The sequence below is a fragment of the Giraffa tippelskirchi genome, chromosome 4, assembly GCF_054371585.1.
Source record: "Giraffa tippelskirchi isolate mGirTip1 chromosome 4, T2T-mGirTip1v1.2.pri, whole genome shotgun sequence".
NCBI lineage: Eukaryota > Metazoa > Chordata > Mammalia > Artiodactyla > Giraffidae > Giraffa > Giraffa tippelskirchi.
Genome location: NC_137278.1, coordinates 10,600,743 through 10,722,638, shown reverse-complemented (window position 1 = coordinate 10,722,638; position 121,896 = coordinate 10,600,743). Strand labels below are relative to the sequence as shown.

The 121,896-nt window shown below is 41.8% G+C and overlaps 3 protein-coding genes and 1 non-coding gene across 23 annotated transcripts; 2 read left to right on the top strand and 2 right to left on the bottom strand.

The window, feature by feature from the left end:
- Positions 1-744: 744 nt before the first annotated feature.
- Positions 745-22,279, top strand: RABEPK (Rab9 effector protein with kelch motifs). Of its 4 annotated transcripts, XM_081588586.1 has the most exons (8): positions 745-819; positions 2,022-2,080; positions 4,511-4,668; positions 12,008-12,160; positions 15,891-16,052; positions 19,189-19,338; positions 21,543-21,692; positions 21,965-22,279. In XM_081588586.1, the coding sequence occupies exons 1-8, from the start codon at positions 790-792 to the stop codon at positions 22,255-22,257; spliced, it is 1,155 nt and encodes a 384-aa protein (XP_081444712.1). In that variant the 5' UTR covers positions 745-789; the 3' UTR covers positions 22,258-22,279. The 4 variants fall into 4 exon arrangements, with proteins under 4 accessions (XP_081444712.1, XP_081444714.1, XP_081444713.1 ...); XM_081588588.1 differs by lacking the exon at positions 12,008-12,160; XM_081588587.1 differs by lacking the exons at positions 745-819; positions 2,022-2,080; positions 4,511-4,668 and adding exons at positions 10,234-10,455; positions 10,948-11,207.
- Positions 22,280-23,833: 1,554 nt separating this feature from the next.
- Positions 23,834-27,857, bottom strand: HSPA5 (heat shock protein family A (Hsp70) member 5). The gene is made up of 9 exons (XM_081588585.1): positions 27,802-27,857; positions 27,498-27,720; positions 27,168-27,399; positions 26,633-26,770; positions 26,233-26,345; positions 25,748-26,138; positions 25,387-25,624; positions 24,909-25,076; positions 23,834-24,460 (listed from the first exon to the last, which is right to left on the bottom strand). The coding sequence occupies exons 2-9, from the start codon at positions 27,617-27,619 to the stop codon at positions 23,898-23,900; spliced, it is 1,965 nt and encodes a 654-aa protein (XP_081444711.1). The 5' UTR covers positions 27,620-27,720; positions 27,802-27,857; the 3' UTR covers positions 23,834-23,897.
- Positions 27,858-27,902: 45 nt separating this feature from the next.
- GAPVD1 (GTPase activating protein and VPS9 domains 1) lies at positions 27,903-103,821 on the top strand. Of its 17 annotated transcripts, none has more exons than XM_081588575.1 (26): positions 27,906-28,123; positions 67,035-67,245; positions 68,504-69,347; positions 71,086-71,172; positions 72,000-72,134; positions 72,280-72,469; positions 73,534-73,694; positions 74,401-74,467; positions 75,625-75,750; positions 77,582-77,755; positions 79,583-79,723; positions 80,867-81,001; positions 81,480-81,599; positions 85,456-85,533; positions 85,660-86,033; positions 87,681-87,768; positions 88,764-88,844; positions 92,186-92,308; positions 93,455-93,584; positions 95,608-95,717; positions 96,099-96,258; positions 97,920-98,107; positions 98,620-98,833; positions 100,774-100,846; positions 102,029-102,226; positions 103,521-103,821. In XM_081588575.1, exons 2-26 carry the CDS (start codon positions 67,061-67,063, stop codon positions 103,659-103,661), a joined length of 4,323 nt encoding a protein of 1,440 aa, XP_081444701.1. In that variant the 5' UTR covers positions 27,906-28,123; positions 67,035-67,060; the 3' UTR covers positions 103,662-103,821. The 17 variants fall into 17 exon arrangements, with proteins under 17 accessions (XP_081444708.1, XP_081444702.1, XP_081444710.1 ...); XM_081588568.1 differs by lacking the exon at positions 27,906-28,123 and adding an exon at positions 46,323-46,455; XM_081588567.1 differs by lacking the exon at positions 27,906-28,123 and adding an exon at positions 46,323-46,455 and having other exon boundaries at positions 74,401-74,530.
- On the bottom strand, positions 59,910-59,982 carry TRNAM-CAU (transfer RNA methionine (anticodon CAU)). Its single transcript has one exon. It is a non-coding gene; the product is annotated as a tRNA-Met (tRNA).
- Positions 103,822-121,896: the final 18,075 nt, after the last annotated feature.

Here is a 121,896-nt window from a genome sequence, read left to right as displayed (position 1 = left end):
CTGCAGCAAGCCAAGCTTCTCTGTCCATCACCAACTCCCGGAGCTTCTTCAAACTTATGTCCTTTGAGTCAATGATGCCATCCAACCATCTTATCCTCTGTCTGTCCCCTTCTCCTCCTTGCCCTCAATCTTTCCCAGAATCACGGTCTTTTCCAATGAGTAGGGTCTTTTCCAATGAGTTGGTTCTTCGCATCAGGTGTCCCAAGTATTCCAGCTTCAACTTCGGCATCGGTCCTTCCAATGAATATTCAGGCTTGATTTCCTTTAGGATTGACTGGTTTTATCTCCTAGAAGGTTCAGCATGGTGCCTGCCGTAGTTACAAATGCTAATTGTGGAATGAGTCAGCTTTTTAAGGCGCCAAAGCTTGAACTGGCCTAAAGATTGCGAAGAAAAATTTACACCCAGGAAAGCACCCTCAACTCTCCCTTTCAGAAACCATTTCTAACAACCGCTGGAAATGAAAATATCCTAGCTCCTTTAAGATAGCCCACGGGGATTTGGGTTACCTAAACAGATGCCCAATCCCTGGCGGTTCGCTTGGAAGGCGTTTCCAAGTAGCCCTTATTTACTCCGCCGGGGAGGCAGGGCCCGCAGGAAGACCTGGCCAGTTCAGCTCTGGAGAAATACACAAGCAGGTCTTCACCTGGGACACCAGGACCGCTCCTGCTCCCTTCCAAGGGCGCGCCCTGGGGTCCCAACCCTCGCGGCTGGGAGCGGTTGGCCGCTGCGCTCTTCCGGGGTCTGGAGGAGGGGCGAGGGTCTAAGACCCGCCCCACTGGGGCGGAGCCATGGCCCGGGACTGGCCTAAACCGCCGCAGGTAATGCAGCCCGGAGCTGGGTCGGGGTGCTCCGGGACCCCTGTTAGAAGCGATCTCGGGCGGGGGCGGCTGCATCTATTAGGGGAATGGAGCTAGGCTGGGTAGAAAGCGCCGGGTAGACCTCCTCAGGCTGCGGCCCAGCCACACTGACGGACAGGAACCAGCCGGTTCTCTCCTGACCCTGTCTCCTATCGCTTATCGCTGCCACGCGGGGATGGGACTGGGGGATGGGACTGGCAGGGGCTACTGCGGGAGGTCCCGGGCCAGGTGAAGTTTACCCCACTGAACTTTGGGCTTTGAGAACAGCAGTTAGTGGCTTAGGCTGAAGGTTGGATTTATCCATTCACCTCCCGAAATTGTTATCTGTTTTCTTTCATGATTCACTCATCCCTCACTTCTGCTCTATACCAGGCCCACTAGTTGGTTCTCTGAATGCATCGGAGAGGCCCAGCTCCCTTGGAATTTAGTCTAGAATCTAGTCTAGAGACTTTTAAATACATAATTACATTCAGGGTGATCCTGCAATTGCTAGAGCTTAATGGATATCTTCGGATGGAGAATAACTTGTGAATGTAAGAGAAAAGCAACAAATAAGGGAAAGTTTCACTAAGGATGGAACAGTTGAACTGGACTTTGGAGATTAACTAGGAGTTTGTTAGTTGACCAGAAGGGAAGGGACATTTCAGGTAAAGGAAGCAGCATAAGATGCAAGTTATGAAAGGGCTTCACGTTTCAGAGGAGCAAATGTAGTAAGAACAGCTCAATATAGCAAGAAATTGTAGAGTTGAGTTCCTGAAAAGAAGGTTGAGACCAGAAGGCTCTGAATGTCATGCTGGGGCCAAGAGTTATCCTAGAGTTTGGTTATTTCTCAGCTTTTTAAGGTGTTTTATCTTTTGATAAATATAAATACCTTATGACCTCCAAAATTATTTGGATATATGCCCTTTCCCCATGAAAACCACAGACACAGAAAACTTGAAGCAAAAAAAAAATTCTGTAATTGTATTAAGAAAGTTGTGTTATTGTTGCCTCCCAAATGTAAATTTATATCAAAACGTTGGTAGTGTTTATTCAGATCAGGCCCTAGAAATGGGTACATCAACAGGAAATGTTTTAAAATGGGAAGTAATCTGACTTGCTGTGTGTGTTAGGTAGAAGATAATCATCAATGTCTAAAGAGTGCCTTTCTGTCTTATGCTTAGGACATCATGAAGCAGCTGCCAATCTTGGAACCTGGAGACAAGCCCAGGAAAGAAACATGGTCTGTAAGGAAGGATTCAGACAGAGAAACACATGAGTTTTTGTTTCATTTATAAGTAGTTTACTAACATATTTGATCATCTATGAAAAAGGGTAGAGATGAAACTGTCTGCAGTTTCTGGTAATTAGACTCAAACTGTCTGAGAAGGTCTTCAGAGGAAAGGTAGTGGGGCAATAATTATCACAGAGCAGATGTTGATTTTATTAGAATGCATTTACCAAGACGAGTAAGACACCGGCCATCTGGCATCCTCAGCTCCAGCACTGTGTCTCCCCCCAAGCTGTGACTCATTTTTTAAGGTTTTCAGGGAATTAGATTAAACTGGCTTCACTGTTTCTTGAGCACTTGTTCAACCCACCCTCCATTCAACAGCTAACACTGGCCTGACAGGGGCAGTTACAGTGTAGGTGCTGAAGGTACAAAGGTGAATCGTCTCAGTGTAGTGGGGGCTGCAGACTAAGCTGGTGATGGTGATGAAAAGTGATCAGTGCTGAAACAAGGCTCACAGAGGGCTATAGAGAGGAGGCAGTGCTTCTGCAGGACCTTGGAGGAGAGCCTTTGATCTGCCTTCTCTGTGTCCACTCTTGCTCTTTATCCATCATAAATCTGATCTTGGCATTCTCTGGATTAAAAGCCTTTTGTTCCTCTGTGCTGGTCTTAGGATAGAAACCAGAGTCCTTAAAATGACCCACTGGGCCCTGCATAATCTGTCCCTACCTATCTTTCCAACTTTACGACCCCCTACTCACACTTTGTTCTGTCTCTTCCTTTAACGTGGTTTTTTACTGTCCCACTGAGGAACTGTACAGGGTGGTCCCTCTACCTGGATCATCCTTTCCGCCCATCTTTTGTCCCTTTATTTGCCCAGCTATTAATAACTTCTACTCATACTTCAGATCTCAGTTAAAATGGGGCTTCTTCAGGAAGTCTTCTGTGACTACCCCTGTTCCCACCCAACTCTCCTTACAGGGTAGGGACCCCCTGTGATATGTTCTCATACTGTATATCCAGTTATCCTTTATAGCACAGTTGAAATGAAGTGGTTATTTGTGAAATTATCTGTTTAGTGTTTTTCTTCCCAACTAGTCTGGCAGGGCTATGAAGGCAGGGACTTCTTTTGTTTTATTCACTATGTAGCTGGAGGGCTGTGTGCCCTTGAGTAAGTTATTTAACCTTTCTAAGCCTCAGGTCCACAGTTGTAAAACTCAGATGATAACAGTACTGTCCTCAAAGGGGTTTTGTGCAAGTTGAGTGAAACCAGGGTTGTAGTGAAGTCAGCAGTAGGCATGGTACATGGTTAGCAGTCATTCAGGCAGTAATGCGATACGTGAATCTGGACATCAAAAGAGAGATCTGGAAAAGAAACAGATTTTGAAATCACTGATGAACATGTATTTGGGTGGTAATTGAAGCCATCAGTGCATATAAAATTGATCAGATAAGCAAACCTAGACTAAGATGAAGAGAATCCATGGGGGTTGGAAGGAAGCTGGAGGGAAAGGAGTCAGAGAAGGAAACAGAAAATGCAGCCAGACGGGTGGATAGAGAACCAAAAGAAACGACTGTGGGGAAGCCAGGTCAGGAGAAAGGTACGAGAAGGAGGGAAGAGCCACGAGTCCCAAATGCCAGAAACACAGCTACAGAATTTTCTTTTCCAACCAGAAAGGTTGAAGTGTGCTTTCTCGGTCAGCATTCAGAATAACTTTACAGAGCAGAATGAATGGATCCTGTATTTGATTTTTCAAAGAGCTAGCTTTGGCTTCCATCAGATCAAGCTTGATGAGTAATCGGAAAAGCTCTTAAAAATCAGTGAAGGATGGAGAATATTACTTGGCAGAAGGAAGCATCACTGGCTAGTGGTGGGAGCTTTGCTGCTGTTGGTGCTCACATGATTATACATAAAGCTCTGGCCATCATTTACTGAGTCCTTCCTTGCTGTGTAACAAGAGTGCATCTCATTCTTCACAGGTATAATTATTGCCGTCTTCATTTTACAAATGAGGAAACTAAGGTTCAGAAAGATAAAGTGACTTCTAAAAGGGCATACCTGGAGAAAGCACGTGAACTGGGATTTGAACTAGGTCTGTCTGAAATTGGCAAGCCACGCTCATAAGTACCGTCTTGTGCCAGGACATACCACTGAACATTTCTGTGTATCAGTTTCCACCTCTACCACATGGGGACAATTACTAGTCCAGGGCATCCCCAGTAGGTTAATGCGACATGAAAGGAGGGACAAAATTAAAAAGTCAAAGGTTATGTGGGAAGAGAAGGTACTGTTATTAATCAGAAAAAGGCTGCTTTGCTGGGTATTATTTTAAAAGTCTGTGTATAAGACCCTTCTCTCTGGTGACCGTGAGGAGGGCAAAGAATACACTGCTGCACTTAATTCTCTGCTCAGGCCTCCTGAATGTATCTTCCCTTTGGCAGGTACACCCTGGCCCCGGTTGGAGACAGCCCCTGTGCACGGGTTGGTCACAGCTGCTCATACTTACCCCCTGTTGGTAATGCCGAGAGAGGGAAGGTCTTCATTGTTGGGGGAGCAGATCCAAACAGAAGCTTCTCAGATGTGCACACCATAGATCTGGGTAAGACCAGCAGTGGAGGGGACTTCCCTGGTGGTCCACTGGTTGGGACTCTCAAGTTTCCACTGCAGGGAATGTGTATTTGATCACTGGTTGGGGAACAAGGGTATCTCGCCATGGTTTACAAAAAGAAAGACCAGAAGTTGCAGAACGTGTGCCCTTTGGCCAGAGAGCAGGGCTTTGTGCTTCTGGCCGTGACCATTCCTAAGAATATTAGTTCAAACATGTACATTACCATATATAAAATAGGTAACCGGTGGGAAGTTGCTGTGTGTGAGCTCCCGGAGCTTACTCAAACTCACGTCTGTCAAGTTGGTGATGCCATCCAACCATCTCATCCTCTGTCGTCCCCTTCTCCTCCCGCCTTCAATCTTTCCCAGCATCAGGGTCTTTTCAAATGAGTCAGTTCTTTGCATCAGGTGGCCAAAGTATTGGAGCTTCAGCTTCAGAATCAGTCCTTCCAATGAATATTCAGGACTGATTTCCTTTAGGATTGACTGGTTTGATCTTGAAGTTCAAGGGACTCTCAAGAGTCTTCTCCAGCACCACAGTTCAAAAGCATCAATTCTTCAGCGCTCAGCTTTCTTTATAGTCCAACTCTGACATCCATACATGACTACTGGAAAAATCATAGCTTTGACTAGATGGACCTTTGTTGGCAAACTAATGTCTCTGCGTTTTAGTATGCTGCCTAGGTTGGTCATAGCTTTTCTTCCAAGGTGCAAACATCTTTTAATTTCATGGCTGCAGTCACCATCTGTAGTAATTTTGGAGCCCCCAAAAATAAAGTCTCTCACTGTTTCCATTGTTGCCCCATCTATTTGCCATGAAGTGATGGGACCAGATGCCATGATCTTCATTTTTTGAATGTTGAGTTTTAAGCTAGCTTCTTGACTCTCCTCTTTCACTCTCATTAAGAGGCTCTTTAGTTCTTCTTTGCTTTCTGGCATAAGGGTGGTGTCATCTGAGTATCTGAGGTTATTGATATTCCTGGCAGTCTTGAATCCAGCTTGTGCTTCATCCAGCCAAGCATTTTGTGTGATGTACTCTGCAAGTAAGTTAAATAAGCAGGGTGACAATATACAGCCTTGACGTACTCTTTCCCGATTTGAAACCAGTCTGTTATTCCATGTCCAGTTCTAAGTGTTCCTTCTTGACCTGCATACAGATTTCTCAAGAGGCAGGTCAGGTGATCTGGTATTCCCATCTCTTTCAGAATTTTCCACAGTTTGCTGTGATGCACACAGTCAAAGGCTTTGGCATAATCAATAAAACTGCTACTACTACTACTACTAAGTCGCTTCAGTCGTGTCCGACTCTGTGCGACCCCATAGACAGCAGCCCACCAGGCTCTGCCATCCCTGGGATTCTCCAGGCAAGAACACTGGAGTGGGTTGCCATTTCCTTCTCCAATGCGTGAAGTGAATGTAGTAGATGTTTTTCTGGAAATCTCTTGCTTTTTCGATGATCCAACGGATGTTGGCAATTTGATCTCTGGTTCCTCTGCCTTTTCTGAAATCCAGCTTGAACATCTGGAAGTTCAGGGTTCACATACTGTTGAAGCCTGGCTTGGAGAATTTTGAGCATTACTTTACTAGCGTGTGAGATGACTGCAGTTGTGCGGTAGTTTGAACATTCTTTGACATTGCCTTTTTTTGGAATTGGAATGAAAACTGACCTTTTCCAGTCCTGTGGCCACTGCTGAATTTCCAAATTTATTGGCATGTTGAGTGCATCACTTTAACAGCATCATCTTTTAGGATTTGAAATAGCTCCACTGGAATTCTATCACTTCCACTAGCTTTGTTCATAGGGATGCTTCCTAAGACCCACTTGACTTCGCATTCCAGGATGTCGGGCTCTAGATGAGTGATCACACCATTGTGGTTGTCTGGGTCATGAAGATCTTTTTTTTTTTTTTTTAATAAATTTATTTATTTTAGTTGGGGGCTAATTATATGAAGATCTTTTTTGTATAGTTCTTCTGTATATTGTTGCCACCTCTTCTTAATATCTTCTGCTTCTGTTAGGTCCCTACCATTTCTGTCCTTTATTGTGCCCATCTTTGCATGAAATATGTCCTTGGTATCTCTAGTTTTCTTGAAAAGATCTCTAGTCTTTCTCATTCTGTTGTTTTCCTCTATTTCTTTGCATTGATCACTGAGGAAGGCTTTCTTATCTCTCCTCAATATTCTTTGGAACTCTGCAATCAGATGAGTGTATCTTTCCTTTTCTCCTTTGCCTTTAACTTCTGTTCTTTTCTCAGCTATTTGTAAGGCCTCCTTAGGCAACCATTTTACCTTTTTGCATTTCTTTTTCTTGGGGATGGTCTTGATCACTGCCTCCTGTACAATGTCATCAACCTCCGTCCATAGTTCTTCAGGCACTCTGTCTATCAGATCTAATCTCTTGAATCTATTTGTCACTTCCACTGTATAATTGTAAGGGGTTTGATTTAGGTCGTACCTGAATGGTCTAGTGCTTTTCCCTACTTTCTTCAATTTAAGTCTGAATTTGGCAATAAGGAGTTCATGATCTGAGCCACAGTCAGCTCCCCATCTTGTTTTTGCTAACTGTAGAGAGCTTCTCCATCTTTGGCTGCAAAGAATATAATCAATCTGATTTCGGTATTGACCATCTGGTGACATCCCTGTGTAGAGTCTTCTCTTGTGGTGTTGGAAGAGGATGTTTACTATGACCAGTGCGTTCTCTTGGCAGAACTCTGTTAGCCTTTGCCCTGCTTCAGTTTGTACTCCAAGGCCAAATTTGCCTGTTACTCTACTTATCTCTTGACTTCCTACTTTTGCATTCCAGTCCTCTATAATGAAAAGGACATCTCTTTTGGGTGTTAGTTCTAGAAGGTCTTGTAGGTCTTCATAAAACCATTCAACTTCAGCTTCTTCAGCATTACTGGTCAGGGCATAGACTTGGATTACTGTGATATTGAATGGTTTGCCTTGAAAACGAACAGAGATGATTGTGTTGTTTTTGAGATTGCATCCAAGTACTGCATTTCGGACTCTTTCGTTGACTATGATGGCTACTCCATTTCTTCTAAGGGATTCTTGCCCACAGTAGTAGATACAATGGTCACCTGAGTTTAATTCACCCATTCCGGTCCATGTTAGTTCACTGAACATCACTGAGAAGTCCCTAAAGTCTCAACAGACTCCAGACTCTAGGAGACACTGATTCCTTCACCTCTTATATCCACATCACCAAATCCTAAATATCTCTATTTTCATCCATGTCTTTCCATTTGCATTGCTACTACTGTGGTCCAAGCCTCAGTATCTCTCAGCTACACTCTTACAACAACCTTTTTACTGATCTGCCTGCTTCCATACTTACCCCCTGTACAGTGCATTTTCGATACTCAGGTGAGTATTTTATAAAATATAAGTCTGATATGTCACTCCCCAGTTTCAAGCCTTCCTCAACTTCATCTCTTGGCTCTCTGAAATCCACATTTGCTGCACTGAATATCCTTCAGTTCCTGGAACTCTTTTGGTCTCCAAGCCTTTGCATATATTGTTGCATCTGCTTGGAAGACTTTTCCTTTTCCTTGTCATCTGACTACTCTCCATCTTTCAGACCCCAGGTTAAATGTTACTTCCAGGGACTTCCCTGGCGGTTAAGACTCTGCTCTCCTAATGCAGGGGGCATGGATTTGATCCCTGGTCAGGGAACTAAGATCCCACATGCCAGCGTGGAATAGCCAAAGTACATAAATAAGCAAAAATGAATAAAAGAAAAGTCACTTCATCAGGAAGCTTGCCCTGGCACATCTGGACTAGTTTAGGTACTGCCACTGAAAAGGGGCGACTCTTCTGTTTTTCTTCTCTACTCCTGTGCCTCCTCTTGACACATCTTCAGTACTTCCCTTCTGACTGACAAATGTGTGGGGATTTTTTCCCCACAGCAGATAATTCTGCAACACCAGCTGGATGTCCTACGACTCAGCTCTGTTCTACCTGGAGTTAGACTCCAAGCCCACAAGTGAAGGGCTCAGACCCACGAGACTCTCCCTGCTCCCCTTCAGATGCCAGTCACAAGGCCACCAGTGGTTCTGACCAACCCCTTTAAATGGGAGGGTCCCCTGACACCCTCCTCAGCTTCCATTAATTTCCAGTTAATTTCTTCAAGAGGCCACCAAGCTCAGGAAAACAGCCAGACAGAAGAGATGCTTAGAGCAAAGTATGTGGGGAAAGGCACTCCTGTGCCCCGTCCAGGTGCCCTACCTTTGCCACACTTCCATGTATTCACCAACCCGGAAACTCTCTGAACCCTGCCTTTTTTCTGGAGAGTAATTGATTACATTATGGCCATTGGTGATTGTCAACCTCCATCCCTCTCCTCTCCCCAGAGCTGGGGGTGGGGTTGTCTGGGGCTGAAAGTTCTAACCTTGTAGTCTCACGCTTTCTTCCCCTGGCATCCAGCCCCCATCTTTAGGGGCTTTCCAAAAGTCACCTTATTAACATAAACTCAGGGACTTCCCTGGTGATCCAGTGGTTAAGATCTTGTACTTCCAGCGCCGGGGAAGTGGGTTGGATCTCTGATACGGGAAATAAGATTCCGCATGCCTCATGGTGTGGCCAAAAAACCCCCATAAACTCAGCTGTGGTTAACGGGGTTTGTTATCAATAACAAAAGACACTTACCAGTCTTATTACTTATGTCATCACAAGGGTTTTCAGAGCTCTTTGCCTAGAACAGATGAAGGCCAAATATATATTTCCTAACATAAATGACAATGACACAATCACTCTCTTTGTTTCCATAGCATCCTGTACTTTCCCATCTTCATCCGTCTTCACAACCCTGTTGACAAGGGATTGTTTTCTTGTTTATCTTTCCTACCAAAGTATAAGCTCCTTGGAAACAGGGAACATGGTTATAAATATATTTTTTTTCCTTTTTTTGCTGTACCATGCAGCTTATTGAACCTGGCTCACAGCAGTGAAAGCATCGAGTCCTAACCTCTAGGCCATTAGAGAACTCTCAACATGGTTATACTACTTCTCATTGTATCCCCAGCCATTATCATAGCACCTGGCACAGAGTAGGTGCTTTATAAGTATTTGAATGAATGAATGAACTAACAAGTGACGACTGTGTACTACACAGTGGCAAAAGAAAACTGGTGTGTTGTTGTTCAGTTGCTAAGTTGTGTCCAACTCTTTGTGACCCCATGGACTGCAGCACACCAGGCTTCCCTGTCCTTCACTATCTCCCAAACTTTGTTCAGTCTCATGTCTGTTGAGTTGATGCCATCCAACCATCTCATCCTTTGTTGCCTCCTTCTCTTCCTGCCGTTAGTCTTTCCCAGCTTCAGGGTCTTTTCCATTGAGTCAGCTCTTTGCATCAGGTGGCCAAAGTACTGGAGCTTCAGCTTCAGCATCAGTCCTTCCAATGAATATTCAGGGTTGATTTCCTTTAGGATTGACTGGTTTGATCTCCTTGCTATCCAAGGGACTCTCAAGAGTCTTCTCTAGAATCACAATTCAAAAACATGGTAACGTGTTTTATTAGGTTCATGTAACATGGCTGTTATTGTTTTCATTTTAGCTGTGTACCAACCACATGTGTAGGAGTCTACTTGTAAAACTTGAAGTTGTTTGGCCTCTGTTGTAGTCTTGGAAGATCTGACATCAGTAGACCTGGATGTCTGCGTGGTGACAATTTTTTGCAACTGACCTGCCACCTATCAGTGGGGCTATCATTCTCCCCAATGTCCTCCAATCCTCTGTAGGCATTTGAATTTCTACACCCTGTACTAGGATTTCAAAGGTAAATTAAATCTCTTTCATCTGTCAAGAAGTTTACCATCTAGTACAGTTACAATTCTGTTGTGACTTGTTACTACCTTTGTGACTCTGGCTAAATCACCTAAACCATTTGGGGTTCAGTGTCCCATAATAACTTGCTTCACTTGGCACTTGTAATGATCTAACAAGACAATGCCTGTGAAGGCCCTAAGTGAGTGGTTTACTAATTAAAATCACTAAGAAGTTAGGTATTAATAGTCTGTGAAATTGTTTTAGCCAGAAGTCCTTTCAGTTCAGTTCAGTCACTCAGTCGTGTCCGATTCTTTGTGACCCCATGAGCTGCAGCACGCCAGGTCTCCCTGTCCAACACCAACTCCCGGAGCCTACCCAAACTCATGCCCATTGAGTCGGTGATGCCATCCAACCATCTCATCCTCTGTCGTCCCCTTCTCCTCCTGCTCTCATTGTTTCCCAGCATCAGGGTCTTTTCAAATGAGTCTGTTCTTCGCATCAGGTGGCCAAAGTATTGGAGTTTCAGCTACAACATCAGACCCTCCAGTGAACACCCAGGACTGATCTCCTTTAGGATGGACTGGTTGGATCTCCTTGCAGTCCAAGGGAGTCTCAAGAGTCTTCTCCAGCACCACAGTTCAAAAACATCAATTCTTCGGCGCTCAGCTTTCTTTATAGTCCAACTCTCACATCCATACATGACCACTGGAAAAACCATAGCCTTGACTAGACGGACCTTTACTAGAAGTCCTTTACCTAGAGGTAATAGAAACTCTCTTCACCAACCAAAAAAATTAAAAACCCGAGAGAGAGAGAGAATCCATGGGCAGGGAATTTGGCCTAGTCTCAGAAGAGAGTGGAGGCAGGACTTAAGAAAGCTGTCAAAAACTGCCTGTTTTCTCCCTTAGTCTCTGCAGGGAGATGGGGGAAATAAGTTTTTTTTTTTTCAATTTGACTGAACCGGGTCTTCGTTGCAGCATGCAAACTCTCAGCTGTGGCATATGGGATCTAGTTCCCCAACCGGGGATCGAACCCAGGCCTCCTGCATTGGGAGCTCAGAGTCCAGTCATTGGACACCAGAGGAGGCTCTGGGGGGATCTGCTCCTTTGTGTAGATGTTTCACTCTGCTCTTCCCCACACTGTGGCTTTCTCTGATTCTCCACATGTGGTAGAAGCTGGGCACCCAAACCCAGAAATCTATTTGAGTTCCAGATTCTTGGGGAAGAGGCTCTGATGGGCTCATTTTGGGTCTGATGACTACCTTTGACCCTATCAGCTAAAGCTAGGAAGTCAAGGTGTAGTGCAACCAAGTCTCCTGGGATCTATCCCTGGGACGGGGAGATGGGGCAGGTCCCATAGAAGAGGGTTTATGGACAGGCCGACAGCCCCCAAAGTGTCTGATGTAAAATGTTCTGGAGGTTGACCATATTCCCTTGAAGTGATCTGCTGGTTGTTCACTGATACTTTTAACCCCTTTTTCCTTTTTCACCCTCCCCCAAGTTTGTCAACCACTGTAAACCACTGGCAGCCCCAATCTAGGAACTGGGTGAAATGTTTTCTAGGAACACACCAGTGGGATTTAGCTACCTCAGAGGGCCTCCTGCCCCGGTACGAGCACACCAGCTTCATTCCCTCCTGCACGCCTCACAGCATCTGGGTGTTTGGAGGGGCCGACCAGTCAGGAAATCGAAACTGCCTGCAAGTTCTGAATCCTGGTAAGTAGCCAATGGTTATTTTATTTACCAAAATGAATAAGTAAATCCAATTTCAATTCCTGTACCAAAGTCCCATTTGGATTTTACTGACTAATCCATTTAACCTTTGCTGACCTCATAGAAAAATAAACATTTTCACTTCTAACAGAATTTGAAAATCATAAATGATATTTTGTTTTCCTCCTAAGTTGCACAAATTATCAACTTCTGAAAAGTCAAAGCTGAAAGAGACTTCAGAGAACAGTTATGTCAAGTGGGCAACCTGGTCTAGCAATGGAGAGTGACTTTCCTAAAGTCATCAGGGAATCAGAGCCTTGAGCAGGCTAGAATCCAAGTCACCTCTATCAGAGGTCTCAAATGGGGGTGACTGCCCCCCAGGAGACAGTTGGCATGTGACACCTTGGGGCGGGGCATCTAATGGGTGGAGGCCAGAGATACTACCATACATCCTGTAACACAGTGGTCCCCAACCTTTTTGGCACCAGGGACTAATTTCATGGAAGACAAATTTTCCATCTACAGGGATGGGAGGGGGGTGGGGTTATTGTTTGGGGATGATTCAAACTCATTACATTTATTGTCATTTTATTTCTATTATTATTACATTGGCTTCACCTCAGATCGTCAGGCATTAGATCCTGGAGGTTGGGGACCCCTGCTATATAATGCATAGGGCAGCCTCTCACAATAAAGAATTATCTGGTCTAAAATGTCAATAGTGCCAAAGTTAAGAAACCCTGATCGAGATCCTCTTAGTATGTTTCTTTTAGCCAAAAAGTACAAAGTTCCTGACTCGTCTCACTGGCAGTTTTGTCACAGAGGAAGCAGTTTGGGGACATCACTGCTGCAAGGATGTTGCTGAACCACCCATGGGGGTGGACCTGACTTTCTGTCAGTTAGAAACAATTTTTTGTTGTTTTTCTCTTTGCAAATTTTTCAATATGCATTGAAAAATATTTAAGAAGTGTAAATAAGTGGACAAAAGCCATCCACAATCCTATGATATTAAGGCTATTAATAACAGTTCTGTGTACTTCCTTTCTGTCTTTTCTCTGCATTTTTGTAAATCTGAGATCTTTGTATTTCACCATTACACTATTGTGTCTTTTTAATTTCATAATTAGCACAGAAATGATTCCCTATCAACAAAGCTTTGCTAAAATCATTTTTAATGGCTGCATAACACTCAATTTTATGATAATACCATAATTCCTCTGGGTTTTTTTTTTAATATATAGGTTGTCTTCAGATTTTTAACATTATAAATAACAAAGTAGTGAACATCTTTGTTCAGAAGTCGTTGAATGTATTTCAAATTATTGCCTTAGAATTCATGCCCAGAAATAAAAGAACTAGATAAAATCCTGGACTTTAAGACTTTTTTTTTTTTTTTTGACTTTAAGGCTTTTAGTACATGCTATCAAATTGTTCTCCAGGAAGACTTTTTTTTAATTTTCTTTTTTGGCCACTTTGCACAGTTTGTGCAATCTCAGTTCCCTGACCCAGGATTGAACCCAGGCTCAGAGAGTGAAAGCCCAGAATCCTAACCACTAGGCCACTAGGGAACTCCATCTCCAGAAAGATTTTTTCAACTTATCCTCTCTCCAATTGTGTTTAATAGTTCTTGTTTCACTCCTGACCGGCACTGAATTTATCATTTTTAAGCACTGCTAATTTGATGGGCAAAAGTAAAAAAATAAAACGATTGTATCTAATTGTTTAAATATGCAGTTTGTTCATTACCAGTAACCTGGACATTTTTCATTGAATAGTCAGCTCTTGCCTGGTTACCTCTATCAACGATAGGTTTATTTGTACAACAGCTGATTTTCTTTGTCATTCTAAGACAGTAATAATTTCTATCTTGTTAGGTTTGGCAAGAATTAACTCAAGTCTGGCTCATGGTTAACATTCAATAATTGTTGCGGTTAATGTAGCTATGGTTTGATAGATGGAAATCAGTTCCAGAACTCGGGCTTCTCAATTTTTCAGTGATGTTATCTATTTTAAATAAAATACAGTAAGAATTTGGAAAGCTTCTGTCAAAGAAATTGACTTTCCACCAGATCCTTTTCTCTCCTAGAAAGTTTAGTTTGACACCATGACCAAAAAATATGAATAATGTAAGTGAATCATTAATTTCTTGTGTTACTAAGGCAAGTTCCTCTTAGGACTCCTTTCTGATTATTTGTGCTAGCATTTGACTTGGCAGCCACACAATCTCAATTTTATGACAGTACCATAATTCCTCTGTTTTGTCTTTTTTTTTTTTTTTACTCTGAAGGTTGTGCGCTTTCTAACTCCCCCTGAGATCTAAAAGCTCACCAAGATCTGTAGCTATAGAGGCAATTACATTATGCTTTGTTATTTTAGTTCTTTGTTTTTGTTGTTTGATTTTTTTGGCTATGAAGTTTGTGGGATATTAGTTCACCAACCAGGGATCGAACCCAAGACACCTGCAGTGGAAGCCAGGAGTCTTAACCACTGGACTGTCAGGGAAGTCCCCATTATCCTTTGGATTTAGGCTGAGACTTGTCTGTTCTCCGGTTTCATGTTTTGACTCCCACACATACTACAAATGCCTTGTGCACCACTTGGTATATTGAATGAAGACCTTTACACAAGACACAGAATTTCCCAGTCAAGAAATAATTCCTGGGAATTCCCTGATGGTCCAGTGGCTAAGACTTGGAGTTTTCACTGCCGTGTGCTCGGGTTTAATCCCTGGTCGGGGAACTAAAATCCCACAAGCCATGCAGCATGGCAGAAAGGAAGGAAGGAAGGAAGAAGTAGTGGAATGACTATAGGAGTTTTGACAGATCTGTGTTCAGAGCCCTGCCCTACTACTCACCAACACTGTGACCTGGGGGAAAGGATTTAAACTTTCTGAGCTTCAGTTCCCTCATCTGCCAAGTGGGGATACTTTCCACCTGCTACCAGGATTGCCTGAGGATAATGGTGGGGTGCTCAGGGCAATGATTCTGCCCACGGAAGGTGCTCAGTTACTGCTTGTGTTTCTGTGAAATGTGTGCTTCCTTTTGAAAAAAAATGAGCTTCTGTTCACCCACCCAGGCGATAGAACTTCATTCTCAAGTCAGAAGAGTGGAATATACAAAAATCTTGATGTTGAAATGGAATTTGAATCCAAACTCAGCCATTTACTGGTCTGTCATCTTAAATAAGTGACTTAATCTATCTCTGCTTCAATTCCTTATCTGTAAAACGGGGGAAGAAATATTTATTTGGCACATAGTGTTTAGTAGGGACAATTACTACTACTACTACTATTACTACTACTACTACTACTAAGACTGTAACATATTGTCCACTTATTTTTAATGGCCACATATCCTGAGAAACTTGGCATATCTGGTTTCTTGCATCCAGTGGGAATGAGTCTGCTCAATGTTGGGCTCCTCTGGGTGGGCACAGGGCAGAATAGTCAGCAAAGGGGAATAGAGTGCAGAAAGCATGTTTAAGGCCTCCAAAAACAAATTGTTCTTCTTAATTGTACCTGTGGCTTTTCATTCATGGGAATTTGGATCTATCTGGACACCTTCTGAGTATTGCTCCTTATCCCTCCTTGAATTTGGTGGTAGCAGATCCCTGCCTAGATCTACCCTGTCCCTCTTGGGGATTGGGGTTTGCCAAGTGACCCTGCCCTGCCCCAGAGTCAATGTCTGAGGCCCCCAGCCTTGGGATTTAGATGCCTACCTTCTCTCTGGACCAGATACCAGGACTTGGACCACCCCGGAGGTGACTGGCCCTCCGCCATCCCCAAGAACATTCCACACGTCATCGGCAGCCATTGGAGACCAGCTGTATGTCTTCGGGGGCGGAGAGAGAGGTGCCCAGCCTGTGCGGGATGTGCGGCTTCACGTGTTTGATGCAAGTATGGATGGGGTGGGAGATCCCTGGGGCCACCACTTACCGGGTCGGGGCTGCCCTGGCCTGCAGCTTACCTGATGCAGGAAACAGATTAGAAAATGACAGCCTGGCTGTGGGTCTCGATTCTAGACTTCTTCAGTATATCTCTTAGCTGATATCTTCTACCCATAGCAAGAATTGCATTTAAAGAGGAATAACCGATCAATTTAAAAAATGTAGGTAGACAGTATAGTTTATCAAGCAAAAAAGAAAAAAGTTTCCCCCTAGGCCTTTCCTTCCCACTGCCCAGACAGAGATAAATACTGTTAGCTATTCCTAATAGTCTAACTTCCAGATTTTTCTGTGCATTTATAAACCATATGAACATGTATTTGTGAACACCTATGAATTTCCTGTGGATTTTGAAATTATATGAAAACTTAAAACACACACATGAAAATACTAATTATAAATACTGGTCTGCCTCTTAGTTTTGTGGGTCTAAGGGTAGATCTTGGGGGCCTCTCTGATGCCTCAATGGTAGAGAATCCACCTGCAAAGCAGGAGACTTGGGTTCAGTCCCTAGGTTGGGAAGATCCCCTGGAGGAGGAAGTGGCAGTCCACTCCAGTATTCTTGCCTGGAGAATCCCATGGACAGAGGAGTCTGGCAGGCTACAGTCCATGGGGTCACAAAGACTCGGACACAACTGAGCGACTGAACACGCATGCACACAAGAGTAGATCTTAGTTGAAAGCGTAAACTTTGAAGCCACAGGAAGTAGACTTGGAACCAGATCTGACATCTACTTTCTGTATCACTTTAGACTAATTTCTTAATCTCTCTAGGCCTTGCTAATGCTATGCTAAGTCGCTTCAGTCGTGTCCGACTCTGTGCGACCCCATGGACAGCAGCCCACCAGGCTCCTCTGTCCACGGGGTTCTCCAGGCAAGAATCCTGGAGTGGGTTGCCAAGGCCTTAGTTTGCTGTAAAATGGAGATAGTAATAGGGCCTAACACAAAGAATTGGAAAGATTAAATGAGATAATGTGATACAGTGTACAGCAGTTCTGACACATAGGAAACACCTAATGAAATGTCACTCTATTATTATTATTCCTTCATTTAATCACACATCATGGATCTCTCCTAAGCCAAAAATTTCCTTGCAAAGCATATCTTTCTGTGGGCATCCTTTATTCATTCAGTCATTTTCCTATAGATTGACTTTTTGCTGACAGTGTTACAGTGAATATATACATTAATTTATGTACATGTTACAATGTTTAGGGCTTCCCAGGTGGGGCTAATGGTAGAGAACACACCTGCCAATGCACAAGATGCAAGAGATGCAGATTCAATCTCTGGGTCAGGAGAATCCTCTAAAGGAGGGCATGGTAATCCACTCCAGTATTCACACCTGGAGAATCCCATGGACAGAGGAGCCTGGCGGGCTACTGTCTATAGGGTCACAAAGAGTCAGATATGACTGAAGTGACTTAGCACAGCACACACAACATTTAACGTGGAATAGATGCTGAGGAGTGGAATCACTGGGTCAAAATGGTATGAATATTTAATATTGTGAGACCTCTTGCCAATCTTTTGTCTAAGTAGCATTTATTTACATTTCTTTCTTTTAGTAGTGGGCATTTATGAATAATGCTTTACAAATATCATGTGACAAAAATAATTTTCCTGTGTGTTTTTGTACCTTTTTTGAGAAAAGGCAATAAGCAAAATTGTAAACTTATAAAGTTTAAGAATTAAGACATGTCACAATATGAATTTTTCCAGAAAAAATGGACTCTGATTCTTTTAAAGCAGTTTTAAAAAATATTGGCTTTGAATACATAAAACTGTAAGAGAAAAAATATATGTACATATATATGCCTATATATGTGTGTGTGTGTATATATATAATTCTATAACCTCAAAATTGTTAACATTTCAGTGCAATTATGGTCCTTTTTTAAAAAATATTAGAGATAATCCTAGATGTGCTATTTGTGTTTTGTATTTTTCACTTAAGCATTTCCCCTGTAATCACAAAGTTTTCTCAGTGTTTTTAACGAGCATTCCACTATGATTGTGGCAATAACTCGCTCATTTACGTGTTAATGGACTTAGGGGCTATTTCCAGTGCTCCCCTATTATTAATATAAACAATACTGTGGTAAACATACTTACCACTTAAGTATGCATATGCGTCAACTTTCTCAGGTTATTTCAAATTGTATTCCTTGGAACACTGAGGCTCTGTGAACAACCTTCAGGCATGTCACAAATGATAATTCAGAGATAAATTGTTTGGCAGGCTTTTGTCTAAGATAATTTTGCAGCACTCCTCTAAGACTTTTCCTGTATGTTGAAGTGATTGATTTTCCTCAATTACATACATGTACAATTTTGAAGATATGAAGGGTTATTAACAGGTAGAACACATCTGCTCTGTTAGCATAATGCTCATATTAATAACTCTCATGTTCCGAGTACTTTCTTTGTGCTGTGCTTTACACATATCATCTCATTTAATCCACACTTCAACCCTGAGAGGTAGGTATTACTGGGTACTCCCTTCCTCTTCATTTTATAGCTGCAGAAACTGAAGCTTAGAAAATTAACATGTGCAAGGCCACATAATTATTCAGTGAAATAACCCAGTTTTAACTCCAAATCCTATATTTTAATCATTATCCTATACAACCACTTCAGGAGGCCCTGCTAACTTTAAAGTAGTCAATTTTTTTCCCCCATCCTTCCAGCAAATCAATTAAGGATATTGTTTTGAAAAAGAGAATACCCTGAAGGCCTGTCCCAGAAGAAGGAAGCTCATTCTTTTTAATTTGGGGGCAGTTCTAGGTTAAAGAAACTTAAGGGAGGTATTTTTTAAATTTAAAACACAAAGTAGTTCCTTAATGCCCAGTGGAAGGGATAGGCATATTAGGTAGAATTCTCTCTAGTCCTGGACACGCACCAGCAGAGACTGTAAAGGTTGTGGATGTAAGGAGGCCTGGGTTGGGCTGGCAAGTCGCAGTGAATGACCCCCAGGCCCCTCTCTGTTCAGAGCATCTCCGCTTGCTATGAGGTGAGGCTTAGGTTATAGTCCTCACATTCTTGCTTCATACCTTTGTCACCTGATGTCATGGGATTTATTTTTCCAGACACCCTGACCTGGTCACAACCAGAGACACATGGAAAACCTCCATCCCCTCGGCATGGTCATGTGATGGTGGCGGCAGGGACAAAGCTCTTCATCCATGGAGGCTTGGAAGGGGACAATTTCTATGATGACCTCCATTGCATTGATATCAGTAAGTAGGGTAGAGGGCATGGGGGCTTGCTTTTCTGCTTAAAATTAAATAAAATACACTTTGATTGACTAAAGCCTTGCTCTCAACCAGCCAGTAGAATCTTCGCTGCTGGTGCTGCTGCTGCTAAGTCACTTCAGTCGTGTCCGACTCTGTGCGACCCCATAGATAGCAGCCCACCAGGCTCCCCTGTCCCTGGGATTCTCTAGGCAAGAACACTGGAGTGGGTTGCCATTTCCTTCTCCAATGCGTGAAAGTGAAAAGTGAAAGTGAAGATGCTCAGCCGTGTCCGACTCTTAGAGATACCGTGGACCGCAGCCTACCAGGCTCCTCCGTCCATGGGATTTTCCAGGCAAGAGTACTGGAGTGGGTTGCCATTGCCTTCTCCAGGAATCTTCGCTAGATTCTCTCAAATGTGACCTGAATAATAATGATAAGTGATAATAATAAAAGCAAGTATTTCCTAAGTGTTTGCCATGTATTGGGTTGACCAGAAAGTCCGTCCAAGTTTTTCTGTAAGATCTTGCAGAAAACCCATCATGAACTTTCTGGCTAACCCAAGACCTACCCGTTAATTCTTTCTTATCCTTCCAACAACCCTGCTCTTTCATTAAAATTCATTGTGTCTTGTGCTTCCCAAAGGACTGGATTTCTTTCAAGTTGTAGCCTTTAATTCTGTGGATAACTTTTAGAGTGTGTCTAGAGGTGGACAACCAGAACTGTTATGCTAAATTGTTAAAATGCTGAGAAAAGGAAAGTTAGGGATAAACATGAGTATTGTTTTTAAGTGTTTGAATGACCCCAAAAAAGTCCCGAGAGCCTGGACTCTTTTGGGGTCATTCTTTCAGATTCTGAGGTCCCTTAGGGCAGGGACTTTGTCTCTTTTTCCCTTAGTGTATTTCCATCATTGAGTACAGTGTCTGGCAGGTCACAGATGATAAGTGTATATCTGTTAAGAGTGGACAAATAGGGACTTCCCTGGTGGTCCAGTGGTTAAGACTTCCACTGCAGGGGGCATAGGTATGATCCCTTGCTGGAGAACTAAGATCCTGCCTGCCACACAGTGCAACCAAAAAAAAAAATGTGGACAGATAAACAAATGAACATATGCTGCATTGCTCCAGACTACAGGAATTGGAACCATGGGCAGAAGGCATGAGAACTGCTGTGCAAGTATCAGGCTACCTTGCCAAACAGTGGGTTCTCTGATTTGGTGACATTGGAGGCCAGCTGACACTGGCTGGGATTCCCACATTGGCAAAGGTATTTGGCTGGACTCGGTGATTCTCCCTTCCAACTCTGAGTTGCTGGACCCCTGCCTTGAACTGACAGATGGAAAATATCTTCACAGGAGCATTCTTTGCAGGCAGTCAAACAGGGTTTTAATGCTTATTTAAAAAAAAGAAAGTCCTTTTCTCTTGTAGGAGCAACTATTTCCTAGCTATTTTTCCTCCTATCCTACCCAGGTTGTTCTCTAAAATCTAAAATCCAGTGAGGTCCCGCCTCCTTTAAATGCTTGTCTGGAAAGTTGCAACTATCTGCAAAAATAGGTAGGAAATAGGTGCTGAGGCAGCACGTTACAGCATAGAGAACACAGATCTGGGAGTCAGACCTGAGTGCAGTTCTAGCTGTGCCACCTGCTAGCTGTGGGACTTCTTCCCCTCTCTAATCCTGTTTCTTCATCTGCAAGAAGAAAGAAAGTAGGCAGAAGTGAGTAGTAGCAATTTCATGCAGCTATGAGAATAAAGTAAGCCAGATTTTTGAAGTCTAGTCAGCACTCACAAAGTTGCAAAGTAACTGTTACTGTTTCAGACATGCATGTGTGTGCACATTCAGGCATGCTTGCACACACACACATACACACAGAACCTTACTTGCTCTTGGGCTCCTAAGGAGTTAATGGTGATGGTCACCAAAGCTTAGATCACATTCCTCAGTGTGCTCCAAAAACCACCTACATCAGAATCACCTGGGATGCTTGTTACAACTATAGATGACTGAGCCCCCTCCCTCCCTCTCTGGACTACCTAGACAGAATTTCAAGCTCCCCCAAGTAATTTTTGTGCACACCAAACCATGCTCTATTATCTCGAGAACTCTTTAGTGAGTGAAGTTCAGGGGTTGGTTTGCAAACTGCAGACGTCTGACAGGTTCAGCCTGAAACCATTGTCTAGGCCAGATTTTGCCCACTTTCCATCTCTTGGCAGGTGACATGAAGTGGCAGAAGCTAAGGCCCACTGGTGCAGCTCCCACAGGCTGTGCTGCCCACTCAGCTGTGGCTGTGGGGAAACACCTGTATGTCTTTGGAGGAATGACTTCCACTGGAGCCCTGAATACAATGTACCAGTATCACATAGGTGAGCAGATGTTCACTGTGGGTCTTTAAATAAGTATCACCCTTCTTTGACAACGATCACAATACTTCGGTCTTTCATTTTGGCCACTCCACATCTAAGGCCGAAGGAATAAAAACCAGACTTTCAGGGAATGACATCATCAAAGTAGTAAGAGTACCATTAGGGTTTGCCCCACCCTTTTCCTGTTTCTTTTAGGGCTCAGGTGATATAGCACATCATTGAGCATTTTTGGAAATTTTTTAACATACTTTTTTCCCCCCCCCAAAAAATAGAAAAGCAGCATTGGACCTTGCTTAAATTTGATAATTCTCTACCCGCTGGACGGTTGGACCATTCCATGTGTATCATTCCGTGGCCGGGGACGTGTACTTCTGAGAAAGAAGATTCAAATTCTGCCCCTCTAAACTGTGATGCTGAGAAAGGGGATTCCACTGAGAAAGGAGTGACTCAAGGTGGTGACTCACATGAAGAAAATCAGGCTGACACACTGCTCTGTTTTGTGTTCGGTGGAATGAATACAGAAGGGGAAATTTATGATGATTGTATCGTGACTACAGTTGATTAATAAAACCCATGTTTTTACTGCTTTTAAATGTCAATTACTTTCAGAGAAGTTCAGTGAAACCGGAATTGTTTTCATACCTCCAAAACTGTCCGCACTATGTACGTGTCCCTTTGGCTCTTACCTACTGCAGTAGGTGAAGCGATGAACTGGATAATAAAGGGGGTTTTTTATCAGCAATACAACCAGGTAACTAACTGGCTGGTTATGAATACTAATCACAAAAATGTTGCAGATATCAATAATTGGAAGATACAACAAAAGTTGTAGCAATCAGTGAGTGGACATTCCCAAGCTGAAGTGTTTTGACTGCACCGGGTCTTAGCTGCAGCATGTAGGATCTTTTAGTTGCAGCATGCGGGATCTAGTTCCCTGACCAGGGATGGAACCCATGCTCCCTTCATTGGAAGCATGGAGTCTTAGCCATCAACCACCAGGGAAGTCCAGGGAGGTGTTTTCAATATTAGCAGCTCCTCAGAAAGAGGTGTACTGTTGACTTTTGGTACAGAGAGCCACTGGGGCCAGGGGCAAAGATTGGCCCTTTTCTTTCCCCACCAACCCCTACCCCTCTGCACACAACACTTCAAGTCATTTTTAAGTGTTTGTATGGAACCTGGTCTGAAAGACCCCATCCAAATGCTTTGGGCAACACAACAGAGGACCAGGCCTCAGCGTAAATCACACGTCAGGTCTCAGTTCCGCAAGTTAACCTTGCAGCTGGTTGCCCCATGTATAAAATGTCCATCTTTGAACTGAACTGGATTTCATGTTAGCATGACAGCCTGCCCTTCGTTGATCCTACTTACTAAATTGCTGTAGGGCTTAAGGTAGGTCACACCACCCTAGATCCCATTCTTGTAACAAAGGTCGAGATTGACATGGCCGAGATTCAAAAATATACCTTCACATCCTAAAATTAGGAATTGAATCCAAGTGTGTAAAATTATCAATGATTCATCACTTATCAAATCTCAAGAGAATCCAAGCAGTTGTAAAGTGTTACTAGTAAATAGAAGGCCACCGTAAGTTTTTGAAAGGTAAGGGGAAGCAGGAAGTTCAAATTATGCTCAGGAAAACTCTGCTCTTGAAATGGTCCTTGCCGAGTTAAGCATATAGATGAACCTCCCACCCGTTTTCTTAGATTAGGTTAGGCAGGTTTCCCAAAATGACAATATTTAAAGAAATGTTTCCTTACCTCAAAACCCTGAACATGCCCAACACATGCGAGTCTGACCTTAAAATAAATGACTAACCTAATTAGAAGCTTTATCACAAAAATTAGATCAGTGTAAATAACAAACATTTATTGGTGTCACTTATGGTAGAAAAAAGTTCCTACACCAGATACACATGACCCAATTGTTAAATAGAACATTTTCAAGGTGAACACACGCCCTAACCCAGCTTTTTTTTTTTTTTTTACCCACTTTTGATGACAGCCAATTCCTCTTTGCCCCCCACCCCAAGACATGTGAGCAACTGCTAATGAAAAGCAGTAAACAGCCACTTGGGCTATAGCATGTTCAACTCCACTCCAAGGTGAAGATTCCAATTCCATTCGAGACTTAAGTTCTCTCAATTTTCTCCTAACGAAAGTTCCTGAGTCCAGTATTTACAGCGTCACAGCACCAGCCGAGCAGCGTCTACAACTCATCTTTGTCTCCTGCTTCCTCCTCACTGGCTGGGGGAGGGCCTGCACTTCCATAGAGTTTGCTGATAATTGGCTGAACAATTTCTTCTAGCTCCTTCTTTTTAGCTTTGAAATCTTCAATGTCAGCATCTTGGTGACTTTCCAGCCACTCAATCTTTTCTTCTACAGCTTTTTCCATGGTCTCCTTATCTTCTGAGGAAAGTTTACCTCCCAGTTTTTCTTTATCTCCAATCTGATTCTTAAGAGAGTAGGCATAGCTTTCCAACTCATTTCTTGTGTCAATGCGCTCCTTGAGCTTTTTGTCTTCCTCAGCAAACTTCTCAGCATCATTGACCATTCTTTCAATTTCTTCAGGTGTCAGGCGATTCTGGTCATTGGTAATTGTGATCTTATTTTTGTTGCCTGTACCTTTGTCTTCAGCTGTCACTCGAAGAATGCCATTCACATCTATCTCAAAGGTGACTTCAATCTGTGGGACCCCACGGGGTGCAGGAGGAATTCCAGTTAGATCAAAAGTTCCCAGAAGGTGATTGTCTTTCGTCAGGGGTCGTTCACCTAGAAGTTACACACACAAAAACTGTTAGTTGTTACTGACAAACATTAGTACATCTAGATCTCTACATCTAGATCTCTACATTTAAGTCTGTAACAGTCTGCAGTGGCAAGGGCACTCGATCAACTTAAAGTGGGTCGTATTGGGTCTGAAAGGAGCAGTGAATTAAGTTACTTAATTCTTAATAGAATTTCATCTACTTTATAGCAGTATGAACTTTGCTTGTTGTTGTATTTTAGGAGCCAGCTAAGAAGGCATTTTTAATGGGAAAGAGTGCCAGACAAAAAATAGATTTTAGTCCTGGCTCTACCAAACTCAACATAAATTAGGGCCTTCTCACCTGAAAACAGCAGATACTTCTTTCCCTAGTCATTTCAACAGCATATATTAAAAAAAAAAAGTCAAACTCTTCAAACACATACCATGGTATTAACAAATGTAAGCAATTACCTTCATAGACCTTGATGGTAACAGTTGGTTGATTATCAGAGGCTGTAGAAAAGATCTGAGACTTCTTGGTGGGCACCACAGTGTTCCTTGGAATCAGTTTGGTCATGACACCTCCCACAGTTTCAATACCAAGTGTCAGGGGACATACATCAAGCAGTACCAGATCACCTGCAAAATAAGTTAACTGAGGTAAGTTCCAATTCAGGAGTCATTTTGGAGCAATACCAAGCGGTCCCCATGATCAATAAAACTTCATCTTCTCCATCTTGCCACTTGGTTAGGTTCTACGCAAAATCATTTCAGAAGCAGTGAATTAAATACAGCTGCTAAGGATCTTGAGACTTCCAGGTCTTGTCCTCACTGTACCCTTAACTAGCTCTGTGAGCTTGCTGCTTATATTTTATTGCTTTCTAAAGCAACAGCTAATCCTCTTCCCATTAAGCTACTGAAGCACTGTGGACAATGCTGACAGTCTTACCTGTATCTTGATCACCAGAGAGCACACCAGCCTGGACAGCAGCACCATATGCCACAGCCTCATCTGGGTTTATGCCACGGGATGGCTCCTTGCCATTGAAAAACTCTTTAACCAGCTGCTGAATCTTTGGGATTCGAGTAGAGCCACCAACAAGAACAATTTCATCAATATCAGATTTCTTTAAATCAGAATCTTCCAATACTTTCTGGACAGGCTTCATGGTGGAACGGAACAGGTCCTAGAGTAAGAAACACAATCACTATGATGGTGCCTGTCATACTCACAGATAGTCAAAATCCATAAATGCACTATCCCAAACTCAGAGTCTAATTAGCTCTCATTAGCAAAACAAGGAACATACCATGTTTAGCTCTTCAAATTTGGCCCGAGTCAGGGTCTCTGAGAAGTCTTCTCCTTCATAGAAGGACTCAATTTCAATTCTTGCTTGATGTTGGGAAGACAGGGCCCGTTTGGCTTTTTCTACCTCACGCCGGAGTTTCTGCACAGCTCTGTTGTCTTTCCGAACATCTTTGCCAGTCTTCTTTTTGTAGAGCTTGATGAAGTGTTCCATGACACGCTGGTCAAAGTCTTCTCCACCCAGATGAGTATCTCCATTAGTGGCCACAACTTCAAAGACACCATTATCAATGGTGAGAAGAGACACATCAAAGGTTCCACCACCCAGATCAAACACCAGGATGTTCTTCTCCCCTTCCCTCTTATCCAGGCCATAAGCAATAGCAGCTGCTGTACTGTTAGGGAAATGAGAGAGAAAAAAACAAACGTTACTTAACTTTACCTTTCCACATTTGGTAAATGTGCCATACTTTTGAATTTAATACTTACGGCTCATTGATGATCCTCATGACATTCAATCCAGCAATAGTTCCAGCATCTTTGGTTGCCTGGCGTTGGGCATCATTGAAATATGCTGGTACAGTAACAACTGCATGAGTAACCTAAAATGATAACAAAAGGTAGTTAGATGTATTTTATCAAACAGTTTAACCTTTATTTAAGTTACAAACTATCACTGTAAGATACATAATTATATATGTGTGGACTTGCAAGCAGTAAGTGATAAATGAAAAGACTCTACTATTTTGTTTGATCTCCAGTAAAACACGCAAGTAATTAAAACTGATCTACATAGATGTCAGACTTTTAAAATGATGAAAGCATCTACACAACACAATCAGAAATGGTAATAATAAAACTGCTCAACACTGTTCTAGAAAATACCTACCTTCTTTCCCAAATAAGCCTCAGCAGTTTCCTTCATTTTAGTGAGAACCATGGCAGAAATTTCTTCAGGAGCAAATGTCTTTGTTTGTCCACCTCCAACATCAACTTGAATGTATGGTTTAGTTTTCTTTTCAACCACCTATTTTAGAGAATAATTATTATTTTCAGACATAGGAGCAATGACATTTTAAACTTTAAAAAAGAAAGAGGACTGTCTGAGACTCATTTCCCTCTCCAGTTTGATTTTGGACCCTTTGAGCTGAGTATTTTGGGCAGAAATATTTAAGGTGTAGAAGATGCCTTACAATTACAAGCCACTTCAGTCTCTTAATCCTAAACTACTGTCGACAGAGTAGTTATATGAAATTTCTTTGCCAACTTCACTATCTTCAGTTCTGAAATATACTAGGAGTATAAAATAAAATTACATATACACGACATCTATATCCCCTTTGCTTGTGCCTAAACTTTCTAATCCTAAATATTCCCATCACCACCACCCACCATCTACTTAGAAGAGAAAAACCCGTTCGAACCTTGAAAGGCAAGAACTTGATGTCCTGCTGCACGGACGGGTCGTTCCATGTCCGGCCGATGAGTCGCTTGGCGTCGAAAACTGTGTTCTCAGGATTGGAGGTGAGCTGGTTCTTGGCTGCATCGCCGATCAGACGCTCCCCTTCAGGAGTGAAGGCCACATAAGACGGCGTGATGCGGTTGCCCTGATCGTTGGCGATGATCTCCACGCGACCGTTCTTGAACACCCCGACGCTGGCGGAAAAAACCGAACGGAAGGAATCAGCACCACGATGCTCTGGGCAGCCCAGGAGGCCACGCCCCATTTCCCCCTCTCCTCAAACCCCACTTACCAGGAGTAGGTGGTGCCCAGGTCGATGCCGACCACCGTGCCCACGTCCTCCTTCTTGTCCTCCTCCTCTGCCCGTGCCGTGCCGAGCAGCAGCAGCACCGCAGCCACCAGGGAGAGCTTCATCTTTCCGGCGCCGTCGGCCAGTCGGTCAGCAGGCAGCAAAAGGGCTTCGCAGGAAAACCAGCCACAGGCCGCAAACACGGGAGCGCAACGAGGTTACTGAGCTGAGGATGACAGGGCCCCGGATCAGGAGAACAGTGGACAATGCGAAGAGCAGGTCCGAAAAGACAGGCCGCAGCACCTACCGCTCAAACGCACGAAAACCTTAAGTTGATGCGTCTGTGATGTCTCGCTCAGCGTCGACCGCGCCGTCGCCTACTCCGCTTATATACCCTCCCCCAGCCCCGTCGTGGAGGCCGCCGATTGGCGAAGGCTCAGCTCGTTGGACGTCCCTGATTGGTCCAGGCCACCAAGCTGGCCGCTGCGGATTCGAAGCGGCCTCCTCCGCAGCAAACGTCATCGCTACGCCCCCCGGGCTGACTCATTGGCTGTTGGGCGCGCCCAACAATCACCAATGAGACACAACATCCGCCCCGTGCTCCAGCTCCATTGGTTTAGCAGCTGCCTGTAAGTGACGGGACCTCTCACCCCGAGGTGGTTTCCGCCGGTAACAGCTGAGGTCCCTCCTCCACGCTGGGCCCTGAGGGGATCGGGGTTCGTCCGGCGTGCCAGATACCCCCTAGGCAGTAGCACTTGAGTCCGAGCCTTCTCCACGACCCGCCCGCCTGACCTTCCTCCGTCCCGCTCGAGGGAAGCGTCTGTTTTCTCCTCCCCGCCTCCATCCCGTTCCAGGCATGCAGGTGTCAGCGTAGATGTGATCACCTCCGAACAAATTTCTCTGTCCTTTATAGCCGCCACAGGTACTAGTGTCCTGGGGTCTTTTGTTGCTCATCAGGCCGCAGCTCTCGAGTTGGGACCTAGGCTGGGCACTGCCCGGTCGCGAATCATGGCTCCTACTACTTACATGCCCCGGCATCCGCTATCCCGCTGTCTTTCCCAGGTCTCCCCTCATTGCCTTGCCCCACGGTAAGTCCCGGGGCAGACCTGGCTAAAGTAATTGACTCCTATACAGAGTCCCCTACACATGTGGCAACGCTGCCCTTAAGAGCGTGCTAGTGCCATCACTCCCACCTTGGAATGTATCATTTTTCTAGCTTGTCACCCCTTGTCTTCCCTCTCCTTGCCATCGTTTCCTTTTGTGGCTCAGATTATTATTTACAATGCCTTCTTCATCCTTTATTGATACCTTTTTACCTTCGCTTCTGGAAAAGGTCTGATTGTGCGTAAACGTATTTAATGGGCAAAGACCTCTAGATAATGCCATACTCTTGTAGCAAAAAGTATAAAGGCTGCTATTTACTTTAGCCTTACTATGTGCCAAGCATTATTCTGTCTCTCTTGCCGTTCAGTCTTTACAGTTCAATACTTGGCATTTCCCATTTTACAGATGAGAAAATTGAGACCAAAGAGATGGTCACAGAGCTACTACGTGATAGAGTTAGCACTGATATCCAAGTAAGCTTGACTCTGTAGCCAATGCTCATAACAAGTTTTTAAATTTGTTTGTTTTTTGGCCTCGGTGTAGAGAATGTGGGGTATTAGTTCCCCAACCAGGGATAAAACCTATGTCCCCTGCATTGGAAGCGCAGTCTTAACCACTGAACTGCCAGGGAGGCTCCCAGCAGCTTTTTTAAATTAAGTTCACTTATTCAACAAATCATTTTAGAGGCCCTACTGGAGATGGGTCAAAGTCCTGATAACAAAATACATTGAGATGCTTACAGAAAATTTGTGGGACTTACCACTGTCAGGAGCTAGTGACTCCAGTATTTTTTGCACTAAATGGTTTCCTGAGATTCATTGGGATGAGCAATACTATGTCCAAATAGCACTGAAACATCTTACACATAGTTGACTAAGATGCTGAACCTAGGAGTCAGTACTCAGGAATTTTTCTTGCTCCTTTAGTGCTCCTCAAAAGTTATGCTGGTGACTCAGTGACATTTTTACAACTGAAGTTGCATCATGCATCTCTTTCACAGGGCTTGTAATACTGTGGTAACACCTACCCATCTTCAGGTTACATCAGTCCATTATCAAGATAGACATTACCATTCCACCACATTACAGTTACATATCATTTCAAGCAAATTTTCTGTATGTATCATAGTCCATATCCATTAAAAACAGCTTTCAATTTCAGCCTCATCCTTGATTGATGGAGTAACCTTTGCAGCTCTCCTTTTCTGAGATTTAGAAAAGTGGTATCTGGCTAACTGCTAAAGAGAATTGAGTATATTGGTGGTTGTAGTATTTTTAGAAGTCAAATATATTAGGTAAATTATAGTGTATTCCAAAGTGCAATCATTTATGGATTGAGTAGGAAAATCAGTAAATAAATCTAGTTTGCTGAATGTTAAATACCAATGATAATAATAACCGCTAAGTTATCAATATTTAAGTGCTAAACACTATGCTAAATGCTGTAAGTGCAATATTTCTTTTAATCCTTAGGAAAATATTTTTTAAACCCCTACTTTGGGTATAAGGAGTATGAAGCTCTAAGAGGTAAAGAAACTTGGCCAGGAGATCACACAGCTGAGAAGATACGGAACCAGAATGTGAGCTTTGGCTCACATTTTTAATTTCTGTAGTCTGGATTGTCATCCTGAACTTCAGGTTTATAAGACTTCTATAGTTTTTAGGATAGAGAGTAGTTACATAGTTTACAAGTATTTTGATATTGGTGATAGATAAATGTATATTTTTATCCAGTAATTTAAACCAGCTCATTTCACTTGTGCTCTTATGGGTAAGAAAATAGATTTCTATTTCCCATCTGATCTCAGAAAGCTAAGCAGAGTTACAGTTGATTGGGACTGGATATTATTTAGCCCATAAATTTTCCTTTCTGAAAGGGAATTAAAGGCATAGAGCAAGAAGGAAAAGGCCAATGTAATTGACAAGTTGAATATTTAGACCCTGATAACTTCACATACTTTGTTGGAGAGAATATTCAGCTAAGAGGGCGCATGACCGTGGAAAACCCCAACCTCCCAGAGCCTCAGTTTCTTCATCTATTGAATGTCAGGAATTTCTGTCCCTGTCTTGGTGGCTTGTTTCAAGGATCAAATGAGATACTGTATGTGAAAGTTGTACAGTAGTGGTAATGCTATTATTTATCATGTAAATATACTATGAGAATAAATTTTAGAAGCTCTTCAAGAAAATCACCTCTTGAGTGAATTTTCAAGATTACTTTCTATGTGAAATAATGTTTGGTGATCTCATTGAATTTGACAAAAATTTTTGGAAATGCTTTGAAAAGTGTTACATCTAATTACTCTCTTGTATTGGCTGTATAGATGTCTTTTTTGATTAAGAGACGGAATAATTTCTTAGCCTTCATTAAACAACAAGAGAGTGAGAGAAAAGTATATCTCCCTAATACCCAAGCTGGGAGTAATACGAAGTATGAATCATATAAGATGTTTTAGTACTTCTGATAGTGCAATATGCCATTCAATAAGTTTCTCTGTGTTTCACTTAAAAAAAAAAATGACTTTAATAACTAATAGAGAACCTTCCCCACACACAAGTGAAAAGTAACAGATGGTGTGTTTTTTGTTCTTCACATAAATATTTTTGGTGAAAGGCATTTAGGAGGATATATTGTGTCAGTGTGATGGAGAAGAAGGATCACGGAGTTTGCAGGCATAAAAATGAGTTCCAGTTCTCTCACTAACTAGCTATGACTTAGGGTAAGTCACTTAATCCCTCTAAGGTTCTGTTTACTAGTCTGTAAAATGGGTGTAATTCTGCCTCCTCACAAAGCTATTTATGATTGAGGTACTTGATTAATTGTAAAGTATTTTATACGTAAAATGTTCATTTTAATTTTTCTTCTGTCTTAAGTTTTCCTTTGGAGTACAGTAAGCTATGGAGGGGACCTCCCTGGTGGTCCAGTGGCTAAGACTCCACCTTCGCAAGGCTGGGGGCCTGGGTTTGCTCCCTGTTCTTCAGGGGACTAGATCCCACTTGCTACAACTGAGGCCCAGTGCAGCCAAATAAATTTAAAAAAGAAGAGAGGAAGGACTGAACGTAAAGAGCTACCTATAGATTTTGAATGATAATATTTGATATATCTTAAATTTCTAAATTTTTAAAATAGGAAATATACATATATAGCATATAATTCAAAGGGCACAGTATATACAGTGAGAATAAGTTGGCCTGCCACCCAGTCCCCAGCCCTGTTACCCTACACAAGTGAAGGTTACTGCTGTCACTGCTTTCTGATGTTGCCTTCTAGAGATGTTTTATTCACATGCAATGTGTTGTGTGTAACCCAGTTTTAAAACCAATGGTAGAGGATAGTGCACAAATGGTTTCTGCTCCTTTATCCACTTAGCTATGTTTCTTGGAGATTGTCACAAATCAGCTGCCTGCATTTTTTTTAATGTCATACTGGGTGCCCTGAATTGAGTATCTACTGTGTGGTGAGTGTTTTATACATTTTAAACCATTTTATTATAAATTACAATGTGGATACAGGAAATACAAATGTGCAGTTTAACAAAAAAGCATTAAGTGAGTTCCTAAGTATTCAATAACTAGGCCAAGAAATAGAATGTTGTCAGTACCCAAAAGTCCTCATTTTTTCCCCTAGCTGATCACAATCCCCTCCTCCATTAAAAAAAAGTGACTTTTTTGGACTTCCTGGTGGTCCAGTGATTAAGAATCTGCCTGCCAATGCAGAAGACACAGGTTTGATCCCTGGTCTGGGAAGATTCTGCATGCCAGAGGGCAGCTGAGCCTGTGTGCCCCCAACTGTTGAGCCTGTGTGCTAAGAGCTGCAACAGGTGAAGGCTGCACATCCTAGAGCGTGTGCTCTGCAACAAGGGAAACCACTGCAATGAGAAGCCTGCACACGGCAACCAGAAAGTAGCACAGGCTCACTGTTTCTAGAGAAAACCTGCCCGCAGCAATGAAGACCCAGCGCAGCCAAAAATAAATAAATAAATATATTTTTTTAAAGTGACTTTATTGTTACAGTCTTCAGAACTTAACCATGTAAAAATACCTCCTCAAACATCATGGTTTAGTTTCCTTTGTATTTTTTCACTTGATGTAACAGAATCCAAGAGTATATATACTTCTGTCTGGCTTCTTTCACTCACATTGTTTTAAAGTTTTATCCTTATTGTTATGTGTAGCTCTAATTCATTCACTTTCAACTGTTTAGTATCCCCAAGACAGCACAATTTAGGTTGTATTTAGTATTTTAGCTATTATGAACAATGCTACTGTGAACATTATTCTCCATGATTCTTGGTACACATGCACATGAATTTCTCTAGGGTATATGACCAGGGTTTTGGCTAAGATTAAGTGTGTAGTATGGGGGCTTCCCAGGCTACACATCAGGAGAAGGAGGGGTCCCCTCCTCCCAGTGCAGGAGATGTAAGAGACGCAGGTTTGATCTCTGGGTCAGGAAGATACCCTGGAGTAGGAAATGGCAAAATGCTTCAGTATTCTTGCCAGAAAAAGTCATGGACAGAGGAGCCTGATGGGTTGCAGTCCATTGGGTTGCAAAGAGTCTGACACAACTGAGCGACTGAGCACACACAAGAATCAAGGTTTCAGTCAGTTCAGTCACTCAGTCGTGTCCCAATGTGCGACCCCATGGACTGCAGCACACCAGGCTTCCCTGTCCATCACCAACTCCTGCAGCTGGCTCCAACTCACGTCCATCGAGTCGGTGATACCATCCAACCATCTCATCCTCTCTCTTCTCCTGCCTTCAGTTTTTCCCAGCATCAGAGTCTTTTCCAATGAGACAGTTCTTCCACATCAGGTGGTTAAACTTTTGGATCTTCAGCTTCAGCATCAGTCCTTCCAATGAATTTTCAGGGTTGATTTCCTTTCCAAAGTCTGGAAAGACCATAGTTTTGACTATGTGGAACTTTGTTGGCAAAGTAATGCCCCTGCTTTTTAACATGCTGTCTAGGGTTTAAATATCTTCAAAAGGTTTAAATATCTTTCAAATTTAGTAGATCATGTTGAAGTGCTTTCCAAGTGTACACTCTCACCAGAAGTTTCTGAGAATTCCAGTTATTCATGTCATTGTCAACACTTGATATAAACGTTTTATTTGACAGTCTGAGGCATGTACTGGCTTCTCACTGTTTTAATTTCTCTGATTATAAATGGAGTTGTGTACTTATTCATATTTTTACTGGTCGTTTTGATTTATTTTATGTGGTTCATAGTTATGGTTTATTACATAACATACATTACATAACATAGCAATGAGATGGTTAGATAGCATCACCGACTCAATGGACATGAATTTGAGCAAACTCCAGGAGATAGTGGAGGACAGAGGAGCCTAGTGGGCTGCAGTCCATGCGGTTGCAGAGTCAGACATGACTTAGCGACTGAACAAGCACAACAAAATAAAATTAGCAAAATAGGCACAGGGAAATCAGAAGTCCAGGTTTCCAAGAATCTGCTCTCAGTGGGGTAACGTAAGACATGCTTAATTGCTTCAGCAACAATGTGTGACAACATGTACGAAATATTGCCAATCAAGGAAGCTCATCTGAGCCTAGAATTCCAGGATTTTTATTGGGGGTCAATCAGGTATACAGGGCACATCCAGAGAGATGTTCACCAGTCAGTACATACTTGTTAGTATAAACCAGACAAACTGGTACAATGTGGCTCAAAAACCCGAGGCATGTGTTGTTGTTTTTTCCTTTTTCTATTCTTTTTCAAATTCCTTTCCCATTTAGTTACTACCGAGTACTGAGCAGAGTTCCCTGTGCTATACAGTAGGTCTTTATTGGTTCTTTACTTTAAATATAACAGTGTGCACATGTCGATCTCAAACTCCCAATCTATCCCTCCCTCCCACACGTCCCCCTGGTAACCATAAGTCCATTCTCTTAGTCTGTGAATCTGTTTCTGTTTTTTTTTTTTTTTTTAAAGATTTTTTTTTTTTTTTGATGTGGACCATTTTTAAAGTCTTTATTGAATCTGTTACAAGATTGCTTCTGTTTTATGTTTTAGTTTTTTGGCCCGGAGGCATGTGGGGTTTAACTCCCTGCCAGGGATCGAACCCTCACCCCCTGCATTGGAAGGCGAAGTCTTAACCACTGGACCGCCAGGGAAGTCCCTGTTTCTGTTTTTATAAATAAGTTCGTTTGTATAATTTTTTTTAGATTCCACATATACATGATATGACATATTTGTCTTTCTTGATTTCTTCTTTTCTGAAATTGTCCATTTCTCTATTTAGAGTTTCTTATTTTGTAATTAGTTAATTCTTTATATTCTACATATTAGTCATTTTTTCAGTTATATGTATTGCAAATGTCCTTTCGCCACACTGTGGCATTTGTTTTCAACTCTCTTCCTAGTGTCTAAAAATTTTTTACTTTTGAAAGCATTGTAGACTTGCAGAAAGTTACTTTGCCAATAAAAGTCTGTATAGTCAAAGCTATAATTTTCCAGTAGTCTTGTAAGGATGTGAGAATTGGACCATAAAGAAGGCTGAGTGCCAAAGAACTGATGCTTTTGAATTGTGGTGCTGGAGAAGACTCTTGAGAGTCTCCTGGACAGCAAGGAGATCAAACCAGTCAATCCTAAAGGAAATCAACCCTGAACATTCATTGGAAGGACTAATGCTGAAGCTCCAATACTTTGGCCACGTGATGCGAAGAGCTGACTCACTGGAAAAGACCCTGATGCTGGGAAAGATTGAGGGTAGGAGGAGAGGAGCCAACAGAGGATGAGAAGGTTGGATGGCATCACTGACTTAATGGACATGAGTTTGAGCAAACTCTGGGAGATAGTGGAGGACAGGGAAGCCTAGAGTGCTGCAGTCCATGGTGTCACAAAGAATTAGACATGACTGAGCGACTGAACAACAAAAACAACAGCAAAATACTAGAATCCCAGGTACCCTTCACTCAGGTTCCTCCAATGGTGACATCTTACATAGTTGGAAAAACTAGGAAGTTGACATCAGACCATTACTTTTAACTAGACCACACATTGTATTCAGTTTCTACCATCTTTTTAGCCTGTGTGTATGTGCGTGTATGTTTGTATATAATCCTATACAGTTTTTTTTCAAGAAGCATTATTTTGTTTATAGCCCCACTGTTTTATATGTACATTTATGGACTGTCCAAAAGCAGTATTTTTTAGTAACCTTGGAAGTTTTAAATACTCTAAGCAGCTCCTAAAGATCAAGTTGTCAAATTCCTCACCAAGGACAAGCCTTAGATAATCTGTGTGCTCCCAGATAGTAAGTATTCAGCTGGCAGCCATCTGTGCTTCAAGCCTCCATCTTTCACCTGCAAGGCTGGTGATACTCATTTCTGCCAAATTCTGCACCATGACACAATTATCAAGATCTAAACCTTAAGTGGCACTTCTGTGTTGACCTGATTTCACACTGTGACAAGGTCAACATACCTGCAGTTATACTGTGAAGCCTTTGCCTTTCACACCCAAGAAATCCCCTCTTCTATTAAACATTCCCTGACATACAATCGATGAGCAATAAACTCACCCCCATCGTCCCATCTTCTGATGTGGAAAGGCAGACCCGGGGCCTCCTGAGTTCTCACCGTCAGCGTGGTAGAGGCCACACCAGGACACTGCCCTCCACGTGTTCAGGACGCAGAAACCTCGGGCCACCAGGGTTGCGACAGGAACCTCTCCAGACCCAGGGAGTCTGCATGCCAGGGACCCGGCCCTCAGAGGCCTGGTGGCAGCTCTCCCCAACCCACCCGAACCTCCGGAGAAGAACATCCCTACCGAGAGCAGAGGCTAGAAAGAAGTCTTATACTGTTTTATCTGATGGATGGATTCGTGTAACCATCACTAAAATTAAGTTAGAACTTAATGCTATTTTTGATGACCAGATAGTTTGACAAACAGAAAACATCAATTTTTTCTTTAATGGTTGTGCTTTTTATATTTTAAGAAATCTTCCCTTATCCTGAGATCAAGAAGATATTGTTCTTAATTATCTGCTAAAAACTTTTTATTGTTTTAATTAATTAACTGGCCGTGCCCTGCAGCATGTGGGATCTTAGTTTCTAGCCAAGTATTAAACTGGTGCTTTGATAGTGTGGAGTCCTAACCACTAGACCCCAAGGGAAGTCCCTAAAACTTACATTTTTAAACCTGTCTCTCTTAGATCTATATAATTTACTTGGAATTTATTTTTTGATACATGTGAGTTATACATAGTGTGAGTAAAATGAATTTTTTTCCACATGGATACTCAATTGTCCCAACACCCTTTTTCATATCAGTGTTTTGTTAGCCTCTTTTTTTTTTAATCTTTTTTTTAAATTAGTTTATTTTCTATTTTTTAACTTTACAATATTGTATTTGTTTTGCCATACATTGACATGAATCCACCATGGGTGTACATGTTTTCCCCTTCCAGAACCCCCCTTCCACCTCCCTCCCCATCCCATCCCTCCAGGTCATCCTGGTGCACCAGCCCCGAGCACCCTGTATCATGCATTGAACCTGGACTGGCGATTCATTTCACATATGATAATTTACATGCTTCCATGCCATTCTCCCATATCATCCCGCCCTCGCCCTCTGCCATAGAGTCCATAATACTGTTCTATTTATCTGTGTCTCTTTTGATGTCTCGTATACAGGGTTATCTTTACCAATTGACTAAATACCATATATATGCGTTAGTATACTGTATTGCTGTTTTCCTTTCTGGCTTACTTCACTCTGTATAATAGGCTCCAGTTTCATCCACCTCATTAGAACTGATTCAAATGTATTCTTTTCAATGGCTGAGTAATATTCCATTGTGTATATGTACCACAGCTTCCTTATCCATTCATCTGCTGATGGGCATCTAGGCCGCTTCCATGTCCTGGCTGTTATAAACAGTGCTGTGATGAACATTGGGGTACACGTGTCTCTTTCAAGTCTGGTTTCCTCAGTGTGTATGCCCAGCAGTGGTATTGCTGGGTCATATGGCAGTTCTATTTCCAGTTTTTTGAGGAATCGCCACACTGTTCTCCATAGTGGCTGTACTAGTTTGCATTCCCAAGCCTCTGTCTTAATTTCTTTAGCTGTACAGAGCTGGACTTTGAGCAACACACAGGTTTGAACTGCATGGATCCACTTATACATGGATTGTTTTCCATAAGAAATACTACAGTAGTACAGAATCCGAGGTTCGCTGAATTTGTGGATGTAGAACTGTGAATACAGAAGGCTAACTGTAAGTTACAGTTGGATTTTCTGCTATGCAGAGGGCTGGTGTCCCTAACCCCACACACTGTTCAAGAGTCAACTGTTATACATTTTGATATCTGGTAGGACAAGTCCTTCCACACTGCTCTTCTTCAGGAGTGTCTTTGGCTAATCATGGCAATCGTATTTCCATATAAATTTTATTTTTTATGAAAAAAATTTATATGTATTTGGCTGCACTGGGTCTTATGTCATGTGGGATCTAGTTCCCTGACCATGGCTCAAACCTGGGCCCCCTGCTTTGGGAGCATGTAGTGTTGGCTGGACCACCAGGGAAGTCCCCCACAAAAATTTTAGAATTAACTTATAAACTTAGCAAAATAAACTATTATTAAATAAAAAAGCAAGTTAATAGTATGAGTCCTATGGCATTTATTTTTAAAATAAGCTTTATAAAGTATTAATTTTCTATTTAACTTATTTCTGTATTGTAGAATTTTTTAATTTGCATGAATTTTGCATTTAAAATTTGCTATCAGGAGTAAACAGTTTCCATTTTGAAATGACAAGTTATGATTTATCAGTATGATGAAATATTATGTACCCATTAGAACTATTGATATCTATGATTTTTCAAAGAGTATATAAATTGTAAGCATGTTACTTTTTTGGTCTAGACTTTTTTGCTATTAAAAAATCTCCATTTATCTATTAGGAGCTTAATAAACTTGGAAAACTTTAAGAACTTAAAACTAAGAGTAATAAGACAGTGAAACAAGTTGTCAGTGAAAGATATAAGATATGATTACATTAAAGATACTTCATACACTGTAAGGGACTTCCTTGGTGGTCCAGTGGCTAAGACTCCATGCTCCCAATGCAGGAGGCCTGGGTTTGATCACCCGTCCGGTCAGGAAACTAAGATCCCACATGCCACAACTAAGAGTTCACATGCCACAACTAAAGATCTCAACTGTAACTGAGACTAGGCACAGGTAAATAAATTAAAAAAAAAAAAAAATTTTTTTTTAAAGATTCTTCATACATTGTAATTGAGTGCTTGCTTAGTCACCCAGTCCTGCCCAACTCTGCAGCCCTTTGGACTGTAGCCCGCCAGGTTCCTCTGTCTATGGGATTTTCCAGGCAAGAATACTGGAGTGGGATGCCATTTCCTCCTCCAGGGGATCTTTCCAACTCAGAGATTGAATCCATATGTTCTGTGTCTCCTGCATTGCTGGTGGATTCTTTACTGCTGAGCCATAGGGGAAGCCCATACATTGTAATCAGTCGTCAGTTAAATTCAAATACAGATAATGCACCAAAGTTTTACGTTGCATTAACATTATAGCTCCTATCATTCTGGACATAACTTGCAATGGTAGAAAAATAAGTTTTATAGTAGATTTCATTGCCCTGAAGTATGAGTTGCATGATTTATGATCCTGTTCCTACAGGAGTCATTTTTATCATTTCCAGTAGTCTCAAATTTTAGGCTTTTATCTGTTGTTCTCAATTTAGCCAATAATTTAAAATTCCTTGGCAAATGTTACAAAACTATATGACTATGTGAATACATTAATACATTGCCTTAAATCAAAAGCTACATCAGCTTCATAGTAAATCGACCTCTGAATATCTGTATTTCTGAACCTGCCAGTGGGGGCCAGTGCAGGACAACCAAGGGCACAGAGCATGGAATAAAGCTATGGCTGAAATCTTGTTCTTTACTTTCAACTGGACTGTGTAAATGCAAAAGAGGATTTTGTGAAGGAACTCTGCCACCTATGTATAGGACAGCTTCCATGCCTGTCTTCCTGGATTTTCCAGAGGTTTAGAAAAGTCTTCCCATTAAGACATAACATATAGTTAATTCACATGTATTTTTTTGTTATTCAAAGTGTGATCAGTCAACCTAAATGCCTATCAAATAGGAGATGCTAAACTAAACTAGGGTAGATTATACTATGGAAATATTGTACAAGGTTCAAAACAATGAGGTAGATTTTTATTTATCTATATGGAAAGATGCCAGGATTTATTATTACATGAAAAAAGTGTTACAGAACATGGAACAGTATGTACAATGTGATTCTATTTGTGTTAAACACCCCACCATTTGCCAAATCTGGGTGGATACCTATCAAGTTGATAAGCATGGCTCCTGGATGGAATTGGATGGGAATCAAGAGGAATTTTTGACCTACTTATATTGTATACATTTAAAATCTTTAATTTTCTTTTTATTCATTTTTTAAATAAAATTTTTTCATTTTATATTGGAGTATAGTTCATTTACAACGTTTTGTTAGTTTCAGAAGTTATACATACTTCTATTATTTTTCAGATTCTTTTTCTATATAGGTTATTACAGAGTATTGAGTAGAGTTCCCTATGCTATCCAGTAGGTCCTTATTGATTATCTTTTTTATATATAGTAGTGTATAAATGTTAATCCCAACCTCCTAATTTATCCGTCCCCCACCTTTCCCTGATAGCTCGGTAAAGAATCTGCCTGCAGTGCAGGAGACCCCAGTTCGATTCCTGGGTCAGGAAGATCCACTGGAGAAGGGATAGGCTACCCACTCCAGTACTCTTGGACTTCCCTTGTGGCTCAGCAGGTAAAGAATCCACCTGCAATGCGGGAGACCTGGGTTCGATCCTTGGGTTGGGAAGATCCCCTAGAGAAGGGAAAGGCTACCTACTCCAGTATTCTGGCCTGGAGAATTCCATGGATTACAGTCCATGGGGACACAAAGAGTCATACACTTTCACTTTCCCACCTTTCCGCTTTGTGACTATATGTTTGTTTTCTAAGTCTGTGAGTTTCTATTTTGTAAATAAGCTCATTTGTATCATTTTTTAGAATCTATATATAAGCAATATAACATGATATTTGTCTTTGTATGATTTACTTCACTTAGTATGATAATCTGTAGGCCCATCCATGTTGTGTATTATATATATATTTTATAAGAATAAGAATGAATATATTACTTGTTGGATTGAAAGTAAACTTATATATAAGAAATGTAGTAAACAGAAAACAACTAAGTTAGCCTTTAGCATTGAATGTTTGCCAGCTGTTGGAGTTTGAATTATGTCAAAGTATAACATTTAACTCTGAAAGAGATGGGAATACCAGACCATCTGACCTGTCTCTTGAGAAACCTGTATGCAGGTCAGGAAGCAACAGTTAGAACTGGACATGGAACAACAGACTGGTTCCAAATAGGAAAAGGAGTACGTCAAGGCTGTATATTGTCACCCTGCTTATTTAACTTATATGCAGAGTACATCATGAGAAACGCTGGGCTGGAAGAAAACACAAGCTGGAATCAAGATTGCCGGGAGAAATATCAATAACCTCAGATATGTGGATGACACCACCCTTATGGCAGAAAGTGAAGAAGAACTAAAGAGCCTCTTGATGAAGGTGAAAGAGGAAAGTGAAAAAGTTGGCTTAAAGCTCAACGTTCAGAAAACTAAGATCATGGCATCTGGTCCCATCACTTCATGGGAAATAGATGGGGAAACAGTGGATACAGTGTCAGACTTTATTTTTTGGGGCTCCAGAATCACTGCTGATGGTGACTGCAGCCATGAAATTAAAAGACGCTTACTCCTTGGAAGGAAGGTTATGGCCAACCTAGATAGCATATTAAAAAGCAGAGACATTACTTTGCCAACAAAAGTCCGTCTAGTCAAGGCTATGGTTTTTCCAGTGGTCATGTATGGATGTGAGAGTTGGACGGCGAAGAAAGCTGAGCGCCGAAGAATTGATGCTTTTGAACTGTGGTGTTGGAGAAGACTCTTGAGAGTCCCTTGGACTGCAAGGAGATCCAATAAATCCATCCTAAAAGAGATCAATCCTGGGTGTTCATTGGAAGGTCTGATGTTGAAGCTGAAACTCCAATACTTTGGCCACCTCATGCGAAGAGTTGACTCATTGGAAAAGACCCTGATGCTGGGAAGGATTGGGGGCAAGAGGAGAAGGGGACGACAGAGGATGAGATGGTTGGATGGCATCACTGACTCGATGGACATGGGTTTGGGTGGACTCCGGGAGTTGGTGATGGACAGGGAGGGCTGGCGTGCTGCAATTCATGGGGTCGCAAAGGGTCAGACACAACTGAGCGACTGCACTGAACTGATAACATTTATATTTTGACTTATGATAAAAAGGTTTGACCTGCATCCTCTGGTTTTACCGTAATAACAACCAAATGGGATAGATAGGATTGGTGATGTCTCTGTTTTACAGTTGAAAATACAGTCTCGGAATTTATTCATAGTAAATGAATATGAATTGTGAATTCTCTGCTATATTGGTTTCTATTCATGTTATTGCTGTATTTACTTATCACCTAGTTTATAATTTAATTGGCTCAGATGAGACACTAAAATTAATCTTTGTACAAACCAAGTATGTGCCATTGCTTCAAACTAACTCATTTCCCAGTTCAGTTCAGTTCAGTCTCTCAGTCGTGTCCGACTCTTTGCGACCCCATGAATCGCAGCACTTCAGGCTTCCCTGTCCATCACCAGCTCCCAGAGTTTACCCAAACTCATGTCCATCGAGTTGGTGATGCCATCCAACCATCTCATCCTCTGTCGTCCCCTTCTCCTCCTGCCCCCAATCCTTCCCAGCATCAGGGTCTTTTCCAATGAAAAGGTCTTTTCAACTCTTCACATGAGGTGGCCCAAGTATTGGAGTTTCAGCTTCAACATCAGTCCTTCCAATGAACACCCAGGACTGATCTCCTTTAGGATGGATTGATTGGATCTCCTTGCAGTCCAAGGGACTCTCAAGAGTCTTCTCCAACACCACAGTTCAAAAGCATCAATTCTTCGGCGCTCAGCTTTCTTCACCGTCCAACTCTCACATCCATACATGACTACTGGAAAAACCATAGCCTTGACTAGACAGACCTTTGTTGGCAAAGTAATGTCTCTGCTTTTTAATAGGCTATCTAGGTTGGTCATAACTTTCCTTCCAAGGAGTAAGCGTCTTTTCATTTTACGAACACTTGCCAAATAAAATTTCACATAAATGAAGTATTTTTGTTTCCCTTTCACCTTGCTCTCCCTCTTCCTAATTTTTATTTCTTTCTGGATATGACCCTGTTTTTCTTTCTGGTATAGTTTGCTCTCAACTGTCATATTTCTCTCCTACATATAGATGCACAATAATGTAAATTTTACTTTTTCCAGGGGCATGTACTTTTTAATCAGGATCTCTTGAGGAACTGCCTCCAAATTCAAATGAATGCAAGTATTGGACTAGATGATCTCTGATACAGCTCTAACATCCAGGATTCAACATTTCTATCACTAATGATGACATTTCAGGGAGCTATCATGGACATGAGGAAAAAATGTTTTTGTCTGTAAATACCAAAAGCCCCTCAAATAACTTGGCGTAGCACCTGCTTTCTCGTCTTGCCTCCAAGTACTGGCTGTGCACAAACAAAAGGAAACAAAACACTTAAAAAAAATTGAGTTTGTCACTGTTCTCTGCTTCTGTGGCAGAGTAGTCTGGGGATTATGAGGTTGAGAGTCTTAAGAACTGAGCTCTAATCTCTATCCGGCATGATTTCTGTGGCTATGAACAAGTAATTTCATTTTCTCTGTATGTCAAGGAAAGCTCAGTGATGTAGTGGAAAGAAAAGGGCTTTGACCACAGCTCACTGTTTATTCATCCCACTCATTTTTTTTTTTTTTTTAAAGAATATGTGTATTACATCCTAAGTAGGTAGTATGGCAGGTTCCAGAGAGATGGTGAACAAAATGGGGTTCTCTACCTTTGTAGTGAAGTGAAAGTCACTCAGTCATATCCGACTCTTTGCAACCCCATGGACTGTAATCCATGGAATTCTCCAGGCCAGGATACCTGAGTGGGTAGCCTTTCCCTTCTCCAGGGGATCTTCCCAACCCAGGGATCGAACCGAGGTCTCCCACATTGCAGACGGATTCTTTACCAGCTGAGCCACAAGGGAAGCCCAAGAATGCTCGAGTGGGTAGCCTATCCCTTCTCCAGGGTATCTTCCCGACCCAGGAATCAAACTGGGGTCTCCTGCATTGCAGGCAAATTCTTTACCAACTGAGCTATCAGGGAAGCCCTCTCTTCCAGTAAAGTGTAGTATTAATTGATTCTGAGCATCTTTTCACCTCCTGAGTTCACTTTCCTTTGTGTAAAAAGTGTTCAGAATAATCTTCGTATTCCATAAGAATTATTGTTACAGTGATCCTTTTCTTTTTTTGGCTGTGGTGGGTCTTCAGTGCTTTGCACAGCTAGTTGCGGCGAGTGGGGGTTACTCTTTGATGTGGTGCATGGGCTTCTCACTGCGCTGCTTTCTCTTGTTGTGGAGCCTGGGCTCTAGGTGTACAGGCTGCAGACAGGCTCAGTAGTTGTGGCTCTCAGGGCTCTAGAGCACAGCTCAGTAGTCGTGGCTCTGGGGCTTACTTGCTCTGTGGCATGTGGACTCTTCCTGGACCAGGGATGGAGCTGGAGTCTCCTGCATTTGCAGGTGGATTCTTATCCCCTGTGCCACCGGGGAGTCCAGTGATCCATTGTTCTGATGTGCAGGTTCTGTTCCTTGGCTGTACTAGCTGGAAGAAAATGCTGAGAACTACTTATCTAGGTCAAGTTCTTCATTTATAAGTTGACAGAGGACTCAGAATGACTAACTGACCATCCCAGTATTCTTTTTACTTACTCCACACTGCAATTTCTTCACAACCCTTAAGAACTTTTTGCAATCTGGGGGCTCTTTCCTTCCCCTTTAACCTGGCCTGTGTGCTCCAGCCCATTTATAGCACTGTACTCAGTGTTAAGTGAGAGCAAACTGTGAAAGCATTTCATTTTGCTGGGCTCTTCCTTAGCGATCTTCATATGCCATTTCTTTCTTGAAATCTAACCATTCAGTAAATCCGAAGTGTTACTTCCTTCCTAAAGCCATGGCCCATCAACGTGATGAAGACTTTCACCAGGAATCTGAATGCACTTGATAACTTAGCTTATCATTATGATCCTTAATCTGTGTGATTATCCTTTTACCCTAAATTATAAACCATATTGTTGCTTTTTTCATTCCCTGGTTGCTGTGTGTGTGTGTGTGTGTGTGTGTGTGTGTGTGTGTGTGTGAGTGTGTGTGTGTTAGTCGCTCAGTCATGTCTGACTCTGTGCCCACCAGGCTTCTCTGTCCATGGGATTCTCCAGGGAAGAATACTGAAGTGGATTGCCATGCCCTCCTCCAGGGGATCTCCTCCACCCAGGGATTGAACACAGGTTTCCTGCATTACAGGCGGACTCTACCATCTGAGCCACAAGGGAAGCCTCTGGTTGCTTTGGACAACGTTTTATAATAGAGCTGTGGAATAATCTCTAATCGAATTCTTGAGTCAGTTGAATGGCAATATGATAGCAATAATACCTGAAGAGCTTACCATAGAATGTTCTTGTGATTTAAAAAAAAGACAATAAATATGAGGCAAATTTTGACAATTTCTAAAGATAATACATCAAGGAGAATGACTAAATAGAAAGCAGTCTGGGAGCTGAATCATACTTAAGTTGTTGCAAAACTGACAATTATCACTTTTTTTCCCTTTGGTCTGGAGACGCCTAGTGTTGGAGGATATAATTATTGTGTTCAAGTTTTTGAAAGACTATCAAGGGGAAAATATTCTATATTGCTCCAAGCAGCATAACTACTAGCAGTGGAAGGAAGTAAAAGGGAAATAGATTTTGGTTCAGCAGGAGAACTTTCTAACATTAAACGCTGCCCAACAGGTGAGCAGGCTGCCTTACTTAAGGAAGTGAGCGCTCTGAAATTTGAACTGTTGAAATAGAAGTCGGACGTCTATCTGGCAAGAGTGTACAAGAGGAAATTCATGCCCGGGAGGAAGTTGGACTAATGACTTTTAAGATGTCTTCCAGTTCTAAGGTTTATAGGAGTGTTCAGTTAACCTGACATTTGAATATATGTGAATTATTTTTATTTTTAAAATATTGTATTAAATAAATTGTCAATCGACCTAAAAACTGTATGGTCAAGTTTACAGTAAGTAAAATTTGATAAACATAGTGGGAAATCAGGTTTAAGGCTGAAAACCCAGATGTCATTAAAGGCAATTAGTGACACTTTTAACAGAAAGGAATAAGAGAGAGCTATATGGGTTTCGAATGATGTGTTCTGGCCAAGTGACACTTGTCACCTAAAACATAAATGCTATAAATTGTTTTACTTTATACATACTTGCTGAGACGAATTTTTTAACATTCAGCGGTACCGTACGCGAAAGCAAGGGCGAGTCTTTGTTGAACAATTCTCCGGAAGCCCTTTCGCGGTAACCCAGCCGCGGAAGACCGCTCCAACCCGCGGCGGACTCGCGGCGTGCGGGGTCGGAGGTAAAAGCGGAAGAGGCGCCACTGGCTGCGGGTCCGAACTACCACTCCCAGAGGCCCCTGCGGCTCTGCGCAAGCGCGATGACTTGGCGGCAGCGCCGCCGCAGGACGCAGGGAAGCCAACTAGCGAGTGGCGGCGGCGGCAGTGGCGGTGGCAGTTCGCGGCGAGAGCGACGGCTCCGAGGCCGAGTGACGGTCCGACGCAGACCTCGGTGCCCTCCTCCGCATGATCTTCTCGGTGAGTGCACGTCCCCGATCACCCCGCGCCGAGTACGCGGGCTCCTTGCCTGGCAGCGGTGCTGCTCCGGCCTAGGGCCGCAGCCTGCGCCTGACGGCGGGCCACCGGCTCCAGCTGACCCCTGGGCCCTGGGCCCTTCCCTCCAGTGAGGGGAGAGGTGGGGCCAGCGGCACTCGGTTCGGTCCTGAGGGGAGAGGAGGCGGCGCGCAGGGGACCAGGCAGCCTGGGGCGGACAAGAGGGAGGGACGCGTGGGGGATGGGATGAGGAGGGAGAGCCAGAGGCGAGCGACCTGGCAGCTGGAGAACTGAGAATGGGAGGCGAGAAGGTGCAATGTCCTCTGAGTGCCGCTGGTGAAGATGTCTTGGTTCGGAGACTCTGACAAGCTGGACTCAAGGGTCCGGGGGTGGCGGGGCAGCCCACCTACCAGAAACATACACACCATACTTGGCATCTTTCCACTTCCTGTTGGAGGTCTGTAAATAAGAAGCTGTCGGTTGCTTCCATCGCCTTTCCTTCAAGTTCGTCTTTCATTGACTGGCAAAATTTAAACGGGTGCTGGCTAAGCAGAGCGGAGAAATAAACAGGTAGTTCTGTCTGTAAATCTGCGTAAAAACAGGGAGGCGCGGTGGTCCGTCAGATGAGAGGTAAGTCAAAGGAGAAATCAGTGTTTTTATTTTAAAATTTGTGCTAAAAATCAGTTTGAGCGAGGCTTTAAACTAGAAAGGATTTTAAACCTGGGATTCACAAGTTGGTGGATAGAATTCAGGAGCTCTTTGAACTAGAATGAGGACAAAACACGTCTTGATTGTCTGATAACTGTATTGTCATGTCCTTCACTTATGAATATAAGCAACAAACCACAGTAGAATTAGCGGTGCCTGTGACTTTGTCACCAATATAAATGATAGATATTCTTGTGTCATGTCCACAGTATTCTTGTGTCATGTTTATAGTTGTTGGAGGTATCTCAAAATATCATTTATGATATACTCTGGTAAAACATTTTTAAAGTATCATTTATGCTTATAATTTCTTTGGATTATGGTATTATCAGACCCACTGTTTAGACCTTGTTATTTAATTTGATAATAAAGGTGCACATATATTACAATATCAGAGTTTTTTTCATTCTTCTGCTAATAGTTCAGTATAATTAGTTTCTTTTGTAATTGCATATAGTTAATTATGCATTTAAAAGCAATCTGAGAAGGGGGTCCATAGGCTTCACCAGACTACCAAAGAGACCCGTGGCTCAAAAAGACTAAGAATTTCTGAAGCAGAAATAAGTTTGGGGGATCTGTAAGCTGGCTTGCAAGAATATTTGGATCATCAGATAAGAAAAAAGTCAAAGCAGATAGGACAATAGTGTAGATGAAAGAGGGAATTTTTGTAATCAGGGAAATAAAAAAATCTGACTGTAATCAGAGTAATAGTTTTGAAAAATACAATGGACCACAGATATTTCACTCAAGGTACTGAGGAATCAGCAAAATAATCTGAGGAAGAAAGGGAAGTGAGTACTTTGGCCCTTAGACTTTTGTATGAAGGTATCTTCTGGTTCTAAGTGATTAAAGGAATTGAGCCCTCCAAACTCTTGTGTAAGTCTGTGAAAGAAAATTTTAGTGTGTGCTGTTGTTCTTCAAGTCATGTAGGTAGTGTGACTTTTAAAGGGGGGGAGGATATTCTATTTTTTCTATCTTTTTGGGGATGGTGGCGGGGTGGTGGGCCACATCCTGAGTATTGTGGGATGTTAGTTCTGTGACCAGAGATCAAACCCGGACCCTGGCAGTGAGAGCACTGACTGCCAGGGAATTCCCCAGTCTAATTTTTCTATCATTAAGTGAAAAACTGCAGGATCTCTCTTCGAGTGTGTTTTCCTGTTGCTGTTCTTCTTTTCATACATGAAAGAAAGTAAACGTACAGCTTAGAGTTGAGTTACTGCGTCTTTTTCTTGAAACTCCATTTTAAATTCTTGTAGTTCAGCTTCTTTTTGGCATCAGACTTCTCACTGACAAATCACTCTTAACATTTTTTTCAGAATATGTGTGACTGGAAGTTTGCACCTGTTTGTAAAGCACCTGTCAGCATCTTGTGTGAGATATTTCCCCCCCTAAAATCATACCTATAATGAAAAACCAGTGCAGCAGACTTTTTCTAGAAAGGATTAGAGGAGGGTGTGGAAAGCTGAGGAAGAGTCATTTGTGAAATAGATGTTGGTGCTGAAATAGTTTGTGTTGACTTAAACACAGTGTATTACGAATCACTGCCTTGGGGAGGTCTTGCCAGATACTTTCTGTGTCCTTACACAGCCTCTTTCATCATTCTTTCTCCCCTGCCCCTTTATTTTATTTATAGCATGTACCTGTCTGGCATCATATTATTTTTATATTTGTATATATTTATACCTAAAAGATCAAGAAAATTAGATTGGAGCTACTACTACTGAATGGGAGAGTGGAGATTGGGGAATGCTGCGTGGATATGTCATTTGAATTGGACATTCAGTCATAGATGTGATTAGCTACACGGATACTGGAGAAAGGCTCCAGGTACCAGGAACACCTTGACAGGAGGCCCTGGGTACAGGGAACAACAACAAGGACAGGAGTTTGTAAATCAAATAAACATCTAAGTCAACAGCTTGCCTCCCCGCCACCTCCCTCCCATCCATCAATCCATCCAGTGTGTTAGATCTGTAAAAGGAAAAATGGAAGAAAAGATTATGTATAAAGGCAGTTTGGGATGAACAAAGGCTGAGTAATCTAGGCTCCCCAGGAGAGTATGTGAACATTTGCCTCCAGATGGATCTCTCCCTCCTAGAGCCCACAACAGTGACATTGCTCACAGGGAACCTGAAGTCTCTATACTGAAGAACCAGAGAGGCAGCCTGGAGAAATGAAGAGTGTGGGCTGTGGAGTCAAACCAACCTCGCCTTGAATTCCTTGTCTGCTGCATAATAGCTGGATGATTAGGCAGTAAGTTGTTTGCCTTCTCTAAAGCTATTTCCTCATCTCTATAATGGAGGTGATAAATAGTTGTCATGTAGGATTAACCCCAGAAATAACTTCAGGGAACATGGCTTTCACTCAGTAATTGCTGGTTATCTTTTGGCATTCCAGCTTTCAACGTGCTTTCACCCTTTTCTACCTTCATGCCACGTCCCTGACTTTAAAACAACAGCTAGTCTTCTGGTGCCTTCTTGGGCACTGTCACAGGGTTGTCACTTCCCACTTCACCCAGTCGGCTCTGCTCTGAGTTTGTGAGCAATTTTCCAGTGGTGACATTTAGCACCATACAGGGTGATGCTGCCTGATAATGGCATTCTGGAAATGGCAGCAATAGATATTAACTTTTGTTGGGTGCACCTAACAATACAAAATGTGCCGCTCTTTAAATGTAATGTGCTTCAGTTTAAATTAGTTTATTTGGAAAAATTACCCCTGATATTTGTAGAAAATTGAAGCAGGAAAGTAGATACATTCCCAATTGTAAGATGTTTCACCTTTATTTATTATTATTATTTTTAGTAGTGAGTGTATTGATTCTCCAGGATAAAGGATGATTTTTTGGGGGGGTTAAAAGTCTGATATATATAAAAAAAAGTCTGATATAAGTGGGATCCTTGGGGTGGGTTGGGGGGATGGGAGGGAGGTTCAAGAGGGAGGGGATATATGTATACTTAGGGCAGAGTTACAGTGTTGTATAGCAGAAACCAGCATGACATTATAAAGCAATTATCCTCCAATTAAAAATAAATAAATAAAATAAGTGGAATCCTTTTTACTTGCTTAGGAAAGACCAAAAATAATTGAAAAACAGTTTCTTCTCAAGTGATTAATTAAATTTTCCCCTTCAGCTTTATGTTTATTCACCACACACATTTCCTTCTCTGTAGTTAATTTTTTCTTAGGTAAGAAGGATTTTAGCTGTGTTTTTGTTTTTTTACATTTGAACTGCCTAGAACACAAATTCTATATGTTTGCATAGAATTATTTGTGGCTTTAACTCTTAAATCCTAATCAAGATATTTTCATTTGTAAAGGGACAGTTTCTGTATTGTGTACAGAAAAAGCTTTTGACACGAATTGTTTGACTTGTGGTTTGTAAAATTATAGATAATTAAAATTTCCTTCTTTGTGTTTACCTATATTTTCTTATTTTTTGGATTATGTTTCAGTATGTATTATGATTTTGTAAAAACATTTTCAGAAGAGAAGTTCTTCATTGTTTCTAAGCTGAAACCCAGTTTTGAACTCTGCAATTCAAAGGTCAAAAAAAGTGATGAATGTCTGTTGATACTTCAAGTTCTCATATTTAATAAATAAATGGTTGAGCAAATGTTTAAGAAAATACAGACTTTCTAAGAGTCTTTATAATGTCTTTTTTCTTTTCTAAGTTTGAAGATAAACTAGATACTTGTTAAGTATTTATACCCAAAAGGAAAATATAACTGAATGCTAACAGTGTAGTTAAGTTGTATATATTAAGCCAAAATTATCTTTGTATTCACCTTTTTTGTAAGCCATTTAAAAAAGATAAGACTACATAAAAAAATGAAATATTGCCATTTGCAGTAACTTGAGTGGACCTAGAAAATATTGTACTTAGTAAGTCAGAGAAAGACAAATATACGATATCACTTATATGTGAAATCTAAAAATAACGCAAATGACTTTATATTCAAAACAAAACCAGACTCACAGACATAGAAAATAAACCTGTGGTTATCAAAGGGGAAAGGGGGTAGGGGGTTGGTGGGATAAATGAAGAGTACGGGATTGACAGATACAGACTAATACACGTAAAATAGATAAGCAACAAGGATTTACTAAATGGCACAGGGAATTATAACCAGTGTCTTATAATAACCTATAGTGGAAAATAATCTTAAAAAAGATATCTATCAATATATAGATAGATATCTATATGTATCTATCTTCTTGTGTGCATGCTCAATTGTGTCTGACTCTTCATGACCTCATGGACTGTAGCCTGCCAGGCTCCTCTTGCCCATGGAATTTTCCAGGCAAAAATACTGAATCAGATTGCCATTTCCTTCTCCAGGGGATCTTCCCCACCCAGGGATCAAACCCTCGTCTCTTGGGTCTCCTGCATTGGCAGGTGGATTCTTTGCCAATAGATAAAAGGTAGATATACATATCTGAGTCACTTTGCTGTATACTTGACACTAACACAATATTGTAATCAACTATACTTCAATAAAAAGATGATAAACAATACAAGACTTTAAGCAGACTGTAATTGTGTCAACAGGCAAGATGTCTGCTCATTAATTTAAGATGTCTGTCTGAAAAGGTGCCTGCTTGGTCTTGCTCCCATGTAATGCCTGTACACCCACGCTGGAGACTAGTCGTCAAACATGTTCAGTTCTATTTTTTTCTCTTCCTAATTTATATTTTCAATTTATTTTCTCTGAATCTTTGAAAGGATTAATATTGGGAAATTTAAAAGAATATTTAATCAAGGGATGTTAGCCTATTCCCTTTTTTTCAGGATCAGAATCAAATTATCTTCCCAAGCAATTGAAATTTTTTCTAAGTACATCTATTTTAAAAGTTTTTAGGACTTAGGCAAAAGTCATCTATTTTTAACCCACTCTGAACTGTCTCCTTTCACTTTCTAATGGAGAACTCTGACCCATGTCTTAATTTTACTTCCACTGTTTATAAATCGTGACTACTTGACAAAAATACATTAGGTCTGAAAGTCATAGCACTTATGGCAGAATTGCAAAATGTTTACAAATGTGGATTTCTGTGTCCAAAAGGCTTAGGGAAGAATAGATTAATTCTTTTTACAGAATTTATTTCATCTTTACCTCCTTTAGAACTCAAGGAGTCTGACTTTGATTTCTCTAAAACAAAGTGCTTTTTAATATCGAATTATTCAAGGGCCTGGTGGGCCAACTTGGATTCTGATGGAAAGTAACTTATTAAGTAAGTCTCCCTCTAAGTTTCTCTTTGTTGCTGTTCAGTTGCTAAGTCTGACTTTGCAATCCGATGGACTGCAGCACGCCAGGCTCCTCTGTCCTCCACTATCTCCCAGAGTTTGCTCAAATTCATGTTAAGTTTTTATTCCATCATTGCAAAACATCATGATACCAGTAATGACAATAATAGCTAACATTTATTGACTTCTTTTTTTGTAGGCATTATGTAAACTAAAGTTACAAATTCGGTAATTCTATGGAGGCATCTTAATGGTTGATTTATTTTAGAAAAGTTTATTATTTTGACTAATGAGATTTATTTTTTTGTGTGTGTGGTCCAGAATGTTCCTTTTAGGTAGAACACAGTGATAATAATGCTGGTTGAAGTTTGATAGTATTTGTAATTTTATGAAGTACCTTCTGGTAAATGTGATGACATAGACATGTCAGTCTGCTGTTTACATGCTTTCCTTAAATTTGAGGGTGTACTCTTGGATCTTGAAACAGGCTTTACCAGTATTACAGCTCAGCAAAAATGCAGCTGAAGCTCAAAGTTCTCTTTCTGCTCTTCTGGCTGGTAGTTTTGTGCACCCACTGTATTTAGGGAAGAAACTAAGTTTATGCTGGGGACGAAAGCTTCCTCAAAGCATGTGGGTGGTGACATCTCTCTCTCAAAGGTTTGTAGAGGGTTCTAAGGGTTTTAGGATTTTTTTCGCTAGTTTAGCTTGATCTCCAGATTTTTGTATGTCTTAGTGAGTTGTCATTAGAGATTGTTGAATAGGAGGAAATTAGATTTGGTGGTATATAACTTTGGACTAATAAAATTAATAAATGTTTACATAACATGAAAGTTCCTGATACGTTTCTAGATCAGGTGGATATTTTTGTGCTACTTATTGCCTTTGGAGGAAAAGGGAATATAATTTTAATACCATTGCAGTTCTGCTTATTAGTGTATAGTGTGTTATTGTTCAACTGTACCTAGAAATTAAGTACTGTGTCCTTTTTGTTGGACTTGAAAATTTCATAGTTTTAATTATTCACAGAATTTGTCTGCTCCTGAGTGTTTAAGTAATTGTACTAGCAGATCTTTAAGCAGGGGAGCTTTAGTGCCAAGTTTTTATTATGTTTTCCTTTAAAAATTTTTTTAATTACTAAAGTAATAAATATTCTTTGTTAAAAAAAAAATGAAAACAATGCAAAAATGAAAATTTTTTTCTCTACCTGTATAGGCACATGCTGTATGATTTGGAATTTTTTTTTCCCCCAGAATTATAGTTAACACTTGTTCTTGTTAAGTGCTTTACATATGTTAACCCATTAAACCCTCGCAACCTTATGAACATACCCGTCCAAGGTTCAATTTTACATCCATTTGCAGGTGAAGAAACTGAGGCAAGGAAACGTAATTAGCGAAAGGCTGCATAACTAGTGAGCAATAAAACCGAGATTTGAGCTCAAGAAGTCTTACTCTGGGATTTGTGTTTTAACCTTGGACTGCCTCTGGGATCTTACCATGCATATCATTCTGCAGTTTGCTTTTTTCACTTAGTGGTACCTCATAGGCATCCTTCCATGTACCTCTACCTCCTTCTTAATAATTATGGTAGCCCATGGAAAGCCGCTTCCCTGGTGGTTCAGTGGTAAAGAATCCGCCTGACAATGCAGGATAAGAGACACAGGTTCGATGCCTGGGTTAGGAAGATCCCATGGAGAAGGAAATGGCAACCCACTCCAGTATTCTTGCCTGGGAAATCCCATGAACAGAGGAGCCTGGCAGGCTACAGTTGAATTGAGGTCACAAAAGAACATGACTTAGCAACTAAACAACAACAAGTCCGTGGAAAGCGTTACCATAATTTTCTTAATGTCTTTCATGCTTCATCTTGTTTAACTGTCCCATTAGTAATGATTTCAAGTAAGATTTTAAAAAGCCAAGATTTTTAAACGAAAATAGTGAGTCTACATTAGTATTTACTAAGTAATGCATGTTAGCTGTCCAGGTGTTTTATTCTGTCAGTTGTGTGGTCTGATAAAACCTGAGCTTAATCCACAAGCTGTTTGTTATGCATTGAATTTAATTATTTTCATGGTTTTTCTTTTTTAGGTCTGGAAAATTAATTAATGGATCAGGGGTAAAATTGACCTTTGGATTTTATTTATTTATTTTTGGTAGGGTTTGGAGTTTTGGTGTCATAACAGGAAGTGCTGTACTCTTAATTTGAATTTTGGGTACTGTCTGACTTTGAATTAGGTACTTACATCTTCAGAGCTGTGTGTCTTTCATTTCCTTGTACTTGTGCCAGCAATAGTTGGTACCAAGTCTATTTTCTTAAACAATGTTTTACTTTTGTTTTAAAAATGCCAACCAAAGATACTAGAAAGTATCAGTCATTTCCATATCTTCCCCTCATGATATACATTTCTTAATTGTGAAGAGGTGTCCTTTTTTGGTACCTTAATAATTATTTCAAACATACTCATTGGGAAGTTAGTAGGTGTTTCCAACTTAAATTTTGTTGCTGTTCTTTAATCATTTTGGAACTGAGTTAGCAGCAGCTTGGCTGATTCCTAACTGGAGCATTGCTCTTCATCATTCAGTCGCTTGTTTATTAATTATTTATAGATTTATACATTGATTCAGTACCTGCTAAATACCAGTTCCTCTGCCAAATAATGGAGATACCAAGATGACTGTGTCCCTGTTTCAGGGCACTTGAAGTTTTGTAGAAAACAACGTTCTGTTGCAGATGGTCTATGAGAAAATATCTGACTCAAGACTGGTAAAGGCTTCTCAGTTTGGGCTGGGCCCTGCTGCCTAAGTGGGACTTAACTGACCACTAAGAGGAGTAGGCAGAGGATTCTATATAGAGGGCATGTAGAAATCCAGTCTCTGACAACAACTCAAAATTGTCATTAGAATGTCATGTATCCCTGTGAAAATGTGAGTCGCTCAAGAGCAGACCTTAAGCTGTCCTGTTCATCAGTGCCTAGCACTTCGTAGGTGTTTAGTAAACATTTGTTGAATGGGTGAGTGAAGCAAGTATGATAAATAAACCCTTACTGTGCTTGTCTGTCCATTTTTGGGAAAGAGCTGAGCTCATTATTTTTAATACCTGATGATTTTTTAGAGTATGTAATTTAAAGAAACATAAAATGAGTAAGAAACTATTCCTGCATCGAAAGAGCTAAGTCTTGCAAGGGGAAAAACATGTAGACAAATCATCGTAATTCAACATGATTATAAAAAAAAAAAAAATTGCAGCAGACACCCATCTCCGGTATGGGTTGGTTACGTCCCTGAAAAGTGGTGGGTAATTAAAATCCTCAAATTAAAATACAGCTAACATTGTAGTAGGTCATTAAAAAATGACGGTCATTTTTTTGCCTTGTCACATTAGTATAAATAGTACCTGAGTGCTATGATGAAATGTATGTATATAATGAACGAAAAAAGTAACTAACAGTTCTGTCAAGGTTTGCTGCTACTGCTGCTAAGTCGCTTCAGTCGTGTCCGACTCTGGGCGACCCCATAGACAGCAGCCCACCAGGCTCCGCCATCCCTGAGATTCTCTAGGCAAGAACACTGTAGTGGGTTGCCATCTCCTTCTCCAATGCATGAAAGTGAAAAGTGAAACCAAAGTCGCTCAGTTGTGTCCGACCCCTAGCGTCCCCATGGACTGCACCCCACCAGGCTCCTCCTTCCATTGGGATTCTCCAGGCAAGAGTACTGGAGTGGGGTGCCATTGCCTTCTCTGGTCAAGGTTTAGGCATTAGTATATAACAATGTTTACCATATTTGATCCTTGAGTAACATAAGAATTTTTCCCAAATCTGAACACTGCTTTACTGTTGTTTAATTTAAAATGTCTTTTTTGGGACCCCTTAAAAATATTTTTAAAGAAGCTTTATGTTATTACTGTAATGAGAGGCTACTATCTCTTGCTTTAAATAGAAAGCAAGTTAAATATAATAAAAACACAGCAGTGTTATAAAATTTAGCTTGCTGCTGTTTGCAGCAAGTGCTGAGTTTGAGACCTGCTGTCCTTTAATTAAAAGGAGAGATTAGCGGTGTTGGGCTTCCCTGGTAGCTCAGCTGGCAAAGAATCTGCCTGCAATGCAAGAGACCTGGGTTCGATCCCTGGGTAGGGAAGATCCCCTGGAGGAGGTCATGGCAACCCACTCCAGTATTCTTGCCTGGAGAATCCCCAGGGACAGGGAGTCTGACAGGCTACAGTCCACGGGGTCACAAAGAGTCAGACACCACTGAGCGACTAAGTACATACAGCACAGCAAGTGTTAGGGAAATGTTGACAACAAACCGGTGCCTTGCTTAGGTTTTCTCCATGATGTGAATAGGAGAACTGAAAGAGACTTTAAAATGGAGTAACTTTCCCACTCAGTGTCATAAGGGAGGAAGGATGTACCCTATTTGTTGTCAGAGGCAGTTCCCCCAGCACTTGGCAGTGGGAAGAGATTTGGGGGCGGGGCCTCAAAGGAGAAATTTGAGTTCACTTGAAGATGAGGCTGTAGGCTGTGTGTGTGTGTATGTGTGTGTGCGCGTGTGTGGGCGCGTGTGCATGCTCAGTTGTGTTCAACTCTTTGCGACCCCGTGGACTATAGCCTCCCAGGCCCTTCTGTCCATGGGATTTTTTCAGGCAAGAAAACTGGAGCAGGTTACCATTTCCTCCGTCAGGGGATCTTCCTGACTCAAGGGATTGAACCCATGTCTTCTGTGTATCCTGCAGTAGGGAGGAGAGTCCAGGAAGGAAACCACTCAGATGATGAGACTCTTCATAGTCTGAAGGGTTGACTGGAGGAAGATGATAATCTTGACTTTTCTTAACCTTTCCCAGTAAAGGGCCATTTTGATTTTCTGTTCTCCCACATTGGAAGAAGGCAGAAGATACACTCAGAGCATAGATCAATTTGACAATATTGATTACTCTCTGAGGTCACCTGTCCACAGGAAATCCCAGTTAGCTTCTAGAGAAAGAGAGCGAGGTGACCAAGATGTTCCGGTACCAGTTAGGGAAGAATTGATGCTTTTGAACTGTGGTGTTGGAGAAGACTCTTGAGAGTCCCTTGGACTGCAAGGAGATTCAACCAGTCCATCCTAAAGCAGATCAGTTCAGTTCAGTCACTCAGTCGTGTCCGACTCTTTGTGACCCCATGAATCGCAGCACGCCAGACCTCCCTGTCCATCACCAACTCCCGGAGTTTACCCAAACCCTTGTCCATCGAGTCGGTGATGCCATCCAACCATCTCATCCTCTGTCATCCCCTTCTCCTCCTGCCCTCAATCCTTCCCAGCATTAGGGTCTTTTCCAATGAGTCAACTCTTCGCATGAGGTGGCCAAAGTATTGGAGTTTCAGCTTCAACATCAGTCCTTCCAATGAACACCCAGGACTGATCTCCTTTAGGATGGACTGAATGGATCTCCTTGCAGTCCAAGGGACTCTCAAGTCTTCTCCAACACCACAGTTCAAAAGCATCAATTCTTTGGCACTCAGCTTTCTTCACCGTCCAACTCTCACATCCATACATGACGACTGGAAAAACCATAGCCTTGACTAGACGGACTTTTGTTGGCAAAGTAATGTCTCTGCTTTTTAATATGCTATCTAGGTTGGTCATAACCTTCCTTCCAAGGAGTAAGCGTCTTTTAATTTCATGGCTGCAGTCACCATCAGCAGTGATTTTGGAGCCCCCCAAAATAAAGTCTGACACTGTTTCCACTGTTTCCCCATCTATTTCCCATGAAGTGATGGGACCAGATGCCATGATCTTAGTTTCCTGAACGTTGAGCTTTAAGCCAACTTTTTCACTCTCCACTTTCACTTTCATCAAAAGACTCTTTAGTTCTTCTTCACTTTCTGCCATAAGGGTGATGTCATCTGCATATCTGAGGTTATTGATATTTCTCCCGGCAATCTTGATTCCAGCCTGTGTTTCTTCCAGCCCAGCGTTTCTCATGATGTACTCTGCATATAAGTTAAATAAGCAGGGTGACAATATACAGCCTTGACGTACTCCTTTTCCTATTTGGAACCAGTCTGTTGTTCCATGTCCAGTTCTAACTGTTGCTTCCTGACCTGCATACAGGTTTCTCAAGAGACAGGTCAGATGGTCTGGTATTCCCATCTCTTTTCAGAATTTCCACAGTTTATTGTGATCCACACAGTCAAAGGCTTCGGCATAGTCGCACAAAATTAAAACAGACTTTACTTTTTAGAACAGTTTAATTTACAGAAAAACCTAGATGATAGTACAGGGAGTTGCTGTACACCCAGCATCAAGTTCCTGTTGATATGGCACATTTGCTGCAATTAGTGAACCAGTATTGATAATTATTATTAATCAAAGTTCATACTTTATTCTGATTTCTTTAGTTTTTACCTGTTGTCCTTTTTCTGTTCCAGGATCTCATTCAGGATATGTTACATTTAGTTGTTATTATCTCTATAATTTTTGATTGGATCATCTTAATTAACCACATTATTTGTTTGCAAAACATGCTTTATTCTCAAAATTCAAAGCCATACCTATGTGTGGCATATTATGTTACTAAAAATACTCTTTGATTGAAGATAGTTGACCTTTAATTTCACTTTTAATAAGCCTTTATGAGTGTAGGTTTCATCATGTTAGCAAGTAGTCTGTCTTACCTTTTTAGTTATGTGTGATATTTCACACTTACTTTCATGGAAAGGTTCATTTTGGTCGCCTCTGTCATGTGAAGGACATGGAGTATGTCTCATTGTGTCCCCGTGAAATGATAAAAATTACTCTACCTCTTTTTTGTGCGGAACTAAGATCCCACAAGCTGTGCCACATGGCATGTGGGATTTTACCTCATTGACCAGGGGTTGAACCTAGGCCCTCGGCAGTGAAAGTGCAGAGTCCTTCCCTACCCTACCTCATAATTGATAAGAATAGTGATGTCCTACATCATAGATTATTTATACTTCACAATCTTCTCCTGTGAACTATACTGTTTAGCATATGAAATAGGTAAGAGGTAAGAGTGTTATCCCAGTTTTAAAGATGGGGAAGCAGAAACTTAGGTGAAATCACTAGCCACAGATCACGATGCCAGTAGAAGTCAGAGTCCAGTCTTAAATCCCTCAGATCTTACTGTAGTTTTTTGTTTGTTTTTTTAGTATTCTTTCCATTGTCTTGTATGAAATAGTTTCTATAAAAAATGATAAAGTAGTGAGTGTTTTTCTGTTACTGACTTAAAGAGTTGGCCTAGAGTTTATTAATTCCTGAAGCCTGGTGTGCTGCAGACCATGGGATCTCAAAGAGCCGAACACAACTTAGCGACTGAACAACAACAGAGAGATGATTAGATAAACTCTCGCTGTTACTTCTAAGTTTATTTTATTATTATTTTTTAATATTTATTTATTTGGCTGCACCAGGTCTTAATTGCAGTATGTGGGATCTTCAGTCTTCATTGCAGCATACAGAATTTTTTAGTTGCAGCATGTGGGATCTATTTCCCTGACCAGGGCTCGAAGCAGGGCCCCCTGCATCATGAGTGCAGAGTCTTAGCCACTGGACCACCAGGGAAGTCCCACTTATAAGTTTTAAACTCTTAGTTGCGTATCATTAACTTGGGATGCTTTTGATTAGAAATTTTCATCAGCGAAATCATGAGACATGACTCTCATTCCATAAAACATTTGAAATAATTTCCCCCTACTTTTGAGTCCTTGAGTCACAGGAATTTGTTCAGGCATAGTCGCTGACATGTGTAATATGTATTTCCTCTTTGGAACTTTGAATGCATTTTCTAAGTCATGCATTTCACTTTATCTGGTTGTGCTTCCTCTCCATGCTCTGTGTTAGAGTAGGTATGCTTGCTTATCAGGAGTTGACAGGCTATTTCTGTAAAAGGCCAGATAGTGAACGTTTTAGGCTTTGTGGGCATATGGAATCTGGTGGACTCAGGCAACTCTTTAGCTATGCTGTTGTAGCCTGAGAACAGCCATAGATAATATATAAACAAATGGGCATGGCTGTGTTTTGATAAAACTTGATTTTTACAGGTAGGCAGCTAGTTGAATTTGACCCACAGGCTGTAGTTTGGCAGCCTCTCCTCTGTACAATTGTAGGAACAATGCAAAAACCCAGTGTGCTTCCCTTCTTCCAACTAAAATCTCCCTCTGGGCTCTCAGTGATAAGTCTTCCTAACATAAGTTGAAAAGGTTAAAATCTGACTTAACACTCATAGGTATAATTGATTTTATTTTTGTAGAAAATGTGGTTAAGTGGAACTGAGGTTAATATTATAGATTTTCAAAGTCCACTTATTGACCCCTCCAAACAGAAATTATCTGACTTTGAAAATGCTTGCAGCTTTCAGGGAAAAAAATTCAGTTTGTTACTGTGAGATAGACCTAAAGTTAACTTAAAAATTCTTTGATTTTTACTTACATTCTTTTTCTCAGAGCAACTTGTGATAATGCAGTTAGTAAAACTATATGAGAACTTCTTGTGGTTGGCTGTGGTATTCGGGGCTGGGCATACATAAGTCTAAGAGATAATTCTCATCCTTTGAGGGGACCCTTCATTGTTGCTGGAAGGACAATAGACATTAAAGATGAAAATAAAAAATAACAGTTCCAATTTAGTGGTATGGATAAGCACTGCTTTAGGAGTTCAAAGTTGGAATTTATCACTGGGGCAAATTGTATGGGTGGGAAGGAAGGTTTCATTGAGCTAGGCCTTGAAAATTTAAAGGAGCAAATAGGATGAAGGTGAATTGAAAATAAAAATGAAGAGGCATGAGAGGGTTTGTATAGAGAAATAATGTGAGATTAGGACTGGAGGGGAGGGTTAAAGGAAAACTGGCCCTTAAACATTAGGTTAACAAGTTTGGAAATTATCCTCTAAGAAGTAAGAAATAAATGTTAATTTTGAACATGTAGTATTTTTAATGTTTTCAGTACAATGTGCTTATTGTAGTTAACATTTATTGATTTTTTCATAGTATTTACCTCTCCTCTTTTCCTGTCCATCAGAGACTACGTATCTGTTCTTCCTATGTTATTTCTACCTCTGCTTATGAGGTTTCTAACATGAATATGTTACTGAAATGCCTCTTTCTCATTCATATATTCATTCAGCAGATGTGTACTGATGTCCATGATGTGATGGATTCTATTCTAGTCAGTGTGAACAGAACTGGAAACAAATTAGGCATAAATCCCTCCTCTTAGGGAGTGTATATTTTCTTGGGGAGATGGTAAATACATAAGATAGATAAGTGAAATGTATAGTAACCAGTGCTAACAAGTCAATCCTTAGGGAAATCAGTCCTGAATATTCATTGGAAGGACTGATGCTGAAGCTGAAGCTCCAATACTTGGCCCCCTGATGCAAAGAACTGTCTCATTGGAAAAGACCCTGATGCTGGGAAAGAATGAAGGCAGGAGGAGTAGGGGACGACAGAGGTTGAGATGGTTGGATGGCATCACCGATTCAATAGACACGAGTTTGAGCAAGCTCCAGGAGTTGGTAATGGACAGGGAAGCCTGGTGTGCTGCAGTCCATGGGGTTTGCAAAGAGATGGACACAACTGAGTGACTGAACTGAACAAGAAAAATGAAAGCAGGGAGACATAAAATGAGCATGTGACAAGAGTGAGGGTTGGAATTTTAGGTAGGGTGGACAAGAAAGACTTCATTGAAGAAGGTGACTCTAAGACCCAAAGGAAGTAAGAGACCTGGGTGGTAAGCAGGTGCGAAGATACTGGGGTGGAGGTATACCCGGCAGGTTTGAGAATCTGGCTGGAATAGGATGAATGTGGGGGTTGGTAAGAGAGTGATCTAATGTCTTTCTTTGTGTCTCTTGATGAAATTATTAATAGTGTCTGCTTTCATTCCCAGTAGTGTCCCGGTTTGGATGGTAAGTTATATGGTCTGGTAATAGGAGGTGAAGTCAGAGAGCTAAAGGGGGATAAAGGCAGACCATGGAGAGCCAAGAAAAAAAGCTTTTGGAGGATTTTGAGCACAATGGTGTGATTTGACTTAGGCTTTCATAGGCTCACTGTGGCCACTGTGTTGAGAAGAGGCTGAGAGCAAAGACTGAAGCAGGGAGCCTGTGGAAAATCTCTTCTGATGCCTCTATTTCCTCAGTGAAGTAGGAGGCAAGGGGCTGAGAATAAGGAGAGGGGAAGAGGTTGGAGATTTGAGGAGAGAGGATGGTACAGATTCGTTGCCTGGGAGATTGGGAAGTGGTGGAGGGACTGGGAGAGTAATAGTGTGTGTGCCACGCATCGGTGAGGGCCCGTGTAGGGTTTGTGATCATGAGTTTGAAGTGATACTAGCATGGTTATGTGTGTTGGTTTTCTCATTCACAGATATAAACTAGGAGTCGGCAGAGCGTTATATTTAACTGGAATTGAGGGTTAGTCAAGTGAGGGGGCAAATTGCAGGCTTCCCAGGCAGCACTGGTGATAAAGAACCTGCCCGCCAGTGCAGGTAGACGTACTAGATGCAGGTTCGATCCCTGGATCGGGAAGATCCCCTGGAGGAGGACAACCCACTGTAGTATTTTTGCCTGGAGAATCCCATGGACAGAGGAGCCTGGCGGGCTACAGTCCATGGGGTCACAAAGAGTCGGACACAACTAAAGTGACAGCATACATGCATGGAGCAAATTGAGAGTGCATTCGGCAAGTGATCATGATTGACCATGGGGCTTATGCTAGCTGGGTAAGGAGGGAAGCAGAGACAGGAGGAGAGTGAAGGTTAGTTTAAAAAAAAAAAAAAAAAAAAATATATATATATGTAATAGGCTTAATCGCTTGAAATTCCTGGTGGGGTCAAATGATCATTGGAGTTTGAGAGTTGTAGGGGAAGGAGAGAGACTGTAGTATATGATAGCAGTAAGGGTGGATAGTAGGTCATATAGTCTGATGAAGTTGAAAGAAAACGCTTAGCAAGTTTAGCTAGTGTTCTGGATTTATTTAACATATGTTCACAAAAATGTCTTTACATTTGGGGCTATCGAAGGGTTTAGAAGGTGAATTCTTGTTCAGATCATTTGAAGCATTACCTTCACGTGATTTTTTATTTTTAAATATTTATTTATTTGGCCGTTGCCAGGTCTCAGTTATGGTCATGTGTTAATTTTTTTAAAGTGAAGGTTTACTTGAAGGTTTTGACTTCTAAATTGCATAGATTGGTTCATATTTTGGTATGTCGTTGGGAACATTTTATGCATCCTATCTTGAACAGAATTTCGGTTCTAATTGGACTGTGAGCTCCTTGAGATTAGGGGACCTGGCTAGGTTCTAACAAAAGTCGATAAGATATTTTGCTAAGTTGTATTAAGGCAGCAAGAAAGGTATGGTTTGAGACTTGCCAAAATATTTTCCTCTATCATTTTATTATGAAAAAATTCTAACATACAGAAACAGTTGAAGAGTAGTTCAGTGATCACCATATACCCACCCACCAGATTCAACAGTGTTTATATTTTGCAGCATTTTACAAATCTTTTAATTTTTTTTTTTGAACCATGTACAAGTGAGTTACAGATATCCTGACACTTCACTTCTACATACCTGAGCATGCGTCTCTGAAAAAAAAAAAAAAACCACAGGAGCATGTTCTCCTGTGTAATCACAGGATTTTTCTGAGCCATTCTTGTAGAGATCAGGGAAATAGTAAAATGTACTGGCTCTGTCACCTCTCACCCACTTGGCCTCATGCAAGTTGCTTAACATCCCTGAGCCTCAATTCCGTTTGCTGCAAAGTTCCTATCTCAGAGGGATGTTGTGAGGATGAAGTGCGAAAAGTTCTTAGAACCACACCAGGCACAATTTTCAGTTTATAAAGTGTTTCCTCACGTAATACTCAATTCTGGTGAATAACACCACAGCCAACCCTTGTCGCCAGAGTTGGAAACATCTGCTTCGCCGTCTATCTCCATGTGTGTCAGCAAGCTAGTATTTTCTACCTCCAGTATCTGTCACATCTGTCTGATTCTTTCCACTGCCACTGCAATATTTCTTGCTTATCAACAAGTTCGTAGTGGTTCTTCATCTAGTTCCATCCCCACCTCCTCATCTCTCTCCTTCCTGCCAGAGTTTCTGTTCTCAAATATAAATGTAATCGTGTTAATCCATTTAAACTCTTTCCCCATCTCCTACAGTGCAGAGTCCCAGTTTCTTAACACCGGCTTCTGTGTGCAGTCTGTCTCTGTAGCCTTATCTCATTATACATTGAGTCCTCTGCCTCCAGCCTTACTCTTAACACACACAAATGCACACGCCCCCAAACTGTAGGAAGTCATGTGCGGTTCTCTGAATATTACACACCTCTGTGCTTCTGCTTGATTGGCTCCATGTATCCGGAAGTCTACCCCTTCCCAAGATCCTCTTTATGTCTGGCAAATTCTTATCCCACCCCTGCCTCCCCGCCCAAATACTTGGCTTTTAAGACCAGACTTGGGTACCTAACTTCTCAATCACTCCTTCTCTTTTGTTCCTACTCTACATTGTACAGTCTTCAGCAAATTATCCATATTTGGGGGCAGCCACTCACTTGCATGTCTAATAGAACAGGGTTTCTATTCGATTAAAAAGTCGTTGGGGACTAGGTTTTATCTTTTTTTTTTGGTATCCCTAGTACCTAAAGTGTTGCTAATGCCAGGCACAAAATAAATATAGGTATTGTGTCCATGCTTTATGGAGAAAAAAGCCTGAAGTTTAGAGAATATGCATTATGTACCCAAGGTAGCAGAACTATTAATGAAACATAGAGATCTTTAAGAGCCTATTTCAGTTTTATTTTCATTAACTATAATACTTCTCATGTTTACAACCATTTGTTCAATGATTCTGTTCTTAGTCTGTGGATTTAGAGCCCCCTAGAGGATATTAGAATTCCCTCATGGAAGTTTATAAAGTCATGTGTGTTTTCTTTAGACTGACTTAATAAGATTATATATGTTTGGCACCAGTTTTTTTGTATGTACCTGGATGCTTTTGTGACTTAATAGCGAATCATCTTGGTGAAACAGACATATTTAAAATCTTTGAGAGGAAAGCAGTCTGAGGGTCTTAATACAGGAGACTTGAAATAGTTTGCTAGGTAATTGATTAAGTACAAGAAAGGGTTTTTTGAAAGGATTTAAATTCAGGTTAGATGATAATACCAGAAACTTTCCTAGAAATCAGTAGTTCATTAAAATAAAGGTTAAAATTTTCTGAAATCAAACTTATTTTAAAAATTGTTGAATCCGTTTCGTTATTTATATTTAAAAGTGGCTTTAAATATATTTCCATTGACTCTCGTAATGTTTAATTCTTGGTATTTTTTTTAAGTCTTGGCACAAAAATATTTATTTTATATTATAAACATATTTTCATTGAATCTGTAAACATATTGAGAGTTCTATGGGCTAGGTTGTCACCTCTTTCCAAATCTGAATTCACTGCAAATTATATTTTATCAATTCCAAGTAAATCCATTATGAATCTGATTGGTTGGGACAGCATTTTTTAAAAGATTTTTTATATATTTCTTTTCTTTAAATTTGTTTTTATTTGGAGGGGGACAGCCCCCCCCCAACTTTATTGAAGTGTAATTGACATATAACATTGTGTAAGTTTAAGTTATATAATAACGATTTGGTACACATATGTTGCAAAAGTTTGCCACAGTGAAGTTAGTTAATGCATCCTTCACCTCATGTAATTATCATTTTCTTGTTATTATGATGAGATCATTTAAAGCTTTTCTCTCATAGCAGCTTTAAAGTATACAATCTTAATGTTTAATTCTTTTAAAATTTTTTTATTCAGGTATAGATTCAACATTGATTTAAATATAAATTCAACATATTCAAGTATAAATTCAACATTGATTTACAATGTTGTGAAGTAACTCAGTTATAAGTATACTTTCCCATTATGGTTTATCACAGGGTATTGAATATAGTTCCCTGTGCTATACAGCAGGACCTTGTTTATTCATCCTGTATGTAATAGTTTGCATCTGCTGATCCCAAACTCCTAGTCCTTCCCTTCCCCATCACTAATGTTTAATTCTTAATAAGAAGCATTTTTCTAACTTAATGACTGCTGTCTGGACACAACGTTGTATTTTGCTGTCTGGGCCACAAACACTTCTATTGCTGATATAAAACATTTGTGGTCTGGCAGGCATTCTAGCTTCAAGGGTATAGCTTAAATAATAATGATGTAAAATATGTGTGCTATTTTTATCAGTTTGTTTAGCTACTAGATGAACAAGAATTGTGTGATTTCATTCATTCCTGTGGCAAATACTTCTTTAGCTCCTGCCGTGAGCCAAGCCCTCTCTTTAGCCCCGAAATTACAGCTGTAAGTCGACAAAGCAGACAAGCCTTGGTCTTGGCAGTCCTTGCCTTTCAGTGTGGAAGCCCCACTCTAAGCATCATGAACATGCATGTAATATAATGCTGAGTAGGGGCAAATGCTTAAAAAAAGGTCAGAAGAGGGACTAAGAAGTGATTTTCTCTGTTTTAGAATGAGTTGTTTTAGAAGACCTTTCTAAATAGACATTTGAGCAGAGAGACCCAGAAATAAAAATAATTTCTTTTTTTTCTTTTTTACTCTTCGTGATCAGCCTTTGTACCTTCTCCACATTTGAAGATGGTGAAGCTAGATATTCATACTCTGGCCCATCACCTCAAGCAGGAACGCTTATACGTGAACTCTGAGAAACAGCTCATTCAGAGGCTTAATGCAGATGTACTTAAGACAGCCGAAAAGTTGTATCGTACAGCATGGATTGCTAAGCAACAGAGAATTAATTTGGATCGGCTTATCATCACCAGGTAAAGAAAAGACTTTGAGTTCGTAAATTTTATAAACCGCTATAATTATGCTTATGGCAGTTACATAACTGCTAACTGCAAATAAATATATTTCTAACAAAGTGCAATGTTTAAGATAACTTAAATCAGCATCCCAGTGGTGAGTCTTTGCTTATTTTGTTTATTAATTAACGTATTGACCTAAGCACTGTTGTAGAGAATTACAACTTCATTAATATTTTATACCACACTGTTTAATTTTGTATATTGGCATTATATAACATTTTATTGTTATAGAGAGTAAGTTATCTTGTTTCCTACTTTTCTCCTAATATTATTTAAAATATACATTTTCATGTTTTGCTATTGTATATCTATTTTGCAGTTTTAGAAACCTCATTTTTCACTGTGTTAATACTTCCTTATTCTGTTGTTCCAAGAAGCAATTTTTTTTTTTTTTTTGGCGGCACCACAGGGCATGTGGGATCTTAGTTCCCCAACCAGGGATTGCACTCATGCCCTCTGCGGTGGAAGTGTGGATTCTTAACCACTGGACCACCAGGGAGGTCCCTCAAGAAGCGGTTTTTAAGTTTAGAAATAGTGATGCTGTGGTATACTGTCTAGAAAAGAAGACAGATATAGAAGAGTACATACTGTGTGGTTCCAGATATGTGAAATTCAAAAAGATGCAGAACTAATCTTCAGTCCTAAAGGAAATCAACCCTGAATATTCATCGGAAGGGCTGATTCTGCAGCTGAAGCTCCAACACTTTGGCCACCTGATGCAAAGAGCTGACTCATTGGAAAAGATCCTGGTGCTGGGAAAGATAGAAGGCAGGAGGAGAAGGGGACAATAGAGGATGAGACAGTTGGGTGGCATCACTGACTCAGTGGACATGAGTTTGAGCAAACTCTGGGAGATGGTGAAGGACAGGGAAGCCTGTCATGCTGCAGTCCATGGGGTTGCAAAGAGTTGGACGTGACTGAGTGACTGAACAACAACAACAGTCTTCAGTGGTAGAAGTCAGAATAATGGTTATTTCTCAATATTTTTCCTGAAACCTGATTTAATATGAAAAACCTGTCCTCTGTACTTTTTGGTTTTGACTTTCTTTACATATTCAGGTGCTGGTGGTCTAAAAGATTTTAGCAGTTCCTAGTGATCTCATTGCTGGGACTGTAACCAACTCACGTTTCCATGCTTCAGTATAGAATGTGTGTTATATTATTATTGTTGTTAATTTTATTATTTTGCTTGTTTGCTCATTTTTTTTTTTAGTGCTGAAGCTTCCCCTGCTGAATGTTGCCAACATGCTAAGATTTTGGAAGACACACAGTTTGTCGATGGGTATAAGCAATTGGGATTTCAGGAGACTGCTTATGGAGAATTCTTGAGTCGACTAAGGGAAAATCCTCGTCTTATTGCCTCCTCCTTGGTTGCTGGAGAGAAACTTAATCAGGAGAACACACAGAGTGTCATTTACACAGTTTTTACCTCTCTCTATGGCAACTGCATTATGCAAGAAGATGAAAGCTACCTCCTTCAGGTGTTGAGATACTTGATTGAATTTGAACTTAAAGAAAGTGACAACCCCAGACGACTTTTGAGGAGAGGAACCTGTGCCTTCAGCATCTTATTTAAGCTTTTTTCTGAAGGACTGTTTTCTGCCAAACTTTTTCTCACAGCTACTTTACATGAGCCGATCATGCAACTGCTTGTTGAAGATGAAGATCACCTGGAGACAGACCCAAACAAGCTGATTGAGAGGTTCTCCCCAGCCCAACAGGAAAAACTCTTTGGAGAGAAAGGCTCAGACAGGTTCAGGCAGAAGGTTCAAGAGATGGTGGATTCCAATGAGGCCAAACTCGTGGCCTTGGTGAACAAATTTATTGGTTATCTCAAACAGAACACTTACTGCTTCCCACATAGTCTGAGGTGGATTGTGTCACAGATGTACAAAACTCTCTCCTGTGTAGACAGACTGGAAGTTGGGGAGGTCAGGGCCATGTGCACTGACCTCCTGTTGGCCTGCTTCATTTGTCCTGCAGTTGTCAATCCAGAACAGTATGGAATAATCTCTGATGCTCCCATTAATGAGGTGGCAAGATTTAATCTGATGCAGGTATGCTTTTACTGGGCATTCAGTGTAAGATCAGTCGATTGGGCTTTGGTGTGGGAACGGAAAGTATGATGACAATATTTGTATATTCTTACCATTCCTTTTCCCCCAAAGTGTCCCAAATACTTGCTTCTTACATTTTGTGTTCATTTTTAAATGGAGTCCTCACACACTTGAAATGTTTAGATGATTCCATTTTCTAGAACAAGCCCACCATCCCTTTCCTATGATTTCAAAATCCAGCATGATTAAAAACTGAGAGGGTCTTATATACTTCCTTTGGTAGCAAAACCTATCCTGAACTAACAAGAGGCTATTTATAGTCCATTTTGTGTTAATGAGTATTTGTGTTTTGCTGCAGGAATGTTAATGTGTCTGATTATAGGATGCCACCCTAAATACTGGACATGTTACGTGTATATGTAACCAGCCTTTCTAAAATCTCCAGATTTTGAAATCTGAAACTCTTCGGGACCTAAACGTTTTCAAAAGAGGATTTTTGGATCAATGTTAGCACTTTTTTTCCCCCCTAATCATCTGAACTATGGAAATCATGTTATTATTTCTTAAGGGATTCTTTTAATTATATCTTATTCCCAAAAATACTGTGAAGAAGATACAGAGTTTATTTGGAATAGCATATATTTTATCTTTGGATGATTTTTTTTCTAACGATAAGCTTTTTTTTCCACGATTAGTTCTGTCATGTTGGGGTGTTTAGAAATTACATAGACATCCCTGAAATAAAATTAGAATTTCTTTGTCATCTCTGAAGCACTAAATTTATTCTTATGATAACATCATTATAGTTTTATTTTTGTCATTCCAGTAGAGATAGAATCACATGCTTTCAAAATGAGTAAAAAGGGGGATTGTCCCAGATTTGAAGATGATGCTATATGATAATAACTTTCAGCAAAATATCTTTAGAGGGTAGATTAACAGTTCACTTTTGGCAGTAAGGATCTGGCTCTGAGAATTAATATTTACTTTGAAAACAGCTTATGTTCTGTAGGAATTGTTTGCTTTCAAGTCTAGAAAAAATTTTCTACCTTGACTACTTTATGAACTATAGAGAAAAGTACTTAGTAATAACTTGAGATAGTTTGTCAGCTCTTCCAAATTAAGTTTTTAAAGATACGCTAAGTACAGTAGCAGAAACAAAGGTCATGTACCTTCATTTCCTATTGTCGATATAATATGCATTAAAGACAAAGCAAAATTTTCTACTTATTCATTATAGCTCAATCTAAATGTAATAAAATGTAGTGGGCTTCCCTGGTGGCTCAGTGGTAAAGAATCTGCCTGCCAATGTAGGAGACACGGGTTCGATCCCTGGTCTGGGAAGATCCCACTTGCTGGGAAGCAGCTGGGCGCGTGCACCACAACTCCTGAGCCCTTGCACTCTAGAGCCTGTGCTCTGCCTCAAGAGACGCCACCGCCCTGCAACTCAAGAGTAGCCCCTGCTCATTGCAACTAGAGAAAAAGCCTGTGCAGCAGTGAAGACCCAGTCTAGCCAAAAATAAATCAATAAATAAAAATTTAAAAAACAGAAGTCCTTAAAATGGAGTAAAAGCTGACAGAGTCAAGATGCATATTTTATTTGGGATCCCATTGTGTATGCTTGGTTAGGTAGTGTGAATATTCTTATGAAACAGATTTTTAGAGTAGAATGGAGATGCTTTCACAGTGGGGACTGTCTCTCCAGCCTGCGTCTTCCCACCTCTGTTCTGGGTTGCAGGTTGGCCGCCTTTTGCAGCAATTAGCAATGACTGGTTCTGAAGAGGGAGATCCCCGGACAAAGAGCAGCCTTGGAAAATTTGACAAAGTAAGAGTGGATCCTGTGTCACTGAAGGACTCTGTATGGAAAGTTCTGCTAAAATATTAGTGAACCTAACTGTTTTCTTTATTAAATCTTATCTCTCAGTGATGTGTAAATTAAATATTCTTTTTAATTATGCTTGGTTTGGCTGTAGAGGATACAATGTTGGATCAGTAGCATTTAAAGGAAGCTGTCATCAAAGATTACTAATGCTCACTTGCTGAAATGTTGAGGCGATACCATTGTAATGAGAACCAAAAAGTTGTTAAGATTAGTTTTTAAAGTTTGATTTTTAGAAATTGTTACAAAATTAAGTCTATAAATATATGAATCAGCAATGATTATATAATTTTAAGTGGATTTCATAAGTTAACATGGCATTGTTCAGTTGGTTAACTAAATAAAAATTTATCATATTTTAAGTAGGCTGTACATTCAACCTAGATTAAAATTCAAAGGTTATGCAGTGAAGTTTCCTTTCCATCTCTGATCTTTAACCTTCATTTCCTCCTCTAAAGGTTCTTCATAGTATCAATCTTTTGTGTGTCCTTCAAGTAGTCTATATGTATATTCCTAATATATTTTTAGGAATATGTTTCCCTAATTACAAGTGGTAGGACTGTGTGCACTGTTTGCCTCATGTTTATTTCCCATACCAGACTATCTTGTTGATTATTTTATATCAATTCATAGAGTTTTTTTCAAATGTTGGGTTTAATATAATTTTCAAGAAGAAAAGCTTTCTACGTGCTTGTTTGTCTTAATCAGAAATTTTGTTCCCTTACTTTAAAGGGAGAGTGTTTCACGGTGATTTTTTTCTCCTGTTTGAACAGAGCTGTGTTGCTGCTTTCCTTGATGTTGTGATTGGAGGCCGTGCAGTGGAGACCCCGCCACTGTCCTCCGTTAATCTCCTGGAAGGGTTGAGCAGAACTGTGGTTTATATAACCTACAGTCAGCTTATTACTCTGGTAATGGTTTTATTCTGTAACAATTTTTTTTTTTCTCAAAAGTCATTTATCTAAACGTGGGCAGAGCCATAGATGAGTACATTGTGTGCAAAATATACACTGAAAAATTGATCTCACAAGCTAATGTCGTTTTTACTTTTGCCAGGTGAATTTTATGAAGAGTGTGATGTCTGGAGATCAACTGAGAGAAGATAGAATGGCTCTTGACAACTTACTGGCAAACCTACCCCAGGCGAAGCCAGGAAAAAGCAGCAGTCTGGAAATGACCCCCTACAATACTCCTCAGCTGTCTCCAGCAACCACTCCAGCAAATAAAAAGAATCGATTGCCTATAGGTAAAGAGAATTTCTCATGTTGAGGCTTTCCTTTAAATTTAATGTTTCTTTATTAGGCTTGGCTATTGCCAAGGAGTGATTGATGAACTGATCTACAGCATTGTGGAGACAACATGATTGTTTACATTTCTGTCTTACATAGGTCAGCTTTCACTCAGACTGAAGGTGAAAGGCTTTTGTTATTATTGAGTGTTTTGGCTTTGTCTGTGTTTTAGATTATTTGTACAGAAAGAGTGTCTATTTAGTATTCTGGTTATATTGAATTGTAATGGCCTCTGAAAGAAAACTGAAACTTATCACAGAGGACTGAAACTCATAGAGGAATTGTTACAAACTATCTAAATCTTTCAGTTTCAAAAGTTCTTATAAGATCTATAGGATGGAATACTTTCTAAAGCTATTCCTTATTTACTTATAGACAGGGAGAAAAGCACTGCAAAATAATTAGATCCTTCATTAGTTTAGAATGTTCTCATAAAGCAGAAAGGAAATGTGTTTTCAAACATAGAGAACTCTTCTGTATCTTTGAAAAGAGGTTAATACAGTTCAGGAAAAACAATGTTTTGATTCTGTCTTATTAACAATTGCCTAATTAATGCATATAACTTTGTATGGCTATCAGATTTCCATATGAAATTTTCTAATGCTTGTGAGTGTTATGAGTATGGGAGACCTGTGGCAGTTAAGTCATTATGTTGTAGGAGAAGTAGTTGAAGATGTCGTGAAACAATAAAAGAATAAAGTAATGCTTTTCTTGTCACCCCCAAGTCTTAAAGTGATTGGGGCATGTTTGCTGTTCTGCAGGTATAATCTGTTTGTCACTCCCTGTCGGGTGAACATGGATCATTGTTTCTGTGGATCAGTTTTGAAGGAGAGTTTGTGCCAGTCGTTCGAGTACCTAGGAAGAAATATATATATATATTTTTTCTTATTCACATTCTCACCAGTCTATTTTTGTGCATGCGCAAGTGTTCTACATTAATAGAAAAATATATTTTTGTATTAATGTGCCATCTTCATTTTGTTTTTTCTGTAAATTATCATACTTGAAATTTTTTTGTTAGCAACTCGGAGCAGAAGCCGCACTAATGTGCTAATGGACTTGCATATGGACCATGAAGGATCAGCTCAAGAAACCATCCAGGAGGTGCAGCCAGAAGAGGTGTTGGTCATTTCCTTAGGAACAGGTCCCCAGCTTACTCCAGGGATGATGTCAGAAAATGAGGTATGACTGTATTGTTACACACACTTATAGCTATTAACCTTAAGAAATTTAGAATTTTTTTTTGGCTATGCTGTGTAGCATGAGGGATTTTGGTTCCCCAACCTGAGATTGAACCTATTCCCGCTGCAATGGAGGCTGGGAGTCTTAACCTCTGACCCATCAGGGACAGACCGCTGACTCTGAAGCCTCGGATTCCTGCAGTCCTGAACTGCCCATTGACATCTGATTGCTTGTTCAGTTGCTGACACCAGTAGGGTCATGGAAAAGCATAGGTTCAGTTCTTCTCATTGATGTACTTTCATCCCAGGGGCACTTAAACCCCGCAAATGGGTTTTTAGTTAAAAAATGATCATTTAGTATATTATCATATGTGAAACAGATCGCTAGTCCAGGTTCGATGCATGAGACAGGGTGCTCAGGGCTGGTGCACTGGGATGACCCTGAGGAGTGGGATGGGGAAGGAGGTGGGAGGGGGTTCAGGATGGGGAACACATGTACACCCATGGCTGATTCATGTCAATGTATGGCAAAACCACTACAATATTGTAAAGTAATTAGCCTCCAATTAAAATAAATTAATTTAAAGAAAAAAGAAAAAAAATGATCATTTAATGTTAAGAAGAAATTAAATATGCATTTTCCATGGTTTGTTTTTCTTATCAGCAATCTTTCCATTGTGGTAAACTAATGGCATTTTATTTTTCAGGTCCTCAACATGCAGCTTTCGGATGGAGGACAAGGAGACGTCCCTGTCGATGAAAACAAACTCCACGGTAAACCTGATAAAACCTTGCGCTTCTCCCTGTGCAGTGATAATCTGGAAGGAATATCTGAAGGTGAAGGGTTACTTCATTCAAGGAGTTGTGTGATTCAAGTAATATTTTGTTTTGTGTTCTTTAAAGGAGCCTTATAAATTATAATTATGCCATCTGTGCCTCTCACCCAGGAGAGTAATAAAGTTTTCCTCTAATGATCTGGAACAGTTAGTTGGCTCTAACTCTGAATAAAATTAAGATGGCAAGAGACCTTTGGTCATACAAAGTAGAGAAGATATACGTCTTTATCGAGACTTGAATAATATCGAGTTTTATTTCACTAGTATTAAAAATATACCAAAGCTTATAGAGCTCCTTTAGAGGGATATAATGCATGTCTAAATGGAAAAAATGGACTCATAATATTTCAGGACGTTGTGTGTACTTTTAACCTTTTAATGAAGCAGAAAGATACAATGGAAATAGGATAGGAATAAAAAAGGAAATAAAAAGGCAAGATTGTAAAGTGAGAATATGTCACTCCATGTGCAAGGACAAGCTTTATTAATGGAAAAGTTCCAAGTTGATTAACATTTTAAAATAAACATAAACAGTAATAACTTTTCCTTTTTTCCCCCTTACTTTTAAAAATGTAAGTAATGTACATTCATTCTAGAAAATGAAGGGAAAAAATCGAACCATCTGTAACCTTACCATTCTATTAATAACAGTTAACATTTTGGTTTATTTACAGCAAAATTAGGCTTATGCTGTTTTGCAACTTTTTTGGTTTAACAATGTAACAGTAACATTTCCCTTTGTAATTGAGCATTCTTAAATAACATGGTTTTTAATGGCTACTTTCTTTAACTTCAAATGGGCATTTATCATAATTTATTTAAACTTTCTTCTGTGATTACACAAGTAGATTGCTTCCACTTTTTAGACATTATAAGAAGTCCTACAACAAGCAACCTGAGATGGAGTTATGATTAGTTCCTTAGGGTAAATTTCTAAAAGCAGAATTTCTGGCTAAAGGGTGTGTTTATTTTTAGGGTGTAACAGCGTTAAAAGCACTTTAATCAGTCTTTTATTCTCTTGTCAAGGCATGAAGCATTACATGGCGACTCATGACTGTCTTGTAAAGTTCACTCACAGTATAAACGTCTCTCTAGGTCCTTCAAATCGTTCTAATTCAGTGTCCTCACTAGACCTGGAGGGGGAATCTGTGTCAGAGCTTGGAGCAGGACCTTCTGGGAGTAATGGAGTTGAAGCTCTACAGCTGTTAGAGCATGAGCAAGGTAAAGTGAGGTTGAATTCAGTTGCTTAAGTAACAAAGAATTTACCTGGTCACAGAATAAGCAATCTGTTTCCCTGTGAGTTGACTGTGTTCAGCTGATCATATAATGACCATTAAACTGGCATTTATTCATAGTTCCTACAGTTCTTAAAAATGTGTTAAGTTGGGAATTCCCTGGCAGCACAGCAGTTAGGACTTGGCGCTTTCACTGTGATGGCCCGCTTCAATCCCTGGTCGGGGAACTCAGATCCTATAAGCTGCATGGTGCAGCCAGAAAAAAAAAGTGTTCAGTTGCTAAGTGGATTATTTAGGCTTAAACTACATAGAAGAATTCAAATGAATTGCTTGAACTCTGTAATATTTGGTATTTCAGTTCTGTAGTGTTACAATTTTAAGGGGTACTAAGATAAATACTGAGGGCTCAAGGAACTTAGAATAGGGAGAAAATGATCACAAATGATTAAAATTATCATAAAAGTGCATTGGTAGTTCTGGATAAGAAATGTGGTTCAAAGTGTAGGGGTAAGCTTATAGGGAGAAAATAGTAGCCTTAAAGCCTGGCTGGCGTTGGCATTGGCTAAAATTAGAGATACTCTAGGTAAAGTAATATTAATAGTATAAGCAAGTCAAGGAGGTGGGAAACCATAATACTTTCTCAGGAACTGTCAAGTAGGGTGAGAACATGAGGTTAGGTTGAAAAACAGATGGATCCCTGTTGTCCTTTTAGAAAAAGTTCTTTGTATTTTTTCATTTAAAGATCACTGATGGATTTTATGGGAATGTTTATTGCCCTCAGCTGGATTTGAGGCAATGACTTCAGTGGGTCAGTTAGGAAAAAACTTCACTGGGGAGTTAGGAAAAAAGAAAAAAAAAAGGTATTTCCCATGTCTCATTTCTAGAAATCCTGGTTTAATCTCTTTTTAGAAAGGAAAAGAGGGTTGCCAGTCAGGTTACATGTGGGTTGAGTAAAAGTAAGGCTGAGTTTTGCTTAATCAGTTTGTCACTGTATTATTTAGGATTAAATTTTCTGCAAAAAACAGAAACCTAAAACAATATTAGCTTAAGATGGAAGTTGAAAGATTATCACTTCTTTAACAAACATTTTAGGTGATTCTGGTATTCTTTTTAAAAAATATTTATTTATTTGGCTGTGCCAGGTCTTGGTTGCGGCACGAAGGACCCTTAGTTGCAGCTTTGAATTCTTAGTTACAGCTTGTGGGATGCAGTTCCCTGACCAGGGATCGAATATGGGCCCTCATGCATCTTGGATCACCGGTAGTCAAGTAGGGAGCTCTGCTAATTTTAGCTGGGCATCTGGTGGTCAGTGGGGAGCTGGCTAGTCTAGGATGACCTTTGCTTTGTTCTGTGTGGTTCTTCCTCCCCTAAAAAGCTGGTTTCAGCTTGTCTTCGAGGCAGAAGCAAGGATGAGAGAGAGCAGATGTTTGTAAGATCTCTTGAAGTCTAACCTCGCAACTGGCACACTTCCTCTTTATCCTTTCAGACAAAGCAAGTTACCAGGCCTGTCCAAATTCAAAGAAGGGGGCATATATCCCAGTTCTTGAACAGTGTCACACTATGGAGGACAGGGAGACAGTTGATTATATCAATGGCCCCAGTTAACTGACCAGAAGGGGGAGGACATATGCTGAGCTTGGTTCAGAGAGGGGATGAGTACATCCACGAGGGAATAATTCCATGTTTTGGTACTGTGTGCTGAATGTTCGTGTTCCAATGTATAACTTGGAGTTCAAAGACTTAAAGTTCTTTAAAGTTGATTCTAAAAATGGTAGCTGTGCTATGACTTTTAAAGTGCTTAATTTTGCTTTTGCTAGCTACTACACAGGATAATCTCGATGATAAGCTCCGGAAGTTTGAAATCCGTGACATGATGGGACTCACGGATGACAGGGATATATCAGAAACAGTGAGTGAGACGTGGAGTACAGATGTCTTGGGAAGTGATTTTGACCCTAACATTGATGAAGATCGCTTGCAAGAAATAGCAGGTAACTGCTATTGAATGTCTCTGGAAGATTGCTGTTCAGTTGTTCGTATCCACCCACCCTTCATGGGAGGGAGCTTCCGTGCTCTAACAAACATGGTGTGTATGTTAACAGTAACTGGGAAACTGAGATATTGTATGTGACAAGGCATTTGTGTGGTTTTTTTTCTCTTTATTGAAAATCAGTAGTATTTTCTCTGTTTGCATTTAAGGATTCCTCCCCATACAAAAAAGAAGAACCAATCTTTTGAATTATCTTTTTGTCAATTCTTGTTTGCAGAGCCTAGGATATGTTCTTAGTCTATGATTAGCATATTCTTCTTTTGAAACTAAACACTTTGCCTTAAAATGAAAATTCTTATAGGTTATAGTCATAAAGCCTTTCAGAGTAATATGATATGGAGATTCTCTAAAACCTGAATTCACTTCTGGAAGGTTTAATTCAGCTCCAAAGAAGGAACAGTTTTCTCTTTTTCTGTTTTTCTAGTATCGAGTTGATCGAGATACGGTTTCCATGTGTTAAAAGTGACCCTTTTAAGGATAGTGTTCTGTCCCTTCTGAAAGAGTCACACAGTCTTGTAATCACCATCTTTATTTTCTTTTTAAATCATGGACCATTTCAAACAAATATAGGAGAGAACAGTACAAGTGAGCACCATTACCCATCACCCAGAGGCAACAGTTACACATACACACCTGGCCAGTTTTGTTTCATCTCTTCTCCCACCTTTTCATCCCCTCTTCTGATTGTGTGATTGTGTTTAGGCAGGTTCCAGACATTATTTTATTTGTAATTATTTCATGACATATCTTTCTTTTATTTAAAAATTTTTAAATTTTATATCAGGGTATAGTTGATTTACAGTGTTGTGTTAGTTGTGATTCAGTTACACATATACATCTGTCTACTCTTTTTTAGATTCTTTTCCCATGTAGATTATTACAGAACATTGAGCAGAGTTCCCTGTGCTATACAATAGGTCCCTAATGACCATATATTCCATAGATGGTAGTGTGCATATGCCAATCTCAAACTCTTAATTTATCCACCCCCGTCCCCCCCATCTTTTCCCCTTGGTAACTGTGATGTATCTTTAAAAGGTAACTTTTGCCAGTAACCTTGTTCCAAAAGTTCTTCATCTACTGAAATTTTATTAGGTTTAATCAGAAGTAGCGGAGCATTCTGAACTTGACTATTTTTAACACAGGTGTACAATAATGTTTAATCTTTCTGTTTGTATTTTTAAGAAGTATAAATAGATTTCTCAATTGGTTTTGCATTATTTTGTTCCAGATGTCAAAGTGATATTTTTCCTGTAGGTCAGCTGTATTTGGGCAATAAGCTGTATTTGCAGTTGAATGAATGCTACAAAGGAGATGTGTATTTTCCTGCAAATATACTTTATTGCTCTGAATATGTGGCTAATGTGCCAGAAAAAAACATTTGGCCAGTATAACTTTCTGTGGTTAAATGTCTCTGAGTGTTTTTAATCCCTGAAGGACTATAATTATTAGAGAATTGCTGAGGACACACAAAATTTGCTGAAAAACAAGAGTGAAAGCTAGTTGAGATAACTTGACCTAATGAGCTGTGTTTTCTCAATGGAGACCGAGGTGAACAGTAGGAAACTGATGAAAAGAAACTTGTGTTATTGTGACCCAAGCGGGAAATTTGTGTTTTTAGTGGTTTTATTGATTGAAATTACTCTTACTTTGGCTTTTTTCTTGTGAGTAGAGAGATTTTGTTAGCTTAGTGTTTGCCCTTTTTCCATTATCACTGCTCTTTCCCTGAGGATCTTTGTTAACCCTTTGCTCCCCATTGATTATACAGGTGCAGCAGCAGAGAACATGTTAGGCAGTTTACTGTGCCTGCCAGGTTCAGGGTCAGTGCTTCTTGACCCCTGCACTGGTTCTACCATATCAGAGACAACAAGCGAAGCTTGGAGTGTAGAGGTATTGCCAAGTGACTCAGGTTAGTATGCTGTCATTGTTTGCTTTTTGATTTGCACAGAAGTTTTAAATGTAAGGCATCCTAATTTCTATATGATGTATACCTTTTGTTAGATATATGTTTGACAAGTATGAGGCAATAACATTGCTAAGAACTTCAAATGGAAAATTAGTTTAGGATGTTTTCTGTCCATCAAGAAAAAATGCAGTGTTGGATGGCAGAGGCTAAGATAACAGGTGCTTTCTGACTCGGTTCAGTTATCTTGAAAGCAATTGTTAGCAACTTATCAGGATTCTGTGTGGGCCATTGAGTTCAGTGTCTCCCACTTAACTTACTGCAAGAGAAGAATAGCAGCACAGCTTGAACCTTGAGTGGTTGGATAATAAGCATGTTTAGATTTGGAGAATTTAACCCAAAGATACCAAATGTATTTTTGAAATGCATTGAAATTGATACTCTGGAATCCCAAGAATTATTTTGTGCAGGGTGATTATAAATGTGGTGGTGGTTTAGTCGCTCAGTCGTGTCCGACTCTTGCAGCCCCATGGACCGTAGCCTGCCAGGTGTATTTTGTACTTTCTCTTATGTATTGGATGTCTGCTTTTTTTCTGCTTATGAATTTAAATCCTTGTCTTCAACTAAATGTCAACTACCAGGATGCAAATATAAGCATCCTGGCTTATATGTGTATCTGAATTACATTCTGTTTCTTCTGCTTGGCTCAAAAATATGAAGTGATTTTGATATGTGTTTTTTAACCTTACCACATTCAGACACGCTAACCTGTCCATAAGGAGACGGTAGGATTAGCTCATTGCCAAGCATCCATAGTAGTATTTTTTAGAAAGTGGTCGATTTAATGGCAAGCTCGCCTGTATTCTTTTGTTTAGTTTACTTTTAACCAGAAGAAAAAATACTCTGAGATTAGTGATCTGGAAGCAGAGTTTTCATCTGTGCACAGTGAACTGGCCTGTATTGGGATAAAAACCACAACCTTGACTTCTTTAACACTTGATCTAACTGGCTTTGCTAACTGGCCCAGACTTGGAAGTCTGTTTGCACTGCGTCCATTCATGCCCCGGTAGCTTTCTTCGTTTGGGTCACAAAAGCTGACACTGTGATGTACTAGCAGAATCACTAATGTGGTACCTCACTTCTGCTTAGAGGCCCCAGATCTAAAGCAGGAAGAGCGACTGCAGGAACTGGAGAGCTGTTCTGGACTGGGTAGCACATCTGATGATACGGATGTCAGGGAGGTCAGTTCCCGCCCCAGCACACCAGGCCTCAGTGTTGTGTCGGGTATGTCTGTCTTGTTTTAAGGAATAAGGACTTGAAGGTGTGTTCCCACTTCCCCCTTTATAAAGTCAATAGCAAAGATATATATTTTGTTTAAGATCTGAGTAACTCCCAGGAAACAGTTATTTCTACGGGCCCTGACATCTATGAGAAGTTAGTGTGTGCCTTTATAGAGCCTGTCAGAGTAGTTGACAGACGGTCTGTGTGCGTTCCCTCTGGAACTGTCTGTTCTTGGTAGCCTCTGCTACTGTATTTAGCTGTTGTGTGGTAATTCTGATTATGTTGCACAAATCAAGGTAAATATATTTAAGCAATAGTACAAGAAAGGATATAATACCAAACAACTCCCTTGTAAAGAACTGGGACACAAAAAAATGTGAGACTATATACATTTCTCCAAACTTCATATATTTTTTGTGTGGTTGTTTTGTTCTTGCTGTTTATTTTTTCACCATATATATGTATTTTTTTTTTTCTGAAGGCATAAGTGCAACCTCTGAGGATATTCCCAATAAGATTGAAGATCTGAGATCTGAGTGCAGCTCTGATTTTGGGGGTAAAGATTCTGTCACTAGTCCAGACATGGATGAAGTCACCCATGGTAAGAAGGGGAAATGAGAATGACTTTTATTAATAGAAATGATCACATCCGTGACTGAAACTGTCAACCTTAACACATTGCTGATGGTGATATCAATTGTTATACATCTTTGGGGCAATTTAGCAATATGTGTATAAGGCCTTAAAATAAGGTTCACATACTAAATTTCATTCAGTTAATCCACTGTAGGAATCAGACATAAGGAAACAATTGATGTATGGAGAAAGTCTTATGCACCAAGATATTCTTCATAATATTTATATTGGCAGAAAACTTAAAACAACCTAAGAGCTGAAAAATAGAATGGCTAAGTGAATTTTGATGTAACCACTTATTAGAACTTGCACAGCTGGTTTTTTTCATAAAGAATATGAAATAATTTGGAGAAATACCTAGAATATAATATCATTTGGAAATTTTATCTTAAAGCATTTTATACATAAGATAATAAAATGTAAAAAAACCTATCCTAAAGAAAACACTGGGAAGAAGTACCAAAGTGCTAGTAAGTAGTGAGTGATTTTATATACCGTGTAATGGGTTTTTTTTTTAATTTATTTTTTAATTGAAGGATAATTGCTTGACAGAATTTGGATACTGGATTTTGAAGGACTTTTATTTTTACATTTTTGTTTATTCTAAACCAAGGTTTCTTAACCTCAACACTATGAACATTTTGGGTCAGATAATTCTTTGTTGTGGGGGCCTCTGCGTTGTAGGATGTTTAGCAGCATCTCTGGCCTCTGTTGGAAACACACCATCCCCTTCTTGTGCAGTCGTGACAACCAAAAGTGAAAGTTGCTCAGTCATGTCCGATTCTTTGTGACTCTATGGACTATACAGTCCATGGAATTCTCCAGGCCAGAATACTGGAGTGGGTAGCCTTTCCCTTCTCCAGGGGATCTTCCCAACCCAGGGATTGAACCCAGGTTTCCCACATTTCAAGCAGGTTCTTTACCAGCTGATCCACAAGGGAAGCCCAAGAAGCCTATCCCTTCTCCGGCAGATCTTCCTCACCCAGGAATTGAACCGGGATCTCCTGCATTGCAGGAGGATTCTTTCCCAACTGAGCTATCAGGGAACAACCAAAAATCATTGCCAAATGATCACTTCGGTGGCACAGTAAGCCCCAGTTGAGAACTACTGTTCTAAACCAGCAGTTTTCAAAGTGTAGTGTCCATGGCCCACTGAGGGCCCTTATGACCTCGAGGGGCTGGGGAGCTATGAGGTCAAAACTGTTTTCATACAATAAAAGGTTATTGTCCTTTGTACCATACTGACGTTGCACTGACAGTGCACACACAAAGATGGGTAAATTAGCCAAGGCTGTTAGCACAAAGCAGGACAGCAGCACCAGGCCAGGCTACCAGTCACTGTATTCTTTTCTCAGAGTTAAAAAAAATAAAAGTTTTACTTATGAATGTGTTTGATAAAGCAGTGAAAATTATTTAATTCTATATCTCAACCCTTGAGTACACATCTGTCTAATATTCTAAAGACACAGGAAGTATCCCGAATGTATTTCTGCTGCATTCTGAAATATGATGACGTGTCTAAGGAAAAGCTTATATGATTGAGTTGTGAGCTGAAGTAGCTGTTTTTTTTTTTTTTCTTTTTTTTCTTGTTCGTTTTTTCATGAAACACCATTTTTACTTGAAAGAATGATAAGCTGTAGTTGTTGGTACTTGCGTATTTGGCAGACATTTCTTGAAAATTAACAAAATGAGCCTGTTATTTCAAGGAAAGCAACTGACAGGTAGGGTTTGTTGCCAGCGATAAAATCCAGGCTTTCAGATAGAAATCAGAATTTTGGAATGCTTTGTGTCTATCTCCATGAGCATGACAGATTACTGCTGTTTAAAAACTTTTCTGATGAGATTGGTGGTGATACTGAGGGTGTCATTTTTTCTGGATATTATATGATGAATGATGTCAACATTTGGAAGGTCTGCATTTATCTAGTTGAACCAGTATTTTCCAGATGATCAACACATGATGTTACAAAATCAGGCTTGGGTAAAAGATTCCTTCAAAGTGCAGGGCAGACCACTTGAATTTTAATGTAACAGTACAAAAAGGTTCATTGGTCTGGTTTCAGCTTCCAAATTGTAGCTAACCTTTAAAAAAAGCTACTACTGCCAAGGTTTGGTATAGTATCGAAGAGTAATATCCAGTTTCCTGAAAAGGCTGTTAAAATATTATATCCTTTCTACTTCCATATCTTTGTGAGATCAGCTTTTCCTTATATACTTCAACTATGACAGCACAGTGCAACAGATGGAAAGCAGAAGCAGATAGAAAATTTAGCTGTGTTCTATGAAGTCATACATTGAAGGAATTTGCAAAAATGTAAAAGTATTACTCTCTGGCTTTTTATTTTGGAAAATATAGTTACTTTTCACCTAAAAGGGTTATTTGTGTTACCATTTAATGAGTGTATTCAATTGAATCAATATATATAACATTTTAATATAAAATTTATTAAAAGTTTAAATTGTTATTAATATATTCTTTTCAGTTTTAATTGCTAGTATGGTTAACTATCATTAGATATAACCAACCTTATATTAGATATAGAAGCTATATCTTATTATATATCTTATAATATTTCTTATATTAGTTATATTAGATATATATAACCTTATATATAAGTAAGGTTTTAGGGTCAAGAAATTTTAAGGGACTTCCCTGGCAGCCCAGTGGTTAAGACTCCACACTTCCACTGTCAGGTACGTGGGTGGAACCTGGTTGGAGAACCAAGATGCCACATGGTGTGCGGTGCAGCCAAAATACAAAAAAGTAATTTAAAGAAATTAAGCATGTTTTACATGCCCTAAGACCAAAATCTTGAGAACTGATAATTCTAAGCTATCTTTCCTAATGATCAACTATTTCTGTAATTTTTAAAAAGGAAAGACAGAACAAAAGGAAACTCAAATGGAAAAATCATACTATCATTCATTATCAAAAAAGAACTCAGAAAGTTTAGAGCAACAGTTTCTTTTATATATTTGTGAGTTTTAGTCTCTGCATACTTATCTGTTTTAATATTGTCTCATCTTGCTTGTTTAGACATATGCTTAGAGGGGGCTTCCCAGGTGGCACAGGTATAAAGAATCTGCCTGCCAATGCAGGATATGCAAGAGACATGGGTTCGATCCCTGGGTTGGGGAGATCCTCTAGAGTAGGAAATGGCAACCTGCTCCAGTATTCTTGCCTGGAAAATTCCGTGGACAGAGGAGCCTGGTGGGCTACATACAGTCCATGGGGTCGCAAAGAGTCGGACATGACTGAGCGACTGAGCACTCATGCTCAGAGGAATCATCTTTTACTCTGTAGCTTTAAAATAATGTACTTTAGAAGTTCCGAGTTTGTTTTGTGGTATAATGTATCGTGACTCACTTTTGTTATGAGTTCTCTTTTGCTGAGAACAATAGTGAATTTCAAGTTTTACAACCTCTAATTTATGCTCCTTCTGTAGGTAGTATTGTCTCTGTTTTTATAGGTGGGGGCAAAATGGACTGAGGAAACTTGTAGCATTCTGAAAGCTTTGATGATTTTCATCTGGCTCTGCTCTTGGCAATAACCACAATATAATTTGGCCATTAAAAGTAATAGACATGTGGATACTAGACCGCTTAAACGTAATTAAAATCCATGTATGTAGATAAAAACCTAAAATGAATTTTACGTAATCAGAATATGCTATTTGTTAGATTGTTTTTTCTGGTATGCCCCTCAAATTCTAATTGGTCAAAAAGGAAGACTGTGGAAGAGAGAGCCTTTCTCGCTGTGTGGAAACTGCCTCTGAATCATGACTTCTGACTTGGTCACACCTTCTGTGCATCTCTTTCAGGTGCCCACCAGCTGACCTCTCCTCCGTCTCAGTCAGAGTCTCTGCTTGCCATGTTTGATCCGCTCTCTTCTCACGAAGGTAAAGTAGTCAGGTGGACTTTCTGACCCCTGTTTTATCACGGCCAGAAGAGCAAAACTACAACCCCTTTTCATGCCTTTTGGGACCAGTTGTGTCTCAGCTGAGAACATGTTTCCTGTGTTGCAGGGGGAGCTTCTGCTGTGGTAAGGCCGAAGGTTCACTATGCGAGGCCGTCGCATCCACCCCCAGACCCCCCGATCCTGGAAGGAGCTGTGGGAGGAAACGAGGCCAGGTTGCCTACCTTCGGTTCCCATATCCTGACTCCAGCTGAGATGGAGGCGTTTAAGCAAAGGCACTCCTACCCTGAGAGATTAGTTCGCAGCAGGAGCTCCGATGTCGTGTCTTCTGTCCGGCGCCCGATGAGCGACCCCAGCTGGAACCGACGCCCAGGGAATGAAGAGCGAGAACTCCCTCCAGCCGCAGCCATTGGTGCTACTTCTTTGGTGGCTGCGCCTCACTCTTCGTCTTCATCCCCGAGTAAGGACTCCTCAAGAGGAGAGGTATGGGACACAGGCCATGCAGAAGAACTTGCGCGTTATGGTCAGCTACAGTTAGTGTTTCATCTGCCTAGTTCTCTTGATACCTGAAATTAATGTGGAATATATAAATCTAGGGTGAAGGAGGGACAGTAGTCATGTCTAAAGGTGGTTTGTCAGTCTGGTATGTCTAGCACCTTAACGCATTAAAACAATCCCTCTACTTTGGTCTTGTAGTAATGTATCTTGCACTTTTATGACACTTTTAACTTTTCTCCAAGCAATTTTTTTATCTCATTTAAACCTCACAGTTTCCTTCAGAGATGGATAGAGGAACTGCTTTTTTTTCTTTTCCAATAAGTTATTATTTTTAATTTTTCAGCACTCACAGAGTTACTAAAAAGTTGGAATGAGACACAAAGAGCCTCCCTCCCCCAGGCTTGTGAGACTCAGGTGCCAACCTGATCCTCCAGTGCATAGTTCTCTATCTTTCTATGCAGAGAAGCATTTTCAGTTCAAGGATAGCAGAATTCATGTCTCTCATTCCGTGTTTGCAATTCCCTTCTCCAGCAGTGAGAAGCCTGCTTTCATGATTCTTCATGTAGGTACTTAATTGATGAGTCTCCCTGTGTGTAATGAATATCCCACCCCCACCACTGAACCCTCCCTGGGTGCCCTCATTTCCCTTCTTAGGTTCCAATATCCCATTCACATGGATGCCCTCAGAGAAGGTATTTTTAGTTCCAATTTTGTAGATGAAAAAACAAAATGATTTGTCTAAGGTCATATCATAGATTAGCAAAGGAATTATAGTCTCTGCCTTTTGATATATAGTCTTAATGATAACTCATAATTGATGATCAAAGCATCAACTTTGCAATTGGTCACATCTAGCTTTGAGCAGCTGTGCCACATCCAGTCTGTATAACTTTGGGGAAGGTGGGGAGACAACCTTTTTTAGCCTCATATTTCTCATCTGTAAAGAGGGCTTAGTAATAATATTTATCTCCTAAGACTGTAAATATTATTGTTAAGCCCTTTTGCTGCCTTGGTAGCTCAGACGGTAAAGAATCTGCCTGCTATTGAGGACACCCAAGTTCGATCCCTGGGTTGGGAAGATACCGTGGAGGAGGGTATGGCGACCCACTCCAGGATTCTTGCCTGGAGAATCCCATGGACGGAGGGGCCTTGCAGGCTATGGTCCATGAGGTTGCAAAGAGTCAGACACGACTGAAGCCACTTAGCACCCACAAGGCTACTGTGAAGTTTAAATGAGGTAATACGTGTTTTTCATTCAGTGTTTGGCACACAGTACATACTTAGTTTTATTATTAATACTACTGCTACTGTCTCTCCAAATCTCTAGATTTTATCTGCATTGCATTTAGTCATCCCTTCTGAGTATTTATTGAGTGCCTGCTCTATGCTGGACTCTATTACCCTTTTGGCTTACTAACAGTAGTGAGATAATGCCTACCCTCAAGTAATCGATCAGTCTAGTGCTTGAAAGGTATACATCTGTGTTCCAGAAGCTGCCTGTACGACAATAAGAACAGTTTTGCTTTGAAGACAAATGAGTGGTTTTTGTATTTCACAGACTAACTAAAATCCTTTTCATAGTAATTTATCCTGCTGTCCAACTACAAATAAAACATCAAACTTTTTCTACAGACTGAAGAACGCAAAGATAGCGATGATGAGAAATCAGACAGGAACAGACCTTGGTGGAGAAAACGTTTTGTTTCTGCCATGCCCAAAGGTAATTTTATAAGATATCAGAATGCAATAATACCAATAAGAAGCAAAGCCCCCAAATCTCTTTCAGAGAGCTAAAATTTCAACTCCTCTGGGAGATTCTCGCGGGGCCTAAGTTTCATGCTGTTTTGAGGTTATAGAAAATGCTTTCACTCAGGTGAATGCTAAGGTACAGCTTTAGAAGTGATAGTCCTGTTCTTTGCAGGAAGTGGCAGTGGTTTCATAAATGAAAGTCAGGCAGGTCACAGTTGTTTAAATATTATATTCCATTGAAGTTAAACATGTAGGACTTTTGACGTATGTATTGCTAATAATTACTGCAGGATAAAGGGATGCTATTAATAAACAAACATTGAAAATTCGTTCTTTACATTCTTGGAATAAACTTAAGCTTCTTATGTTTATAATCATTGAGAATGATAATACCCTGAATATTAGTGTTTATTCTGGAAGGCAGTTGTGTAGCATTGTTTGCTTTTTTTGTGTGAATAGCCTGGCATCATTCCAATAGGTATTGAAATCTGAGTTGGCAAAAGCATCTCTTCTGGGAAGGAGAGATTATCCAGGACTAAAGGGAGGGGCTTCTTCTGAAGGCCTCTTCTTGGCACTGTGGTGCTCAGGAGCTGAGGAGCACTGCTTTCACGCCAGACTCAAGCCCACTAGAGGAGGAGAGAATGAGGCTCAGAGCTTTGAATGTGTTGTGTTTTTTTTGAGCAGAGGTTAAGAGGCAGTGGTTTTGATTCAGTCCCAATAGATTCCTGTTAAATCCTTCTTCCTGTGGCAGATGACCTCAAAGCAGATTCTGAAAACTTCTTTAAGAACCTTCAATGCTATGTTAAGAATGATAATCAGTGGACACTCGGGATTTCTTAGCTTTTAAACTTTTCACCTTCCTTCCACTTAGAAATGTTGGCACACCAGTTAACTCCAGAATGACTGCTGTCTGCCGAGTAGTGCAGTATGTTATATGTCACACTACTGACTTTATTTAATTTCCAGCTCCTATACCATTTAGAAAGAAAGAAAAACAAGAAAAAGACAAAGATGATCTGGGGCCTGACAGATTCTCAACACTCACAGGTTTGTAGACCCATGGACTTCCTGGCTCCTTCATTCCCAGAGCACATATTTCATAACACTTTCTCTTGGGTGCCATAAACGTTGCCTTTTTAGACGAGTGTGTCTGTGTGTGTACAGTGGGGAGTATGTTCTTCATAGCTCTGTGGTTTCCAGTTGGCGGCCACAGGGTGCGCTTCCTGCAGACCGCCACCACCATCATCATCCTCATTGTCATAACTTCCGTTTATGATGAGGTCCCTGACCCTGAGCCTCTGGGCCTGCCCTAGCATCCAACATGTTAGTGAGATGATGACCTCCCATGCCTTTGAGGAAAGTGTGGTGACGGTTTTAGCTCTGTGCATGCTGTATCTTTGGATCATTGACAGTAGTTTTCTTTAACATTGATCGTAGAAGTCTCAGTTTATTTCCATCTATAGTTCTTGATTATTCAGGATCACTGAAATTCTGTTTTACCTAATCATTTCCTTTTTTCCCTGAGAAGTGTTCAAACAATATCAGTAGATTTGTAAACTTGACCAATTTTTTTACAGCTTGAATCATTTTAACATTGCTATCTGACTCAAGGAAAATATAACTAGGGGCTGGGTTCTTACCTCATGCAGCATTTGTATTTTTGCAGCTTCTTTTTGACATATTATGAATGAACACCCTAAAAGGAAAAAGTATGAGAGATAGTGTTGACAAGCCAACCTTGAGTTTGATAGCTGTGTACTGTCCCCAGTGACTGCAGAGCATCTGGAGGGAGATTAATTTCTCATCTCTCTTTTTCTTATGTTGATTTTAAATTATGTTATCCTACTCAGGTAAAAGGAAGGTTTTTAGTTAAAAACGGGATAAGTTTCAAAAGAACATCCTCCTCAAAGAACTCAGCATAGTACAGGTAGAATCCCATTTCACCGCATAGCACCGTCATGTCTAGCTCTGAAATACACGTAGACAGTTCCATGTCCTGGAGTACCTCCCTGTTTATTTCATGAAATGACTTTCCTGGAATAAAGGGTTTTTAACAGCAGTAGCTGTGCTTTCGGGCCAGGTTTCCTGCTGAGAGCAGTCAGGCCTCATTCAACCAGCAAATACTTGTTGAACATCTGACTCATGCCAGGCACTGTGCTAAGGGTTGTAGGTGTTAAGTCAAATCACACATGAATCTGGGCACTTAGTCTGATTGAGAAGAATTGGAAAGGCATCCTTTTGGCAAGATTTTCATGTTTTCTTACCATGCTCCTCGTTTTAGAACTCCCCCACCATTTACAGAGTGGAATACTCGATGAAGAAATCTCAGGTTTTCAAAATGTTTGAATTAGTAACTTTGGAGAAGTTTTAAATTATTTTTTACTCATGTCTTTAGGCAGTACATTTTTCTTAGTTCTTGGTGCCTAAAGGAGAAGCTACGTTGACTAAGTGTTTCCCTTAAAATGTTTCATTTTGTTTGTGTTTGATTCAAGCGGTTTAGCTGTCCTACTGGTGCAGACGTTTCTACCCTCTCTTAATTAATGACTCACTGAAAAGTATCATTAAATCAATTTTTTGAAATGTTATGAATTTCTTAACAGTCTGTCCATCATCTCGCCACCTTAACTTTTCTGTTTTTCATATTCTCGCTGAATCTTTCCATATCTAGACATGGCTTTTCATGATTAAATCAGAGTTGTATCCTTTTACCGCATGTTACTTCATAAACCCTCTCCCAGTTTCTCCTAGACATAGGTGGTTTTTTAATCATTATTGGCTCTTAGATCATCCATCATGATTTTATGGCAATGTAAACCATTCTCTTGCTTTTGGATATTTAATCATATGCAATTTTTTTTTTACTATGAAAAACTATTTAAGATAAGTTGGAACACTCATCCCCTTGTACATATAGCATTTTTTGTATGTTTTAGTTATTTGTTCTTGTTTATTGTCCTCAGATAAATTTTTTTGAATGACATTATAGAAATAAAGGTTATAAGCAACATTATTGCTTTCACTATGTTTAGCCTTTTTTCAGAGCCTTCAACAGCACCCAAAACCAATAGCAGAAAGAAGATTTTGTAACAATAAAGGTTTTGTAAGTTTGCATTTTGAAGATCATGTTTTATTAGGACTCTCTTATCATGCATTCAAATTATTATAGCAGAAATGAAATTATTTTGGCAGTTGTTTCTCCCTACAGTTTACCACAATTTTACAGAGACACAAACACTATTGTTTTTTGTAGAAAGAGAAGAAGAGCCTATGAGCATACCACCTAACCTCTTTCTACTTTGATTTCCTTTTCTTAAAAATAGGGGTGGTAATGGTACCTCCCTGTAGGGCAATTGTTTAGCACAGTTCCTGGCACGTGGTAAGTGCTCAATAAATGTTAGCTGCTATTCACATTAGCTGCCGTTAACACATAGGAATATATAAATTCTAGTGATTTTAATATATGTTTTAAGACTTTAAAAAATGGGAATCTACCGGAGTGTGGATATTACCTGCTTGGCCTAGATCTGTCTCAGAAATTTACATTTCACCATGGAACTATGTTTTGTCCCATAGATCTGTAGCACTTCTTTGCTTTGTTACCTGTTAATTAGTGACTCTGCCATCTGACTCCAGGAAAACATACTGATGTGCTTACTTTGCTGACAGGATAGTGGGCCTGTCAGTAACCAGGGCTGCGCCTCTGATGGTGGTAAACCTTTTCTCTGTGTACCCCAGGGACAATTGAAGCACTCTCCCAGAATGTCTAGATCCTCTGGGAGCGCCTCTGACACCACTGCATGCACTAAAGTGCTCTCTAGTCCAGCACCTGTAACTGTCATGGTGAGATTCAGTGAGATAGAATATGAATTATCTGAAGGTTTTGAATACGGTGTAGAGAGAAAAATTCATGAAGGAAAAGTGGAGGAAGGCATTTTAAAAGTATTTAAAAGGGTTAAGTTTTAAGTCTGAATACGTTTTTTCCCTCCTTCAGCATAGAGATGTTGGAATAAATGAAGCCTGCATATAAAAATGCCTTGTTGGAAGTTCTGTTAGCATGAATTGCTAATAACAGTGATCTGAGTTTAAACACTGTAGAATCCCATCATCCATTCAGTCTGCACTGAACTATTTGACAATGTCATGCAGAAATCTGACGATGATGAAAGTGGAACTAATCGTCCTGATTTCGTGCCTTGGCAAGGCTCTCAGACCTAGACCTGGGATGAGTAGGCAGCTGCATGGTGCCTCTTATAACACTGAGATATGTGCTCTTTTTAAGTCTTACCTCCTAATCCGCCTTTGGGATTATGCTACTGGTGTCGTACTAACATCAGAGTGGGTGCAAACCAAGAGACGCTAATTCTCCTCCTCTCCTTTCCCTCCCGCAGATGATCCCAGCCCGAGACTCAGTGCACAGGCTCAGGTCGCTGAGGATATTCTGGACAAATACAGGAATGCCATTAAACGCACCAGCCCCAGTGAGGGAGCTCTGGCAAACTACGAAAGCGCAGGTGACCATCCTGATGAAGAGTGGAATGGGAGCTTTTGTATCACTGCCATGAAAGTGGTCTGAACTGAAAGTAGCCTCTTTCTTTTTCAACTTTTTCTTTTATATTGGAGTATAGTCAGTTGACAGTGTAGTTTCAGGTGCACAGCAGAGCAACTCAGCCATATATACACATGTATCCATTCTTCCAGGTAGCCTTTTAGTAGCTCCCGTAAATAGTTGTCAAAAAACCATGGTATAATCCCCAAGATTAATATTAGAGTGTCTCTGGAAGAGTCTCTGACAAACTGAGCATGAGTTGGCTCAAGGGGGACTCACAGGAGCCTGAGAAAATCTCCTACACTTTTAAGTTTTAAAATAACAAAAAAGTTGGAATAGTACAGTGAAGGTCTGTTATATTCCATCTGCCTAGACTTGTCAGTTGTTAATGTTTTGCCACATTTTCTATATGTATTTTTTTCCCAAAGCATTTGAAATGATCTCCTAAGAATAGAGATTTTTTTTTCCCACATAGGCACAGTATCTTTATTAATTACACTGAGAAACTTTTCATTTCTTTTGATTGTATACATGTATGTATTATCTAAATTGATAAATTAGGAACATAAAAACAACTGTGGGGCACCACAGGTCTGTGCGGCTGCATTTGTGAGTTTGTCCCCGGCTCATCCTCAGGCAGGAAGGATGGGGGGAGTCCCTTGGAGTAAGGAGGAGGGGTCTCAGTATGGCCTGGCAGAGGGGGTCACAGCCAGCTGCTTCCTGACTGGGCAGGATTCCCTGTCTGTAAAAGGAGGGTGTTATGTGAAATGATTTCTGAGGCTCCTTTTAGTTCTGTGGCTCAGTGTTTGTGATTACAGAGTATTATCTTTATTAAGTTAATAAAGGTTTTCATTGTTTTGGATTACAATTGGGTAAAAAGTAAAACTATTCTCAACTGCTCTCGATATATTATCATTGCTGTCAGTTTATTTACTGTTTGAAACACTGTTTGTGTTTGAAGTTTCTTTTTTTTTTTCCCCTTTCTCTCTCAAAGAACTCTTTTTGGAAGGCACAGCTTAATTTATTGTTGAGTTGCTCTGAATACCTACTAGTGCCAGAATATTCCAGATTAACTTGCTAATCCTTTCTGCGGGGGGTGGGATTTGTTTAGAAGTCATGGGTGACGGTGAAAGTGCACACGACTCCCCTCGTGACGAGACCCTGCAGAACATCTCTGCTGACGATCTCCCGGATTCCGCGAGCCAAGCAGCCCACCCTCAGGATTCAGCCTTCTCTTACAGGTATTTCTTTTATACGATTTAGAACCTTTGGGTTTGAATTTTTCATCACCATTGCGGTCACTTCAAGTCAGGTGTTTCTTTGAGTCCCTTAATAACTATGTAAAGCAGAGAGGTAAGAATGAAACGCTGTGCCCTGAGAAGACTTTGCTCGCCATGTGGATGTCAGATATCAAAGGCTTTAATTCAGAGATTGAAAACACCAAGCAAACCTCATGGGCTCACAGGGACCACATATTGTTGAGCAACCCACTTCCCCAGTAAGCCTGCTGGAGCCCTCCCAGTTTATCATCTTCCTCATTCGCTCGATTTCGAACACGGTTTGAGAAAATGACTTTAGGAGCCTGAATAGTTGTGCATGGGCTTCGTTGCTCCAAGGCATGTGGGATCTCCCTGGATCAGGGATTGAACTCCTGTCTCCTGCATTGGCAGGCAGATTCTTTACTACTGAGCCTCCAGGGAAGCCCCCGGATTATCAGTTTTAAAACACTAATCATCTGTCCATCTCTCCGTTTCTGTCTCTGTCTCTATCTTTATATCTTTTTAAACTTTTTACTTTAGAAACTTTCTAGCTTGTACAAAATGGAAAAATACAGTGATGTACCTGTTCCCCAGATCTAACTGTTACTAATACGTGGCCAGTATTGTTTCATGTTTACTTCCTCCCCCGCTTAATTTAAGCAAACTCTTAATAGCATGTCATTTTATTTACTTTTATTGAGGCATAGTTGATTTATAATTTTGTTTAAGTTTCAGGGGTACAACATAGTGATTCACAATTTTAAAAGATTATACTCCATTTATAGTTATCATAAAATAATGACTATATTGCCTGTGCTATACATATCATTTTATCATTAAATATTATGGAGCTTTATACTATTTTCTTATGGTAAAACGGGGTGGGGGGTAGTGGAAGACAATTTTTATTTTCCAGCCATGACTTCACTGCTTTATATAGATTTGGAGTCTTTACAAAGTAGGCACATATTACAGTTGATTGAGTTGATTCATAAGTTACTCATTTTCGAGGAAGCAAATCATGAAGGCGGGTCTCAGAACCAGTCAGGTGAGGTGGGCAAGTGGTAATCCTGTGGTAGGAGCAAACTCTGGCTTGCTCTCGGAGGCGTTTTGACTCCTTTTATTGGGAGGCAGCCTCAGCCATTCTGAAGAAGCTCTGGTCCCTGCCCTCCAAGGCCCTCCCAGGATGAAGGGCTGTGTTGTTGAGGAGGAGGATGTCTTGCTGAAGGGTGCTCTGCCAGGCGGTAGCAGGAGGTTCAGTTGTCAGAAGTTGAGCAGGTTTTGGCTCAACACAGTTTCAATCAACAGGGCAACAGAAAGGTCTTGTCACAAGCTTGTCTTGTGGCAGGATCAACCTTTCTTGAGAGATGTGGTGGAAGGCTTCTTTAGTTTGGGTGCTGAGATGGTCCTGATGACTTCTGTTGATTCCTTCCCAGCTTGGGCAAAATCTGGCTTTCTGACTCATCATCACTTTTAGCATAGAATTCAGTGGATGTTGGAAGGTCAAAAAGGATTTATTTGATTCTAGTGACTTTACCAAATGGTCTTTGCTCAGAGCACCTTTACAACCTTGTTTCTCAGATAACCAGAAAGCCCACTCCTTAAGCGAGGTGTCAGTAAGTTAAAAATTATCTTTTATTTATGGCCATTTGAAACATTTGAGTCCTGAGATAGCCTATTAATTTGTGTACGTGAGTGTGTGCTAAGTCGCTTCAGTCGTATCTGACTCTTTGCGACCCTATGGACCATAGCCCATCAGGCTCCTCTGTCCATGGGATTCTGCAGGCAAGAATACTAGAGTAGGTTGCCGTGTCCTCCTTCAGGGAATCTTCCCGACCCAGGGATCAAACCTGTGTTTCTTATGTCTCCTGCATTGGCAGGCAGGTTCTTTACCACTAGCACCACTTGGGAAGCCCATTAATTTGTATAGTAAATATGATGATAGTTTATAAAATGTGACCGTATTTGGACAAAGAAATGACTGTATCTTCATCTGTTTCTTCAGAGATGCAAAAAAGAAACTGAGGCTCGCTCTTTGCTCTGCGGATTCTGTGGCTTTCCCAGTGCTAACCCACTCAACAAGAAATGGTTTACCAGACCATACAGACCCAGAAGGTAGGTTGCTACATGAGAGTTTATTTTTTTCCTATGCTTTATAGGAACCATGTGAAACTGCCAGTATTCAACTGTATTTAAACTATATAGCAGTTCCATCCAGTTCAACTTAACACATTTATATTAGCATCAGTTAAGGGCACTTGGGTTACTGATGGTTTGTGAAAATGTTCTCTGATTGGTTCTGCTTAGTTTTACTGATACAGACATAACTGAGAGAATAACTGAGAGGCTTAGGGAATGCGTGCTGTAATGATTGTTGCATTTAGACTATCAGCAGATAATTGGTGGTCTATCCCACAGGCTGAGGGATGACCTTCAGCTTATATAAAGCCCCTGGAATTTCTCAACAGTAACAGAATTCTGATTTTTTTTATTTAGACAATGAAATTGTCTGCTTCTTAAAAGTGCAAATAGCTGAAGCAATTAACTTACAAGATAAGAACTTAATGGCTCAGCTTCAGGAAACAATGCGTTGCGTGTGCCGCTTTGATAACCGGACCTGTAGGAAGCTGCTGGCTTCTATCGCCGAGGACTACAGGTATAACATCCCCAGCCTGTTTCACTTGTACACCTGTTTTCAGCTGCAAGCATTTTCTTCTCAGTCCTTATTTCAGAAATGAATCTGGGCTCACTGCAAAGTTCTTGGCTTTCCTGGATGTAGATTTCCAAGCAGCATATGTGGATATTTAGTCTAGAAGTGTAGTTGTAAGCGAGCAGCTCTTACTAGGGCTTCCCTGATAACTCAGTTGGTGAAGAATCTGCCTGCAACACAGGAGACCTCAGTTCTATTCCTGGGTTGGGAAGATCTGCTGGAGAAGGAATAGGCTACCCACTCCAGTATTCTTGGGCTTCCCTTGTGGCTCAGCTGGTAAAGAATCTGCCTGCGGTGTGATTTGATCCCTGGGTTGGGAAGATACCTTGGAGAAGGGAATGGCTACCCACTCCAGTATTCTGGCCTGGAGAATTCAGTCCATGGGGTTGCAAAGAGTCGGACACGACTGAGCACCTTTCACTCACTCACTCACTCAGATCTTGCTAACAGAGTACAGTTAACTTCAGCTTTGCCCAAGAGCATCTTTGGTGGAGGTGGGGCCAGGATAACTAGGATGTCATTTCCCTCTTTTAGTGATGATAGAAAAGACTGCTTCCGTGGACCAAGGAAGCAGGAGGAATTCCGGGAATTGTTACCGTTTACCTGTTGCCTGTCATTGCTGACATTTAGTTGAGAAGCTTAGGAAGTAAAGAGGCTTAGGGAATGCGTGCTGTAATGATTGTTGCATTTAGACTATCAGCAGATAATTGGTGGTCTATTTAATGATCTGGCGGTATATAAACCTGTATTTTGTTGTTATTTTAGTCTTGTAGCAGTCGACTTCCTCTTAAGTACGAGGTTCTACCAGCATGGACACGGTGCTCCAATACAGAACAGACCAGCAGTGTGAAGGGAATTAGTAGTGTTTAGGGAGTTAGGGAGCTGAGTGTTCAGACCAGTAGATGATATTCTTCACACACATGCAGAATGGTTCTGTTTGTTTCTTTCTTTTTTTTTTTTAATTGAAGTATAGTTGATTTACAATGTTAAATTAGTTTCAGGTGTACAACATAGTGATTCTCTCTTCTTAAAAAATATACTCCAATTAAAGTTGTTATAAAATGTTGGTTCTGTTCTCTATAGTGTACGTTGTATCCTTGCATCTGGTTCTGTTTTTTTTTTCTGGTGTCTTTTTTTTTTTTAATTTTTGGCTGCACTAGGTCTTCATTGCTACACGAGGGCTTCCTTTAATTGTGGTGCATGGGCTTCTCATTGCGGTGGCTTCTCTTGTTGCAGAGCACAGGCACTAGGGTGTGCAGGCTTCAGGAGGTGCAGCACGTTTAGAGCCTGGGCTCAGTAGCTGTGGCACGCAGGCTTAGTTGCCCCTTGGCATGTGAAATCTTCCTGGACCAGGGATCAAACCTGTGTTTCCTGCTTTGGCAGGCGGACTTGCAACTACTGGGCCACCAGGGAAGTCCTGATTCTGTTTCTTGACCTGACAACATAATCAGTTCTCAGGATGGTTGTCTGCAGCCCAATAGGCTCATTTGTAAAACCAGAGTCTTTGAGGCAGTTTTTTTCCTTTGGAGAAAAATCAGGACTCTTGGTCTCCAAAAAAAGTGTGCACTGTGTATGTCTGGGGTCCTGCAGAGCGTCTTTCCTTTTAGGAAGAGGGCCCCCTACATCGCTTACCTCACTCGCTGTCGACAAGGACTGCAGACCACGCAGGCTCACCTGGAAAGGCTACTGCAGAGGGTTCTGCGGGACAAAGAGGTGGCCAATCGATACTTCACCACCGTCTGTGTGAGGTTGCTGCTTGAGAGCAAAGAGAAGAAGATCAGGGAATTCATTCAAGGTAACCGAAGACCCTTTGGTGAAGCCTTTTGTTAGCGGGAAAATTTGGGAAGTTTTCTTTTGCTACTTTTTAAGTACCTACCTGTCTAAGAGCAGTTCCTTAAATTCCCAGTTATTTCTTAGTAATTAAACCTTGATGTTCAACCAATAAATCTCATGTTTATCCTGGTTGAATATCTATGGTTTATTAAAAAGTTGGAAAAATTAACAAAGTTTTGGATACACCCGATTTTTTTTTTTTTTTAAACAAAGCATATCATTTTGTAACAAAACTCTTGTTCTTAAACTTCTACATGTGTCTTAACCTTTCTTCTGTTTTTAATGATTTGGATGTATTTTCTCCCCAAATGAAACCATACCCAGATACTTCCAGCTTTGAGAGCATGGTAGCTACATCTACATAGCTGGTGGATTATGATTCTAATAGTTTTCTGTTTTTAACTACTTTCTAATAATTTCCTATTTAAAATTATTCAAATACTCTATTTTAAAATGTATTATTTTGCATTGGAGACTTTCAGAAACTCACAGCCGCTGATGATAAAACTGCCCAGGTGGAAGACTTTCTGCAGTTCCTGTACGGCGCGATGGCCCAGGACGTCATCTGGCAGAACGCGAGCGAGGAACAGCTCCAGGACGCTCAGCTGGCCATTGAGCGAAGTGTGATGAACCGGATCTTCAAACTTGCCTTCTACCCGAATCAGGACGGGGACATACTCCGTGACCAGTGAGTGCTCCTGCCTGTGATGGACTAAGTAGGGCTATTCTAGCCAGCCCCCGCTGTTTAGACAAGCTATTCCTGAGACATAATATCTGAGTAGTAAAGGAAAAGATACATGTCTCCTTTTTTCACCTCTCAGAGTTACCAGGCCAGAAAGGAGGCACGGGCTCTGTTCCCAGAGATGCGAGGCATCGGGCTGGAGGGTCATGTACACTGGTCTGGCCAGTGTGGAACACACTGTTGTTCACTCTGCTGCAGCTATTCTTCCCTTCTTTCTTCTACCTACTCTTACCCTTCAGATCTGGACTCACCTCACTTCCTCGGGGACACCCTTCCTAGCCTGTCTGCCTGGGTGAGATGCCTTGGCAGCGCTGCCTCAGGCCTGGGTACCTTTCTTTAGTGCTTGCCACCATTGCAGTTTTACATTTGAGTCGTGGTTTCCCAAGCCGGCACGGCTGACATTTCGGGCCAGATGATTCTTTAATGTGGGAGGCTGTCCTGTGCCTTGTGGGACATGTAGCATCATCGCTGGCCTTGGCTGGTAGTACCCTACCAGCTGTGAGAACCACACTGTCTCCAGACACTGCCAAGTGTCCCTTGATGGCAGAACCGCCCCCTGTTCCTGATCATTGGTTCGTGTGATTGTTTGATGAACGCCTCTGTCCTCCACTGGATGGTTCCTTCCATGAGTATAGGAACACAACGCTTCATTTATCTCTCCATCAGGGCATCAAGCACAGTGTATGACTTCTGATATGCACTTATTATTTATTGGGAATGATATGTATTTGAATATCAAAATATCGAGAAGTGTATGGCATATGAATGAAATCTCAATAAAGCCTATTTTTAAAAACAATCCTAAAAATGCTAATCTTGAAAAAAATATCTAGAAGGGTAACAGTGGTTATTTGGGGGTAGTGAGACTCAGCATTTTAATTTTTCCCTCTTCTGCATTTTCTTGACCACTGGTTTACGACCCAGTTTTCTGCCCCCAAGTGTGTTGCTTGGTGGCTCACTGTGCCAGCGATCCCGAGGGGCCCGTGTAATAGAACCTCAGGGTGGGACACTGTCGTTTCCGGGAGATTTTTTTTTTCATGGAAATTTTAAGATCTCTCACGTATGGTTGAGAGAGCTCACTTTCCTGGGAGTGGGTTAGGATCATTCCCACCTGCTTGTCTCACTTGTTCCTGGTCTCAGGGGCTTTTTACCTCGCCTCAAGTTTCTGTAGGCAGTTTGCCAACTGGGCCCTGTTTTCTCTCCAGAGCCCCAGTTTTTGGCTTTCAGGGTGGGATGAGGAATGGGAACATTCAAACTACTTACTGCAGAGAGCTCCTTTGAAGCCGATCATGGCTGTCTCTCCTCTGTAGCGTCTTTGCAGGTTTATAGAGAGTTAGCACTATGTTCTGAAAAGAACACTCAAAGGAGGAAAACTGAGTTTAGCCTCTGCTGCTAACCCCTGTGTGGTCTTAGGGAAATCCTTCACCTTTTTAGGCCTAATTTTTGTCATCTCTGAAATGAGAGGTGAGCATCCTCAGCGTCCCTTCTCCATCGAAGCATCTGTGATCTCCAGTTGCTGGCCTTCGACCCCTCCGCTTCTTCTTGACCTGTTCACCAGTTAGTTTGTCCAGGTAGCTTCCAGGCTAAGGGCTCCCCTCGCCTCTCCCGTGGATGCTGCCCTGGTCCAGAAAGGAGGGGTTCCCACTGTTCTCCCTGCATCCCCTTGGCTCACTGAGCCTTTCTAAGCAGATCCTAAATGTGAGGGTCTTTTTGACCAAGACAGAATACTTATAGCTAAGAGAGAGTCTCAACTATAATGGTGATCTACTGTATCTAGAAGTAAGTGTAAAATGGTTTAAATGTGTTTTGAGAAAACCGGTTATGACTACCAGTGTATCTTCTTTTCTGAATTATATATTTACATATGTGTTTTGGGGCATTTTCAGGGTTCTTCATGAACATATTCAGAGATTGTCTAAAGTAGTGACTGCAAATCACAGAGCTCTTCAGATACCAGAGGTAATAACAGTTTGTACAGTATGGATGGTATTATTCAGTTAAAAGTGTCTTGGTATGCTGTGTACATGCTACCAGTTTTTTGGGGAAGCAGAATATAGTAAGTTACAGAGAAACCACTTGCGCTGGATGTCGTTCGGTCGATTAAATTCTCGAAGGTCTCTCCGGGGATTAAAATCCCCTAACCCGAGAAGGGACCTTAGTAGTAAGCGGTGAGCCGAGGGCGGGCCAGCCTCGGGCAGCCCCTGCCCTGACACCACCCCCTTCAGGCAGGGCTTCCTGCTCACAGCTTACTCCTCCTGTGGCAGCCACACTCTCCACTGATGCCTTTATAGTCATATTGAGCCTCGGAGTCCTAACCACTCAACAGCCAGTGTTCTTTCCAGAACATTCTGCAGGAATGTCCCGTATGAAGGGATCTGGTGGAACTTCAAAGAGGGTGTGAAAACTCCTGTCCAGGAGAGGGAACTGAATCTGAAGGTGACCTCAGAATTACCTTTTAGTTCCTGATACTAACATTTTTACCTGTCTTACACCTCTTACAAAACCAGAAAACAGGAAAGTTTTAGGTATATGAGTTTTCTGGTTGTTTCATTAGAATCTGGATATTAATTGGCATAACATTTTCAATTGTCCTTGATTTCTAGAGCTGCTGCAACACAGGTACATACTAATTTTTAAGCTATTTTAAAAGTAGCTTGTTTGTGCTTTTGGAATCAGCTGCGATACATAGATAAGTCCCATTCTAGCTCTTTAAGAAAGATAATTGTTTGAAATTTTATGAATTCTAGGTTCTGTGTTATCATATGCCTCTGTTACTATATATCTGGGTGGGTTTGTTTGGTTTTCCTTTGGGGCCGCATCATGCAGCTTGGGGATCTTAGTTCCCCAATGACCGGGGATGGAATCTGGGCCCCTGGCAGTGAGAGCTCTGAGTCCTAACCATTCAACGGCCAGGGAATTCCCCTGGGTGGTTTTATTTTAAAATGCAAAGCAAATAATTTAAAAGCTTAAAAGTTAGGCTTCAATCCTGAAGTGGGAGGACAGGGAGGAATTGCAATTTGGTTTTTCTGAAAAAAGGAAAAGGCAGCGGCTTCACCCATCCGCCTCCTGACAATGGAGGTTGCTCTGGTCACTGCTTTCCATCCAAGACCTGCATGATGATCTGTGTGTGGTCTCGCTTAGGTTTATCTTAAGGAGGCACCATGGCCCTCGGCACAGTCAGAAATCAGGACAATAAGTGCTTACAAGACGCCCCGGGACAAAGTACAGTGCATCCTGAGAATGTGCTCCACGATCATGAACCTCCTGAGCCTGGCCAACGAGGACTCCGTCCCAGGGGCAGATGACTTCGTCCCTGTGCTGGTGTTTGTGTTGATCAAGGTAGGTCCCCGCCACCACCCGTGAGAAGAGTTTCTTTGGCGTCCTGAGTCGGGGGGTTGCAGAGAGCCACTGGGTGTTACAGACTTTGACTCTTTTACAAGTTTCCAGCTCTGTGATACCCAGGAAGAAAGTAGTTAACGTCAAGTTATGTTCTGTCCAGAAGTTAGGATTTTCCAAAGAAGGAAGAGCTAAAAGGTGAACATTTTCAGCTTTTTAAAGCAATGCCTGAAGGTCTTGCTTGGAGCTCAGTAGGTAATTACTGAATGAATGAATGAGGGCAGGTTCTCTGCTCATAATGTTTTTACCATCTTCTTTCATGTTGAATTCTTCATAGTGGTTATCACATAAACTACTACATTTTCCTGTCATCTTTCTCTTTTGACCTCATGTTTTGTAATGGTACCATATTGTTTTTAAAAGTACTGACACCTCTTGTCCTTTTTTGACTTTAAAGTGTCACCATTTATTTAGATGGTTTATTTTAAACATTTTGGTTTGGAGGTGGGGACCCTGCAGTCTGAGTGCACAGCAGCCACCCAGTAACTGCCTCACTCATGTATCCAGTCAGCTCGGCCCTCTGGTGATGTCTAAAGTGTATTTGACATACAGCTTACTAATTCTTAATGCTGCGGTGTTTCTGCAGCCTGAACTCTTAGCTCAGAGTCAGAACCCCGACTCTGAATCAAGTGTGCAATGAGCCTTCTTTGCTCCTCCTATTGCCCATTGCGCGTTTCTCTTCCACAGGTGATGTGTTTAGTCTCTAAGCAGAGCCAGTCTAGCCCCTTTTAAGGAACAGGCCTTAGCTTGTCCTCCTGATTTAACACACCTGAACCTGGATGTGAACAAGCAGAGTTTTTCTGTGCTACCTTCTGCAGCAGAGGGCATGCTCTTTTTTTAGTGTTTTTTTTCTTTCTTGACTGGTTCTACCCATACTTACTAAACAGATATAACTCAGTTTGTCTGCAGCATTTCCTTCCTTATCTAACATTCTGAAATCCTGGGATGTTGAGTAAAGCCACTGGGATTAGTTCAGCCTCTCTGAGGACCAGTGAGGTCAAGTGCTTTGTTAGGCTAGAAGGCTCTAGGTAGTTGAGCTAGGATTAGAACCTGAGTCTTCTTTCCAATACACTGTTGCTCCTCACAGTAACTCGGGTTTACAAATTAGTTCCGAAAAGGATTTGGGGGATTATTTTCAAAAGGACTTGTATCTCTCTTTCACAGGAAAACATTTGAAAGATGTTACCATAAATGATTTTTCCAGCTGAGTAATTGACTTTATTTTTCACTTCTCTAGGCAAATCCACCCTGTTTGCTGTCCACTGTTCAGTACATCAGTAGCTTTTATGCCAGCTGTCTGTCTGGAGAGGAGTCCTATTGGTGGATGCAGTTCACAGCAGCCGTGGAATTCATTAAAACTATCGATGACCGAAAGTGACCAAGACAAAGGCCCACCAAGGCAGCAGACTGTTAGCGGGGCAAACAGATCTCTTAGAAAATGTACCAGCTGCTTTGAAGGCTGAAGATTGTTTTTGTATAATATGTACAGTGTTCAGACCTTTTAAAACAGATCTTTACTAAACAGATTAATGAGCTAACAAGCAGGTTCTCTTTTCTTTGGGTTCTTTTCCTTTCTGAATTGCATATTTCATTAATTTCTTGTCCCCACATAGAGAATAGTATTGCAAAAAGGGACCACATTTTTCAGGTATTTTGAAATACAAAACAAAACAAAATCTCCTAGAAAATTGCTAGATCTCTGTTTATGGATACCCATTCTTTCTTTTCATTAAAAAAAAAAAGAACAGTACACCTCTTTTAAGATGCTAATCTTGGATGCATCTAATGGAAGGAAAATACCAGTTGCACTGAGGATTATAATAGTGGTGACATTAGTGGCATTATCTATAAATACACTCACCTAAATTGAAAAGCTAAGAAGGAAATGTAAATATGATATATATTTATATTTGATGTAATATGGACATCTTCAGATTCTAATAAACAAGGAATATTGCTGATAGTAGGTTGTCATGTACCCTCTTGTGAAATGGTTTCCTTGACAACATTTAAGCTGAGCTTAAAAGCAAAAGGCGAACAAATACACAGAAGTATTTATTAAAGTGTAACACAGTTTATTGAACTTTCTAGGTATGGAATTTGATGCACAGGGCTGCCTTTGATGAGGGGTATAGAACTCATTGAGTATATCACTTAGACTCTCGCCCTGGACGTCTTTGAGCCTGCAGTAGGAGATAGACTGTTTGTTTAATCATCGTACGTGGCATACAAAGGAACAGTAGATATCTAATCCATCCTTGTGGTACTTCTCATCTGAAATGCTAAATATAGTGTAGAAACCCCAACCAGAACTCCTTACAAACCTTTAACTATAATATATTTTTGATGATAATTCACATTGAATGCACAGACCAGGAATTCAGTGAATGTCATTTTTTTTAAAAACTAATTTGTATTGTCTGCTTCAGTGATACAAGTTTTACTAGTGACAAACTATTTTAATCAACCATACTATTCTTATGGGGGAAAAAGTCTATTTTGGCAGGTTTCTGTGCCTTTGTTTCCCTCTTCTGAACAAAAGTATGTGTTTCTGTAGTTTGGTTTGATCGTGTATTGCTAATTAATCAGGAATGGGTTTTGGTGTCTGAGAAACAGGCCAAGGAGGCCCACCAAAGCTTCAAGCACAAGTCTTACACACAGGCCATCACTGACTGGTTTCGCTCTGTATGTTTCCTAAACATGTTTAACTTCTTTTATGAAAATTGGTCCCCTCCTTTGAGTTTCTTGTTGCTGGCAGCATTTCCAGGCATGTTGAAGGGAACTGTGACCAACAGCCTTGAGCAGATAGGACAGAGGCTGTCTCTTCCTTCTCTCCAGGGACTCTGTGCTCCACTGTGCCTAAAGAAGCTGGGTTTTCTTTATGTATCGACCTCTTCTCATTCCTTTACTCTAAAATACTGAGATAAGTTGCAGAGGATTGTGAGATGTGGTTTCTGCCCTTTAGGGGCAGATCAAAATTAAATTAGTACTGAAAAGTGTCCTCTTGAACGTCAGATCAGGAATTGTATGTACAGTCATGCCTCATGGACTGTAACGGTCAAGCTCGTTGAGGTCTTAGAAGTCAGATCCCATCATAGATACTTTACAAGACAAACAAACTGTCTTAAAATGATTTCTAAGGCTGAAGGGGAGTTCAGCATTTGATTCAATAAATGTTAAGTCAACAGAAGACTTGGAATAGTTGAAATTTATTGTTTGGGGATTTAACTCATAATTCAATGCAATTTTTCACCCCCGTGATGGTTACTAACTCTATTCCATGTTGTTACTATGGAAATAAATATGAAGATGTGGACCCTGCATGGGGCTCTTTTCTGTGGAGGAGAAGGTGGTGAGTTTGTATCTCCTCGAGGCAGGAGGGTAGGGCTTTGCAGGGCTTGAGACGGTTGTGAGAGGAGGACCTCAGAGATTCGACATCACAGTTATATCCCAGACGGAGGTGGGTGCTTGTGTCTTGACTCGTGCAGGCAGAGAAGCGCACAGCCCAGCTGTTTAAGGTTAAGCTGTTTTCTTCTGGAAGCCTGTCAGGAGTAAGGACTGCTTCAGCGTTAACTGTCACTGGTAGTTTTGTAAACAGGGTTTAGTATAGTGTTGAGTTCTGAGTTTAGGAGTTGGTAACTGTCTGCATGGGCTTCCCAGGTGGCTCAGCAGTAAAGCATCTGCTTGCCAATGCAGGAGACTCAGGTTCGATCTCTGGGTCAGGAGAAGGGCATGGCAACCCGTTCCAGTATTCTTGCCGGGGAAATCCCATGGACAGAGGAGCCACTGGGTCACATAGAGTCAGACACAATTCAGTGACTAAACAACAACGATGTGTGTGGCAGTGGTGGGTGTGAGATAGGGAATAATCTAACTTTACTCTTTCAGGAGAGGAGTAGTTGTCCTTCAGCTGTTTCTTACCACACTTCCTCCCAGTACATAGGTTATATGAAGGATTGTGCAAAAATATAAAATCACATGTAGGAAACCTTCGGTAGCCACTGGATATTATGTGGAATTTACAAAGATAATGAATGTTAAATGTTCACTAAAATTCTGTCGAATTATCTAACGAAAAAATCAGTTCATATTTTGTATTAATGCTCTGCTTCTAGAGATAGTTAATAGAATTACAGATTGAAGATTGTCTTTTATTTGTAAAATTATTATTTTTTAAATCTAGTACACATTTTGTTTTCTTTCTCTATGTCAAATCTCAGCCACAATTAACTGATGTCTCCTGCTTTTTCTTTTTAAAAACCTGCTTATAAAAGCCTATTTTATACAGATATGAAATCGCTGTAAGAGGGTCAGGCTTTGTGAAGGATGGAAAATAGATGTGGATGAGATGCACGGGTTTTTCTTTCCCTGTTGTGTCCTGGAAGCCTTTGTTTAATGTAGACTTTCAACCTACGTGTTCCTGAGGTATGTAAGTGAGAGAACGAAAACCCGTCCCAGGCAATGACAAGGTCTAGTTTGGGCCACAGGAAGCTGTAGCTGACTGTGCATGCCGGTCGGCACCGCTTCCCCATTGCCTGCTGTGGGAATTCCATGGCCAAGTGAAGATCAACAGCGTGAAGATTTAACAGTTCCTGTGTCCGATGAGATTGGGTGTGAAAAAGGAAAGTAGGAACACACTTGCTCAGAATTGTCAGTGGACTCAGCTTCCCCCATTGATGTGTGTCCTAGACTTTCTCTTCCCTTCCCCTTTCCCTTTATTTTGTAAGGAAAATTCTACCCTCTGTTTAGTTCTTTTAACTAGTAAGTTTATTCTGTATGTAATTGCCATACTTCAGGGGGAAAGTCAGAAAAGATCTTGAAGCTCAAAGAATTTTTAGTTGAGTAGACGAACGGTGATGAGATATTTGAGATACTTTGCCAAAATGCTTGAGCATGTTGCCAGATTAATAATCATATGTTTTAGAATGTAGGTTACCCAAGGAGTAGGGTGACCAGGAATAGCTTTATTACTCTTGAGAATACTTGGCGAAAGGAAGATATGCTTTGCTTCAGTGTCAAGGTTGGTGTGGTTGATCTGTGGCGTCACCACAAAGCCGCATGTCCCACAGGCCTGTGCTCGTCGAAGGTTAAAGGCCCGGGAGAGAAAGTCCTCTACACCTGGTTCATGGCAGACAGTGTGGGCAGGAGCCACACGCCTTAAGAATTCACCTCTGCTGAGTTGATGTTCTGTCTTGTCTACCGTATTCTTGTGTTTCACCTGTATGAAAAAGCTTTGTACTGCCTCTCCTCTTGAAACTGATAAAAACCTATAAGCCTCAGTGAATGAGCTTGCACCATCTTGTATATGTACAGGAAACCCATCCTGTCTCCTAATGTGATTACTCATGTACAATATCATTGTGTAAAATTGATTAAAAAGGGAGAGCAGTTGAATTCATTGGGTTTTATGTTTCCATCATCTCTTTTGTATTCGGAAGCATTTCTGAAAATTTCTCTGACTTCTCAGATATGACTAAGGTTCTTCATGAATTCACACTTGTCTTTTTCATCTGAACATCCAAGGGTATTTGTTAACTGCAGTACAGGAAGGAATTGGAATCATCCAGCAGTTACTAATGAGATAGTGCACATTTACTCCTTTAACACGGTTCCTGTCTGAACCCTGTATTTGGTTAGCTATTCATCAGCCTTAGTTCTGAGTGCAGACGTCCTAATCATGGTATTCACGGGAGCCTTGATTAATCTTCTCAGTTGAGGGGAGTTTCTATTAGCCAAGGAGCCCTTGTTGCAGAGGCCAGCTCATTCTACTCTCTGGTGGAAAAGCACTTTGTTCATATTGATTGCACTTAACTTAGAAGGAAACATTTAAAAACTGGATTAGGGTTCAGTTTTCACTCAGTCTGTTCAGTATTAAAATTAATGCTATGACTTTCCTAGAACTGAAAATAGAATTCAACTTTTCTTGCCAATTTGGAATTCCCTGTGTCACCTGGACTCTTGTTGTATTTGTGCCTACTCAACCCTCTCTAAGTAAGTGGCTCTGCGGCTTTTCCCTGAGGGTGCGGAGCTAGTGATGGTGTTCAGCTAGGCCTCCCTGCCATGCTGCCTGTAAAATATTTCATGATCCTGGCAAGTGAAATCAGGTCAGAAGCTCCTCTTGGCTGTAAATGTGTCTCTACCTAGAGATTTAAGTATTCATTGAAGAGCTTTCGAGTCAGTCATTTCATTCCAGAAGAATCCTTTTCCATCTTCTTAGGGTACCAAAATGCAGTACAAAGACGTTAGGGGGGGAAAAATTGATCAAAGAGTCAGGAAAATCTGGTTATGAGGATCCAGGAAGCATCTTCCACATTTTGTGCTAAAATGGAAAAAGGTCTCAATTCTGTCATTGAACCTGTTGTCGACAGTGAACATGAAAACCATGGTAATCTCATTTCTGTTAACTAGGATTTCAGCATATTGCTGGCCCAAATCATTAAATTTTATGCTCCTGTAGAAAAGAGTATCCAGTGTGATTTTTAAACGTGGAACATTTTACTTCAACTCTCCTTAGCACTACTAGTTGTAGTTTTGACAGAACTTTTGTCACCAAGACTGTTGGTTAATATATGTAACTGCTGATGTTTCATATCAGTGATTCCTAGTGAATTTAGTCAAGAGATCTGTCTGATCTACTCACTCTGACCAAATAAACTACAATCTTTGGGAAAGTGAAAATGTTAAGTCACTCAGTCGTGTCTGACACTTTGCAACCCCATGGACTCCAGGCTCCTCTGTCCATGGAATTCTCTAGGCAAGAATACTGGAGTGGGTAGCCATGTCCTTCTCCAGGGGATCTTCCTGACCCAGGGATCAAACCCAGGGCTTCTGCATTGCAGGCAGATTCTTTACCATCTGAACCACAGGGAAGCCCACAATCTTTGGGGGTGGCACTCAAAACAGGTTCATTTTTTAAGTGCCCTAGGCAGTTCCGTAAACCATTGTTTTCAGACCTCACTGTTAAGAATCACCTGGTGCTCTTGCTGATAAATCAGCACGCATAGGGGATGGGACAGGAATCTTTAAACAAGTCCTCCAGGTGACTTATTCTCGCAGAACTTTGACCAGCACCATGAGTCAGCATTTCACAAAGTATGAGCTGGAGGACCATGTGCACTCTCCACCTGGGATTATAAACTGCTGATTCATTAATCCTCACAGGGTACATTGAATCAATTCTGGGGGAAGAACAGGAGAAAAAATCTGCATGCCTACCAAACGCCCCTTCTGACTCGGATGCTAACTAAAAAATGTGCGATCTGTGAAAGGTGTTCAATTCCTGAAGTTTTGACTCCACATCCCCAAGGTGGGTGGAGCCACTTTTAAAGGATACAGGGCCTGGCAGGGACTTCTCTGGTGGTCCAGTGGTTAAGATTCTGCGCTTCCCACTCCAGTATTCTTGGGTTTCCCTTGTGGCTCAACTAGTAAAGAATCTGCCTGCAATGTAGGAGATGTGGGTTCGATCCCTGGGTTGGAAAGATCCCCTGGAGAAGGGAAAGGTTACCTACTTCAGTAGGCCTGGAAAATTCTATGGACAGTATAGCCCATGGGGTCCCAAAGAGTTGGTTGGACATGACTGAGCAACTCTCACTTTCACTTTCTGTTGCAGCTTAGGGGTAGCAGTCTGGGAGTGAGCCAGCCTGGTGGGGTGGGGGAAGACAGAGAGGTGGGCGCATAAGAAAGTCACACATACATATATGCATATATATACATATTTGTATATCCATGTATACAAAAAAGAAAGTGACAGGAAGGGGAGGTGCTAAGGCCATCCCACCAGCACAGTGTCAGAGTGATGCCCCGAAATACCTCCTCCACAGCAAAGCCGGGCCATACCAATGGGATCATCTAGATCATTCTTGCCACTTCCTGGAAAGCCACGGGTTTCAAATGGTATGTGGTTGTAACCGGAGAAGGCAATGGCACCCCACTCCAGTACTCTTGCCTGGAAAATCTCATGGACGGAGGAGCCTGGTAGGTTGTAGTCCATGGGGTCGCTAAGAGTCAGACATGACTGAGTGACTTCACTTTCACTTTTCCTGTTCATGCACTGGAGAAGGAAATGGCAACCCACTCCAGTGTTCTTGCCTGGAGAATCCCAGGGATGGCGGAGCCTGGTGGGCTGCCGTCTATGGGGTCGCACAGAGTCGGACACGACTGAAGCGACTTAGCAACAGCAGCAGCAGTGGTTGTAACGTCAGGTCCAGGAGCCTGAAAATGGTTCTTGTCTTAGATCTGCCACTAATCAAATCTAAGGCCAATGAAAACCTCTTTGAAGGGTTTTTCCTGAGTTGGGCTCTACTACCTCAGTGGTCCTGGACATCCAGTCTTGGTGAATATATATGTATATATGGACTTACACATGGATATACAAATATGTATATATGTGCATATATGTATGTGTATATATGGGGCTTCCCCGGTGGCTCAGCGGTAAAGGACCCACCTGCAGTGCAGGAGCCTCAGAAGATGAGGGTTTGATCCTTGGGTTGGGAAGATCCCCTGGAGGAGGGTATGGCAACCCACTCCAGTATTCTTGCCTGGAGAATCCCATGGACAGAGGAGCCTGGCAGGCTACAGTCAATGGGGTCACAAAGTCGGACATGACTGAAGCAACTTAGCAGGCAGGGAGGCATGTGTGTATATACGTGTGTGTGTGTGTGTGTGTGTATTTATGTGGTTCTCCTGTGCCATTTAACTGAGGGATGTAGTAGAGGGCAGTGACACTGCAGAGGTTGCCAGCATGGACCATGGGTGTTTGGAAACCCTGATGGAAGAGGCTGCCCACTGAGCTGACTCAAGGAGGGACTTGAGACTCCAGCCAGTGAACACTAGTTTAGTCACCCAGCTTCTTCCTAATCTGGTTTAATGAGCTTGAACCAGGACTGATGTATTATGGGTGACCAGGTACAGGCCAGATAATCCTAGAGAAGCACTCCTCTCTGACATCAGCCGGCAGAGCCGAGGGGCAGCACTGGGTCTGTGTCGTGACATCCCAGAAACACTCGAATGACCTGTGAGCACAGAAACCACTCCACCTGTTTTTAACTAAAAGCTTCACTTGTGCACTTAAGTCTGCTGCTGTGGTCATGAAAAATAGTGATACAGTTTCTGAAACTTCCCTTTATACTGTCGACTGGAAAAGAAGCGCAGTGTGAGAGCTGTGAGTCCAGTTGTATTTGGGGCTTAACTGAGGAGATGGCTCTCAAACAGCTTTGAGGACCTGCTCTGGAGTAAGGGGGAGGCTGGTATATACGTGATTTTGGTGAAGGCGGTGCATGCAGTGAAGCACGCATCTCACTAAAAGGTTGATGCTAGTCATGAGAAGATGTTTCCATGAATGATTTTAGTGATTTTCTAGATGTGAGAAGAGGCAATAAATTGGGCTCATGAAATTTTCTCCTGAAAATATCTCTCTGAAGGCCTGTTCTGCCAGTTTTTCCAGATGAAGGAGTGCCTCATTCCTGATCTCCACCCTGATCTCCTTTCTGGGGGGTGTTGAAGGTCAGCAGCTGCAGTGGCTATGACCTAACCCTCCTAAAAGCAGATGGCTAGTGACTTTTTGGTTGTCAGTTTTTTTCTGGATTTGGCTATTTCAATCTTTGGTGCTCTAGTCCACCTACCTCTCCTATTCCTCACTGCCCCAGTCCCTGGATCACTCACACCTCCTGAAGAGTCTACTGAGGAAACAGCTCTAATGTGCTTTTTTTTTTTCACCTCCATGATCACAACTGATGGGTTTCCATGCCTCCCTTCCCCCCTTTCTCCTAGAGTTAGTCAAGTCCGATCAGATTTCTTTTCTGTCCAGAACCTTTTCTATTTTGCTTCCAACCTGCATTTTCATCTTTATGCCTCGGTCCCTTCTTCCCCTCCAGCTCCACTCCTGCCCCTCAAAGTAGATCATGCTTTACCTGCATCACCTACAAATTGGCACTGGCCCTCTACCTCTGCAAGGATCACATTATGAACCACTGCAGCTGCTGACTTTCAACACCCTCCTGAAGGGACTTCAGGGTGGAGATCAGGAGGAATGAGGCCCTCTGAGCTCTGGGAAAAACTGGCAGAATGGGTCTTCAGACAGATAATTTCAGGAGATGATTTTATGAGCCCAATTCTTGCATCTCCTTTCCTTCACGGTGACCTCTGCTCCTTGTGGCTAGCAGAAACGTTCTGCAAAAATTATGTGCGTGATTGCATGTACTCGCCCAGCACAAAATCACACATACTGCCCTCCCCCCATCCCACCCTCTTTGGAGCAGTTTCTCAGAGCCATCTGAAATGCTATCTCTCAAGCTATAGTCCTCATTTGACCCCAAATAAAACAACTCACAACTCTCAGATTGTGCACTTTTTTCAGTCAACACCTGCCTCTAAGCCTCCGCCTTTGCAGCACCCTCTGGTTTCAGAGCTCTCCCTAAGCAGGCTCTCCAGCTCTTCTGGGCGGGCAACTCCCCAGATGTCCCCATCCTTCCCTCCCTCTCCTAGGAGGCTCATCCCCCCTACACTTCTCTACAAAGTAGTGATCTCTCTGGAACTTGAGCTCTCCTTAGGGACTGTCCGATCCCCAGCTGGCAGGTATCCCCAAGTGTCGGGGGCCGGGGAGGAGGGTAGGAAGTCAGACAGTAGCTCCTGGGTGCAGGGATTCCACTCTTTTTTCCTCCCAGATTCAGTCTTTGCAGGGACAGGGGCTCTCTCTTCCCCTGCCTTCACGTGGTCCGGGGCCGAATGCTCTGCTCGTCCTCGGGGAAGACACTGCCTCCCAAGCCCTGGACCTCTACCTGGGAGACGGAGGTGAGCGCAGGCTCCCGGCAGCCCCGCCCCGCTGCGCGCTCCTGTGTCTGGGCCAGCCCACGGGTTACCCCGTTGGGACCGCGCATCCCGGGCGGGAGAGGCCGGTTCACCAAGACAGTCCTTCGAGCTGGGAGGGTCGGATAAGGAGCCCCGCACCCAGCGAAGTGCCAGCACAGCTGCGCCAAGTCCAGGGCGGGCGGCCGGCCGGCCGGCGAGTAGTTTGGGAGGTCAGGGTGGCCTTCCAGGACGCCTGCGGTTCTCCAGCTCCAGCCGGCCCTCGACGGCTCTTCCAACGCCCGGGGCTGCGCTCGGGGCCCAAGCTGCCTCCAGGGAGTCGAGCCGGGGGGGTCTCACCCTTCCTCCCTACTTGGCGGTCCAGATCCCAGTGTCAGGTGGCCGCCACGAAGAGTTGGTGTGGGCCCTGCTGGGCCGTCTGGGGCCGCCCCGGGGTCCGAGGACGTGCCACACCGTCGCCTGTCCGGTGTCTGCTCCGCACCCCCGTGAGGCAAGGGGCGGGGATGGAGGGTCTCCGGTGCCCTGCGGAGCGCCGCCCCGCTGCAGCCCCGAATCAGGCCACGTGGTAGTCTGTTTACACCGCCTCTCCGTCCTCCTTGTTACCTACACTGGGAAGGAGTAGGAGTAATTATTATCTCTATTTATTTATTACTTTAGGTGGGGTCTACAAACCGGTGTCCTCTGGGGGCAGCAGTATCGTGTTGGGTAGGAAATCCTGGAATTTGAACCCAGGGCAGCAGGGGTTCCTCCCCCGAGGCATCCCAGAGCTGCGGGGCGATGAGAGAGGGCTGCGGCTTGACCTCGCTGTTCGCCGAGTCGACTCTGGACTGGGCGGTTTCGCCCAGGCCCCTGGTTTGCTGTTGCTTGGGCGACATCTTGTGGCCAAGGACGGGTACAGAGCCGCGGCGGCAAAGGCTGCAGAACGAAGGCCCCCCCTCAGGCTCCTCTGGGGGAGGCCACAGGCTCTCGGACCCAGAAGCCCCAACCAGCCCCCTTGCACCCACCCTTTCACTGAACTGTTTTCTAGGACAGCTCCAGGCAGACCCCCAAACTCACTTGTGTCCCCTGAGCTAGACACACGAATATACTGGGTTCCTCTTGGCCCACCCCTTATTGGGGCAAATTAGCATTATATAGCGGAGAAGACAATGGCAACCCACTCCAGTACTCTTGCCTGGAAAATCCCATGGATGGAGGAGCCTGGTAGGCTGCAGTCCGTGGGGTGGAAGAGTCGGACAGGACTGAGCGACTTCATTTTCCCTTTTCACTTTCATGCATTGGAGAAGGAAAAGGCAACCCACTCCAGTGTTCTTGCCTGAAGAATCCCAGGGAAGGCAGAGCCTGGTGGGCTGCCGTCTATGGGGTCGCACAGAGTCGGACAAGACTACTTAGCAGCAGCAGCAGCATTATATAGCAAGCTAGTGACCAGGGCTTCCCTAGTGGCTCAGACAGTAAAGAATCTGCCTGCAATGCAGGCGATCCCTGGCTCAAGAAGATTCCCTGGAGAAGGGAATGGCAACCCACTCCAGTATGCTTGCCTGGAGAATTCCATGGACAGAGGAGCCTCATGGGGTCACCAAGAGTTGGACCCAACTGAGTGACTGGCACACAATGACCAGGTTATTATTCCAATTTTGCAGATGAGGCGGCAGCCCCAAGTAACCACAGCAGCTGGAGCCCAGCTCTGTCAGGCTCCAGCACGCTGCCGGACATAGGGCTGAGAGCGGCAGGTGTCATGTACCCCACTGTCCAGGGAGGTGCTGCCAAGGGTGGAAGTATTATTGGCCACAGGAATGCCTTGAGTTCATTTTTTGGTGCTGAGCACAGAGCTGTGTGCTTTACACGTATCTCACAGAACCCTCGTAGCATTATGAGTCCCATGTTACAGATGAGGAATCTGAGGCTCAGAGAGGTGAAGTGGCTCATCTAAAGCCACCCAGAGAATCAATGGCAGAGCCAGGATCTGATCCAGATCTGGAGGATTCCTGAATCCTTATTTTTTAAAAAATATATTAATCTTTTTTAAAAAAAATATTTATTTTTATTTATTTGGCTGTGCTGGTTCTTAGCTGGGGCCTGTGAGATCTTCCATCTTTGTGTGGCATGGGGATCTTTAGCTGAGGCATGAGGGATCTTTTCCAGTCGCCAGAGGTGAGATCTGGGATTCCCAGGTGGCTCAAAGGTAAAGAATCCACCGGACTGAGCACCCATGCCAGTGTAGGAGGCATGGGTTTGATTCTAGGTTGGAAAGATTCCCTGGAGGAGAAAATGGCAACCCACTCCAGTATTCTTGCCTGGAAAATCCCATGGACATGGATAGAGGAGTCTGGTGGGCTACAGTCTGTGGGGTGGCAAAGTTGGACACGACTTAACATGCATGCACATGAAGGATTTAGTTCCCTGACCAGGGATGGAACCTGGGTCCCCTGCACTGGGAGTGTGGAGTCTTAGCCCCTGGACCACCAGGGAAGTCCCCTGAGTCCTTATTTTTAGCTACTGTGGGACCCTGTCTGCTTCTCTGCAACTTATCAGCCCCATAGGATTATGGGAGAATCATATCAAGCAGGAGTGGAGAGAGTTTTGTGAACTGTAGAGGACGGGGCCCCCGATGATGCATTATTATCCTGCTCCTGGTGTGCACTTTCCCTTGTGCGTGTGAGCCCCTTGAGGGCAGGGCTGGATGCTCATGGCATCCTCAGTGCCCAGCACGGAGCCTGGTACCCAGTGGGCACCAGCAGATAGGATAAAATTTGAGTCTGGGGAGCAGGGAAATGCCCACTTCCGCACCCATCCCCATGTGGCCCAGGTCCACTTCCTAGTGTTCATGGTTGAGGCAAGGCTAGTCAGTCTCTACCTCCTGATTCACTTCGTTCAGAGGAAGGGGTGACCTTCTCTTCCTCCTTGGTTGCAATAGGCTGGCACCTGGACTCCCACGCGGGGCCCAGAGGGAGAGGGCTTCGTGGCGGGAGATCCCTCACAGGCCCGGAGAAAGCAGCAGGGTGGGCGGAATACAAATGCGCCTGTGAACGCGTAGGAACAGATGAGAGCGAGCCTCCAGGTGACTGGGTGGAGAGGACCCACCGGGGCAGGCGCCTCCTCTCGGCGCACAGATTGAGCCCATGATGAAGATGAATGGAAACCCCTTTGCCGGAAAATGTGGCGGCAATCAAGACGCTACCTGGGCCGGGGGCCCTCCCACCAGCTCCGCGCAGGGAAATGTTAGGATTCGGAATTTCAGCACCAGCCACATGGTTAGCACGGAAAGCAGGCAAAACTCGTGATAAGCAGCCCCAATTAGAGGATAAATGATTCAGGATGCCCGTTAGTTTGGCAGAAATCTGTGGACTCAGCGGCTGCGGGGCGGGTATCAGGCAGCCCCTGCAAACAGACGCCAGCTTGCACAAAGAAACGCAGCCCGCACGGCTGAGGATCCCAGCCCAGCCGTGGACCCCTCGACCTGGGGGTGGTCATGTCCAGAAGCCTGTCCTGAGAGCAGCCGTGGGGTTCTGAAAGTTCAGCTGGTTGAGGATGCAGAGGTGAGATGATTTTGTGGGTTGTCTAGCACTTGCTGATGGCAACAAATTGAACTTGTAGCTTCCAAAATTCCACGCGGGGAGGCAGGGCTCATGAGGGCCCTGGGTCTTCATCTTTCCAGGCTGAAAAAATCCCATTTTTTCCCCCTCAATATGTCCACTTCAAAGCAATGTGTGTGATCATTGGGTGACATACACCGTGGACCAGGAAGAAAGGTTTGCAGGGCGTATTAATATTGTCGACCAGATTGCAGGGGGCATGTTTAACTCGCTTCAGGTGTTCTTCCAGCATTGGCACAACGGATCAGCTAATTACAAATCATGCCTATTTATTCATTAAACAGGGCCTGGGGGAAATTCAAAGAGGCAACACTGTCTCCACTTCATTCAATTTGCAGTCTGTGATTAAACGGAACACAGCTGCAAGACTCCAGAAATGTTGCCTAATATCCATCCGCCTTTTTCCCTAGCTCAGACGGACCTGTTCTCTGGAGGCCATTTCTACCCTCAAGTGGGGTCTTGTCATTCTTCTTCAGCTGTTTTGCACTCACGGACTGCTTGTGACTTTGAGCAAGTGCCAGCACCAGCCCACGACTCAGTTTCTTTATCTGTATAATGGGTTTGCGATCCTCTGGCTGTTGGGATGGGTGTTCAGCGGCTCTTCTAGGCCCCAGCCAGAAACTGAATGGTGAAGATTCCTTCTGTACCCCCTACACTCTGGGCTGCCATTAAGATGCAGGCCCCAGGGTCCCCCAGACAACCCTGAACAAGGAAAATCTGTGTCTTCTGCTACCATGGGGACCAGCACAGAGCCTGGCACATAGGGACTGCTTGCCTAGTGCTGGGTGGAACTGGCCTGGTGTGTCCTGTCCATGACCCCAGGCGTCTGGGTGTCCCTCTGGGATGATGTGGCCAATAGTCTCAGTTTGCCTAGGATGTGGGGTTTCCCAGAATGTGGGCTTTTTAGAACTAAAACAGGTACAGTTAGTCAGTTTGCTCTCAAAGTCCCATGAAACTCTGCTTTTCCAAGTTCCCTAAAATAAAAAATTGAGCTAACTTTACCTTCAATGCTTGCAAACGTGTGGAAGGCCCAAGGGTAATTTATTATCATCAATAAATTATAAGAACCAAACAGCCAACACTTGCTTAGCATTTTTCAATCCACAAACTGCTTTTAATTTGCAGGATGAGTGTTTCAGGGCTTCCTTTCCACTTACTCAGCGTCCATGGCCTGAGCCCCTAGGGCTGGTGTGGGAACATAGGCTATCAGAGGCTGAGGCAGGAGGGCACTGGTCCCCTGTGAGGCTCCTTGAATTCTGTGACTCTCAACTCAGGTCACGATTCTGTCCCTCCCTCCTGCCTCTGTTAGAGGCATCCGCATCTAGAAAGGGTCCCTAGGCAGAAAGTAAACTGTTAGCCTGAACCATATGAAAATAGTCTTTTTGTGGATCCCCAACAGTCAAATATCATCATTTTCACAGGGTTCAACCTAAGATAGTAGCGGTGAAGTTCAGGCCATGAGCAACTGGAGACAACTTACTTAATATCTCTGAGCTTCAGTTTCTCATCAGAAAAATGGGGCTCTTAATTAAGTTCCTCTGTTCCGGTGTTGCTGTTGTAATTAATGAGATCATCCATGTATCAGGCATTTCAGTAATGCCTGGCACGTAGTAGGTGCTCTCTGAATTAGAGCTTTTATTTTCAGCCTGTATCTGTCATGTCCTTCATCTTTCTGAGCTGCTTGTGGTCAGCCACACCGCAGGTGCCCGACGAATGCTGAGTGAATGAAGGAGTGGAAGTATGAATAAACGTGGCTCTTTCTGTTGATGTTTCCCAAATGACCTTGAACTCAGACAGGCTGCTTCCCCTCCGCTAAGCAAGGGGCTCTCCCTCTGCCCTCCTTCTCTCGAGGCCTCTTGGTAAAGCACCCCGTTTCCCCCGTGGCTCCCTGCAGGGGAACTGATGGGTTGCAAGACATGTTTCCATCCCCCCTATGGTTTCTAAAACATACAAATCATTCTGGCTGCACTTCTGTGTTTCATTACGAGGAATGCACATTTGAAAACAACAGAGGGTGAGGTTTAAAAGCAACATGCAATTTTTATTACATATATCTCCAAATCTGCCATTAGGCCTGTCCCCGCGGTGTTATTGACCTTGATTCTTTCTCATTTGCATCCTGCATTTTTCATCCTTTGGAATATGGTGTTTTGGGACTTCTCCATCATTAAGTGGATTTACAGCAATTTCCCTGTGTGTTTTCTCCAAGGGATTCTGTTATGAGATGCACATTAAATCTCCATTAATACCTCATTATCCGACTGATAAGATTACCATGATAATGAGGCAGAAATTCTAATTGTTTCACTTCTTATTGTGCCTTCCATTTAATCCTTTACTCTACCTGGAAGTTGGTCACGAGCTGGTGAGCACCAGGCAGAAAAAGACTTTCCAAAAGGAGGATCTGGAGGGTGGGACCTTCATGATCAATAGTGATGGAGGGAAAGAAAGGAGGTGGAATAATGTTTAAATGAACTTCCTGGGCCAAAAGTTTGGTGGTGGAAAGCCATCTGGGGTAGGCCTAGGTGGATTTACAGAGCTTCTCTGCTCCAGCCTGATACACACTCACACAATGCACATGGATGCGCATGCACACACAGAAGTGTGCTTAAGCACACATGCATTCACTGTCACTCACATAACCACTCACATACGTGCACATAGGACACACACACAAATGCACACACATGCACACACAGGCCAAGTTCCAGGGCGTCTAGCCTCATGACCTTAGGCTTCATTTTCCTATTGGCCTGGACCCCCTTCCAGACCATCTCTTGCTCTGGAACTTTCTGTGAGCCTGCCTTCCAGAGAGATGAGCTCATTTCACAGAGTCAGAGGCACAGGGGCCAGAAGACAGTGAGGGGAGGAGGAGGGAGGGACAGAGAAGAGAACCTCTTCAAAGGACAGCCTACCTATGGAACTTCCCTGGTGGTCCAGTGGTTAAGACTCTGTGCTGCCACTGTGAGGGGCATGAGTTTGATCTGTGGTTGGGGAACTGAGACCCCGCAGGCCACATGGCACAGCCAAAAAAATAATATATTATATATATATATATATTATAAAGGAAGAGTCTACCAGTAGTCATGTATGGATGTGAGAGTTGGACTATAAAGAAAGCTGAGCACTGAAGAATTGATGCTTTTGAAATGTGGTGTTGAAGAAGACTCTTGAGAGTCTCTTGGACAGCAAGGAAATCCAACCAGTCTATCCTAAAGGTAATCAGTCCTGAATATTCATTGGAAGGACTGATGCTGAAGCTCCAATACTTTGGCCACCTGATTTGAAGAACTGACTCATTTGAAAAGACCCTGATGCTGGGAAAGATTGAGGGCAGGAGGAGAAGGGGATGATGGAGGATGAGACGGTTGGATGGCATCTCCGACTTAATGGACATGAGTTTGGGTAAACTCCAGGAGTTGGTGATGGACAGGGAGGCATGGCGTGCTGCGGTTCATGGGGTCGCAAAGAGTTGGGCACAACTGAGTGACAACTGAACTGAACTGAACCTATGGTCATGCGCAGTTGCTTGGGCTGCAAAAGCGCCTCCCTCTTGGCCTTTATCTTGCCCTTCTACTTGGACAGTAGGGCTGAGAGCTGCGGGAGCCCCACCTTGAGCAGAGTTCTTGAGCTGCAGGAGTTCTTGAGCAGAAAGATCTCACTGGGGACTTTCCTGATGGTCCAGTGGCTAAAACTCTGTGCTCCCAATGCAGGGAACTTGTGTTTGATCCCACATGCTGCAACTAAGACCTTGAACAGCCAAATAATTTTTTTAAAAATGAGGCCTTCCCTGGTGGCTCAGTGGTAAAGAATCCACCTGCCGGTGCAGGAGACATGGGTTCCATCCCTGGTCCGGGAGGATCCAACATGCTGCAGAGCACCTGAGCCCGTGCGCCACAACTCTTGAGCCTGTGCACTTCTAGAGCCCTCAAACTGCAACTACGGAGCCCACAAGCTGCAACTCCTGAAGACCGCGTGCCCTAGAGCCCTTGTTCCACAAGAGAGACCACCCTAATGAGAAGCCCATGCACTGTAACTAGAGGGTAGCCCCTGCTCGCTGAAACTAGAGAAAGCATGAGACTCAACAAAGACCCAGCACAGCCAAAGAGAAATAAATACAGAAAATACATATATATTTAAAAAAAAAAAAAAAGAATGAGCGCATTCAAGCCTGTCAGTGGCACAGTGTCTGGAGAAATGGCACGTCTGTGAGCCCCGTTCCTCAGGTGTCCCGAAGCCAGGCCTGGCTGAGAAGGCAGAAAACTGAGCCACTTCTGCATTTGGGCAGCAGCGTTGTGCCTGCTGGACAGGGACAAGCTCTGTCGTGCCAGATGTTACAAGCATTGCAGTAAAAATGCAGTCTTTCTACAGTGATCTTAGATTTAATGGCAAATTCCTGCTAGTATTCTGGTTTCTTCTACATTAGTTCCCTAAGGCTCCCATCAGTAAGTACCACAAACTGGGTGGCTTAAAACAGCAGAAGGGTCTTCTCTCACAGTTCTGGAAGATTGTCGTTGTTCAGTCGCTAAGTCGTGTCCGACTTTTTGCAGTTTCATGGACTGCGGCACGCCAGGCTCCTCTGTCCTCCACTATCTCCCAGAGTTTGCTTAAATTCATGTCCACTGCGTCGGTGATGCTCTCTAATCATCTCATCCTCTGCCACCCCCTTCTCCTCTTGCCTTCAATCTTTCCTTTCCCAAAGCATCAGGTCTTTCCCAATGAGTAGGCTCTTCGCATCAGGTGGCCAAAGTACTGGAGTTTCAGCTTCAGCATATTCCATTGTTCTGGAGTACGCAAGTCTGAAATCAAGGTGTCAGCAGGGCCATGCTCCCTCTGAGACTCTTGGTCAATCCTTCCTGGCTTCTCAGCTTCTCGTGGTGCTTGTAACTTCATCACTCTGGCCTCTGCCTCTCTTGTCACATGGCTTTCTTCTCTCTGTGTGTCTCTTTTTCTTATAAGGACATCAGTCGTATTGGATTAGGTTCCACACTAATGACCTCATCTTAATTTGATTACATCTGCAAAGACTGTTTCCCAAAATGCCACATTCACAAGTGCTGAGAGTTAGGATTTCAGGGTATCTTGCTGTTGTTCAGTTGCTAAGTTGTGTCCGACTCTTTGCGACCCCATGGACTGCAACATACCAGCCTTCTCTGTCCCCTCTGTCTTCTGGATTTTGCTCAAACTCATGTACATTGAATCAGTGATGCCATC

Bases quoted from the DNA above. Each gene is read 5' to 3' on its own strand.
- RABEPK (XM_081588586.1), top strand. From the start codon at position 790: ATGGCCCGGGACTGGCCTAAACCGCCGCAG. The intron at 4,669-12,007 runs GTAAGACCAGCA...AATGTTTTCTAG, and splicing joins TGTGCACACCATAGATCTGG to GAACACACCAGTGGGATTTA. The intron at 21,693-21,964 runs GTGAGCAGATGT...CCCAAAAAATAG, and splicing joins AATGTACCAGTATCACATAG to AAAAGCAGCATTGGACCTTG.
- HSPA5 (XM_081588585.1), bottom strand. From the start codon at position 27,619: ATGAAGCTCTCCCTGGTGGCTGCGGTGCTGCTGCTGCTCGGCACGGCA. The intron at 27,400-27,497 runs GTAAGTGGGGTT...TTTTTCCGCCAG, and splicing joins CTGGGCACCACCTACTCCTG to CGTCGGGGTGTTCAAGAACG. The intron at 25,625-25,747 runs GTATGTTCCTTG...TTCTTACTCTAG, and splicing joins AATTTGAAGAGCTAAACATG to GACCTGTTCCGTTCCACCAT.
- GAPVD1 (XM_081588567.1), top strand. From the start codon at position 67,061: ATGGTGAAGCTAGATATTCATACTCTGGCCCATCACCTCAAGCAGGAA. The intron at 67,246-68,503 runs GTAAAGAAAAGA...TTTTTTTTTTAG, and splicing joins GATCGGCTTATCATCACCAG to TGCTGAAGCTTCCCCTGCTG. The intron at 92,309-93,454 runs GTGACCATCCTG...GGATTTGTTTAG, and splicing joins GGCAAACTACGAAAGCGCAG to AAGTCATGGGTGACGGTGAA.